At 44.2% G+C, this 137,009-nt stretch overlaps 1 protein-coding gene across 2 annotated transcripts; it reads right to left on the reverse strand.

Annotated features, from left to right (window-relative positions):
* Positions 1–14,696: 14,696 nt before the first annotated feature.
* Positions 14,697–110,551, reverse strand: RIPK1 (receptor interacting serine/threonine kinase 1). Of its 2 annotated transcripts, XM_069730738.1 has the most exons (13): positions 110,212–110,402; positions 92,556–92,757; positions 83,103–83,256; positions 81,708–81,845; positions 79,938–80,169; positions 78,821–78,970; positions 71,744–71,820; positions 63,711–63,798; positions 46,541–46,627; positions 42,428–43,051; positions 25,446–25,508; positions 18,753–18,902; positions 15,297–15,809 (listed from the first exon to the last, which is right to left on the reverse strand). In XM_069730738.1, the coding sequence occupies exons 2-13, from the start codon at positions 92,732–92,734 to the stop codon at positions 15,508–15,510; spliced, it is 2,244 nt and encodes a 747-aa protein (XP_069586839.1). In that variant the 5' UTR covers positions 92,735–92,757; positions 110,212–110,402; the 3' UTR covers positions 15,297–15,507. The 2 variants fall into 2 exon arrangements, with proteins under 2 accessions (XP_069586840.1, XP_069586839.1); XM_069730739.1 differs by lacking the exon at positions 46,541–46,627 and having other exon boundaries at positions 14,697–15,809; positions 110,212–110,551.
* Between the last annotated feature and the right edge of the window lie 26,458 nt (positions 110,552–137,009).

Consider the following 137,009-nt stretch of genomic DNA (forward strand, 5'->3'; position numbering starts at 1 on the left):
TTTAACAATATTAGGGGGGAAAGGGGCTACATATCAGTACTCTGTAAGTCAGAGCAATGTGCCACATGGTAGCTGGCACTGTAACCAGGCGCTCCAAGAGTTTAGAGATGAAGGGGAGATTGGAAACCGGTCTGTAGTTGTTTTTGCAGGATGGGTCGAGGGCGGGTTTCTTTATTAATGGAGTAATGATAGAGTGTTTGAAGGAGGAGGGGAAAATGCCAGGAGAGGGACAGATTAAAGATTGTAGCTAGGTGAGTTGTGACAACTTGAGAGAGAGACTGGAGGAGATGTGAGGGAATGGGGTCGGTAGTGCATGTAGTCGGACAAGAAGAAGAGAGAAGTCTGGAGACTTCTTCTTCTGTGATGGGATCGAATGTGGAGAGTGAGCCAGGGGAAATGCAGGGAGAGATGGGAGTTGCTGCGCTTGGTGTCTGGGAGCGGATTTCCTGACGGATGTTATCTATTTTCTCTATAAAGTGTTAGGCCAGGTTATCAGCACAAATGTCTGTGATAGGAGCTTGTGCTTTTGGCCTGAGGAGGTAGTGAAAGGTGTCAAAAAGTTTCTTGGGATTGTTGGATAGTGTGGAGATCAGAGTAGTGAAGTAGGTCTGTTTGGCGAGGTGAAGGGCAGAGTTATAGGTTTTTAACATAAATTTGAAGTGTATGAAGTCTTCTGGTGTGCGAGTTTTCCTCCATAAGCGTTCAGCACTCCTAGAGCATCGCTGGAGAAATCAGGTTTGCAATGTGAGCCAGGGCTGTTTTACTCTGTACTTGGAGGTTCTGAGGGTGAGGGGAACTACTTGGTCCAGGGTGCTTCTAAGAGTGTCATTGTAGTGATTTACAGCCAGATCAGGACAGGAAAAAGAGGAGAATGGGGACAATGATGAGTGTAGAGAGTCTGAAAGTGTGTGAGGGTTGATAGCGTGTAGATTTCTGAATGTCTGGTAGGTAGGAGGGTGCTGGGGTGGGAGAGGAATTGTGAGTGTGAAGGAGAGAATGTTGTGGTCAGAGAGGGGAAGCGGTGAGTTATCTAGGTAGGAGATTGAACAGAGCCAGACGAAGACCAGGTCAAGGGTGTTACCGTCTTTGTGTGTTTCAGAGGTTGAGAGCTGTGAGAGGCCTAGAGAAGTGGTTAGTGAAAGAAGCTGGGATGTAGGAGTGAGGCTGTTAATGGGGATGTTGAAGTCTCCCAGGATAAGGGTTGGGAGTTCTGAGGACATGAAGTGCGACAGCCAGGCAGAGAAACGGTCCAGGAAGTGGGTGGGTGAGCCTGGGGGCCGGTATATGACCGCTACTCTGAGGGAGAGAGGACGAAAGAGCCTGATGGTGTGAACCTCAAAAGAAGGGAATGAGAGTGATGGAGCTGGGGGGATGACCTGGAAAGTGCATTGTGGGGACAAGAGTATATCGACTCCACCACCATGTCTGCTTGTGGGTCTTGGGGAATGTGAGAATTGTAAGCTACCATGGGAAATGGCAGCAGGAGAGACAGTGTCGGAATTGTGAATCCAGGTTTCTGTGAGGGCCAACAGATTAAGAGAGTTTTTCAGAAAGTAATTGTGTAGGAAGGGAAGCTTGTTACATACAGACCGTGGATTCCAAAGGGCACAATTAAAAGGAGATAAAGGAGTGCAATTAATATTAGTAAGATTATTAAGGTTTTGATGTGAGATAGGGTAGGGGTTGAGGTTGGGGGATGATGGACTAGGGTTGGGGAAGATGTCCCCTGAAATCAGTAGGAGTAGGAAGATAAAGAGCAAGTAGTTTTTGGAATTGACCATAACATGTTACCCACTTTTATTACACACCTCATTGGCGAGGGAGTGGTTTTGATAACTATGATCGAAGTGTAAGTAGTTATGGTGCCCTGGCTCCGTGCGCCCCTGGTGCAGTCATGTAATTGTGCGGTGATCTGTACTTAGTGTGGAACTGTGTCCTCACCTGTTCTTTATATTATATTTAATAAATATGGATTATATTCTATTATTATGTGTGGACTGTATGGTCGTTTTTTTAATCCTCTCCTTTTTGCTCCTTGTTAATTAGTGAGTGACCTGTCCGTACGCTTTATCCTATATTGATATCAGTGGATAATGATCTCTTCTACCTTTATCAATTGATTTCATAGTTGGTAGGTATGCTGATTGATGTTGTGATCTTGTTTATTTATTGAATCTAGGCAGGAGCTGCGCACTTCTTGGTGGTCTTTTGTGCAATTCTCGGTGTCTGTGGACCTGGACCCTGACCAATATGCAGGGAATGTAAACAATGTAAACATTTTATATAAACTTATTTAATCTTTAACCCTATAATGACCTAGCGATTTTTCATTTTCATTTCTTCCTTATTTCAAAAGCTTTTTTTTATTTAGTTACGTCCTCATGATCGTAAAAGGGCTTGTTTTTTTTGCAGGACAAGTTGTACTTTTGAACAACATTCATTTTATCATGGCATATACTGGAAAACAGGAAAAAATTCCAAGTGCGTTGAAATTGCAAAAAAAGTGCAATTTTGCAATTATTTTAGTTTTTTTATTTACCATGTTCACTGTATGGTAAAACTGGCACTAGGACTCCCCAGGTCAATACAAGTACACAGAAACCAAATATGGTCTGCTTATGTTGCCTTTTTCCAAGACTCCAATTTTTCACGATCTGGGGCTGGAAGAGGGCTTATTTTTTTGCGTCATGAGCTGCCATTTTTATTGATACCATTTTGAAATAGATACTATGTTTTGATCAGCCATTATTCCATTTTATACTTGAAGCTGTGAGCCGGAGTTCACTGGAGTATTGTAATGACAGTCATGGGGGTCTTCTGCAGACCCCAGGTTGTCATGACAACCCATCGGTGTCCCACAATCACGTGACGGGGCGCTGGTGGGTGGGATGTATGAAGCGCTTCCTGTCGGTGCGTGTTAAATCCCGCTGTCAGTGGTTGACAGTTTTGAACACCAGTCTTAATACAATGCTCCAAATTGATTAAAAGGCACATGTTTCCTAATGAATTCAGAGTAATGAATTCAGAGCATTTTTTCAGTGGCGTGCGCCTCGCCAGAAATTTTACTCCAGTCAGAAACTGACATTCAGGGACTGGAATAACATTTCTGGTATAAGAAACGCACCACTCTGCATAAATATGATGGGCAGGTGTAGCCACACTTCATCCTGCCCAGGCTCCATACCAGCTCTGCCTATTTTAGCAGAACTGCTTAAAACTGGTGTAAAAACGTCAAAACTAATAACTTCATTTTGCACAAATGTTTTACTACTAATCAAAGTGTTTCATGCCAGTTTTGTGACGTAAAGACTGTGGTTTTTTATTTCTTGCGCAATTTCTTTTGAGAGGGCGGCATTAGGGGACGCATCACCACTGCCTCCAATCGTCAGGGCAATTACACAAATGACTGACGGAGGCTGCTTCCACTACTAGACTGGTTACTTAGAAAGTCACAGTGAGCGTATTGTATATACACCACCGATTTCAGTGCATCAGACTGTTTTTTCCTGATTGCGGAACAGCTTTAAAGTGATACTTCCCATTGTAAGCTATGTGGACATGTCAGCAGTGCCAGAGTTTCATACTGTTATATATTTCTCACTTCCCCAGTTATAGTTAGAGATGAGCGAAATGTTCAGAAAACGATCGCCATCTCAAAATCGGCACAAACGTTGCACATTCGGATTTGTGTTCAGTTTCACAAGCATTTTTTACTCAAAGTCAGCAAAATTCGGTCACAGTTTGGTAAATCGCATTTCCACTAATGCTTTTATTACTTTGGCTAGGACAGTGGTGCCGTATAATGAGCGGGGTGGGGGTGGGGTGCGTGTTTGATGAGAGGAGGCGGTGTGGAGAGGTTAGAGAAGTAGTGCGCTTTTTTTTCCCACTTAACTTTATGAGTGTTGATTCTGGCAGCCAATCCAGGCTCAGACACAATCCACATTATGACACAAGGTCTTCTGTGATTGGTTACCAAAGTTACATGTCTTTGGCCATATAAAAAGCAGACATCTTGTTTTGCTGGCTCCATTTTCTCAGTGTGTCAGCACAGAGAGGCCACTCCTGCTGCAAGTGAACTTGTCAGTTAGCTAGATAGGATCCTGTCCTGTGTGAAATCGATCTTCCAGCATCTAACTAGATGCAAAAGCTGTGTGACAGTCTGAGGAGGCCCCATTTGCTAATCCAAATAGTTTGTGATAAAACTGTGTTTCAGTGAGAAATCAGGAGGCCAGATTTCCACTTAAAAATCATTAGGCCTGTTATTAGGGTTCAGCGAGGAGGCCTAATTAGCTAATCCAAATTCTTTGTGATAAAACTGTGTTTCAGAGACAAATCAGAAGGCCAGATTTCCACTTAGAAATCATTAGTGGAGGATAGGATTAAACCAAAGTAGAAGGGAATTATCACACACTCAAACCTTAGTAACTGTTCCAGACAAATCCACCAAATGCCTTCTCCAATAACAACCACCAACAACCTCCAGCCATGCAGTATAACCTAACTTTGACAATGAGTGCTAGCCAGGACCCAGTTTATATATTAGATGAGAGTGGCTAACAATGCATAGCTGAGCCTTAACGCAGGAAAGTTTCCATGAGCTCTCAACTGAGATTAACCCCTTGTGAGGCAGTGAGGGGAATCATATACGAGGGCAGGTATGTGTTCCCCGGGATGCATACGTTGTTATATTGTGAAGGAACAAATTATGAAAGATTCTCCATTTTGTGCTTTGACTCCATTTTGTTTTTGGTTAAAGATAAATTCTGTTATTTACTTAGGTAGAAGGTTACAGCTGCTATGAAATAACTGTCCTGTTTCTCACGAAGATAATATTTTGTTATTCAGCTAGTCTATGGTTCATAATTGGTATAAAGACCTTGTGTATTCTAACTCAAGTGAGCCAGATAAGAGACTCGTGGGGGTATCGCTATACAAGACTGAGGCATCTGTTAATATGTTTTTCTATGCCAAAAAGACATGACCATATCTGTAGTTCCCATTTTTCCTGTATCCTCATGGGTTAAGTTTTTCCTGTATTCTTATAGGTTAAGAATTGTGAACGTGTTCTTATGCTGATTGGTTGAAGTATAATCTATATGACTATGAAAACTCGTACACAATAAACGGGGCCCAGAGATCTGCTCGATCCCCCACACAGAGGCACGAGTCTCCGTCTGGTCATTTTCAGTTGCCGGCAACGCCCTGTAGATTAATCTGGAAATCACTGAGTCAACCGTGAAGGATCACTTTAGATCCTCCCTCAACAATATTAAACCCGCTGGAGCGTCTTGTGTTAACAGCAAATGCCTGTGAATAACAAGGCAAAATAAAAGTAATTGTGGATTTGGTCAAAGTAGTTGACCCAGTTACAGTTTTAGGAAAACCCGACCTGGGCTTATATTTTTAGAGGGATTTACAGGTTTGGAAGTGGGGCGAATCCCTCTCTCCACTCCAGGTTTTGAGAGTGGCTCTATGTCCACGATTTCCATTTAATCTTTCAGTATTGTCTTGGGTGTGTCAGTTTTAATTTTCCAAGCTGCAGAGCAGAAGTCTCTGTGCAACCCGAGCCTGTGGGAAGCCAACACAGAGCCAGGGACTTCAAAGCGGCTGACGCCCTGAGGAGTTACAGCAGTGCCAGGTTGTAACACGGACTGTTTTTGGGAAAAAGAACTGGAGGATATTGGTTTCTGTTTATGTGAGTTCTGGAAATATAGACATTTTATGATGAACTTTCTGTGGTCCCTGCCTATCTGTCGCACTGTGTAAACTCCCCTGGGCTACACCCTGCACTGCTAAAAGAAATTTCCACCATGAAGAAGTGCTTCTAATCTGCAGGAGTAGGAGAAATCAGATGCTGCAGTCTCCTGGCTCCTCTGTCGTGGTAAGCTCGTGACTAGTGATGAGCGAGTATACTCGTTGCTCAGATTTTCCCGAGCACGCTCAGGTGACCTCCGAGTATTTGTTATTGCTTGGAGATATAATTTTCATCGCCTCAGTTGCATGATTTACGGCTTCCAGATAAGCTGAATACATGTGGGAATTCCCTAATAAACAGGCATTACTCACATGTATTCAGCATATCTGGAAGCCGTAAATCATGCATCTGAGGCGATGAAAACTATATCTCCGAGCAATAACAAATACTCGGGAGGTCACCGGAGCGTGCTCGGAAAACCCAAGCAACGAGTACACTCGCTCATCACTATTCGTGACATCTAGACTTCCAACCCCGGGAAAGTCAAGGCGTCATGGCAAAAACATTAGCTGCAGCAGTAGCGTAAGTGGCATAAGCAATTTCTGTAAGTCATGTTACACTTTTTTTGTAGACCAGCCCGTGCACCAGTAGAACAAAGTACAAGTCTGACACGTTGTGAACGATTGGAGAAGACAGTGCAGGATTATCTTGAACTCAATATAAATGCGATTAAAGGGAATTTGGACTCCTTTGCATTTTGGTCTTCAAAAATGGAAGAGTGGCCTAAGCTCACCTTGGAGGTGTTGTCATGCTCGGCAGTCAGTGTTCACTCAAAACGCGTCTTCAGCACTGCTGGTGGTGTCCCAACGGATAAGCATTCCCGGTTGTCCCTGAAAGTGTAGACTGCCTAACTTTCAAAGATCTCCAATGACTTTTGCACCCTAGTCACACACTGGGCTGACTAGGCGATGGTGTAGTTTTTAGTGTCATGCATTGATCTCGCATTATTGTAGTCTGTGCCACCTTTGTCGTGGCTTCCTGCCTGCTGTTGCTACTACTGATTATGTTACAAACATTTATTTGAAATGTGGAGAATCTAAGTTGGGTCTCATTCATGTGTGTTGCCTTTAGAAGTAGGGCTTCCAGACAGGCAGGCCTGCACTTACTTTCACTCAACTACCTGTGTTTGCAGTAAATTTTGTATTTGCAGTAAATACTGTATTTTCCACACTATGATATGCACCGGACTATAAGACACATCTAGGTTTTGTTAGAGGAAAATACAAAAAAAATTTGAGGCAAAAATGTGGTCATGATGCACGGTTATGGTGGGAGGGGGTGGTATCTACTGTTGACACTGCTATAGCACTAATATCCCCCATTATGGTATATATGTCTCCAATCCAGGTATACATGGCACTTTCATCCCCATCCTGATATATATGGCCCCCATCAGAAAAACATAAAAAAAAACAAAAAAAACATTTTACTTACCTTCCCTGCGCTCCCTCGCAGCGTCCTGTTCTGATGCCAGCAGTGGATTTCAGCTTGGAAGCAGTGCATGGCAGTCACATGATGCTCTGCTTACAAAAGGAGGAAATCTGCCGGAATACTCACAGGTCCCCATGCCTGGGACTATGGGCATGTGGAGCAGTGAATATACATCTTCTTTAATAGCAGGCACACTATTATCCCCAGCCATCAGCTTCCTGCAGGTGCTGGGCATCACATTTGCCCATTACTAAAGAGAATGAATATTCACTGTTCTCCACTCCCATGGGTGTGGGGAGTTATGAATATTCATTCTCTAATAGAGGGCACACGTGATAGCCCAGCTGCTGCAGGAGCTGGCGGCTGCAGTTACCAATGTGCCTCTACTAAATAAACATGAATATTCACTGCCCCGCACAACCATAGTCCTTCTCAACTCAGCACCAAGAGGTGGGAGGGATTATGGGCATGGGGAGCATTGAATATTCATTTCAGCAGGCATAGAGGTTAGACACAGCAGCCGGCTCCTGCCTCCCCCACCACCCCTCCACAGCAGGTACATCCAGACTATAACATGCAACCCCATTTTCCTCCAAAAATATTGTGACCAAGAGTCAACAAGGTTTTTGAATTTATAAATACTTTAAGGGGTGCAGTTTTTAAAATGGAGTCTTGTTTGTGGGTTTTCAGGCATATAAGCCCCTCACAGTCACTTTTAAAAGTCAAGTGGTTCCTAAGACTATATTTTGTAAATTAATTGAATAAATGAGAAATTGCTGCTAAACTATTACCCTGTTAACATCCCAATGGGGAAAAAATGTCTTTTAGAAAATAATGCTGATGAATAGCAGGCGCAATCTATATCTCTGATGCTCTTGATGAGCACAGAATTTATGCCTCCTGAGGAACTTGCATCATGGGAGGGAAACACGTCGAGGCTGAACTGATCTATCTAAGCTAAGTTTAATTCTCTTGGCTCTTTTATATGCTATATGCTGACCTGCTTTGAGTATGGTGTAATAGGTACATACACTACAGATATTAATAAGACCATCTCAAGAAAGGTTGAATGAATATGTTTAAACTTAGTTTCATCTCCTTGGTATATTATATTTGATCTGCTTTGGGCATGGTGCAATATGCAATTGATTACAGGCACTGCTTATATTGCCCCTGGAGATTACTCTAATTGCCTTATTATCTGGGCTGGGTTTAATAATAGGTTTTTATAACCTCAGACCTGCTTTATGGGCAAAGTGTAATATATATAACTGGACATCAATTTTAGTGCTCTATATAGATATATATAGAAAAAATAGGAACACCATCCAATACTACCTCAATGGTGTGCAAAGCTCTCCCAACCAGCAGTCCAAAAAGCCTCCAGTCATAGTATCAGAAAAAGAAAAGCAGCACAAAAAAATATTACAAAAGGTGGACTTTATTGCCTGAGCGGCGTGGCGACGTTTTTTCCTTATGGTATATCGGTGTTGGACCCTTGACTGTCAATTGTAGCCTGATTCTCAAGGGTCCAAATTTTTTCCATCCTATCACGAATGATGAGTTTAGAATCCAACATTTTTTGACATGTGATTCAGATTTTGTTATCTACTTATTACAATGTCCTTGCTCCTTATGGTATGTCGGTGAGACTACGTGTGATTTTAAAACTAGAATCAACCAACACCGACATACCATAAGGAAAAAACGGATGGACCTACCTGTCTCCAAACATTTCGTGGAAAAATCTCACACAGAGGGAGTTGCGCTTTCGAATTATAGATATGATAACTACTCAAAGGAGAGGGGGAGATCGTGTGCGGTTGCTTAAGAGGAGAGAATTGGAGTGGATAAAGAGATTACGGTAAATACTCTAAAACCGCATGGCCTTAATGTAGACTTCAAACTTAGTCAAGTTACATGATATGCAATTTGGTCTTTGTCCTTTCTCATGTTATATGATCTTATGTATTTTATATAGAAATAGGGAATAATTTTTTCCTTTTTCTTTTTCCAGGTGTCCCATTCTTTGAATCGCATGTTGTTAAAAAAAACTTTTTTTGCTAAAAAATCTCTTGCCTAGGAAGTGACCGATTCTCTCTGCTTTATATATTTTTTTCTAAGTTTATTTAATCTTAATGGCCTGCACATCTCCTGATTCTTTTTGTCTCTTGTTCTATATGTTGAAAGCAAATAAATATGAAATACAAACATGAAAGAATAATAAACTTTTGATATCGGGAGCAATTATAATTCTGTGTCTGTCTTCTGTTAATGGGTTTGACATGTTTTAGCCATGGATATGGGTCGTACTATGTCATTAGTGGATTAGAGTTATGTGTGTGGGGGGGGGGGGGATGCCACCTCCAAATGTCTCTGTTTCCATATGGAGGTATGGGATGCCCCATTTAATTGGGGAGGGTATCCCGGACCTCATGACTTCTATGGGCTTATGCCCTGGACCTTTAAATCCTGCTTTTGGCACATCTGAGTTCATCCCAAATGCAATATGAAGTTTTCCTTCAGTGCTCTCCGGTGTTATTCTCCCCGGCTTCTTAGCTCAATTAGAACAGGCTGATGTGGATTGGGCATATTTTGATTCATTTTTATTATTATTTGTTTAATATGGAGACTCGGCACTTCAAATGGCAATTTTTCCCTTAAACAAGATGGCGCCGCGGTCTTCCTGGTGGTTCTGCGCAGGTGCGAGTCTTTGCATTGTGGGTATGTTGATGTCACAGACATGCGCAGTGAGTGCGCTAGGACGCCGGAGACCGGGGCATGCATGATAACAACGCTGTATATGCAAGTCTGCTGTAATCATGATTTTTGGGATTGGGGCACCTGGATTTTATAACTACTAATTGCTCATTGAGCAAATTTTAAGATTAATTACACTATGCGCAATGTAATGTATTCACTGGTAATGAATTTAATAAGAATAATAAGAATCACATTAATACACTACTCTATGGAGCGTTGGTATATATATTTGATCGGTATTTCTGAAATTGAATATAATGAGTGTTGTAATTGGATGTTTTTTGTATAAAGGGTTGTCTCACTCATATGTTCACTGCTTGAAAAAGGATTCTTGTATCCGAAACGTCGCCACGCCGCTCAGGCAATAAAGTCCACTTTTTGTACTATTTTTTTGTGCTGCTTTTCTTTTTCTGGTACTATATATATATAATTTTTGATTGGGGGTGTAGGTGGTTCAGTGGGCATAGATCCTGGGAGTTTATGCATTATTGAGCCCCTCTCTGGGCACCATTTTTTAACACAAAAATTCTCTATTAAAAAGACATGTTTGGATATGAAAAGGGGTTATCATTGAACAGTTCCATTTAGTTTTATTGTGGGACTAGGGTCCCTCTGTTTACCTCACCTTCATTTATTTATCTTTACTTCGTGGAGCGGGGGTGCCAATTTGCGTTTGAATCTAGGGTGCCAACCTCCATAGCCAGGAAGGGACTCTGCAAATAGGGATTGTGGAGGGAAATATTTTTCCACTTCCCTACTTTCCATCTGTTCTTATTTCCTCTTGGTTAATAAAATAAATTGTTATATACAAGGAATGTTTATTATTTTTGTGGTTTTGTTGGATTCGTTACCATGCTGTGACCATTTTGTTTGCGGGCAGCACGGTGGCTCAGTGGTTAGCACTGCAGCCTTGCAGCTCTGGAGTCATAGGTTCAAACCCCACCAAGGACAACATCTGCAAAGAGTTTGTATGTTCTCTCCGTGTTTGCATGGGTTTTCTCCAGTTTCCTCCCACATTCCAAAGACATACGTGTTACAGAACCCCCCAGCACCAAGAATGTTATGCAGTATATATTATGTATAATAGGTTCCATGTGAAATGCATCAGTCCACAGGCTGCGCCCCTGGACAAGATATTCTCTTTCTGACCTCCCCCACCTTTGTAATTCCCACAGTAGATATTGGCAGGCTCCGGCCCCCTGCGGCTATTGTAATGTAGGTCTGGCCTGCTGTGTTCCTATTGGCCTGTCCTGTGTATCTGTGTTATATATTCTGTGTGCTGTAAATAAAGGTTGTTCTTAGACTGGAAATAAGTGGAGAAGCAGTCAGCTTTTATATGCTCTCACGTAAACAAGGAATTCCAGCCAGCTTCCTTCATTCAGAATCTACATTAAAAGCAGAGTGGACCTCCTGAAACACGGGGTGGTACTGAAAGAGGTACCCCAGCTTAGTAGACCCCATTACAATACTGATTGGGAATTTAGATTGTGAGCCCCAACGGGGACAGCGACGATAATGTGTGCAACCTGTAAAGCGCTGCAGAATATGTTAGCGCTATATTATTTTGTTGCCACTATTCTGATAATTGGGTACGGTAGTACTTTTTTGCTTCACCCTACCCTGTTTTCCGGGACTGCTCAGTTTACTGGTAATAGCAGGCATTTGGATTGTTTTGGGCCAGTATAGCCCATCTGGTGTTGGTTGTTGTTGCCTGTGACCAAATGAAGTATATTTGTCATGTGTTTGAGCAGGGATTTCTAGGGTCATTAGGGTGAGCCGCCGAGGAGCGGGGGCGCCACTTGCGTTCAAATAGGGTGCCAACCTCCGCTGGTAGGCAGGGTTTCGGCAGGGGCTACTAGGGATATTAGGCCTACACAATACATGGTGTTTTACAGGTCCGCTTTTTATAGCTGCCTGTTTTTTTGTCTTTGCACTTTTGATGGTTTTTAACCTAGTCTAATAAAGTTTAATTTTTTATCTTCAGGTTTTCACATAGATTATTACAAAATTGGGGAATCTCTTGGATATAAGGATATGTAATACAATTCAGTGTACACTGTGGAGGAATGTTTGTGTGCTAAAAGAATAATTCTGCTTTTATGCACCCCTAAATACATCACCTACTGAAATGTTAGATGCATTGAGAAATGGTATGAAGATGACTCAAAAAAGTACCAACACTATGCATGAAACAGTGCCCCTATGGGCTCATACACACCTGCGAGAAACTCGGATGAGTCTCACACGTCAATATCCGGCACTGCACCTGGCACTCAGGGGCGGAACGTGCGGTTGCATGTATTCCTATGCGGCCGCACGCTCCGCTTCTGAGTGCTAGCAGCAGTGCCGGGTTTTAACATACGAGATTCATTCGAGTTTCAGGCAGGTGAACATGAGCCCTATGACTGAAAGAGCCAGGCTGCCAGGGTGAATAAAGTTACTTTGCCCGTGGCAATGGGGCCCTGTATGAAGTGACCATAAAGTGTCAGAACGCTATTAATCTACAGATTATCCCCATATGTGCAGGTTAATAGTGTTATTTTACATGCCAGGTTCCCTTTAACCCCATAGTGACAGAGCCAATTTGGTACTTAATGACCAAGCCAATTTTTACAATTCTGACCACTGTCACTTTATGAGGTTATAGCTCTGGAACGCTTCAACGTACCCCACTGATTCCGAGACTTTTTTTCGTGACATATTGTACTTCATGTTAGTGGTAAAATTTCTTCAATCTGACTTGCGTTTCTTTATGAAAAAACGGAAACATCGCAAAAATTTAGCAAATTTTCAAACTTAATTTTTGTACCCTTAAATCAGAGTGGTGTCACAAAAAATAGTTAATCAATAACATTTCCCACATCTCTACTTTACATCAGCACAATTTTGGAAACTATTTTTTTTTGTTAGAGCGTTATGCGGTTTCTCATTTTTCCAACTAAATTTACAAAACTATTTTTTTCCAGGACTACCTCACATTTGAAGTGAGTTTTGGGTATTTTCTGTTATATTCACCCCCCAAAGTGACACCATTCTAAAAACTGCACCCCTCAAGGTACGCATAACCACATTCAAGAAGTTTATTAACCCTTCAGGTGCTTCATGAGAACTAAAGAAATGTGGAAGGAAAAAATGAACATTTTTCTTTTTTTTTTTTTTTATTTACAAAAAATTTACTTTTCAAGAAGTTTATTAACCCTTCAGGTGCTTCATGAGAACTAAAATGTGGAAGGAAAAAAATGAACATTTTTTTTTTTATTTACAAAAAATTTACTTGGAACCAATTTTTTTTTATTTTCACAAGGGTATCAGGAGAAACTGGACCACAAAATTTGTTGTGCAATTTCTCCTGAGTATGCTGATACCCCATATGTGGGGGAAAGCCACTGTTTAGGCGCATGGCCGGGCTCAGAAGGGAGGGAGCACAGGTTAACTTTTTGAATGAAAAATTGGCTGGAGACCCCCTGATGTACTTAAACAGTGGAACCCCCCAATTCTCACTTCAACCCTATACCCAACACACCCCTAACACATCCCTAGTCCCAACCCTAAAAGTAATCCCAACCATAACCCCAACCCTAGCGCTAGCTTTAGCCCAACCCTAACCCTAGCTTTGGCCCAACTCTATCCCTAATGGAAAAATGGAAATAAATATATTTTTTTATTTTATTATTTTTCCCTAACTAAGGGGGTGATAAAGGGGAGTTCTGTTTACTTTTTTTTTTGATCACTGTGACGGGGTCTATCACAGTGATCAAAATGAACCAATAGGAAAACTTCCCTATTGTTGCCAGGTGCCGGCCAGCAGATCTCGGCAGGCGCACTGCGCATGTGCCCGGCGTTTCCTTCCTGGAAGAGGATGCTGGCAGCCCGGAGGAATTCACGGGGGGTTGCAGGGACATCGGAAGTACCGGGGGATTGGGGGACCCCATTTCTCTCTCCTTTGATGTGCGATCACATCAGAGGAGAGAGAAATTAAGTTTTTGCGATCGCTGGTATTCCGTAATTAAGGCAATTGCAACACTGGGGTTGGTAAAAATCAACCCGAATCATGTTCTCTGGGGTTTCAGTTACCCCCGGTAGCTGAGACCCCAGAGAAATTCTGACTCTGGGGGGGGCGCTAAACGTTTATTTCTCAGAGCTGTTAAAAAGCAGCGCTGAGGCATAAGTACCCTTAAATGCTGCCGTTAAAAGGCGTATTGGCAGTCTTTAAGGGGTTAAAGTGCAATTGCACTTTCACCAGACTTTACATCATAGACATATGAAAAGTTTTGATTCGTGGAATCCTAAAAATGCTTCTGATCCTCAAAATAATGGGGCAGAAGAGCTTAGCTTAAGGACTGCTCTTCTTGCTTTAGACGTTTCCATATTTCATAGCACCTGAAATTAAGGGCCCAGTCAGACGGCCCTATAACACGGACGGCGATCACACCGCAATGCACGGACTGGCTGGCAGCTCTGCTGAACTGAGCGTGACAGCATGTATTTCTATGCAGCTGTCACACTCAGGTCAGGAGACCAGCTGTTCAGTCCGTGCATTGCGATATGATTGTCGCTTGTGTTATAGGGCCGTCTAAGTGGGCACTAAAATTCACAAACACAACAAACAAAATACAACAAATGTAAAAATTAAAAATGAATGCATAACTAAATATGTTTTAAGAGATATCACAAGAGAGTGAATTTCTAACAATCTGACATGCCCGATGCTCTCCTGTAATACATTTTCCTTTAAGACTGATAAAGATAACATTTCATACTTCTTTTTTACTTCCCATTCAAACAGTAACATGTAGTCCCGAAGTATAATGCATAAACTTGACTAATACATTGACCAGTGTTACCAACACGCAGTGAAAATGATAGGAGCATATACATAACGGCAAGGACAGAATATATAATTAAAAAACTACACAAGCAAGAAATGGCAAACGATTATTGTACTATAGAAGCTGAAAGCATAAAATATACAAATCTATTTTCCTTGTTACCTTTACTTTTTGTACAAATTCATTTTTATTAAATCTATAAAACCTGTGTATTGATTTATTTTGTGGACACAGGGTTCACTCTTTACGTCATTATTTCTATAAAAAGTAGCATATACATAACATGTCCACAGACAATTAACATCTTTACTTGCCAATAGCATTGATGTGTTTTTGTTTTTTTTTTAAGATGAGGTTGAATGAAGATCATAATACTCTTATTTATTATCAATGCTGACTTTCCTGGGTCTGTAGATTAAAACCAGTTTAAAATCATGTCAAGAAGTGGAAGGAGCAAGGGTCCATATATAAGGGTCCGTATATTAACCCAGGTCCAGTTATAAATTTTTTTTTTTTTTAATGGAAATCATCTTCATCAGCAGCAAAATTGTCTTCTAGGTTAGACACTAGAAACAGTCTAATCAGATGAATGAATGTAAACTTCCTGCAATAGCTACACACAAAAAAGTCATCACAGGATGACATCGGATTTTGGCCTCTTCTGTACAGTCAGCACTTTGGCACTTCTCCGATTATAGGGTGGAAAGCGCTCGAGGATCCAGGTGATGTTTAACCATTTGTTGTTTTATTTTGGTTTAACATGATTAATTGATTGAGTAGATCCGTATCTTTAAGTTCACAGAGTGCAGAGGCCACCTTTCCAACTGTTATATTTTTCGACCCCTCTTTCATTTGCCATTTATACAACATCTGATAAACTTTTTCCTTCAACCCATCACGTTCCCAGTCATGATCAATTTCTTCAATTTCTGGCTGACGTAATCCAACTTTGCGCGCAAACTCTTTCCACTTCCGAGCTAAATTGTCCCTTAATAGTTGCATCTGGCTGTCATTTAATAAAGAAGTGCTCCCTGAAATGCAGAAATACAGAGAAAAATAACTAAATTAATGATAAGTGTCATCTGCTTTAGACAAAAACGGATTTGCCATTACCTCAGCTAAATACATTTATGTCATGGGCTTTATGCTCGTTAAACTATTAGATTTATTAAACTAACCAATTAACATACAGGCAGAAGGAACTTCCTCGAGCATTCCCAACTAATCGCCAGGTGTAAGAGAACCTGTACAGCCATTTTCCAATGTTTAACTGTCTCTGTTCTCATAAGACAACCATTCTAATTATTATGCTTTGCATTATCTGCTTGGAGGCATTGACACCCTAAGAGTATTCGGGATAACCCCCCTAAATCACTAGCTTTTTCTGATGGCCATTTTTTTTAACTTAATTCTTATTCACCCATTCCATATAAAATATCCTTAATCCAAGATTATACAATTTCAGGCTTTAAAGTGCACCTATAACTTCTGTGCAGCCACGGCGCTTTATAGACATCAGCATCTAGATAAAACGAGTGTGATATGCTAATTAAATGTATTTAGGAATTTACTTATAAATGACATTTCTTTCAGTCATATATATATATATTTTTTTCTATTCTTGGAGCACCCCTTAAAGAGTCCTGTGTATTCCACGTAACCGCTTCATACTACTGTGGGCTTCAAAGGAGAACAGCAGTTATGCAATAGAGTGAAAATACTACAGTATCTGAGATTATAGGGGTTGCCCACTACCTAGATAATCACTTTTAAAATGAAAAAGTCCTAGTCTCCTTTGCAAAATAAACATAATAGATATTCACCTCCTGCATCGGCACGACATTGTTATGCCACGTGAGTGCCTGCGCTCTCACTTCTTCAGTTTGTCCAACATTGGTCCAAGAGAATGGCCGCTGATTGGCTGCAGGTCTCACGTGACAAAACACGCTGCAGTGATGTCGGCACCAAGCCAGGGGGCTTATGCTATTTTTATTTTACAAGGTGGACTCTTTAAAGGGATTGTCCCTTTTCAATTAAATTTTTCCCGAGTGCAATACTCACCTTCCCCAGGTCCCCTGGCAAGTCTCAACAGCTGTTCCCGGCTACTAGAGGACCAAGGGACCGTGAGTACAGTGAAATTTGGTGTGTGTTTTTTTCCCCAGCAAACTACAGCCAATGGAGAAATTTAGTTTAAAGGGAACCCCTTTAATTAGAAAAAAAAATGGTTGTCTAGGAAATCATCAGGTTAAGTGATAACAGATTCAATTCGTCTAACGGAACTAATGAAAAATGTATAAGAAAAAAACCTAATAAAGAACATTTTAGTCACTATTACAATGTAATGCTACCACAAAAAAGTTGGAGTATGGGATAAGATATTTTCTTTTCAAGTACAAAGCACAGGTTAATATATTACGATTAAAATACTGGAAAGGTATAAATGTTGCCAAGCCGCAATGACCATTTACAAATAGTCTAAATGTTACTATGTAATGTGTCACATTTTGCAATTTTATGTCAAATAAAATGTTTAAAGAAAAAAAAATGAGTTTAGATTTATAAAATAAACAAAAAATTCGAACACAAATGAGTTTTAATCACCACCCCACTTTTGCCCACAATGAAGATAAATTCTAAAAAGTAAAAAAATGAACATATCTGGTATCACTGTGTGCGAAATAGTGTAAACTAATAATTCACAGAAAAATATTTATTCTGTATGGTGATACAGTATCCTTTCGTACCAGTTATAATATGTTCCACCAACTCCAGACACAGACACAGACAACACCAGACAGAAAAAAAAACCAAAAAAAAAATTCTTAATTTTTGTTTTTGTGCACTTCAATTTTACTAGACTAACTGAAATGTTTTCAACAATTTTGTAACTGGAACATTTTTGGTACTGCTTTTTCTTGTATCCCATGTACTCTCCACCTTCACTTAATCATCCAGGTACAGAAATGTTTATAACTAGGGTTGAGCGACCTTGACTTTTTTAGGGTCGAGCCGGGTTTCGCGAAACCCGACTATCTCAAAAGTCGAGTCGAGTGAAATCGGCCGATTATGGCGAAAAGTCGAGGATCGACCGAAACACGAAACCCAATGCAAAGCCAATGGGATTATTATTATTTTTTTTTTTTTTTCTCTCTCTCTCTCCTCCGTCCCTGAACTGAAAAGCTGGTGTTACACAGTGCAAATCGCTACAGCGCACAAGCGACAACATGGCGATAGGCGTCCACGCCCCTAAGACCTATGTCATCACTCTGCCCACGCCCCTTCATTGGCTGAAAAAAATGGCGCCAAGCGCGTCATACGAAACGCGACTTTGGCGTGAAAGTCGCGTACCGCATGGCCGACCCCACACAGGGATCGGGTCTGCCAAAAGTCGGCGACTTTTGAAAATGAACGATCCGTTTCGCTCAACCCTATTTATAACGTATTGCTGCAGAGGTTACATCTAAAGTGGAGAAAGACCAATTAAAAAAGTGCAGTCTTTGCTTTTAGTCTTACAGTGATGTTGTACAATAGACATTTAACTTATGTTTCTGACAACACAAGTTTTGTCTGTCATTTTCAAAGCCTCCTGGAACTGTACATCATGATTTTCCTCTTCTTGTCAAACGGCAGCCATTTGTGACTGGTGCCCTACTAAATGCGGGCTGTGCACATGTTCGACTTTTTTCTCAGTGTCTGTCCAAGAAAAAGAATTTCAGATTCAATTCAAGTCAATGAGTGTGATATATGAGTGCAGTCAGATTTTCACGCACTCACAGAATGGCGCCAATTTTTTCTCCATCTTATTTTTATCAAAGAGAATCGGATAGTGACCCGATTCTCTCAGATGAGTGAATCTACAGCTGTCTGCATCTTCCCCTAAATATAGTTTTTAGACCAATTGTATATCTATGTAGACAAAAGGAGTATTCTATATGCTGCTTTTATGTGATCAATTTAAAAAAATACTACCTTACCAAGCACATCAGCATATCGATATTTTATGAAATTTAATCCTTTTGTGACTTGACCACTTTTCGTATCAGACCCGCGTCCAACATTTAGGTAATTATTGTTTCCAATCTGAAAGGCTGTACTGTTTGATATAGTCAGATTGACAGATTTCTCTAAAAAAAACAAAAAACAAAAACAAAATAAAGAAACATAATTATTTAGAATTATAAAGTAAAGGAGCAATACATTTTATATACAGTACTCTACTCAACATTAAAATTCCAGAAATAAGAAGAAAAATCAGGACACGTGATGCTCATGCTTTTGTGAGCATCCTTTGTGGCCTAAACGTGCTACTATGACCTGTGTCTTCTCTGGACTGGTCTCCCATCGAGGACATCAGGGACGTAATTGGTCTGCAATTGCAAAGGGAGCTGCCAGCAGCGGATCTTGATGATTTGCACAACACAGTGCATTAAGCGTGGCAGAACATTCCACAGACAACCATTAGCAACTACATTGATAACAAGCCAAGGCGTGTAAATGAGTCTATATACTGAATATATACACAGTCATTAAAACTTAGCTTTTCATTTAACCCTAGTACACATCTCCTCTCTTAGTTCCGTTGGGATCATTACTACATTCCTCAACAATGAAATAGTAGGACATTTGGGCCACGCAGCCTGATCACAGTTGCACAAGCAACATACAGCCTGGCATTGCCATGTTGAAAAACGACTCCTGGGGCACTTTGGAGAAATGGCCAGACCAGCCACAATTGAGCCATTCTGTTCTGCATGTGAAACTGAACAATATACAGTAAATCAAGGAGTAGTGTCTACACATATCATCAAAAGGTGTGTGTGTGACATCGGGCTACAAGTCAGATATCCAGCTACAGGTGTTCATTGACCTCCTACGACTGTGATACAGAGCAATACGGCAATGGAGACGGGAATTGAGGTCTAAGCTTTTCAGCAATGATTCATACTTTTGTCTTGGAAGTGGTGATAGCCAAAAGGTTCTTTGGAGATCATGTGGAAAATGCTATGAAAAGGCCTTCTTGAGGGAACATCACACCAGTCCTACTACTGGGATTACGGTGGGGGCTGGCATAATTTAGCCAGACTCCTCTAGTCTTCATTCTAGGTACACTAACAACTCAACGCCATATTGATTTGGTCAATGAGACAGTTTTCAGGCCATTTTTCCAAAGTGTTTCAGGAGAAAGGCAAAAGCGAAGGGGAGGGCTGAGAGAACAGGCTATAACTAAGAAGGAAAGCACATAAAGAGGAAATAAGTGCAGGACAGAAGCTGTGATGATACACGAGCTAAGAAAACAGCAAAACCTTGAATACAAGCAGACTATCCAGAATACGCTTAGGTCTAGAAATATTTGGTCAGTTTTGGCAATATAGCGGTTTAAAGTTGTGAAAAGATTTTTTTCAAACTAGCAAAGCGAATTAAAAGCAAAATACGTTATTATGACTTCATGGAAATAGTAGCAAGGGCATAAAAAATATATCTGATGAGTTTAGAGTCTAGCTGACTCTTACGGTAATTGTAGATATAGCTGTTTACCAAAATATATTCAAAATATAGTTATATAATCTATATGGGCTTAAAGTGCAGACTCTGCTTTAGGATACGCTCACACGTCCAGTGTTTGGTCAGTATTTTACATCAGTATTTGTAACCCAAAACCAAGAGTGGGTCAAAAATACAGAAGTGGTGCATATGTTTCTATTATACTTTTCCTCTATTTGTTCCACTCCTGGGTTTGGCTTCCAAATACTGATGTAAAATACTGACCAAATACTAAACGTGTGAACATGGCCTAAATTTGAGGGTATTCACATCCTGATTGGAGTAAGGGTTTAGGAATTACAGCTCTTTAATATGGTGCTCCATCTTTTTAACACCTTCACCCTTGGGCTATTTTCAGTTTTCATTTTTTATATTGCCAAATAAGGTCTTTTTTTGCGGGACGAGTTGTTCTTTTGAATGACACCACTGATTTTTCCCATGCACGTATACTGAAAAACTGGGAAAAATTCCATGTGGTGTGGAATTGCATAAAAAAGTGCAATTCCACAATAGTTTTGATTTTTATTTACCATGTTCACTATATGGTAATACCGACCTGGCACTATGATTCTCCAGGTAAGTATGAGTAAGCAGATACCAAACATGTATAATAGTAATAATAATAATCTTTATTTTTATAATAGCGCTAACATATTCCGCAGCGCTTTACAGTTTGCACACATGATCATCACTGTCCCCGTTGGGGCTCACAATCTAAATTCCCTATCAGTATGTCTTTGGAACGTGGGAGGAAACCGGAGTACCCGGAGGAAACCCACGCTAACACGGAGAGAACATACAAACTCTTTGCAGATATAGGACAAAGATTCGTTTTCTGGAGGGCACCACAAAATATATACGGGGATGCACCTTGCGGTGGTGACACGCGTCAGGCATCTCCACAGGCTCCCCTCAACTCTTTTGGCCGCACCAGTCTTTGTCTTGCCGGGTCTGTATAGTGTTTCCAGCTCCTCCTAAGATCGAGGCTCTATATTTTTCTATCTTTTGCCCTCGACTTATCTTGACACCCGTATGATATTGGGAGCATTTGTTCCCTCATATGGAGAGTAGGGTCTGAACTATTAGAGTGGATCTGTTTTGCTGGCTCTTTTGGGGGCGTTTCAAACTGGTTTATATTAATGTATTATGCTACACTGTCCAAGTAAGGGGATCTAGGCAGCATTATACGGCTGTTTTTCTAAATTATTTTCTGTATTCTTATTTACGAATGTGCAATATTTGTCTTATGGGATAGTGTATTCTGTATGATACATATTGGTATCTTGGTAAATATTTCTATGTTATATATGTATATTATGGCCTGTTGAGGGACAGCCTTAGGTTTTATCACAAACCGCCTGGGTAGTTTATATGCCATATTTATGACTTTTTAAATGTTTTTATTGGTATTTATCTGTTGTGTATTCAATAAAACCCTTTTGTATTTTGTGGCGAGATCCCTGTTGTGGTCTTTAGCCTTTTCTATGTAATAATTATGAACCCAGGACTCCAGCGCTGCAAGGCTGCTGTGCTAACCACTGCGCCACCGTACTGCCCTATGCTAGTTGTGTCTTTTTTTTTTTTTTTACATGGTGAAAAATAAATTCAGAAAATTGTCATTATTTATTTATTTTTTTAAGCAATTTTCCGAGACATGCAACGTTTTTCTTTTTTGGATATTTGGGTATTGGGCGGCATGGGGGCTCATTTTCAGTGTCTTGAGTAGAGATGAGTGAATTTGATCGGGTCAGGGCGGGAACCCGGATACCTGGATCGCTCTGGCTGATCAGCTGTTCAGTTCCAATAGGTCCTCCATGCATGTGTCGTGACTGTCACACAGCCGCGACACATGCAGCTGCGGAGCCAAACAGCTGATCACCCGATGCGATCCAGGTTCCCTCTGCAGCTTATTCGGTAAGCGCTAGCTTTCTGAATAAGCCCTGATTTGATCAAATTTGCTCATCTCTAGTCTTGTGTTTACATTTTTACTTATATCATTTTGGGCTAGCTGCGATATTTTGACCATGCTATTTCATTGCAAAGTCATGGCAGCAAAAAATTTAATTCTGGAGTTTATTCTTGTTACGCTGTTTACTGATTACGGATTAATTTATTTTATATTTTGAAAGATCAGACCTTTTTAAATGCAGTGATAGCAAATATATGGGGGGTGATTTAAACTTGTGGTTTTTTAGAATTTTTTTCAGATTTTTTTTAAACTTTATTTAATACTCCCGGTAGGAGACTTGAAGCTGCCATCGTCCGATCGCCTGTGCCATACATAGCAGGGCTTCAGCAGAAATCACGATCTTCTATGAATGCCAGCCACAAGTCAGGACTACAGACACAGGGGTCATCAGTAGACCCCAGCATGACGACCCATCGAAGCGCAACGATCACATGACAGGGCTGTCAATGAGCAGTGATTGACAGTGTGATTTAATTGGCTTTCAGCTGCGGGCCAAGCACTGCTCCACACGCGGCCATTAGAGAAACATGATGACTTATTAAATCAGTCAATCCTGTGAGGGGAAAGATGTGGGCTCAGCATGTGATCCGGCATCAAAGTCAGGGACATATGACATTAATATACGTCATATCTCTTAAACAAGTCCCCCTGTCTTTCACTAGGGGGACTTGTCAGGGAGTCACAAAAACATTGAACTTTAGGAAGGCAAAGTTTGAACAGCTTAGAGATGCCCTTAATCTGGTAGACTGGGACAATATCCTCAGAAATAAGAATACAGATAATAAATGGGAAATGTTTAAGAACATCCTAAATAGGCAGTGTAAGCGGTTTATACCTTGTGGGAATAAAAGGACTAGAAATAGGAAAAACCCAATGTGGCTAAACAAAGAAGTAAGACAGGCAATTAACAGTAAAAAGAAAGCATTTGCACTACTAAAGCAGGATGGCACCATTGAAGCTCTAAAAAACTATAGGGAGAAAAATACTTTATCTAAAAAACTAATTAAAGCTGCCAAAAAGGAAACAGAGAAGCACATTGCTAAGGAGAGTAAAACTAATCCCAAACTGTTCTTCAACTATATCAATAGTAAAAGAATAAAAACTGAAAATGTAGGCCCCTTAAAAAATAGTGAGGAAAGAATGGTTGTAGATGACGAGGAAAAAGCTAACATATTAAACACCTTCTTCTCCACGGTATTCACGGTGGAAAATGAAATGCTAGGTGAAATCCCAAGAAACAATGAAAACCCTATATTAAGGGTCACCAATCTAACCCAAGAAGAGGTGCGAAACCGGCTAAATAAGATTAAAATAGATAAATCTCCGGGTCCGGATGGCATACACCCATGAGTACTAAGAGAACTAAGTAATGTAATAGATAAACCATTATTTCTTATTTTTAGTGACTCTATAGCGACAGGGTCTGTTCCGCAGGACTGGCGCATAGCAAATGTGGTGCCAATATTCAAAAAGGGCTCTAAAAGTGAACCTGGAAATTATAGGCCAGTAAGTCTAACCTCTATTGTTGGTAAAATATTTGAAGGGTTTCTGAGGGATGTTATTCTGGATTATCTCAATGAGAATAACTGTTTAACTCCATATCAGCATGGGTTTATGAGAAATCGCTCCTGTCAAACCAATCTAATCAGTTTTTATGAAGAGGTAAGCTATAGACTGGACCACGGTGAGTCATTGGACGTGGTATATCTCGATTTTTCCAAAGCGTTTGATACCGTGCCGCACAAGAGGTTGGTACACAAAATGAGAATGCTTGGTCTGGGGGAAAATGTGTGTAAATGGGTTAGTAACTGGCTTAGTGATAGAAAGCAGAGGGTGGTTATAAATGGTATAGTCTCTAACTGGGTCGCTGTGACCAGTGGGGTACCGCAGGGGTCAGTATTGGGACCTGTTCTCTTCAACATATTCATTAATGATCTGGTAGAAGGTTTACACAGTAAAATATCGATATTTGCAGATGATACAAAACTATGTAAAGCAGTTAATACAAGAGAAGATAGTATTCTGCTACAGATGGATCTGGATAAGTTGGAAACTTGGGCTGAAAGGTGGCAGATGAGGTTTAACAATGATAAATGTAAGGTTATACACATGGGAAGAGGGAATCAATATCACCATTACACACTGAACGGGAAACCACTGGGTAAATCTGACAGGGAGAAGGACTTGGGGATCCTAGTTAATGATAAACTTACCTGGAGCAGCCAGTGCCAGGCAGCAGCTGCCAAGGCAAACAGGATCATGGGGTGCATTAAAAGAGGTCTGGATACACATGATGAGAGCATTATACTGCCTCTGTACAAATCCCTAGTTAGACCGCACATGGAGTACTGTGTCCAGTTTTGGGCACCGGTGCTCAGGAAGGATATAATGGAAATAGAGAGAGTACAAAGGAGGGCAACAAAATTAATAAAGGGGATGGGAGAACTACAATACCCAGATAGATTAGCGAAATTAGGATTATTTAGTCTAGAAAAAAGACGACTGAGGGGCGATCTAATAACCATGTATAAGTATATAAGGGGACAATACAAATATCTCGCTGAGGATCTGTTTATACCAAGGAAGGTGACGGGCACAAGGGGGCATTCTTTGCGTCTGGAGGAGAGGTTTTTCCACCAACATAGAAGAGGATTCTTTACTGTTAGGGCAGTGAGAATCTGGAATTGCTTGCCTGAGGAGGTGGTGATGGCGAACTCAGTCGAGGGGTTCAAGAGAGGCCTGGATGTCTTCCTGGAGCAGAACAATATTGTATCATACAATTATTAGGTTCTGTAGAAGGACGTAGATCTGGGTATTTATTATGATGGAATATAGGCTGAACTGGATGGACAAATGTCTTTTTTCGGCCTTACTAACTATGTTACTATGTTACTATGTTAAACGGATATCTTGCTGGGAAAATAAAATAGTTATGGCTCTTGGAAGAAGGGGAATAAATAAATGAAAGCACAATAAGGAATATTGGCTCCTTTGGTAATGAGTTATATAAGGTATAAAACATGAGTTGGTTCAAACTGTGTTGTACAAAGTGCACCAGTGCTGAGGTGCATGCCTCTGACCGCTCAGTCCTGTAACTCCACACATCCCCATGATATTCAGAATGGCCTAAAATAAAGTATTGACACTTGAGATTTACCTTGAGGATATGTCGGGGAATATTCAAAGTTTCCTTTGGGGAACAAACTGTTTCCCTCAGCTCCTGCAAGAACAAAGAAAATAATGTCTATCAAGTCTGGCAAAAAAGCTTAAAGGACACGTGCACTATTTATTAAAAGAACACTAAAATATCTATTTTCTGTCGACATCTGACAAGCACCCATGTGCATTGTTTGAGTTCCCATTCCCCTTGTCTATTGTTAGTCCACTCTACCCAGTCTGCCAGACCCGGTCCAGAGACACATCCTGCTGACAAAAGAAAGGAGAGTGCCCAGTTGTCAATTTATTCACACGTGTACAGGAGAAATAACATAGGAAGACAACACCACAGACTTCTAAGCACGGTGAATGGGACACGCATTCCGTAGACATGGTGTAACCTGTTTTGCTCACGCCTCTGAGGAAGTGTTATCGAGAAATAATGAGGTACTTTACGATGCGTTATGGGATAGAAGGAGCCCATCTGTAGTCCTAGCGCTGCAATATGAAATGAGGGGAGTTATTGTGTACACACCAGTTTAGGCCATTTTGAGTTTTCATTGGAAAGTGGCCAACCCATTTGAATGATAGTACATAATAAAATGATCATACATTTATGTATAACACACATATTAAGATTATTCCTTTAATTGTACAATTTAGAAGCCTGCATACAATTTAAGGCATATAGATTTAAAGCCAGTAAAGTGATCACTTCAAAACAAACAAAACTAGAGCTTCTCATTTACGGTCGTTAAAAGAAACCCAACAAAACCCTTAATATAAGCGTTTGCCACCCACTGGGAATCTTGCTGAAATATTGATATCAGTTTTACCTTATTCATTTCTGATAGTCTTCTCAGTGATGGGCTCTGCCAAATACCTCCAAGACGCTACTTAACAGCTTAATGCCTACATTTTGCAAAGACAGAAAGCTGCTAATCAATAGTGGGGGTCATGAATATTGCAGCACAGGAACATTTTTTTGTAATCAAAACTACAGCACGCAAGAGACACATTACTGGAAACAGTATACCAGTCTCTACTTTTAGCTATTTTTGATGGGGCAGCAAAAATCTGGTGACAGTCTCTTTAGGGCCCTGTACACATATGCATTTTAGTCTGCAATAAAAATGTATTTGAATGAAAATTTAGCATTCCACAATATTGTCAGTAGGTGCCACTGGTGACTTTCTGACAGTGTGCTTTGTCTTCCTTGATAGAGTGGCACTAAAGGATAGGTTTGAATAAAAACTGAGTGCATCTGAATGTAATGGTCTGCAGTCTAATTAATCCTTTCACTCCAGAGCCTATTTTCACCTTCTCGATCAGTCCACTATTTACAATTCTGACCAGGGTCATTTTATGAGGTAATAGAGGTGCTTCTCACAAAATTACGGTACAATATCATCAAAAAGTTAACGGGAACTTGTCACCCCCCCAGGCGTTTTTAACTAAAAAAGCCACCTTGTGCTGCACTAATGCTGCATTCTGTCAAGGTGGCTCTTTTATTTGGGGTCCCAATCTAATGCTGCAATATTCGGGTTTTTAATTATCCCGCCATACCTGTAGTCTGTACGGGGGGCAGGTCTTTTCCCCCCGGACCCAAACGCCTCCCAGCCATCCCTCAGCCCCTCCATGGCAACGAGCCATTTCACTTTTGGAATGCAAAATTGTCTGGAATCGATAATGAACGCCATGTTGCGAGTGGAGAGCACCTGAGGCGCCTAAACAGTGGAAACCCCCCAGAAATGACCTTATTTTGACAACTAGACCCTTCAAGGAATTTATCTAGATGTGTGGTGAACACCTTGAACCCTCTGGTTCACAGAATTTTATAATGTTGAGCCGTGAAAATTAAAAAACATTTTTCCCACAAAAATGTTATTTTAGCCCCATTTTTTCTATTTTCACAAGGGTAGCAAGAAAAAAATTGACCCCAAAGTTTGTTCTGCAATTTCTCCTGTGTACAAAGATACTCCATATGTGGTGGAAAACTACTGTTTGGGTGCACGGCAGTGAAGGGAAGGGAAAGAGAGCTATTTTGGCTAGAATAGGTCTCATTTAAAGAGTCCCTGACATGCCAAAACAGCAGAAAGCCCCACAAGTGCCCCAATTTTGAAAACTAAACCTCTCAAGGAATTCATCTAGGAGTAGTTAGTATTTTTAACCCTCAGGTGATTCACAGACTTGTATAACATTGGACTGAGTAAATTAAATATTACAATTTTTTTAACTAAAATATTGTTTCGACTCAAAGTTTGTAATTTTCAAAAGGGGTAATAGGAGAAAAAGGTCAGTAGGGAAGAAGAACCATATTACAGTGCAGATTTTGCGGTTGCAGTTTCTGCCTCTTCATTGCTGCTCCTGGTGTTTGTAGCCAATCAGTGATTTCAGCAGCCAGTGCTAGCTACATGGCAAGAGACGCTGAGCTCAGTGATAGGTTGCGATCTGCGTGAAAACGGTACTGCAGAGAACAATAGACTATGGGAGCTGCGGTGAAGAGTCAGTACTGGACCTGGGGAAGGAGATTGAGCCAAAGTGTTTTTTGTTTGCAATAAGCTGCACCTTAAACACAACGTTTTTGAAAATGGAAATCCCCTTTAACCTTTTACATTCTTGCATGGAGGCACAATAGTAATGAAGAACATATGAGATAACGTCTTTGCTACTGAGATCTATGTCATAAACTGGGTCACAGCAAATCTGCAGCTGAGATATAAGTTCATGTTATCCCCTCAGTTCCTTCTGCCATTAGTGGAGTAAACTAACAAACTGCAGAGAGAGGAGGAGAATCTGATGCGTGATCCTCCTCCTCTCCCTGTATAGAACGGGATTAGCCGTATATATACTCGAGTATAAGCAGACACCCCTAATTTTGCCACAAAAAACTGGGAAAACTTAATGACTCGAGTATAAGCCTAGGGTGGGAAATGCAGCAGCTACAGGTAAATGTCAAAAGTAAAAATAGATACCAATAAAAGTAAAATTAATTGAGACATCAGTAGGTTAAGTGTTTTTGAATATCCATATTGAATCAGGAGCCCCATATAATGCTCCATACAGTTTACGATGGCCCTATAAGATGCTCCATATTAAAATATGCCCCAAATAATCCTGCATAAAGGTTAATAATGGCCCCATAAGTTGCTCCATAAAGATATTTGCCTCATATAGTGCTGCACAAATCTTGATTATGGCCCCATAAGATGCTCCATACAGACACTTGCCCCATATAATGCTCCACAAACATTAATTATGGCCCCATAAGATGCTCCATAAAGATATTTGCCCCATATAGTGCTGCACAAACGTTATGGCCCCATAAGTTGCTCCATACAGACACTTACCCCATACAATGCTGCACAAATGTTGATTATGGCCCCATACAGACACTTTCCCTATATAGTGCTGCACAAACGTTTGATTATGGCCCCATACAGACACTTTCCCTATATAGTGCTGCACAAACGTTGATTATGGCCCCATACAGACACTAGCCCCATATAGTGCTGCATAAACGTTATGGCCCCATAAGATGCTCCATACAGACACTTGCCCCATTTGCTGTTGCTGCGATAAAAAAAAAAAAAAATCACATACTCTCCTCTCCGTCTCTCAGGCCTCCGGCACTTTCAATATTCACCTGCTCCTCGTTTTGGACGCAGCTCCATCTTCAGCGTCTTCTGCACCGACGTTCAGGCAGAGGGCGCGCACTAACCACGTCACCGCACCCTCTGACCTGAGCGTCACTGCAGAAGACGCTGAAGACGGAGCGGCGTCCAAAACGAGGAGCAGGTGAATATCGCGCAGTGCTCCCCCTCCCCGTTATACTCACTTGGTCCTGGCGCGGTCCCTGCAGGTCCCTGCTTCCCCGGCGCTGCAGCTTCTTCCTGTACTGAGTGGTCACTGTTACCGCTCATTACAGTAATGAATATGCGGCTCCACCCTTGTGGGAGGTGGAGCAGCATATTCATTACTGTAATAAGCGGTGCCATGTGACCGCCCAGTACAGGAAGAAGCTGCAGCGCCGGAGAAGCAGGGACCTGCAGGAACCGCGCCAGGAGCAGGTGAGTATAATTAGACAGCCCCCGCTCCCCCTCCCCTGCCGACTCCTGCACATGACTCGAGTATAAGCCGAGAGGGGGACTTTCAGCCCAAAAAAATGGGCTGAAAATCTCGGCTTATACTCGAGTATATACGGTATTTTCAGGTACTACTTTTTAGCAGAATTTCAGTATGTTATTTTTGTTTGTGTCTTAAGTATATAAACTTTTAATTTATATGGTATCATGTATCTAATTTTCTGTGTGGGTCACATTGAGCCAACATTATCAATTTTATGCATTTTTTTAATTTTTTTTTGAAAAATCTACTATATAAAGCTGAATGTGTGTGTGTGTGTGTGTGTGTATGTGTGTATGTCCGGGATTGGCATCTGCACCGTCGCAGCTACAGCCACAAAATTTTGCACAGTCACACGTCTGGACCCCGAGAGCGTCATAGGCTATATTGTGAGGTGAAATTTTAACCCCGCGCGTTCCAATTCACCAAACAATTTTGCCCCTATCTACATAATGGGGAAAAAAGTGAAAGGAAAAGTGTTGGAGGCGTCGCAGCTACAGAAACAAAATTTTGCACAGTCACACGTCTGGACCCCGAGAGCGTCATAGGCTACGTTGTGAGGTGAAATTTTAACCCCGCGCGTTCCAATTCACCAAACAATTTTGCCCCTATCTACATAATGGGGAAAAAGTGAAAGGAAAAGTGTTGGAGGAGTCGCAGCTACAGCCACAAAATTTTGCAAAGTCACACGTCTGGACCCCGAGAGCGTCATAGGCTATATTGTGAGGCGAAATTTTAACCCCGCGCGTTCCAATTCACCAAACAATTTTGCCCCTAACTACATAATGGGGAAAAAAGTGAAAGGAAAAGTGTTGGAAGCGTCGCAGCTACAGCAACAAAATTTTGCACAGTCACACGTCTGGACCCCGAGAGCGTCATAGGCTATGTTGTGAGGTGAAATTTTAACCCCGCGCTTTCCAATTCACCAAACAATTTTGCCCCTATCTACATAATGGGAAAAAATGAAAGGAAAAGTGTAGGAGGCAAATTGACAGCTGCCAGATGTGAACAAGGGGGACTTAAAGAATGAGAGCGATGGCGCCAAAGAGTATATACCGTACAGTTGCTAAGGTGGGGCCTCGACATGGGATACTCACCACACACGGGGATATGAACACACACAAAATGCGCCACACACTACCACGTGCTTGAACACATATTACCCTCAGCACACATTTCACCACAAATACACCAACCTCGCCACATAAAAGTCAAAACACAAAAGTCGCCACTCAAAACTCGCCACTCAAAACTCGCCACGCGCACAACTCGCCACATGCAAAAACTAGGCTCTTGCAAAATTCTCCTCATGAAAAACTCGCCACACGCAAAACTTGCACACGCGGAAAAATTGCCACATGCACAAAAGTTGCAACACATGCAAAAGTTGCCTCACACAAAACTTGCACATACTCAAAAGGCACCACACATAATACTCGCAACGCGCAAAACTCGCCATGCGCAAAACTTGCTGCACACAACTTGCTACACTAACCTGTCACATGTAACTCGACACACAAAAAGTTGCTACACGCATGTTGCTACACAAAACTCATCTCACAAAAGTCGCTACATGCATGTCGCCACACGCAAGTCAACACACACAACTTGACAAACGAAACTCGCCCTAAAACACACACAAGTCTGGTATTATCCTTCAAAAATAAAAATCTGATTAATAAGCAGACAAACTACAACAATTGCACCATATAGGAAATACAGCAGCTGTCAGTCACATGACCTGTCTATTATGTGTATGTGTGCGCTAATATATACTGCCAGGGGGAGGGCTTCCTGTTGGCTGGGGATTTATCAGGCTGCCAATTTGGCTTACAAATACTGAGGTAAAAATACTGAGCAAATAACGTGTGAACGAGGTCTAATACAGGAGGAGATGACACACAGGTATATACTATATACAGGGGAGATGACACACAGATATATACTATATACAGGAGAGATGACACACAGGTATATACTATATAGAGGAGGAGATGACATATAGGTACATATATATACAGGAGGAGATGACATACAGGTATACACTATATACAGGAGGAGATGACATACAGGGATATGCTATATATAGAAGATGACATGCAGGTATATACTATATGCAGGAGGAGATGACACTCAGATATATACTATATACAGGGGAGATGACACACAGATATATACTATATACAGGAGATGACATACAGGTATATGCTATATATAGAAGATGACATGCAGGTATATACTATATGCAGGAGGAGATGACACTCAGATATATACTATATACAGGGGAGATGACACACAGATATATACTATATACAGGAGGAGATGACATACAGGTATATACTATATATAGAAGGAGATGACATTCAGGTATATACTATATATAGGGGAGATGACACACAGCAGGTATATACTATATACAGGGGAGATGACATACAGGTATATACTATATACAGGAGATGACATACAGATGTATACTATATAAGGGAGATGACAAACATGTATATACTGAGGTGATGAGGTGAAAAGGAGAGGTGTGAGGTGAAAATGAAAAGGTGTGAGTGCAAAATGAGAGAAGTGAGGAAAAATAGTGGAGTGATCAGAAAATGACAGATGTGAGGTTGAAATGACAAGTGTTAGGGGGGAATGAGAGGGAGAAAATGAGAGGTGTGAGGGAGAAAATGAGAGATGTGAGGGGGAAAATGAAAGATGTGATTGGGAAAATGAGAGGCGTGATGGGAAAATAAGAGAAGTGAGGTGCTATAACTAACCACAGATATTTACTATGCCCAGGCAACGCCGGGCTCTTCAGCTAGTCTACTATATAAAGCTGAATGTGTGTGTGTGTGTGTGTGTATGTATGTGTGTATGTCCGGGATTGGCATCTGCACCGTCGCAGCTACAGCCACAAAATTTTGCACAGTCACACGTCTGGACCCCGAGAGCGTCATAGGCTATGTTGTGAGGTGAAATTTTAACCCCACGCTTTCCAATTCACCAAACAATTTTGCCCCTATCTACATAATGGGGAAAAGTGAAAGGAAAAGTGTTGGAGGCGTCGCAGCTACAGCCACAAAATTTTGCACAGTCACACGTCTGGACCCCGAGTGTTGTGAATTCTGTGGCTGAATTCACTCCTGTGGTCACAAGTGGTATTGCAGCCTCTGGGCTTCCTCCCTCAGGTGTTTTGGTGAGCTCGTTGGCTGCCTTGCTATTTAACTCCACCTGAGTCTGTCTTCCTTGCTCCTTGTCAATGTTCCAGTGTTGGATCTGAGCTACTGCATCTTTCCTGTGGCCTGCTGCTCTGCTAGATAAGTGTTACTTTGTTTTTGTTTCAGTTTTTTTCTGTCCAGCTGTGCTATTCTCTTTTGCTGGAAGCTCTGAGACGCAAAGGGTGCACCGCTGTGCCGTTAGTTCGGCACGGTGGGTCTTTTTGCTCCCCTTTGCGTGGTTCTGCTTTAGGGTTTTTTGTAGACTGCATAGTTCTCTTTGCTATCCTCGCATTGTCTAGAATATCGGGCCTCACTTTGCTGAATCTATTTCATTCCTACGTTTTGTCTTTTCATCTTGCTAACAGTCATGATATGTGGGGGGCTGCCTATTCCTTTGGGGTATTTCTCTGAGGCAAGTCAGGCTTGTATTTCTATCTTCAGGCTAGTCAGCTCCTCAGGCAGTGCCGAGTTGCATAGGTAGTGTTAGGCGCAATCCACTGCTGCTTTCAGTTGTGTGAGGATAGGTTCAGGTATTGCAGTCTGCAGAGATTCCACGTCTCAGAGCTTGTTCTATTGTTTTTTGGGTTATTGCCATATCACTGTATGTGCGCTGATTACTGCACACTGTGTTGCCTGATAGCACAGCATAACAGTACAAGGAGCCCAAACCAATGATTCTCAATAGAGGGAAAAAAGAAGTCCAGACATCATTTTTTTTTTCCTCAGCTCTGTCTTCAGTTTTTTTTTTTTTTTCCCCCTAGACATTAGAGTGCTTCAGGACACAGCTGTGGACATGGATATTCAGGCTCTGTGCTCCTCAATGGATAATCTCGTTATAAATGTACAAAAGATTCAAGATACAATTGATCAGAAATCTATGCTAGAACCAAGAATTCCTATTCCTGATTTGTTTTTTGGTGACAGAACTAAGTTCCTGAGCTTCAAAAATAATTGTAAGCTATTTCTGGCCTTGAAACCTCATTCTTCTGGTAATCCTATTCAACAGGTCTTGATTATTATTTCTTTTTTGCGCGGCGACCCACAGGACTGGGCGTTTTCTCTTGCGCCAGGAGACCCTGCATTGAGTAATGTTGATGCGTTTTTCCAGGCGCTTGGATTGCTTTACGATGAGCCTAATTCAGTGGATCAGGCTGAGAAAAATTTGCTGGCTTTATGCCAGGGTCAGGATGATGTAGAAGTATATTGTCAGAAATTTAGGAAGTGGTCAGTACTCACTCTGTGGAATGAATCTGCACTGGCGGCTTGGTTCAGAAAGGGTCTCTCTGAAGCTCTTAAGGATGTCATGGTGGGATTTCCTATGCCTGCTGGTTTGAATGAGTCTATGTCCTTGGCCATTCAGATCGGTCGTCGCTTGCGCGAGCGTAAATCTGTGCACCATCTGGCGGTATTGTCTGAGAGTAAACCTGAGCCTATGCAGTGCGACAGGACTATGACTAAAGTTGAACGGCAAGAACACAGACGTCTGAACAGGCTGTGTTTCTACTGTGGTGATTCCACTCATGCTATTTCTAATTGTCCTAAGCGCACTAGGCGGTTCGATAGCTCTGCCGTCATTGGTACTGTACAGTCCAAATTCCTTCTGTCCATTACCTTGATATGCTCTTTGTCATCGTATTCTGTCATGGCGTTTGTGGATTCAGGCGCTGCCCTGAATCTGATGGATTTGGATTATGCTAAACGTTGTGGATTTTTCTTGGAGCCTTTGCGGTGTCCTATTCCGTTGAGAGGAATTGATGCTACACCTTTGGCCAAGAATAAGCCTCAGTACTGGGCCCAGCTGACCATGTGCATGGCTCCTGCACATCAGGAAGTTATTCGCTTTCTGGTACTGCATAATCTGCATGATGTGGTCGTGTTGGGGTTGCCATGGCTACAAACCCATAATCCAGTATTAGATTGGAACTCTATGTCGGTAACCAGCTGGGGTTGTCAGGGAGTACATGGTGATGTTCCATTTTTGTCTATTTCGTCATCCATTCCTTCTGACATCCCAGAGTTCTTGTCTGACTTTCAGGATGTATTTGAAGAGCCCAAGTCTGATGCCCTACCTCCGCATAGGAATTGTGATTGTGCTATCAATTTGATTCCTGGTAGTAAATTCCCTAAGGGTCGTTTATTTAATTTGTCCGTGCCTGAACACACCGCTATGCGCAGTTATGTGAAAGAATCCCTGGAGAAGGGACATATTCGCCCATCGTCATCACCATTGGGAGCAGGGTTCTTTTTTGTAGCCAAAAAGGATGGTTCGCTAAGACCGTGTATTGATTACCGCCTTCTTAATAAGATCACTGTTAAGTTTCAGTATCCCTTGCCATTGATATCTGACTTGTTTGCTCGGATTAAGGGGGCTAGTTGGTTTACTAAGATTGATCTTCGTGGTGCGTATAATCTGGTGAGAATCAGGCAGGGAGATGAATGGAAAACGGCATTTAATACGCCCGAGGGTCATTTTGAGTATCTGGTGATGCCGTTCGGACTTGCCAATGCTCCATCTGTTTTTCAGTCTTTTATGCATGACATTTTCCGTGAGTATCTGGATAAATTCCTGATTGTTTACTTGGATGACATTTTGATCTTCTCTGATGATTGGGAGTCTCATGTGAAGCAAGTCAGAATGGTTTTCCAGGTACTGCGTGCTAATTCCTTGTTCGTGAAGGGATCAAAGTGTCTCTTCGGTGTGCAGAAAGTTTCATTTTTGGGGTTCATCTTTTCCCCTTCTACTATCGAGATGGATCCGGTTAAGGTCCAGGCCATCCAGGATTGGACTCAGCCGACATCTCTGAAAAGTCTGCAGAAATTCCTGGGCTTTGCTAATTTTTATCGTCGCTTCATCTGTAATTTTTCTAGCATTGCCAGACCATTGACCGATTTGACCAAGAAGGGTGCTGATTTGGTTAATTGGTCTTCTGCTGCCGTGGAAGCTTTTCAGGAGTTGAAGCGTCGTTTTTGCTGTGCCCCTGTGTTGTGTCAACCAGATGTTTCTCTTCCGTTCCAGGTCGAGGTTGATGCTTCTGAGATTGGAGCAGGGGCGGTTTTGTCACAGAGAGGTTCTGGTTGCTCAGTGTTGAAACCATGTGCTTTCTTTTCCAGGAAATTTTCTGCTGCTGAGCGTAATTATGATGTGGGCAACTGAGAGTTGCTGGCCATGAAGTGGGCATTCGAGGAGTGGCGTCATTGGCTTGAGGGAGCTAAGCATCGCGTGGTGGTATTGACTGATCATAAGAATCTTACTTATCTCGAGTCTGCCAAGCGCTTGAATCCTAGACAGGCCCGTTGGTCGTTATTTTTTGCTCGTTTTGATTTTGTGATTTCGTACCTTCCGGGCTCTAAAAATGTGAAGGCGGATGCTCTGTCTAGGAGTTTTGTGCCCGACTCTCGGGGGTTATCTGAGCCGGCGAGTATCCTCAAGGAAGGAGTCATTGTGTCTGCCATCTCTCCTGATTTGCGGAGAGTGTTGCAGAAATTTCAGGCTAATAAACCTGATCGTTGTCCGGCCGAGAAACTGTTCGTCCCTGATAGGTGGACTAGTAAAGTTATCTCTGAACTTCATTGTTCGGTGCTGGCTGGTCATCCAGGAATCTTTGGTACCAGAGAGTTAGTGGCTAGATCCTTCTGGTGGCCATCTCTGTCACGGGATGTGCGTGCTTTTGTGCAGTCCTGTGGGATTTGTGCTAGGGCTAAGCCCTGCTGTTCACGTGCCAGTGGGTTGCTTTTGCCCTTGCCGGTCCCGAAGAGGCCTTGGACACATATTTCGATGGATTTCATTTCTGACCTTCCCGTTTCTCAAAAGATGTCGGTCATTTGGGTGGTCTGTGATCGCTTTTCTAAAATGGTCCATCTGGTGCCCTTGGTTAAATTGCCTTCCTCCTCTGATTTGGTGCCTTTGTTCTTCCAGCATGTGGTTCGTTTGCATGGCATTCCTGAGAATATTGTTTCTGACAGAGGTTCCCAGTTTGTCTCGAGGTTCTGGCGAGCCTTTTGTGGTAGGATGGGCATTGACCTATCTTTTTCCTCGGCCTTCCATCCTCAGACTAATGGCCAGACCGAACGAACCAATCAGACCTTGGAAACATATCTGAGATGTTTTGTTTCTGCTGACCAGGATGATTGGGTGTCATTTTTGCCGTTGGCTGAGTTCGCCCTTAATAATCGGGCCAGCTCGGCTACCTTGGTCTCTCCATTTTTCTGCAATTCTGGGTTCCATCCTCGTTTCTCTTCAGGACAGGTTGAGTCTTCGGACTGTCCTGGTGTGGATTCTGTGGTGGACAGGTTGCAGCAGATCTGGACTCAGGTAGTGGACAATTTGACCTTGTCCCAGGAGAAGGCTCAGCTTTTCGCTAATCGTAGACGCCGTGTGGGTCCCCGACTTCGTGTTGGGGATCTGGTTTGGTTATCTTCTCGTCATATTCCTATGAAGGTTTCCTCTCCTAAATTTAAACCTCGTTTTATTGGTCCGTATAGGATTTCTGAGATTCTCAATCCGGTGTCTTTTCGTCTGACCCTCCCAGACTCCTTTTCCATACATAATGTATTCCATAGGTCGTTGTTGAGAAGATACGTGGCACCTATGGTTCCATCTGTGGAGCCTCCTGCCCCTGTTTTGGTGGAGGGGGAATTGGAGTATATTGTGGAGAAAATTTTGGATTCTCGTGTCTCTAGACGGAAACTCCAGTATCTGGTCAAATGGAAGGGTTATGCTCAGGAGGATAATTCCTGGGTTTTTGCCTCTGATGTCCATGCCCCAGATCTTGTTCGTGCCTTTCATGTGGCTCGTCCTGGTCGGCCTGGGGGTTCTGGTGAGGGTTCAGTGACCCCTCCTCAAGGGGGGGGTACTGTTGTGAATTCTGTGGCTGAATTCACTCCTGTGGTCACAAGTGGTATTGCAGCCTCTGGGCTTCCTCCCTCAGGTGTTTTGGTGAGCTCGTTGGCTGCCTTGCTATTTAACTCCACCTGAGTCTGTCTTCCTTGCTCCTTGTCAATGTTCCAGTGTTGGATCTGAGCTACTGCATCTTTCCTGTGGCCTGCTGCTCTGCTAGATAAGTGTTACTTTGTTTTTGTTTCAGTTTTTTTCTGTCCAGCTGTGCTATTCTCTTTTGCTGGAAGCTCTGAGACGCAAAGGGTGCACCGCCGTGCCGTTAGTTCGGCACGGTGGGTCTTTTTGCTCCCCTTTGCGTGGTTCTGCTTTAGGGTTTTTTGTAGACTGCATAGTTCTCTTTGCTATCCTCGCTCTGTCTAGAATATCGGGCCTCACTTTGCTGAATCTATTTCATTCCTACGTTTTGTCTTTTCATCTTGCTAACAGTCATTATATGTGGGGGGCTGCCTATTCCTTTGGGGTATTTCTCTGAGGCAAGTCAGGCTTGTATTTCTATCTTCAGGCTAGTCAGCTCCTCAGGCAGTGCCGAGTTGCATAGGTAGTGTTAGGCGCAATCCACTGCTGCTTTTAGTTGTGTGAGGATAGGTTCAGGTATTGCAGTCTGCAGAGATTCCACGTCTCAGAGCTTGTTCTATTGTTTTTTGGGTTATTGCCATATCACTGTATGTGCGCTGATTACTGCACACTGTGTTGCCTGATAGCACAGCATAACACCCGAGAGCGTCATAGGCTATGTTGTGAGGTGAAATTTTAACCCCGCGCTTTCCAATTCACCAAACAATTTTGCCCCTATCTACATAATGGGGAAAAGTGAAAGGAAAAGTGTTGGAGGCAAATTGACAGCTGCCAGATGTGAACAAGGGGGACTTAAAGAATGAGAGCGATGGCGCTAAAGAGTATATACCGTACAGTTGCTAAGGTGGGGCCTCGACATGGGATACTCACCACACACGGGGATATGAACACACACAAAATGCGCCCCACACTACCACGTGCTTGAACACATATTACCCTCAGCACACATTTCACCACAAATACACCAACCTCGCCACATAAAAGTCAAAACACAAAAGTCGCCACTCAAAACTCGCCACATGCAAAAACTAGGCTCTTGCAAAATTCTCCTCATGAAAAACTCGCCACACGCAAAACTTGCACATGCGGAAAAATTGCCACATGCACAAAAGTTGCAACACATGCAAAAGTTGCCTCACACAAAACTTGCACATACTCAAAAGGCACCACACATAATACTCGCAACGCGCAAAACTCGCCATGCGCAAACCTTGCTGCACACAACTTGCTACACTAACCTGTCACATGCAACTCGACACACAAAAAGTTGCTACACGCATGTTGCTACACAAAACTCATCTCACAAAAGTCGCTACATGCATGTCGCCACACACAACTTGACAGACGAAACTCGCCCTAAAACACACACAAGTCTGGTATTATCCTTCAAAAATAAAAATCTGATTAATAAGCAGACAAACTACAACAATTGCACCATATAAGAAATACGGCAGCTGTCAGTCACATGACCTGTCTATTATGTGTATGTGTGAGCTAATATATACTGCCAGGAGGAGGGCTTCCTGTTGGCTGGGGATTTATCAGGCTGCCAATTTAGCTTACAAATACTGAGGTAAAAATACTGAGCAAATAACGTGTGAACGAGGTCTAATACAGGAGGAGATGACACACAGGTATATACTATATACAGGAGGAGATGACATACAGGTATATGCTATATATAGAAGATGACATGCAGGTATATACTATATGCAGGAGGAGATGACACTCAGACATATACTATATACAGGGGAGATGACAGGTATATACTATATACAGGAGGAGATGACATACAGGTATATGCTATATATAGAAGATGACGTGCAGGTATATACTATATGCAGGAGGAGATGACACTCAGATATATACTATATACAGGGGAGATGACACAGGTATATACTATATACAGGAGGAGATGACATACAGGTATATACTATATATAGAAGGAGATGACATACAGGTATATACTATATACAGGGGAGATGACACAGCAGGTATATACTATATACAGGTGAGATGACATACAGGTATATACTATTTATAAGGGAGATGACAAACATGTATATACTGAGGTGAAAATGAGAGGTGTGAGGTAAAAATGAAAAGGTGTGAGTGCAAAATGAGAGGAGTGAGGGAAAATAGTGCAGTGATCGGAAAATGACAGTGACAGATGTGAGGTCGAAATGACGGAGTGAGGGAGAAAATGAGAGGTGTGAGGGAGAAAAAGAGATGTGAGGGGGAAAATGAAAGATGTGATTGGGAAAATGAGAGAAGTGAGGTGCTATAACTAACCACAGATATTTACTATGCCCAGGCAACGCCGGGCACTTCAGCTAGTTACACTATAAAGTAAAATAGCATGAAGGTGCCTGAGCATAAAAGGCAGGTATCTACATCCAGAAAATATACAGGTATGGGGGGTTAATATGTTTGTTTTTGTAATATAATGTTTAATTTGTACTTATCAAGTAGGGCTTCTTAAAGAAAAACTAGCAGGTCTGCGAGAGCCAAAGTTCCTGCTGGTTGGAAGGTGATCAAATACTTATTTCATGCAATAAAATGTAAATTAATTATGTAAAAATCATACTAAAATCAACAGTGTATCAAATACTTATTTTCCCTAGTGTAGCTGCAAAATTGAAGGGTAAAACAATAGAGCGGAGTGTTGTTTTGCTAAGGAAGACGAAAATGGCTCCATAAATACGTGGCCGCAGATGTTAAGAAGAACTGTAATGGCGGTCTGGGCTGGATGGAAAATAAAGGGAAAGTGATCAAGATGTCATCTGTGAATCGCTGTATATAATTGTCATGTATTTGGCTTGTGACTGCCTTTCACCAGTTCTATGCTCTGTAGAAGCCCAGTGTAGAACTGGTAACTTTATGGCGGTACTATTAGTAATATTTTACAATTTAGAGAAACCAAGTTGATACTAGTTACTGCTAATTGGCAATGACTGGTGTGGAGGCAGTTTTTAAAGGAGGACAATGTTGAACTTCTGCATCAGACCACAAAAACAACATGTAATGATTGCAAGTAGCTACAGATTGGCCCCTGGGTACCTCTGCCTGACACGACCTATAGGTAATTACTTGTACCATATATCATGACGGTCGCTTTAAAGGGAATCTGTCACCAGGTTTTTTTTCTACCTAATCTTACAGCAGCATATTGTAGATGCAGAGACCCTGATTCCAGCAATATATCACTTACTGGTCTGCTTAGTGTAAGATCACTGTTTTATCAGAGATTATTTATTTATTATGCTTATTTATATAGCACTAGATTGTGGCCTGATTCTAAAGCATCGGGTATTCTAGAATATGCATGTCCCCGTAGTATATGGACAATGATGATTCCAGAATTCGCGGCAGACTGTGCCCGTTGCTGATTGGTCGAGGCAACCTTTATGACATCATCGTCGCCATGGCAACCATTATGACATCTACGTCGATACTGTGCCCGTCGCTGAATCAGAAACGTGGGATTTCTACGTCCTTTATGACATCATCGTCACTGTGCCCGTCGCTGATTGGTCGAGGCCTGGCGGCCTTCGACCAATCAGAGACGCGGGATGTCTACGTCCTTTATGACATCATCGTCGCTGTGCCCGTCGCTGATTGGTCGAGGCCACCAGGCCTCGACCAATCAGAGACGCGGGATTTCCAGGACAGACAGACAGACGGAAAAAACCTTAGGCAATTATATAGCACTAGATTGTGGCCCGATTCTAACGCATCGGGTATTCTAGAATATGCATGTCCCCGTAGTATATGGACAATGATGATTCCAGAATTTGCGGCAGATTGTGCCCGTCGCTGATTGGTCAAGGCAACTTTTATGACATCATCGTCGCCATGGCAACCATTATGACATCTACATCGATACTGTGCCCGTCGCTGAATCAGAAACGTGGGATTTCTACGTCCTTTATGACATCATCGTCGCTGTGCCCGTTGCTGATTGGTCGAGGCCGCCAGACCTCGACCAATCAGAAACGCGGGATTTTTATGTCCTTTATGACATCATAGTCGCTGTGCCCGTTGCTGATTGGTCGAGGCCGCCAGACCTCGACCAATCAGAGACGCGGGATGTCTACGTCCTTTATGACATCATCGTCGCTGTGCCCGTCGCTGATTGGTCGAGGCCTGGACCAATCAGAGACGCGGGATTTCTACGTCGATACTGTGCCAGTCGCTGATTGGTCGAGGCCTGGCGGCCTCGACCAATCAGAGACGCAGGATTTCATGGACAGACAGACAGACAGAAAGACAGGCAGACAGACAGACAGACGGAAAAACCCTTAGGCAATTATATATATAGATGATCATATTCCACAGCGCTTTACAGATATTGTCATTATTACTAGAGGAATATTGGCCAGATGCAAGGTAGTCCAACCACATCCCAGAGATACCAACCATTATTGTGGATGGGGTTATAGAGAGCTCAGCACTCAGAGAACTGCTAAATCTGCAGCAGATAATTCAGTTTTTTATTCAATCAGTAAAGTAAATGATACATTGCTGTAATCAGGGTCTCTGCCCTTACAACATGCTGCTCTGAGATGGGGAAATAAAAACATGTTGACAGATTTCTTTGAAGTTTTTCTTCTAACCTCCATAAACTGTAGATCAGAAAGCCCATGTCCACAACTAGGAAAATAACTCAAGACTTACCCATTGCATGGCCCATAGCAGTATGGTTTAAAGAGGCTGGGTTTAAAGGCACAGCGTAGAAATTTAGTCTTTCTGATTCTGTAACTGGCAGCTTGGTAGAGTCAAAAGGAACAGAAGCGCTAGATGTATACAAATTTTGACTGTTTTGAGGAGCTGAATGGGGCGTATTCCACGTCCCAGGATGAGGTACAGAGTAATATATACTTGAAGGTTCGTATGAGTGATGGTAATCGACAGGTCTGCTATCAGCTTGACAAAGATTTGGACTCTGTATTACATTATTATGGGTGTAGGATGGCGCTGATGGTTCATTGTTGACGCCAAATGGCACATTTACAGGGTAAGGATGGTAAGAACCAACTGGAGCAGAATTTCTTTCACATGCTTCATTGAACACTTTCCTGCTTCTTAAGTCACTCAAAGGAGGATTAGAAAGGTTTGTCGAATTGTCAATGCGACTTCCTGTCTGATGGTAATTCATTTCATCTTCCAGCTTTCTCTCCAAAAAAACATCAAATCTTTCTTCCTCACATTCTACTGGCTCATTACTAGAAGCTCTAAAAGAATTCTCATCAACTTGTCCTTGTTGAAAACCCACAGAGCTGTGTAGAGATAGTGGTTCATCTACAGGAAGAAAGAAAATTCTTAAATACATAGCATTGTAAACTAAACACATGTATGCTTATCAACCAAGTATAAACTAAGCACATACTGTATATGCTTATAAACTAAGCACATGTATGCCTATAAACTAAGTGCAAACTAAGCACATGTATGCTCATAAAATAAGTATAAACTGATGGTATAAATTAAGCACACACAAAGTACATAAATGCTTATACGTGAAGCACAAACTAAGCACATGTATGCTTATCAACTAAGTACAAACTAAGCACATATATACCGTATACACTCGAGTATAAGCCGAGATTTTCAGCCCATTTTTTTTGGTTGAAAGTCCTCCTCTCGGCTTATACTCGAGTCATACCCGGGGTCGGCAGGGGAGGGGGAGTGGGGGATGTCTAATTATACTCACCTGCTCCTGGAGCGGTCCCTGCAGGTCCCTGGCTGCCCGGGCGTCGCAGCTTCTTCCTGTACGGAGCGGTCACATAGTACCGCTCATTACAGTAATAAATGTGCGGCTCCAACTCCCATAGGGGTGGAGCCGCATATTCATTAATGTAATGAGCGGTAACGGTGACCGCTCAATACAGGAAGAAGCTGTGGCGCCGGGGAAGCAGAGACCTGCAGGGACCGCACCAGGAGCAGGCGAGTATAACGGGGAGGGGAGTGCAGCGCTGCGCGATATTCACCTGCTCCTCATTCCGGCGCCGCTCCATCTTCAGCGTCTTCTGCAGTGACGCTTAGGTCAGAGGGCGCAATCAACGCTTGTGGAGCATTATATGGGGCAAGTGTCTGTATGGAGCATCTTATGGGGCCATTATTAACCTTTATGCAGGATTATATGGGGCATATTTTAATATGGAGCATCTTATGGGACCATCATAAACTTTATGGAGCATTATATGGGGCTCCTGATTCAATATGGATATTCAAAAACACTTAACCTACTGATGTCTCAATTAATTTTACTTTTATTGGTATCTATTTTTACTTTTGACATTTACTTATACTCGAGTCATTAAGTTTTCCCAGCTTTTTGTGGCAAAATTAGGGGGGTCGGCTTATACGCGAGTATATACGGTACTTATAAACTAAGCACAAACTAAGCACATGTGTGCTCATAAACTAAAAGCAAACTAAGCACATGTATGCTTATAAACTAAGTGCAAACTAGGCACATGTATGCTTATCAACTACCGTATATACTCGAGTATAAGCCGACCCGAGTATAAGCCGACCCCCCTAATTTTGCCACAAAAAACTGGGAAAACTTATTGACTCGAGTATAAGCCTAGGGTAGAAAATGCAGCAGCTACCGGTGAATTTCAAAAATAAAAATAGATGCTCCATACCGTTCATTATTGCCCCATAGATGCTCCATATACAACTGTGCTATATAGAATGCTCTGCACCGTTGATTATGGCCCCTTAGATGCTCCTTATAATGCGGTGCCATATATAATGCTCTGCACCTTTGATTATGGCCCCATAAATGCTCCTTATAATGTTGTGCCATATATGCTCTGCACCTTTGATTATGGCCCCATAGATGCTCCTTATAATGTTGTGCCATATATGCTCTGTACCTTTGATTATGGCCCCATAGGTGCTCCTTAGAATGCTGTGCCATATATGCTCTGCACCTTTGATTATGGCCCCATAGGTGCCCCTTATAATGCTGTGCCATATATGCTCTGCACCTTTGATTATGGCCCCATAGGTGTTCCTTATAATGCTGTGCCATATATGCTCTGCACCTTTGATTATGGCCCCATAGATGCTCCTTATAATGTTGTGCCATATATGCTCTGTACCTTTGATTATGGCCCCATAGGTGCTCCTTAGAATGCTGTGCCATATATGCTCTGCACCTTTGATTATGGCCCCATAGGTGCCCCTTATAATGCTGTGCCATATATGCTCTGCACCTTTGATTATGGCCCCATAGGTGTTCCTTATAATGCTGTGCCATATATGCTCTGCACCTTTAATTATGGCCCCATAGGTGTTCCTTAGAATGCTGTGCCATATATGCTCTGCACCTTTGATTATGGCCCCATAGGTGTCCCTTATAATGCTGTGCCATATATGCTCTGCACCTTTGATTATGGCCCCATAGGTGCTCCTTAGAATGCTGTGCCATATATGCTCTGCACCTTTGATTATGGCCCCATAGATGCTCCTTATAATGCTGTGCCATATATGCTCTGCACCTTTGATTATGGCCCCATAGGTGCTCCTTATAATGCTGTGCCATATATGCTCTGCACCTTTGATTATGGCCCCATAGGTGCTCCTTATAATGCTGTGCCCCATATATGCTCTGCACCTTTATGGCCCCATAGGTGCTCCTTAGAATGCTGTGCCATATATAATGCTCTGCACCTTTCATTATGGCCCCATAGGTGCTCCTTAGAATGCTGCTGGTGCTGCCATAAAAAAAAAAAAAAATCACATACTCACCTCTCTTCTCAGGACGCCGGCGCTTTCAATAATTACCTGCTCCTCTGCGGCTCCGTCTCCAGCACTGACGCTCAGCAGAGGGCGCGCACTGACTACGTCACAGCGCCCTCTAACCTGAGCGTCACTGCTAGAGGACGCTGCAGACGGAGCCGGAGCGAGGAGCAGGTAATTATAGCGCTGCGCTCCCCTTACCTGCTGCGGCGCGGTCCCTGCAGTCCCTGGCTTCTCCGGCGCTGCAGCTTCCTCCTGTAATTGAGCGGTCACATGGCACCGATCATTTACAGCAATGAATATGCGGCTCCTCCCCTATGGGGGTGGAGCCGCCTATTCATTTCTGTAATGAGCGGTGCCATGTGACCGCTCAGTACAGGAAGAATCTGCAGCGCCGGAGAAGCCAGGGACTGCAGGGACCGCGCCGCAGCAGGTAAGTATGATTACACGGCCCCCGCTCTCCCTCCCCTGCTGACACCCGGGTATATGACTCGAGTATAAGCCGAGAGGGGGACTTTCAGCCCAAAAAAATGGGCTGAAAATCTCGGCTTATACTCGAGTATATACGGGAAGTACAAATTAAGCACGTGTGCTCATAAATTAAAGGCAAACTAAGAACATGTGTGCTTATCAACTAGGGCCTCTTTCACACTTCCATCTTTTTCCTCCCGTAGAAATCCGTCGATTTTTGAAAAAACAGGATCCTGCAAATTTTTCTGCAGGATCCTGTTATTTCCCATAGACTTGTATTAGTGACGGATTGTGACGGATGGCCATCCGTGTCATCCGTCGCGCACTGGATCCATCAGTAAATAGCGGTCCGTCGTGCAGAGAAAACGTTCAGAGGAACGTTTTTTCTGCACGTCGGAAAATCGTTCAGCGACGGGTCCTGCGCTGTCCGTCGTTGGCTATAATGGAAGCCTATGGGCGCAGGATCAGTCGCTGACTGTCAAACACAGGAATCCAGCGACGTATCCCGTTTTCATTCTGAGCATGCCTGGAAGGATTTTCAAGTCAGGGAGAAATCTCTCTCACCAGTTTGAAGCAGAAGTCCTTGTGTGCAAGCTTGCTCAGGAACTAAAGTCTTGACTGACTCAGAATGAAATTCATGCAAGGAGGTGCCTGGATCAGAAGCGTTGTCCACATCAGAAAAAAAAAGAAGGAAGTAAATCTCCAGCGTGAAACTTAGACAAAAGTTCAATTTATTTGGACAAATCCATTAAAATCTTTGTTTCATAGTTGTACAGCAAATGATGGGGTACATGATACGACTATCGTGTTTCGACCTGTAAAGGTCTTAATCATGGTATAGTATATGGTCAGAGCAACAAAACATACATCTATATATATATATATATATATATATATATATATATATGTATATATATATATATATATATATATATATATATATATATATATAAGAAATTAAACACAACAGGTGCAGCAATTGGAATCAAGCAAGAAAATAATAAATAAAAAAAACTGGTGCACTAGTTAAAAGTCTCAACATCGGTACACACAATTGACATACGATTCATAGAAAAACGCAGTGATAGCATTAAGACACTGTATACAAAGCTCCAGATCAAATTAACAATGGAGAAATATGTATAACCACTTAAGTTTATGCAGAGGAGAACAAGAGAGGAAACAAAAAACAAAAACAACAAAACATTATTTTATTCGTATTGTAAAATCAAATCTTGCTGTTTATTCAGACCCAACAGGGTTCTAGTCTGCAATTTAAAAATCCAGAAGGATTCACTGTTCAAGACCTTACGTCTGAAATCCCCACCTCGACTCGGTTTAAAGACCTTTTCAATGCCCATAACACTAAGAGTATTAGTTTTTCCAGCATGAAATTGTCTGCAATCATGAGATACCGCAGAAATGTTATGAGCATTAGTGTTAAGACACATCCGACAAATGTTTGCGTATTCTTCTTTTAAAAGGTCTTATTGTACAGCCAACATATTGGAGTCTGCAGGCTATGCATTCAATCAAATAAATAAGACCTTCTGTGTTACAATTCATTTATGTATTAATAGTATATGAAATACCTGTTACAATAGAAGTGAGTTTACTGTTTTTATTCACATAATTGCAAGTTTTGCACGGATGATGGCCACATTTGAAAAAGCCCTTATAAGAAAGCCATGATTTCCCATCTGAATCATTTTTATTTAATAAAAAGACTGGGTGAAAGAATATATCCCAAAGAAGGAGCTTTTCTGGCTACAAATCACATGTGCGTATTTTCCAAAATATTTGCCAGTTTAGTATCACCATATAGAGTTGGGAGATATTTTTTCACTATTTTAGTAATGCTGGAAAAACTAATACTCTTAGGGTATGTGCACACGTCCGGATTTTTAGCGTTTTTTTTTTTGCGGAATTTCGCCATAATAACGCTATAAAGCCGCTAAAAAAACGCTAACATTATGCATCCTATCATTTAGAATGCATTCCGCATTTTTTGTGCATTTTCCTCAAAAAAAAACGCATACCGCAAAAAATCCGGACATGCTCTATCTTTTTGCGGATTTCCTATCAAAAAGGACATTCCGGAAAATAAAATAAAAAAACGCAAAAAATCCGCGCAAAAAACGCGCAAATTCCGTGAGAAATCCGCGCAAAAAAAGAACGCGGATTTCTGGCAGAATTCTCAGGATTATGCCAGGAAAAAATCCTGACGTGTGCACATAGCCTTAGTGTTATGGGCATTGAAAAGGTCTTTAAACCGAGTCGAGGTGGGAATTTCAGACGTAAGGTCTTGAACAGTGAATCCTTCTGGATTTTTAAATTGCAGACTAGAATCCCATTGGTATTCAAAAGAATAAAAATAAAAAAAAAAATAAAAAATATATCTATATATATATATTAAAAAAATAAACAGTTTATAATATATATGTAAGTGAGTGAATCAGTCAATCAATATGTGTAACACATAGTGGAAAAGATAAATAAAAAATAAATACTGATGAAATTCATATAATGTGATCCACAAAAGTGCATAAAGTGAATAGATGAATAAAATAAATCCAATTTTTACATAACAAGTGAATGATGTGGAAAAAAGGCAATTAATAATCCCAGTGGAGTGGTGTGTGCAGGGAACGGTGTGAGCTCCAGACTGGTGAGCATTGTGACATTATGTGATTTTTTTTCTGATCTATTTTTCCAGCACCATTGCTTTTTTGATCACTTGATCACCACTTGAGGCATTATTTTTATTGCTTGCCTTTTTTCCACATCATTCACTTATTTTATTCATCTATTCACTTTATGCACTTTTGTGGATCACATTATATGAATTTCATCAGTATTTATTTTTTATTTATCTTTTCCACTATGTGTTACACATATTGATTGACTGATTCACTCACTTACATATATATTATAAACTTATATATATATATCTACTATATAAAGCTGTGTGTGTGTGTGTGTGTGTGTGTGTGTGTGTGTGTGTGTGTGTGTGTGTGTGTGTGTGTGTGTGTATGTCCGGGATTGGCATCTGCACCGTCGCAGCTACAGCCACAAAATTTTGCACAGTAACACGTCTGGACCCCGAGAGCGTCATAGGCTATATTGTGAGGCGAAATTTTAACCCTGCGCGTTCCAATTCACCAAACAATTTTTCCCCTATCTACATAATGGGGAAAAAAGTGAAAGGAAAAGTGTTGGAGGCGTCGCAGCTACAGCAACAAAATTTTGCACAGTCACACGTCTGAACCCCGAGAGCGTCATAGGCTACGTTGTGAGGTGAAATTTTAACCCCGCGCTTTCCAATTCACCAAACAATTTTGCCCCTATCTACATAATGGGGAAAAAGTGAAATGAAAAGTGTTGGAGGCGTCGCAGCTACAGCCACAAAATTTTGCACAGTCACACGTCTGGACCCTGAGAGCGTCATAGGCTATGTTGTGAGGTGAAATTTTAACTCCGCGCTTTCCAATTCACCAAACTATTTTTCCCCTATCTACATAATGGGGAAAAGTGAAAGGAAAAGTGTTGGAGGCAAATTGACAGCTGCCAGATGTGAACAAGGGGGACTTAAAGAATGAGAGCGATGGCGCAAAAGGTGGGGCCCCGACATGAGATACTCACCACACATGGGGATATGAACACACACACAAAATGCGCCACACACTACCACGAGCTTGAACACATATACCACCCTCAGCACACATTTCACCACACATATACCAACCTCGCCACATAAAAGTCAAAACACAAAACTCGCCACGCGCAAAACTCGCCACATGCAAAAACTAGGCTCACGCAAAACTCGCCACAAGTGCAAAACTCCCCTCATGGAAAACTCGCCACACGCAAAACTTGCACACGCGGAAAAATTGCCACATGCACAAAATTTGCAACACATGCAAAAGTTGCCTCACACAAAACTTGCACATACTCAAAAGGCACCACACATAAAACTCACCACGCGCAAAACTCGCCATGCGCAAAACTTGCTGCACACAACTTGCTACACTAACCTGTCACATGCAACTCGACACACAAAAAGTTGCTACACGCATGTTGCTACACAAAACTCATCTCACAAAAGTCGCTACATGCATGTCGCCACACACAACTCAACACACACAACTTGACAAACGAAACTCGCCCTAAAACACACACAAGTCTGGTATTATCCTTCAAAAATAAAAATCTGATTAATAAGCAGACAAACTACAAGAGCGACAAATGTACAGTATAGGAAATACAGCAGCTGTCAGTCACATGACCTGTCTATTATGTGTATGTGTGAGCTAATATATACTGCCAGGGGGAGGGCTTCCTGTTGGCTGGGGATTTATCAGGCTGCCAATTTATCTTACAAATACTGAGGTAAAAATACTGAGCAAATAACGTATTAACGAGGTCTAATACAGGAGATCACACAGGTATATACTATATACAGGGGAGATGACACACAGATATATACTATATACAGGAGAGATGACACAGGTATATACTATATAGAGGAGGAGATGACATACAGGTACATACTATATACAGGAGGAGATGACATACAGCTATATACTATATACAGGAGGAGATGACACACAGGTATATACTATATACAGGAGCAGATTACCTACAGGTATATACTATATACAGGAGGAGATGACATACAGGTATATGCTATATATAGAAGATGACATACAGGTATATACTATATACAGGAGGAGATGACACACAGATATATACTATATACAGGAGGAGATGACATACAGGTATATACTATATATAGAAGGAGATGACATACAGGTATATACTATATATAGGAGGAGATGACATACAGGTGTATACTATATATAAGGGAGATGACAAACATGTATATACTGAGGTGAAAATGAGAGGTGTGAGGTGAAAATGAAAAGGTGTGAGTGCAAAATGAGAGGAGTGAGGGAAAATAGTGGAGTGATCGGAAAATGACAGATGTGAGGTCGAAATGACAAGTGTTAGGGGGGAATGAGAGATGTGAGGGGGAAATTTAAAGATGTGATTGGGAAAATGAAAGGCGTGATGGGAAAATAAGAGAAGTGACGTGCTATAACTAACCACAGATATTTATTATGCCCAGGCAACGCCGGGCTCTTCAGCTAGTATATATATATATATATATATATATATATATATATATACACACACACATACATACATATTAGCGATGGTTCTTGGATAAAGATATAAAAATAATAATTATAGTGTATTATACATTTACTGCTACATGGTCTGTTGCTCTCTGTCCCCTGCTTGACACATCTTCTTCCCATATTTTATATTATTATTTTTGAAATGTATGGTTTTATTATAATTTTAAAAAAAAATTTCATTGGATATTAATTGTTTTAACCTTCGTCAGGCTGCATAATTTTACAACGTTAACAGGCTGCAGAGGTACAATTGTACCTTCATATATAGTTTATTGAAATTTGGCCAATATATTCTGGACCAAAACCGCAGAGATGTCACGAAATTTCAGCCCTCTACGGCTTTTCGAAAAAAAAAGTTATTGCAATTTTAAAACGGAATAGTTACAATTGTACCTACTCAGCCGGACGAAGGTTAATTATTTTTAATAAAAATTTGCTGTGCATTGTGCGGTTTTTTTAAGCTTATGTTATGGTTTTGTGTATAATCATGATTGCATTATTAATAAAATAAAATTTATTTTTATATATTTTTATTCTTTTGAATACTTTTTTGGGTATATATATTGGTTTTGAGTATTCATAATATCTTATATTCTTATAATAGTGGTATTTCTTTTCTGTATAGGTTTTGTGTAGAATCCCGTTGTATCTGAATAAACGGCAAGATTTGATTTTACAATACGATTAAAATAATGGTTTTGTTTTGGGGGGGTTTCCCTCTCTTGTTCGACTCTGCATAAACTTCAGTGGTTATACATATTTCTCCATTGTTAATTTGATCTGGATCTTTGTATACAGTCTCTTAATGCTATCACTGCTTTTTTCTATGAATCATTGTATGTCAATTGTGTGTGTAACAATGTTGGGACTTTTAACTAGTGCACCAGTTTTGTTTTTTTTTGTCGTTTTTGCTTTTGCTTGATTCCAATTGCTGCACCTGTTGTGTGTTTAATTTCCTCTATATACAGTATGTTTTGTTGCTCTGACCATATATCATACCATGATTAAGACCTTTACAGGTCGAAACGCGTTAGTCATATCATGCACCCCATCATTTGCTGTACCACTATGAAACAAGGATTTTAATGGATTTGTCTAAATAGATTGAACTTTTATCCAAGTTTCACGCTGGAGATTTACTTCCTTTCCCCCCCCCCCCCCAAGTATAAATTGATGGTATAAACTAAGCACATATATTCTAATAAACTAAGTATAAACTGGCTGTGTACACTAAGCACATACACTGCGTGCAGAATTATTAGGCAAGTTGTTTTTTTGGATCACATGATACTTTTTATACATGTCCTACTCCAAGCTGTTCATGTTTGATAGCCAACTACAAATTAAGTAAATCAGGTGATGTGCATCTCTGTAATGAGGAGGGGTGTTGTCTAATGACATTAAAACCCTATATAAGGTGTGCGTAATTATTAGGCAACTTCCTTTCCTTCGGCAAAATGGGTCATTAGAGAGATTTGACGGGCTCTGAAAAGTCCAAAATTGTGAGATGTCTTGCAGAGGGATGCAGCAGTCTTGAAATTGCCAAACTTTGGACGCGTGATCGATCAAGTGTTTCATGGCAAATAGCCAACAGGGTCGCTAGAAGCGTGTTGGGCAAAAAAGGTGCAAAATAACTGCCCATGAATAGAGGAAAATCAGGCGTGAAGCTGCCAAGATACCATTTGCCACCAGTTGTGCCATATTTCAGAGCTGCAACATTACTGGAGTAACAAAAAGCACAAGGTGTGCGATACTCAGGGACATGGCCAAGATAAGGAAGGCTGAAAAACGACCACCTTTGAACAAGAAACATAAGATAAAATGTCAAGAAATATCTTAACCCCTCTCTGACCTTAGACGTACTATCCCGTCGAGGTGCCCTGGGCCTATCTGATCCTCGACGGGATAATACGTCATAGCGATCGGCCGCGCTGACGGGAGGAGCGCGGCCGATCGCGGCCGGGTGTCAGCTGCCTATCGCAGCTGACATCTGGCACAATGTGCCAGGAGCGGTCACAGACCGCTCCGGGCACATTAACCCCCGGCACACCGCGATCAAACATGATCGTGGTGTGCCGGCGGTGCAGAGAAGCATTGCGCAGGGAGGGGGCTCCCTGCGGGCTTCCCTGAGCCCCCCGCAGCAACGCGATGTGATCGCGTTGCTGCGAGGGTCTCCTTAGAGCAGGCGCTTGGTAAGCCTGCAGCACTGTACAACAGATCGGTGATCTGACAGAGTGCTGTGCAAACTGTCAGATCACCGATCTGTGATGTCCCCCCCTTGGACAAAGTAAAAAAATTTTTTTCCAAATGTGTAATAAAAAAACAAAAAAAAACAAAAACAAATTCCTAAATAACGAAAAAAAATATTATTCCCATAAATACATTTCTTTATCTAAATAAAAAAAACAAAAAAAACAATAGAAGTACACATATTTAGTATCGCCGCGTCCGTAACGACCCCACCTATAAAACTATATCACTAGTTAACCCCTTCAGTGAACACCGTAAAAAAAAAAAAAACGAGGCAAAAAACAACGCTTTATTCTCATACTGCCAAACAAAAAGTGGAATAACACGCAATCAAAAAGACGGATATAAATAACCATGGTACCACTGAAAACGTCATCTTGTCCCGCAAAAAACGAGCCGCCACAATGCATCATCAGCGAAAAAATAAAAAAGTTATAGTCCTCAGAATAAAGCAATGAAAAAATAATTATTTTTTCTGTAAAATAGTTTTTATCGTATAAAAGCGCCAAAACATAAAAAAAAATGATATAAATAAGGTATCACTGTAATCGTACTGACCCGAAGAATAGAACTGCTTTATCCATTTTACCAAACGCGGAACGGTATAAACGCCTCCCCCAAAAGAAGTTCATGAATAGCTGGTTTTCGGTCAATCTGCCTCACAAAAATCGGAATAAAAAGTGATCAAAAAATGTAACGTGCCCGAAAATGTTACCAATAAAAACGTCAACTCGTCCCACAAAAAACAAGACCTCACATGACTCTGTGGACTCAAATATGGAAAAATTATAGCTCTCAAAATGTGGTAATGCAAAAAATATTTTTTGCAATAAAAAGCGTCTTTCAGTGTGTGACGGCTGCCAATCATAAAAATCTGCTAAAAAACCCGCTATAAAAGTAAATCAAACCCCCCTTCATCACCCCCTTAGTTAGGGAAAAACAAAATTTAAAAAATGTATTTACCGGCATATAAGATGACTGGGAGTGGTCCCGATGACGAGGTGAGGGAGCGCCTCACCAGGAAGGTGTAAGGCTACGTTCACACTAGCGTTGTGCGCCGCTGCGTCGGCGACGCAATGCACAACGCACGCAAAAACGCGGCAAAACGCACGCAAAAACGCTGCGTTTTGCGACGCATGCGTAGTTTTTTGCCGAAAATCGGACGCAAGAAAAATGCAACTTGTTGCGTTTTCTTGGTCCGACGCTTGCGGCAAAAAAGACGCATGCGTCGCACAACGCAACAAACAAAAACACATGCGTCCCCCATGTTAAATATAGGGGCGCATGACGCGTGCGTCGCCGCTGCGTCGCCCGACGCTAACTCGACGCACACTAGCATAACGATAATGTGTGTAAAGCGCTGTGGAATTAGTGGCGCTATATAAGCTACGCATAATAAATAACGCTAGTGTGAACGTAGCCTAAGTGAAGCAAACTGTCAGCGTCTGGGATGCCAGGGTTATGCAAATAAGAGAGAGAGAGAACGGTGCTGTGCCTAGAAAAACACTCCTCTTTCACTAATCTGACTCACCCTTGTATCCCATTATCTCCTTCTCTGCCTCTGCTTCACTTACACCTTCCCGGTGAGGTGCCCCCTCTCCTTGTCATTGGGGTAACTCCCCCCACAATATGCGGCGACCGCAGATTACTCCGTACCTGCCCTATAAAACGACACCTGGCGTATAAGACGATACCCGACTTTTGAGAACATTTTCAAGGTTTAAAAAGTAGTCTTATAAGCCACAAAATACAGTATTTCCATTTTCCCATTAGGGTTAGGGCTAGGGTTAGGGTTAAGGCTACAGTTAGGGTTGGGGCTAAAGTTAGGGTTAGGATTACATTTACGGTTGGGAATAGGGTTGGGATTAGGGTTAGAGGTGTGTTTGGGTTAGGGGTGTGGTTAGGGTTACCGTTGGGATTAGGGTTAGGGGTGTGTTTGGATTAGGGTTTCAGTTATAATTGGAGGGTTTCCACTGTTTAGGCACATCAGGGGCTCTCCAAACGCGACATGGCGTCCAATCTCAATTCCAGCAAATTCTGCGTTGAAAAAGTAAAACAGTGCTCCTTCCCTTCCGAGCCCTCCCATGCGCCCAAACGGTGGTTCCCCCCCACATCACATATGGGGTATCAGCGTACTCAGGACAAATTGGACAACAACTTTTGGGGTCCAATTTCTCCTGTTACCCTCGGGAAAATACAAAACTGGGGGCTAAAAAATAATTTTGTGGGAAGAAATTTTTGTTTTATTTTTACGGCTCTGCATTATAAACTTCTGTGAAGCCCTTGGTGGGTCAAAGTGCTCACCACACATCCAGATAAGTTCCTTAGGGGGTCTACTTTCCAAAATGGTGTCACTTGTGGGGGGTTTCAATGTTTAGGCATATTAGTGGCTCTCCAAATGCAACATGGCGTCCCATCTCAATTCCTGTCAATTTTGCATTGAAAAGTCAAACGGCGCTCCTTCGCTTCCGAGCTCTGTCATGCGCCCAAACAGTGGTTTACCCCCACATATGGGGTATCGGCGTACTCAGGAGAAATTGTACAACAACTTTTGGGGTCCATTTTCTCCTGTTACCCTTGGTAAAATAAAACAAATTGGAGCTGAAGTAAATTTTGTGAAAAAAAGTTAAATGTTCATTTTTATTTAAACATTCCAAAAATTCCTGTGAAACACCTGAAGGGTTAATAAACTTCTTGAATGTGGTTTTGAGCACCTTGAGGGGAGCTTTTTTAGAATGGTGTCACACTTGGGTATTTTCTATCATATAGACCCCTCAAAATGACTTCAAATGAGATGTGGTCCCTAAAAAAAATGGTGTTGTAAAAATGAGAAATTGCTGGTCAACTTTTAACCCTTATAACTCTCTAACAAAAAAAAAAATTCTGGTTCCAAAATTGTGCTGATGTAAAGTAGACATGTGGGAAATGTTACTTATGTATTTTGTGTCACATATCTCTGTGATTTAATTGCATAAAAATTCAAAGTTGGAAAATTGCTAAATTTTCCAAATTTTCACCAAATTTCCGTTTTTCACAAATAAACGCAGGTAATATCAAAGAAATTTTACCTCTATCATGAAGTACAATATGTCACAAGAAAACAATGTCAGAATCACCAGGATCCGTTGCAGCGTTCCAGAGTTATAACCTCATAAAGGGACAGTGGTCAGAATTGTAAAAATTGGCCTGGTCATTAACGTGCAAACCACCCTTGGGGGTAAAGGGGTTAAGACTGACTGACTTTTCAAAGGTTTTATGGACTGATGAAATGAGAGTGACTCTTGATGGGCCAGAGGCTGGATCAGTAAAGGACAGAGAGCTCCACTCCAACTCAGATGTCAGCAAGGTGGAGGTGGGGTACTGGTATTGGCTGGTAATCAAAGATGAACTTGTGGGACCTTTTCGGGTTGAAGATGGAGTGAAGCTCAACTCCCAGACCTACTGCCAGTTTTTGGAAGACTTCTTCAAGCAGTGGTACAGGAAGAAGTCGGTATCGTTCAATAAAAACATGATTTTCATGCAGGACAATGCTCCATCAGATGCCTCCAACTACTCCACAGCGTGGCTGGCCAGTAAAGGTCTCAAAAGGAAAAATAGTGACATGGCCCCCTTGTTAACCTGATCTGAACCCCATAGAGAACCTGAAGTCCCTCATAAAATGTGAGATCTACAGGGAGGGAAAACAGTACACCTCGCGGAACAATGTCTGGGAGGCTGTGGTGGCTGATGCACGCAATGTTGATCGTAAACAGATCAAGCAACTGACAGAATCTATGGATGGAAGGCTGTTGAGTGTCATCATAAAGAAAGGTGGCTATATTGGTCACCAATTGTTTGGGGTTTTGTTTTTGCAAGTTAGAAACGTTTATTTCTAAATTTTGTTCAGTTATATTGGTTTACCTGGTGAAAATAAACAAGTGACATGGGAATATATTTGGTTTTTATTAAGTTGCCTAATAATTCTGCACAGTGATAGTTACCTGCACAAACAGATATCCTCCTAAGATAGCCAAATCTAAAAATAACCCACTCCAACTTCCAAAGATATTAAGCTTTGATATTTACGAGTCTTTTGGGTTGATTGAGAACATAGTTGTTGATCAATAATAAAAATAATCCTCTAAAATACAACTTGCCTAATAATTCTGCACGCAGTGTACATGCTAATAAACTAAGTACATATATACTTATAAACTAAGTATAAACTAATGGTATAAACTAAGTATTTACAGCGCCTTGAAAAGGTATTTCTACCCCCATGAACCTTTCCACATTTTTTCACATTACACCCACAAACTTAAAGGGAATCTGTCACCCCAAAATCCGCCTATAAGCCAAGGCCACCAGCATCAGGGGATTATCTACAGGTTTCTGTAATGCTGTAGATAAGCCCCCGATGTAACCTGCAAGATAAGAAAAACAGGTTATATTATACTCACCCAGGGGTGGTCCCAGTTCGGTTCAGGTCCGATGGGTGTCGTGGTCCGGTCCGGCGCCTCCCATCTTCATGCGATGACGTCCTCTTCTTTGCTTCCTGTCGCGGCTCCTGCGCAGGCGTACTTTGTCTGCCCTGTGGAGGGCAGAGCAAATTACTGCAGTGCGCAGGCGTCGGGCCTCTCTGACCTTTCCCGGTCTGGCGTATTGTTTGAGAACATGTATCAAACTGCATCATGAAAACCAAACAAACTTCTGAGGGCTTCACAAAACAGCTGTATTTATACTGAGGTAAAACGACAAACAGGTGGACCCAAGTGACTAATTATCTTACTGGAAGCAATTGGTCACTGAGTATTTTATTTAGGGTTATCGGACTACAGGGAGCGGTATACAAAAGCATGTCACAATTTTCAGATTTATATTTTTAAATCCTTTCCTTTATACATCACAAATATTGGCATATCGCAAATTCCAAATAAAATACATTTAAGTTTAAAAAAATGTGGAAAAGTTCACGGGGTAGGGATGCTTTTTCAAGGCACTATATATGCTTATATACGAAGGCAACTGCTGTGGGCACAATTATTAAAACACGGAGGAAACACAAGATGACTGTTAATCTTCCTCGATCTGGGGCTCAATGCAAGATCTAGTAAACCAAAAAGAAAAAGTATTACTGCACAAAAGCTGCACACCATCAAATAAGTAGATAACAAAAGATAAACATAGACTGATTTTATTCACGGATCAGAACATACAACATAAATAATAAAAACATAATTAAAAACATGAAAACAACATCATGAACACACAGGGAAATGCATATAATGACTCAGTATAATGAGCTAACCCAACAAAGACCGTTGGCTCATGGGGTGTTGCGCAAAAATTTATAATGTCAAAAGGACAGTGCTGAAATTTAGCTCGTATGGCCGCTACCACAGACCAAAAGCGAGCAAAAATAAATAAACGCACAACAACGTCCAAAGCAAAGAGCAGCAACTAGCCAAAAAGGACATATACAGGGCAGCCTATACAAAATGATACCACTGAGACACAGCATATAAACAGGAGAAACCTCCCAAATGTATACCACCTGGTGACGTGATGCCCCACGCGTATCGCCCGGCGAACCGGGCTTCGTCAGGGGATGCATGTTGGCCCGTGCACCAGCCTTAAATAGTGTCTGCTAGATAGCAGATAAGGTTCCGGTGTGTACCGGCCGGCACCGCGAAACCGGAAGTGAGCGCTAACCATAATGAGTGTTGACACCTGAGAGCCCAGCGCAACCGTGCGCAGAAGACTCGGGGGGGGGGGGGGGGTGGGGGGCGGGAGAAACCAGCGAGCACAAACCAAGGTGGGAGGTCCGTGAAATCCTGACAATACCGCACGATCATGCCGAGGACCCAGCGCTGACATGCGCAGAAGGACCAGGGGGAGGAGGAGGTGTCAGTAAGCACGAACCAATGTAGGAGATCCATAAAGTCCCGACAATGCAGCGCGATCATGCGCAGAGGGGAAGAGCAGAAACAGACACAGCGCAAGCGCCAGTGAAAGCCAATGAAGAGAATGCAGACATGCGCAAATGAAGGGGCAGAAGACATAGACAGCCCCAACACTAGAAATAGGAAGCCTGAAGTATTCTAATGGAGCCACATGTACGTGCGCAAAGAGGGACAGAAATAGCTAATATATATACTGCATAGGCGCCCGCAGGGGCCACCAGTATCAGGGCCAGGAAACATGCGCCGATAACAGGAACAACTACCCCTAAATGCAATGAAGTTAGAAATAAAGCGCAGCAAATAGGAAACGGCGTGAATACCTAAAAGAAAAGATACACCTGTAGGAGAACAAGGATCACTGATACACATAACCCAGTAACAACGGACCAAGCATCCCCCGGGGGCAATCGAACATGCACACAAACCTACAACCTCACAAATCAAAATAAGATGGAAATATTGAGGCGGTCCCCATAGTGCCCAAACGAAACTTTATTGAACAAGAGTAACAGTGTAATAACATAACACATACAGAGTTCCATAAAATATAATGATACCAACACAGCAATATGCATAATATATCCAACATGTTACACATCTATTGTTAGAGAGAACATATAATAGGGCAAAATGGGACCAATAAGGTAAAGTGTGCGAAGTGCTGAGAAACAGCACCCCCCCATGAGCCAAAAAATGCATAAAGATGTAAATAAAACTTGGCATCTGACACACAAAATTATGGAAAAGGAGGCCCATTTGGGCTCATACGCAAAATGCCATATAATAGCACCCCCATGAGTCAAGGTCCAAACGAGATCTAATTCCGACCCATATGGAAAAGAATGCGCAGTGCTGAAAAAACGGCATCCCCCATGAGCCCAAAAATACATGAACATGTGATAAACTTGACATCTGAACCACAACATGTAGGAGGGGGTCCATTATGGCCTCATATGCGCAGTGCTAGATAGTAGCACCCCCATGAATCAAGATCCAAACAAAATCTAATAAGACTTGGCAATGGTATCCCATAAAACAATGTAGCCTAGATGTACAGCAGCATGTTTTATGATAAAGGATAAATATATAATAGTCGGGACCCAAAATGAGCCCAGGTAATCATAATGGATAGTGTCCATAAACCCAATTGGGCATGTGACACAGAACCCGCTGAGGAACACACACTAAAATCTGCAGAGTCCATAGTCCACGTAGGGAAGCGAAGGTGAGTATACCTCATTTATAATATGAGATAGACGGAGGCAGTTTCCAAAATGGGCAAGAACCTCAAAACCCAGGCTCATCCATAGTAGACCAACACATAAGGGAACGTTCATCCGAGGAATCCAGTAAATAGCAGCTCTTCGTTAAGACCTACGGGAGTAATGGAACCAAGATTAAAAATCCACCTCGACTCCATGCGCAGAAGTAATTGTCCATATGCACCGCCCCTATTGGTTGTACGCACTCTGTCCAGTCCAATAATTTTAGTGCCCAGAGTCCGGCCATCATGATGTACCAAAAAATGGGATGCTACCGGAGTGAGTACTTTGCCTTTCAAGGAGTCACTACGTGCCAAATTAATGGTAGAGAAGTGTTTTTGCACTCTACGTCGTAACTCCTGAGAGGTCTGGCCAACATAAACCTTACGACAAGGGCAGATAAGAGCGTAGATGACAAAAGTCGTCTTACAGTTAATATAGGTGCACAACCTATGTCTGCTCTGATTGATAGGGTTCACAAAAAAACTTCTAGTGGGGCACATATATGGACAAATATTACAATTGCCACATGCAAATGACCCACGAAGATCAATGCCTCGATTAAGCCTAATGGTTTGCCTTTGATAGTGACTATTTGTCAAGAGATCCCTAAAGTTAGGGGCTCTTCTGGCTGCAAGTTGTGGTCGGTCCCCCACCACTCTTGATGTGGACAAGTCAGTGGTAAGAATATCCCAGTGCCTCTGCAGAATAGTTCTGATCTGTGACCAATTATTATTATAACTGGTAACAAATCTGGGCCTACTGTCCCGTACCTTGTTCTGAGGCACCAACAGCGACTCTTGAGTATGCCCATTAGCCCGCTGAAAGGCTGCAGAGATACTTCTCCGTGGATAATGTCTTTGACGGAACCGATTAGTCAGGTTGAGAGCTTCTTGGTGGAAGTCCTCATCCGAGGTACAATTTCTCCGTGTTCTCAGGAACTGCCCAACGGGAACACCATTCCGGGTATGTACAGGATGGAAACTCCTAAAGTCAAGAAGACTATTGGTAGCAGTCGGTTTCCGGAATAGTTTGGTGAAAAGAGAGCCATCCCTGGCCATCACTTGTAGGTCCAAAAAAGTCACTGTGGTAGAGGAGAAGGAGGATGCAAGATCTAGTCTCGTGAGGTAAGGAAGATTCTACGAAAGGTCAGGAATCAGACCAGAACCACATGAGAGGACCTGGTCAATGACCTGAAGAGAGCTGGGACCAGAGTCTCAAACATTACCATAATATACTACACTGTCATGGATTAAAGTCCTGCAAATACGCAAGGTCCCCCTACGCATGCTAGCACATGTCCAGGATCGTTTGAAGCTCGCCAATGACCATCTGGATGATCCAGAGGAGGCATGGAAGAAAGTCACGTGGTCACAAGAGACCAAAAAAGAACTGTTTGGTATTAACTCCAGTTGCCGTGTTTGGAGGAAGAAGGATGAGTACAGCCCCAAAAATATCATCCCTACCAAAGAAGCATGGTGTAGAAAACGTCATACTTTGGTGGTGCTTTTCTGCAAAAGGGACAGGACGACTGCATCGTATTGAAGAGAGGATGGATGGGGTCATGTATTGTGAAATTTTTGCCAATAACCTCCTACCCTCAGTAAGAGCATTCAAGGTGGGTCATGGCTGGGTCTTTCAGCATGACAATGACCTTTCAAAACACACAGCCAGGGGAACTAATGAGTGGCTCCGTAAGAAGCATTTCAAGGTCTTGAAGTGGCCTAGCCAGTCTCCAGACCTGAACCCAATAGAACATATTTGGAGGGAGCTGAAACTCAGTGATGCCCAGTGACAGCCCCAAAACCTGAAAGATCTGGAGAAGATTTGTATGTTGGCCCAAATCTCTTCTACAGTGTCTACAAACTTGGTGAAGAAATACAGGAAACATCTGACTTCCTTATTTGCAAACAAAGGTTTCTGTACCAAATATTAATTTCTATTTTTCTTTAGTACCAAATACTTATTTTATGCAATAAAATGTAAATTAATTATGTAAAAATCATACAATGATTTTCTGGTTTTTATTTTCAGATTCTGTTTCTCACAGTTGAAGTGTACGTATGATAAAAATTACAGAATTCTCCATTCTTTGTAGGTGGGAAAACTTGAAAAATCGACAGTATATCAAATACAGTACTTATTTTCCCCATTGTATGTTAACTGTGGTTTGGGAATGCAGGGCTCAAAAGAGGGGTCCATTTTGCATTGGGAGTATGCATGTTACTGGATTTTTTTCAGCGTCTTTGAACTAATAATGTTGAAAACCTAAATTTTTGCATAGACATGTTTTTTGTGGCATGAGTTGACGTTTTTCCTGGTTCCATTTGGGGATATGTAATATTATATAATCACTTTTTCTATAAATATGTCCACTAGTGATGCACAAGTGTGCTCACATAAGGTGTTATCTGAGCATGCTTGGGCGTTAGCCGAGTTATCTTCAGCGTGCTTGAATAATATGATCGAGTACCTGCGCCTGACAAACAGGCAATACATACATGTGTTGTGGATGTCTAACAGCCATGAGACATGCAGGCGAGGTGACTCAAACTCATTATTAAAGCACACCAGACACTTAGTTAGTCCCCAAGCATGCTCAAGATAACACCTTATTCAAGCACATTTGCTTATCATTAGTGTCTACCTATAATACACAACTGTCACACTGCTGCTGATGAACCCGACTCTGCTTGTTAACATGATTTTATCGCCACACTGTACATAATTGGCAGATATCATGGAGGGGCTTACCAAATATCTGTAAAATTATGATGAATCGGTTTGATGAATTGAGGCTTGTGTGTCTAAACTGGGGATTGATGTCTTTTTAGGCCACGTTCACACAGCTTTTGACTTTTGATAATTTTTTTAATGAAAATATAAATTGGATACAACAAAAGAACAAGGGTACGTTTCTCAATTGTAATTTTTCAGTTTGTATTATGCATTATTCCTGGCTTAGGCTTAAAAAAAGAAAAGAATTAAAAACAGCTCCAAACTGTTGTGTGTAAATTTGGCCTTGTAAAACAGAGTTCTCTCATACTACAGCAGTTATATAATTTGGGTAATCTCTTACCTCTTGGAATGCTTGATGGCTCTGCATCACAATCTAACTGTAAAGATGCCATCCTTTGAATCAGGGCATTCGGTTTAGGGTATGATTTCTAGAATTTGTAAATAAAGATTAGAAAATTATCAAAATTGTTAATTATTTCACAGTCAGTGCCTCCTTCAGACCAATAAATTAATTGTTGGCAGGTAGCACACTGTACACAGCACTCCTATAGTTTATGTACTCTAAGTTAGGCTGCCGTCACAATAGCAGTATTTGGTCAGTATTTTACATCCGTATTTGTAAGCCAAATCGAGGAGTGGAACAATCAGAGGAAAAGTATAATAGAAACATATGCACCACTTCTGTATTTATCACCCACTCCTGGTTTTGGCTGCAAATACTGATGTAAAATACTGACCAAATACTGCTAGTGTGACGGCAGCCTTAAAGGGAACCTGTCAAGTTTGATAACGCTATTAACCTGCAGATATACCCTTAATCTGCTGGTAAATAGCATTAAAGGGGTTGTCTCATGAACAAGGAACATTTTAATACCACATCTCCTGTGCAGGGGAGGATGCAAAAAAACATACAGACATTACAGCATGGGATCGGCAGCTGATTCTTTCTGTGCAGTAAAGCATTTGCTGCCTGTTTTTAAACAATGTTTTATCTGACAAAGAATCAGCCGTGATCTCCTGCTGTAATCTCTTTATACTCTTTTACCCCCCTGCCCATGAACTATGGTATGATCAGACCATGTTTCTGCACGGTCAGACACAGCCATTACACAGTACACAGCAGTGGCACATATATACGATTATCTCAGGAACACGTTTTTGAACACTTGTGGAACTTCTTTTTATTTCAAGATCTATTCATTAACCCCTTCACGATATAAGCCATACGTGTCTCCCCCTTTGATGTGGGCTCCGACGCTGAGCCCATATCTCTCCCAGCACGTCAGCTGTTTTGAACAGCTGACATGTGCCTCTAACAGCCACGGGTGGAATCGCAATCCACCCACGGCTGTTAACTAGTTAAATATCGCTGTCAATCTCTGACAACGACCTAACGTAAGCTCCGGCATGCTTGCCGGAAATCCCACCCATCGGTGACCCCGTCACGTGATCGCGGGTCACCGATGGGTCTACATGACCACCAGAGGTTTTCAGCAGACCTCTATGGTTGTCACTGCCAGACTGCTATGAGTGACACCCAGTGGTCGGCGGTCATAGCAAGTCAGCAATTCTGCTACATACAGGCAATCTGATCATTGCCTGTATGTAGCAGAGCCAATCAGATTATGGCAGCTTCTAGTCACCCACGGAAATTATTGAAGCATGCCAAAAGTTAAAAAAAAATGTTTAAAAATTATTTCAAAAAATAAATAAAAAGTTCAAGTCACCCCCTTTTTGCCACATTCAAAATAAAATAATAATAAAAAAAAAATCAAACATACACATATTTGGTATCGCCATGTTCAGAATCGCCCAATCAAGCTATAAAAAGAATTAATCCAATCGGTAAACTGTGTTTCGAAAAAAAAAGTCAAACCCCTAGAATTATAGTTTTTTGTTCCCCGCTACATTGCATTAAAATGCAATAACGGGCGATCAAAAGATCGTATACACACCAAAATGTTATCAATAAAAACATCAGCTCGGCATACAAATCATAAGTAGTGATGAGCGAATATACTCATTACTCGAGATTTCTCGAGCACACTCGGGTGACCTCTGAGTATTTTTTAGTGCTCGGAGATTTAGTTTTTATCGCCGCAACTGAATGATTTACATCTGTTAGCCAGCATAAGTACATGTGGGGGTTGCCTGGTTGCTAGGGAATCCCCACATGTACTTATGCTGGCTAACAGATGTAAATCATTCAGCTGCGGCAAGAAAACTAAAAATACTTGGAGGTCACCCGAGCGTGCTCAGGAAATCTCGAGTAGCGAGAATATTCGCTTATCACTAATCATAAGCCCTCACCCGGCCCCAGAGTCTGAAAAATGGAGACGGTACGGGTCTCAGAATATGACGCATATGTCTTTTTTTTTTTTAAACAAACTTTTATTTCACCACTTAAATAAAAAAGCCTACAAACATTTGGTGTCTATGAACTCATAACGACCAGTAGAATCATAATGGCAGGTCAGTTTTAGCATTTGGTGAACATGGTAAAAAAAAAAACTGCACTTGGAATTTTCTTCCCGTTTTTGAGTATAAGATATGGTAAAACCAATGATGTCGTTCAAAAGTGCAACTTGTCCCCGCAAAAAACAAGCCCTCATATGGCCATATTGACGGAAAAATAAAAAAAGTTATGGCTCTGGGAAGAAGGGGAGCAAAAAACAAATGCAAAATGAAAAACGAAAAAGTGCTCCATCATGAAGGGGTTAAAATGTACTTTGCTAATGGAAAACCCCCTTTAATAAGATACCCAGGTGCTGTACTTAAAGCATGTCACCCAAGAGAAAATTACCTTTATTTCTTGCAGGAGCCGCTAGCTTTTAGTCATGCAAACCTGCCCAGAGGGTCTATAGTCACTGCTCAGAGCACAGAGAAGAGGGCGGTAAGCATGGTTCAGCACTTTGACTGACAGCTGGCTCTGCAGTGCATCAGTACAGTGCCGGCTGTCAGTCAGTGCCAGGGTGTGCTTACAGCTACCATTCTCAGTGCTGTGAGCAGTGATTGTACTGAAATTGCTTTGGGACATCAGCATGACTGAAAGGTATAAAGTTAAGTATCTCCCAGGTGCCGTGCCTTGCTTCAGTACAGCAGCTGGGCACCTTCTTAACGATTAACCTTGTATCTACAGGTCAATAGTGTTATACAACCTGACAGGTTAACTTCAATGCATCTGTAAGATAATAATAAAATTTTATTTCTATAGTGCCAACATACTCAGAACTTTACATTTTAGAGGGGACTTGTACAGACAATAGACTTTACAGAATAAACAATGAACACATAGATCAAGACAGATATCAAGAGGAACGAGAGCCCTGCTCGCAAGCTTACAATATACTAGCTATTGAACCCGTTCTACGCCCGGGTGGCGAGCATTTATATTGGTATATGGTCTCCATCCTGGTATGTGCTGCTCCATCCTGCGTCCCCATCCTGTCATGCGCTGCTCCCATCCTGCGTCCCCATCCTGTCATGCGCTGCTCCATCCTGCGTCCCCATCCTGTCATGCGCTGCTCCCATCCTGTGTCCCCATCCTGTCATGCGCTGCTCCCATCCTGCGTCCCCATCCTGTGATGCGCTGCTCCCATCCTGCGTCCCCATCCTGTTATGTGCTGCTCCCATCCTGCGTCCCCATCCTTATGTGCTGCTGCATCCTGCGTCCCCATCCTGTTATGTGCTGCTCCCATCCTGCGTCCCCATCCTTATGTGCTGCTCCATCCTGCGTCCCCATCCTTACGTGCTGCTCCATCCTGCATCCCCATCCTGTTATGTGCTGCTCCCATCCTGCGTCCCCATCCTTACGTGCTGCTGCATCCTGCGTCCCCATCCTGTTATGTGCTGCTGCATCCTGCGTCCCCATCCTTATGTGCTGCTGCATCCTGCGTCCCCATCCTTATGTGCTGCTCCATCCTGCGTCCCCATCCTTACGTGCTGCTCCATCCTGCGTCCCCATCCTTATGTGCTGCTCCCATCCTGCGTCCCCATCCTTACGTGCTGCTGCATCCTGCGTCCCCATCCTGTTATGTGCTGCTGCATCCTGCGTCCCCATCCTTATGTGCTGCTGCATCCTGCGTCCCCATCCTTATGTGCTGCTCCATCCTGCGTCCCCATCCTTATGTGCTGCTGCATCCTGCGTCCCCATCCTGTTATGTGCTGCTGCATCCTGCGTCCCCATCCTTACGTGCTGCTCCATCCTGCGTCCCCATCCTTATGTGCTGCTGCATCCTGCATCCCCATCCTGTTATGTGCTGCTGCATCCTGCGTCCCCATCCTTATGTGCTGCTGCATCCTGCGTCCCCATCCTTATGTGCTGCTCCATCCTGCGTCCCCATCCTTATGTGCTGCTCCATCCTGCGTCCCCATCCTTATGTGCTGCTCCATCCTGCGTCCCCATCCTTATGTGCTGCTCCATCCTGCGTCCCCATCCTTATGTGCTGCTCCATCCTGCCTCCCCATCCTTATGTGCTGCTCCATCCTGCGTCCCCATCCTTATGTGCTGCTCCATCCTGCGTCCCCATCCTTATGTGCTGCTCCATCCTGCGTCCCCATCCTTATGTGCTGCTGCATCCTGCGTCCCCATCCTTATGTGCTGCTCCATCCTGCGTCCCCATCCTTACGTGCTGCTCCATCCTGCGTCCCCATCCTTACGTGCTGCTCCCATCCTGCGTCCCCATCCTTACGTGCTGCTGCACCCTGCGTCCCCATCCTGTTATGTGCTGCTGCATCCTGCGTCCCCATCCTTATGTGCTGCTGCATCCTGCGTCCCCATCCTTATGTGCTGCTCCATCCTGCGTCCCCATCCTTATGTGCTGCTCCATCCTGCGTCCCCATCCTTATGTGCTGCTCCATCCTGCGTCCCCATCCTTATGTGCTGCTCCATCCTGCGTCCCCATCCTTATGTGCTGCTCCATCCTGCGTCCCCATCCTTATGTGCTGCTCCATCCTGCGTCCCCATCCTTATGTGCTGCTCCATCCTGCGTCCCCATCCTTATGTGCTGCTCCATCCTGCGTCCCCATCCTTATGTGCTGCTGCATCCTGCGTCCCCATCCTTATGTGCTGCTCCATCCTGCGTCCCCATCCTTACGTGCTGCTCCATCCTGCGTCCCCATCCTTACGTGCTGCTCCCATCCTGCGTCCCCATCCTTACGTGCTGCTGCACCCTGCGTCCCCATCCTGTTATGTGCTGCTGCATCCTGCGTCCCCATCCTTATGTGCTGCTGCATCCTGCGTCCCCATCCTTATGTGCTGCTCCATCCTGCGTCCCCATCCTTATGTGCTGCTCCATCCTGCGTCCCCATCCTTATGTGCTGCTCCATCCTGCGTCCCCATACTGCCTCTGACTCGCTCGGCGCCGAGTGCTGGGGGGCCTGAGCAGGCGGGGACACCGGCGCGCTGTGGGGGTCAGGTGCCGGTATCGCCGCCAGCTCAGGCCCCCCAGCACTTGCTATACTCACCTGTCTGTCCCGTTCCATCTCTGAGCGCCGCCATCTTCCCGGTCTCCTGGCCGTGACTGTTCAGTCAGAGGGCGGCGCCGGCGCGCATTAAGCGCGTCACCGCGCCCTCTGAACTGAAGGTTACAGGCCGAAGACCGGGAAGATGGCGGCGCTCAGCGATGGAACGGGGACAGGTGAATATAGCTCATACTCACCCTCCTGGCGGTCCCTGCTTCTTTGTTGGAGATCGCGGTGTGCGTTCAGTGTGAACGCACACCGCGATCTCCCGGGAGCGTCACTCTGTGAGGCCCAGACTGCGCCGGCGCTTGCGCCTGCGCAGTCTATAGAGGCTTCGGACAGAGTGACGCTCCCAGCGTTATATTATAGATGAGGAAAAGGGGGAGACACGAGAGCTGGATGGTAACAATTGCTTTTACTGTTTGGACCAGCCATAGTGTAAGGCTCGGGTGTTCATGTAAAGCTGCATCAACCGGTTATCAGCCTAAGTATGTAGCAGTACAGACACAGAGGGCTATTAGATGCATGAAGCATGTGAGAACATGATGCGAGGAACCTGGTTATGGTATTGTGAATGGGCAACACAGGGATAGTTAGATTAATGTATTGAGGAGGTAGGCCAGTCTGAAGAAATATGTTTTTAGGGCACGCTTAAAACTGTGGGTGTTGGGGATTAATCAAATTAACCTGGGTAGCACAATCCAAAAAACTGGCGCAGAACGTGCAAAGTCTTGGAGACGGGAGTGGGAGGTTCTGATTATTGAGGATGCTAACCTCAGGTCATTAGCAGAATGGAGAGCACGGTTAGGCTGGTAGACTAAGACCAGGGAGGAGATTGCAAAATTTTTGCCAAATTTCCATTTTTTTTCACAAATAAACTCAAAAATTATCGATCTAAATTTACCACTAACATGAAGCCCAATATGTCACGAAAAATCAGTCTCAGAACCGCTAGGATCCGTTGAAGCGTTCCTGAGTTATTACCTCATAAAAGGGACACTGGTCAGAATAGCAAAAAACGGCCAGGTCATTAAGGTCAAAATAGGCTGGGTCATGAAAAGGTTAAAGGGCAAATTGAAGGGCGTAACAGTTTACCAAGCCAAAGGCCTCATCAAGGGTGCACCAAAATGCCCTCAATTGTATATTAAATACAAATCGATTTTTCTGCAAATATAACATTATAATGTACTAGATGGTGGCCCGATTCTAACGCATCGGGTATTCTAGAATATGCATGGCCATGTAGTATATTGCACAGCCACGAAGTATATTGCCCATCGAAGTAGTATATTGCCCAGTAACGTAGTATATTGCCCAGCCACGTAGTATATTGCTCAGTCACGTAGTATATTGCCCAGTCACGTAGTATAATGCCCAGGCACGTAGTACATTGCCCAGTCACGTAGTATATTGCCCAGGTACGTAGTATATTTCCCAGTCACGTAGTATATTGCCCAGCCACGTAGTATATTGGCCATTTACGTAGTATATTGCCCAGCCACATAGTATATTGCTCAGTCACGTAGTATATTGCCCAGCCACGTAGTATATTGCTCAGTCACGTAGTATATTGCCCAGTCACGTAGTATATTGCCCAGCCACGTAGTATATTGCCCAGCCACGTAGTATATGGCACAGCGACGTACAATATTGCACAGCGACGTAGAATATTACCCAGCCACGTAGTATATTGCCCAGCCACGTAGTATATTGTCCAGCCACGTAGTATATGGCACAGCGACGTAGTATATTGCCCAGCCACATAGTATACAGCACAGAGCCACGTAGTATATTGCCGAGCCACGTAGTATACAGCACAGAGCCACGTAGTATATTGCACAGCGACGTAGTATATTGCCCAGCCTTGTAGTATACAGCACAGAGCCACGTAGGATATTGCATAGTGACGTACTCTATTCCCGAGCCACGTATGTCACAGGTTCAAAAAATAAAAAATAAACATACTCACCTAACGATCCGAGGGCCCCTTGTAGTTGAACATACTCACCATTCTCGTCACTGCAAGTCTGCGTCCCGTCTCTCCGCCTGCTGGGATCCTGTGCAGATGGGCGCGCGGCGGCTGCCATCTTGCGTTCCCATGATGCTTTGCGAAATTACCCATATGACTTAGCGGTCTCGCGAGACCGCTAGGTCTTATGGGTAATTTCGCAAAGCATCGGTGGCAAAGGAAGATGGCGGCGGGCGGCAGCGGCTCAGCGGAGTGAGTATAGCAGTTTTTTTGTTTTTGTACTATTTGTAACGTTACTTTCTTTTACTATTGATGCCGCATAGGCAGCATCAATAGTAAAAAGTTGGGGACACACAGGGTTAATAGCGGCGGTAACGGAATGCGTTACCGCCGGCATTAACCCTGTGTTAGCGGTGACCGGAGGGGAGTATGGAGGGTGCGGGGAGTGGAGCGCTGGGGACACAGTGCGGGGAGCGGAGCGCCGGGGACACAGTGCGGGAGCGGAGCGTCGGGGACAGAGACTACGGGGAGCGGAGCGCCGGGGACACAGTGCGGGGAGCGGGCGCCGGGGACTGACTGCGGAGCGCCGGGGACAGTGAGTGCGGGGAGCGGGCGCCGGCCACTGCGGGGAGTACGGAGCGGCCATTTTCTTACGGACTGTGCCCGTCGCTGATTGGTCGTGGCTGTTTTGCGGCGACCAATCAGCGACTTGGATTTCCATGATAGACAGAGGCCAGGACCAATGAATATCCGTGACAGAAGGACAGACAGACAGACGGAAGTACCCATTAGACAATTATGTATATAGATATGCCTGGTATGATTTTTTTTTTTTTACAGGGACTACATACCAAATATAAATGTTAAAGCCGTTTCATTTGCACATTAGGGGTGTCGAATTCCCTATAAACAGCTCAATGTCTATCTGAAAAACGTCTTACCTGAACTGTAGCCACATCTTTTGCTACATACTTTTCATATTTTTCAGAGTATATGGGTCTTAATATCTCTTCGCATTCTAAGAAGAAAACAAACAAATGTTAACATTTCTGCTACATTCGTAACAAAATGCAGATCCTTATTATTATAAAGGTACCAAACGAACCACATCGATTTACAATGAGAACCATAAAGTTGTTGTGAAAAGAAAAAAAAAATAACACTGCCTGCAGAAGATTTTTGACAGAGGATGGAAGCAAATATGAACAAAACCTTACAGAAGCAAAATACTGTATATAAAAAAATAAAAAATCTATAACTAGAAAACATCATCGCTGTGATGACAATATTTACATATTTAATGAATACAACAAAAGAACAAGGAAAGCGCTAAACACCAACAGAAAAATATCGGAGTAAATTTAACAAACTATAAATGCGGGGGAATTCTGGAGTAAGTTGTGTCCCAAAAAACTGTCTTCATAGACCTGCACCATATTTATAGGGTATTTTAGGACAGTTACATGTACAGTTTAAGTACAGGTCAGTTACAGTGGAAGCTAAGACATGATAATGGCAGAGGTGAAATCTTATGAAATTTGCAGGGAAATTCCCACTGAGATCCAGGAGCTTGTATATTGCTAAAGTGGCAGGAACAGAAGTTGGGCCAGTCATTAAAGGAGCAGATGACACACTATAGCAGGAATCCCTGACCTGTGACTCGGGAGCCATTAGTGGCTCCTGGAACCATGATCCATGGCTCACATCTGTCTGCCAACTTCATGTATTTAGCAAACAACTATGAAGGTCTCCAGATGGTGACTTTTCTGAATATGCGTGCACAGAAGAGCAGATCTGGATGCGTATACTAGCAGGGAAAGGGAGGTGGTGAGACAAATATGGTAGACTGGCAATAAGGTGATACTGCCAGTTAGAAGAGTGCTTGAAACTGGATGTGATGGCGTAGTGGGAGTGCTTGATACAAGAATACTAAATGGGGGTAAGGTGGGAACCCCCGGATACAAGTATGCTGCCTATAAGCGAGAAAAGCACAAGGTCTTGGGGCGACTTCTATGCGGAAGCTTTGCCTGTGATTATACCAGTAATTGTGTGTGGGGAGGGATCCGGGTGTCATTACTGTGTGTGGTGGGACTGGATGTCACTATTCTGAGGGCTGTGGATGTGGCCTGCGACCATCTTGGAGAGCTGAATGTGGTCCTTAGTATTAGAAAGAAAGGATTAGCATTAGAGGAGACAGTGGAATGCTATTCTTGTGGGAGGATATCCATCCAATGGACAAAAAAAAACACTAGTGTGTAAGACGACAAAAAAAAATTGCACTTGCATCACTTAATGATCTTAAGAAAGGGATTTTATGGCGAGTTGAAAAGATCATAATTTTCTAACTCATGTCATTGTGGACACAGCAAATTACATTTTGAGTCTTAATGTGTAAAAGGAGTAAGAAAAGAAATTAGTTTCGCTATTGTTTTCGGAGTTTCATGATTACAAGCACCCAGTGTGTGGTAAAAACCTGGCAACATCATTCTTTAGGTCAGTGCGATTTCGGCGATATGAAACAGTTATTTTTGCCTTTAATTTGTGGATTTAAAATCTGTAAAAAAAATAAACAAAAAAAAAATTGGTTTTGTGTCGCCATTTTCAGAGACGCATAACTTTTTTATTTTTATGTCAAGAGCGCTTTGCAAGAGCTTGTTTTTGCCCACCGAGTTGTAGATTGTACTGATACCATTTTGGAATTCCTACTATGTTTTAACAGCTTTTCATAGCATTTCATGGCGGAAATTCGGTGACAAAAAATTTCAATTCTGGTGTTTAATTTTATTTTCTCTACCATATAGTGTATATTTTGATAGACTGAAACATTCCTGTGCCATTGCCAAATATTCTTTATTATTTTTTTTAATTACCATATATACTCGAGTATAAGCTGACCGAGTATAAGCCGACCCCCTAATTTTGCCACAAAAAAATGGGAAAACTTATTGACTCGAGTATAAGCCTAGGGTGGAAAATGCATCAGCTACCGGTGAATTTCAAAAATAAAAATAGATGCTCCATACCATTCATTATGGCCCCATAGCTGTGCCATATAGTGCTCTGCACCGTTCATTATTGCCCCATAGATGTACCATAGAAAGGTGTGCCATATAGTGCTCTGCACCGTTCATTATTGCCCCATAGCTATGCCATATAGTGCTCTGTACCGTTCATTGTTGCCCCATAGCTGTGCCATATAGTGCTCTGCACCGTTCATTCTTGCCCCATAGCTGTGCCATATAGTGCTCTGCACAGTTCATTCTTGCCCCATAGCTGTGCCATATAGTGCTCTGCACCGTTCTTTCTTGCCCCATAGCTGCCATATAGTGCTCTGCACCGTTCATTATTGCCCCATAGCTGTGCCATATAGTGCCCTGCACCGTTCATTATTGCTCCATAGCTGTGCCATATAGTGCTCTGCACCGTTCATTATTGCCCCATAGCTGTGCCATATAGTGCTCTGCACCATTCATTATTGCCCCATAGCTGTGCCATATAGTGCTCTGCACCGTTCATTATTGCCCCATAGCTGCCATATAGTGCTCTGCACAGTTCATTTTTGTCACATAGCTGTGCCATATAGTGCTCTGCACCGTTCATTCTTGCCCCATAGCTGTACCATATAGTGCTCTGCACCGTTCATTATTGCCCCATAGCTGTGCCATATAGTGCTCTGCACCGTTCATTTTTGCCCCATAGATGTACCATAGAAAGCTGTGCCATTGCTGCTGCAATAATAAAAAAAAATAAAAATGCCATACTCACCTCTCTTGCTTGCAGCTCCCGGCGTCACGTCCCGGCGTCTCTCTGCACTGACTGATCAGGCAGAGGGCGGCGCGCACTATATGCGTCATCGCGCCCTCTGACCTACACAGTCAGTGCAAGAGGACGCGAAGACAGAGCGGCGCCCGGCGTGTGAAACGCGGACAGGTGAATATAAAATACTCACCTAGTCCCGGCGCTCCTGACGCTGCCCCTGCCTGTCACACTGTCTTCGGGTGCCGCAGCTCTTCCTGTCAGCGGTCACTGGCACCGCTCAGAGGAATGAATATGTGGCTCCACCCCTATGGGAGTGGAGTCCATATTCATAAGTTTAATGAGCGGTCCCACGTGACCGCTGAACAGGGGAAGAGCTGCAGCACCTGGAGACAGTGTGACAGGCAGGCGGAGCGCCGGGACTAGGTGAGTATGCCTCAGCGCCCTTTCCTCCTCACCCGCCGACCCTGCCACAGATTGTGACTCGAGTATAAGCCGAGAGGGGCACTTTCAGCCCAAAAATTTGGGCTGAAAATCTTGGCTTATACTCGAGTATATACGGTATTTAAATTATTTAAATTGTTAAAGGGAACCTGTCACCAGGTTTGGCCAATATAAGATACGGCCATCACCTTTCAGGGCTGATATACGGCGTTCTATAATGCTGTATATCTGCCCCTACCCGACCTGCAAGAGAAGAAAAATAGCTTTTATTATACTCACCTATGGGGCAGTCTGGTCTGAGGGGTGTCGCTCTTTGCCCAGCGCCTCTCTTCTAATGTCATCCTCCTGCTTGCTTCATGTGGATGTCCCTGCAGTACTTTGCTCTGCCCTCACCAGGACAGAGAAGTACACCTGCGCAGGAGTCTGTGTGGATGATGCAGGGTCGTGTCATTTACATGAAGCAAGCAGGGGGGCGGCATCGCAAGAAGGGAAGCAATGGACCAAGCCCAGTGACGCCCATAGGACCGGACCGCCCTACAAGTGAGTATAATAAATGTTATTTTTCTTCTCTTGCAGATCGGGGGCAGATATACAGCATTATAGAATACTGTATATTAGGCTATGTTCACATTTGCGTTGTGCGTCGGCGACGCAACGCACAACGCAAATAAAAACGCACGCAAAAACGCTGCGTTTTGCGACGCATGCGTCGTTTTTTGCCGAAATTTGGACGCAAGAAAAATGGAACTTGTTGCGTTTTCTGCGCCCGACGCTTGTGGCAAAAAAAACGCATGCGTCGCACAACGCAGCACAACGCATGTCCATGCGTCCCCCATGTTAAATATAGGGGCGCATGACGCATGCGTCGCCGATGCGTCGCCCAACGCAAACACGCAAAACGCTAATGTGAACGTAGCCTAAGCCCTGAAAAGTGATGGTCGTAACTTGTATCGGCCAAAACTGCTGACAGGTTCACTTTAACTACTTTTTACATATTATTTTATTCCACCTAGGTTACTTGATTCTGCAATTCATCAGCAACTCTCAGCTGCTATGACTTGGTGTCCGCTTCTGTGTATTGCCGAAAATGATGCACAACAGAGAACACTGTCACTCCTTATGCATCATTATAGTGAATGGCTGTTGGCGCATACGCTTGACTCCTGTTTTGCAGGGGGTCTAGATGGAAGCCCTAATGGGATCACTGAATGTAAGAGAAAAAGCTAAGTGAACCCAGCCTAGCCTCATAGTGAAGAATGGGGAGGATGGGAGCTGGAGTCTACATCAACCCTGTAGAAGTGGGTTCAATTCCTGAGCTTGGTCCATATACCTGGTTGAAAATCACTGTGCTAAAAATAAAAAAATGGGCATTAAAGGAGATTATTCCAGCTGGTCCACATAGATTAGTCTAGCGGACAAGCATGTATATCACTAGGCTCACCATGCAGAACATTAATCGCTTAGTGACAGAGCCAATTTGGTACTTAATGACCAAGCCAATTTTTACAATTCTCACCACTGTCACTTTATGAGGTTATAGCTCTAGAACGCTTCGAAGTATCCCATTGATTCGGAGTTGGTTTTTTCGTGACATATTGTACTTCATGTTAGTGGTAAAATTTCTTCGATATACCGTATATACTCGAGTATAAGCCGAGATTTTCAGCCAAAATTTTTGGGCTGAAAGTGCCCCTCTCGGCTTATACTCGAGTCACAGTCTGTGGCAGGGTCGGCGGGTGAGGGGGAGAAAGCGCTGAGGTATACTCACCTAGTCCCGGCGCTCCCCCTGCCCGTCCCACGGTCTCCGGGTGCCGCAGCTCTTCCCCTGTTCAGCGGTCACGTGGGACCGCTCATTAGAGAAATGAATATGGACTCCACTCCCATAGGGGTGGAGCCACATATTCATTCCTCTGAGCGGTGCCAGTGACCGCTGACAGGAAGAGCTGCGGCACCCGAAGACAGTGTGACAGGCAGGGGCAGCGTCAGGAGCGCCGGGACTAGGTGAGTATTTTATATTCACCTGTCCGCGTTCCACACGCCGGGCGCCGCTCTGTCTTCGCGTCCTCTTGCACTGACTGTGTAGGTCAGAGGGCGCGATGACGCATATAGTGCGCGCCGCCCTCTGCCTGATCAGTCAGTGCAGAGACCCCGGGACGGGACGCCGGGAGCTGCAAGCAAGAGAGGTGAGTATGGCATTTTTTTTTTTTTAATTATTGCAGCAGCAGCAGCAGCAATGGCACAGCTTTATACGGAGCATCTATGGGGCAAAAATGAACGGTACAGAGCACTATATGGCACAGCTATGGGGCAATAATGAACGGTGCAGAGCACTATATGGTACAGCTATGGGGCAAGAATGAACGGTGCAGAGCACTATATAGCACAGCTATGGGGCAATAATGAACGGTGCAGAGCACTATATGGCACAGCTATGGGGCCATAATGAACGGTATGGAGCATCTATTTTTATTTTTGAAATTCACCGGTAGCTGCTGCATTTTCCACCCTAGGCTTATACTCGAGTCAATAAGTTTTCCCATTTTTTTTGTGGCAAAATTAGGGGGGGGGGGTCGGCTTATACTCGAGTATATACGGTAATTTTGCGTTTATTTATGGAAAAAAAAGGGGGAAATTTGGCACAAGTTTTGAAAATTTTGCAATTTTCAAACTTTTAATTTTTGCACCCTTATATCAGAGCGGTGTCACACAAAATAGTTAATAAATGACATTTCCCATATATAAGGGTTAAAGGTTGACCAGCAATTTCTCATTTTTCTAACACAAATTTACAAAACATTTTTTTTAGGTATCACCTCACATTTGAAGTGAGTTTGGGGGGGTCACTATAACAGAAAATGCCCAAAAGTGACACCATTCTAAAAACTGCACCCCTCAAGGTGCTTAAAAATACATTCAAGAAGTTTATTAACCCTTCAGGTGCTTCACAAGAACTAAAGCAATGTGGAAGAAAAAAATTAACATTTTACGTTTTTCACAAAAAATGTACTTTGGAACGAATTGTTTTTTTTTTATTTTCACAAGAGTATCAGGAGAAAATGGACCACAAATTTTGCTGTGCAATTTCTCCTGAGTACGCCGATACCCTGTATGTGGGGGAAAGCCACTGTTTAGGTGCATGGCAGGGCTCAGAAGGGAGAGAGCATCGTTTGACTTTTTAAACAAAAAATAGGCTGGAATCAGTGGTGGCGCCATGTCACGTTTGGAGATGCCCTGATGTACCTAAAGAGTGGAAACCCCCCCAATTCTAACTCAACCCTAACCCGCTGTTAAAAGGCGTATTGGCGGTCGTTAAGGGGTTAAAGGATTTGCGGTGGCCACTGCAGATAAGCGTAGATACATGGAAGCCAAGACTTGTTCAGGGCAAAAATTTTAACTGTCACCCACTGACATTCCTCATGCAATTTTGCCAGGCAACAATTTCTACAAAACCCATTTCAGGCATAATGGTCAGGTACTGCCTATCGTTGTCACTATTTTCAGGCACAAGTAGTAGCTTTTTTTTTTACTACAAGTTCAGGTCAACAACTATAGAAGGTGCAATATTACTACACCTTGACTACGGCGGGGACAATTTTAAGGCAATGCTTTCTCCAAATACAATTTTTGAGGAGATATTGCTTGATTTCTTTTTCCTCGAATGGCTAAATGACTTGTATAAAAAATAATGTGAAAACTTCAAGATTTTATAGACATTCCTATAGAAAAGTAATTAACCCTCACAAATTCTTGAAATGTTCAACATAAAATCTGACAAACAACGAGTAAGTTTAAGAATACTCATTGTCTTTAAGACTGACCTTGAAAAGTAGGTCTTTCTTCTGGTTTATCTGTCCAGCATTGCACCATCAGATCTGATGCTTCTGTCAGTCCACATTGCAAAGTTTCCTCTACTTCTGGTCTGTCACCATTTTGTACACAAATTGATATTTGCTCATTATTAATTGCATCTGCAGAATGAGACAAAATGGATAAAATATATTGTTCCCACGTGCATGGGTAATCCACTCGGTACTAAAGAGTTTACATGTATTTTGCTTGTAAAAGGTGCACAAAATGTTGCAAGAATTTTAGGCTACTATTTAGGCAATACAGTAGAAATAATCTCCTGATATTGTGTTATATGTGAGAAGAGTACATTGGTGCTTGGCGTCATTAAATATTTAGGCCATTTTTGACAAATGTAATGGCATGGACTAAAATGTGCCAAACTGCATAACCATTAGGCCTCATTCAGACGTCCGTGTTGCCTGTATGTGTTCTAGCCATTATTTTCACTGATAGAACACGTAACCTTTATACTCTATAGTGCTATTCATATGTCCATGTTTTTCACTGATGACACACTGATGGTAAAAACGGACACATGAACCATACACTGATGACAAACTGATCCAAAACACTGGTACCATTTTTTCCCCAGATGTCTGAATGAGGCCTTAGTTCTATCTATTGCATATGGCCTCGTTATTTAAAGCTAAGGCCACGTAGTGCCTGTCATCACACAACTGAAGCTTTTATAGAAAGGCGCCGAGCCAAACAAATTGTGTAACTTCGTACACCTGATTGCACCCAATTTGCTGCTGACTGACACCGTGGAGTGACATACTCTACTTTACTCATCTCAATTGGAGACACTTATTTTGCATGACATTACACTAATAATACATATGTGAATATCAGACGTGTATACAATATCCACACATCATATAGAGGTCAACTGTAAAATGCTGCTCAAAGGTGTACAGTATGTTTAACAGTGATTTGGCAGCTCAAAACAATAGATATTTATGTTTAGAAGGTAAAGAAAAATTACAAGTGAAATCCTGATATACTGTAGATACATATTTCAGAAATACACTTCTTGCACTATTTCCATAGTACATGAGGTGCAGACACAACAAGATGCTGTCTTACGTTCATAGGGTTCCTTGTTGCTCAGTATCACCCAGATTACAATTGCAAAACTGTAAATGTCCGATTTTACAGTTGCCTTTACATTTAAGCTCCTCAGGTGTTCTGGGGCCATATAACTTAATGTTCCAGCATTCTTTGTATTTATTGCACTGCTCTGAGTCTTCTGACGGTCCGTCTCCTCTCTTGTCAGGCTACTCCATTTCTGAAAAGCAGCAACCCCAAGGTCTGCAATCTATTAATAAAGGCAGTTTTAATTTTATTTTCAAAATTGGAAAACAAAAAAAAAAAAAGATCACATTTTTTGTCAAAGAATACTATATGCAGAATATATTAATTCTGGACATTATTTTTTAAATCTGCTTCAGTTCACTGGCTCTTTAAATGCTGATTATTCAATGTTTCAGGGCTTTAAAACAATTTAAAATCATAAATGTGTGCATTTTTTCTGAGTTGAATATTTGCATAATACATGGTGGTAATTTCATGTGTATGAGAGCTACAAAATGACCTCCAACCATTCCCCACCTTTTCCCCTCAGGTGTGAAACAATTTGCTTTGCATTTGACAGATCATTCATTAAAATAATTACAATTAAAACTAATAAATGGATAATGTTTGTGTGTACAAGGTTCTCAGTCATTTCACTGCTCTTCAGCCTCACTGTTCTATGTCTAACAAAGTCAACTGGCTGCAGCAGGAGCCTCCCCCCACTTCTGTGTGCAGTAGGGCATAAATACTTTTAAGACCACCCCACTGAGTAAGCTGCACCCCTTCAAACTCTTCCTAGCCAAAAAAGAAACAGATGGTAGAAGATTACTTCATGTTTTCTCTGCAAGATTTCCACATGTGAAAATACTGTGGACTGACAGTAGACACACATTTATATCCTATATCTAGATTTAACTAAATACACACCAACACTTCCATCAAGTGTAGGAAAGACGATAAATGCAAAATTAAAACATATAAATCTTTATTACAAAAATAGTTTTAAAATACCAAATCAAGCTACTGGAATCACAAAAAGAAGAGCACATAGGAGACAGAGCCTACATATACTGTTACAAATTATATTACAGGTATGATAAAAATAGAATGATGTCAACATAGATCATACAACAATTATATGTACCTATGTATGAAACAAAGCCCTCTATGCAATTAATCACTGGGTAAAGGTTACACCCAAACTAATATTGAAGAAAAAATGGTTACAAGGTAAGAAAGTGCCTAGTGCGTAGTGCAATCAGAAAAAGAGAGGGGCATACATACATATAAGGTATCATAATTTAAATGTCATAATGACAGGACAGATCTCCAACCACAATAGTTATGAAGTAATATAGTGGATCCTATACATTTAGTGGGTCATAAATAGAGAGCAAAATAAATAGAAAATAATTAAATAATAGACTAACTACACACTTTGCAAAGTGCTCAATGCTAAGTGCTAAATGCTTAGTGCAATATAGATTAAATAGTCACACATATGTGCATGCAAAGGTAATGCAGAAGCCTATAATAAAGTGTAAAAAGTGCGTATAAAGCTCACTAAAGACCGCAACAAATCCAACTAAAGGAGAACTATAGAACTATATGGGAGAGGTGTATCGTCATACCTGAGTGTGAAAGAAGGAGAGAGGTCCCGATCGGCTATGTGCTCCCACCCCTACATTTAGTAGTGTTTTGACGTTCGTGCTATAGAATTTGTTTTCAGACTGTGTTAAATATATCTAGATTTAGCGTTAATTTTAAAAATGTAAAAAGTACCTTCACGTGGAATTCATCATCTGCCAGTATGTTCTCTGGTTTCAGATCCTTGTGAATCACCTTCTGATTATGCAGATATTCCATTCCTTCAATAATTTCAAGGATAAATCGAGCCTTTACTGAAACTGGTACTGTTACCTAGAAGCAGGAAATATGACTACATTATTTGAATAAAGATACATTTATGTTAAAAATGGACAATATTATTCACTAGCCAAATTAAGTAAAACTTGTAGAAAAATCAAACAATCCCTGGAGTAAATTACATAGGACCAAACATATTGGTTGTAGTGTACTAAATTACAAAAGGAAGGGCCTACAAACGTGCCCTATTGTTTTAAACTGGAAAACCACATTGTAGGTCACATGGCCAAGGTTTTGGGGGTTTGTTTGGCAGAGTTTTGGCCTTCAGTAAGTGACAAGTCCAGCCCAAAAATTGCAGGCGGATACAGCATACAGATTGGCCCTAGTGAATGGGGCTAATCCTTGTTGACCCTCGGAAGTTTAAACTGCAAATCCTGTGCCTTGTTGCGGCTTACTCTGGCGCTAATTTACCTCCTTGGTAAAGTTACAACATATGCAAGTTAAGCTGGTCCACTTGTAACCTTCAATGACCAGGGTAAGTTTTAGGACCAAAATATTGCCAAGTAGAAATTTGTGATACTTGATGTGCAAAAAGATCCGAAAGCAATAAAATAAGTTTACATAATACCTGGAGAGAATCATCTACTACAGAAAGGTGATAAAATGTTATCATTTTCAAAATGTTAGGAATAGTTTATATTCTAGCAAAGAACAATGGTGGTAAAGCAACCGCTGACTATTTTTCTTTACATGATAAGGCCCGATTCATCAAGATTGCCAGTTTTCACACCAGTCTTGATGTGGTATTCTGGAGAAAGATGCTCCTGATTCATTAAGAGGCACATACATGCTCATGCCTCTTAATGAATCAGGAACGTCTGAATAGTGGCATGTGCCTCTGCTCAAATGTTACTTTAGTTGGGCACTGAAGTAAGATTTGTGGCATAGTGAACATTGCCAATCATCGTGAATTTGACAAGTAGGGGTTGCGATGCCCCAGTCTCACCGCCCCAGTTGGAGCTGCGCAAAAATAACATAAGCATGCCAAGAGTTGCAAAATTTTAGCACAACTTCACACTGCGCCAGAACTTTGTGAATTTTCAAAGCTTTTTACACCAGAATTCTGGCACAAAAGGTTTGATGAGATGAACCCAATGACTTGTCAAACCATCAGTCAACAACTGGTGAAATAGGAAAGTTGCTTGCAAAGATTTTTTGGTAAAATATTGCTACAAATCACTAAGAATTGTGTGAATCAGTGATGATTGGATAGTATACTGGCCTTTAATGGTTAACTGCATAGTATAGTACCTGTTTTAAAACATGTAGCAAATTTCCTTTGGTCATATACTCAATCACCAGAGCGTAGTTACCATCTTCTAAGATGATACCAAGCAACTTTACAATTCGTTCATGGCTGAGTTTATACATAATTTTGCCCTCTTCGTAGAGATCATTATTGTACCTGTAATACACAACAGAAAGACAAGTGAATTGATCATATATAACAAATACAAACGAGGCCCTAATGGGCATTACAAGATGGATCAAAACAATAGAAAAGAAATAGGACAATACCAGTAAAATAGTTTATCTTGATGGAAAAAAGAGATGTTAAGTCCATCCACTTTTTGAAAGTCACCGTTTTCCCATTGGATGTACATTACTTTTCAAATTGTATGACCTTCCATTTACCCATTTTTAAATTTAATTTCCCACTTCTTTGATAACGCCTTCATCTTACCCAGATCCATTAGTAACATAGTATTGTCCTTTTCTGAATTAAAGGGATTGTTCAATATGAAAAATGTTTAAGTTGTGGATTGTAAATAATAAATGGAGGCAAAAACATTGTTCGGCGCCCCGACGGATACAGGCCATGCCACTCCACAGAGTCTCGGTCAGTTCTGGAGGCGATAGTAGTCCCATTTGGAAGTCCCTGCACTGCTGTGGCCTGTAAGTGGCTGTAGCGCTCTGCTGACCTCCCGCTGACCACCGGCTGCAGTGGTACTAGTACTTCCAAATGAACAGACACCTCTTCCATAGACAAAAATCCCTGTTTCTCCTTCGCCTCATTGGGGGACACAGGACCATGGGACGTCCAAAAGCAGTCCCTGGGTGGGAAAACATCACAACAGGTGAAACCTCATGCACCCAATGCTTAAAGAATTAAGTGATTAAATGAAGCCTACAGATGTGAAACTGCCGATTGCAGAATCTGAAGAGGCTTGAACATGAATGTTGTAATGTTTAGCGAACGTGTGAAAACTGGACCAAGTCGCGGCCTTACACACTTGCTGAGCGGATGCCTGGTGCCGAATGGCCCAGGAGGCCCCCACTGACCGAGTGGAGTGTGCCTTAATCCCAGCGGGGATAGGCTGGCCCTTGACACGGTAAGCTTCTTGAAATCGCTGAACGAAGCCATCTGGCTATCGTGGCCTTCAAGGCAGGCAAACCCTTTCTGTGACCATCCGGAAGCACAAAAAGAGCATCAGCTTTGCGAAAAGACACAGTTCTGGAAATGTACTTTCTGAGAGCCCTCACCAAGTCCAGAGTGTGAAGGGCATTCTCAGTACGATGGACTGGAGACGGACAGAACGAGGGCAGGACAATGTCTTCATTTAAATGAAAAGAAGAGACGACTTTAGGTAAGAAGGATGGGGACGTCCTGAGAACTACCTTGTCCTGGTGGAAAATCAAAAACAGAGGTTTGCATGACAAAGCTGCCAGTTCTGAGACCCGTCTGATGGATGTTATTGCCACCAGAAAGACAACTTTCCATGAAAGGAGGGAGAGGGAAACATCCTGTAATGGCTCGAAGGGAGTCTCTTGTAAAGCACTGAGGATCAAGTTAAGGTCCCAAGGATCTAAAGGCATCTTGTATGGAGGGACAAGATGCGAAACTCCTTGCATGAAGGTCTTAACCTGAGGCTTGGAAGCTAACAGACGCTGGAAAAGGACAGAGAGGGCTGAGATCTGGCCTTTGAGGGAGGCCAGTGCTAAGCCTGAATCCAGACCCGCTTGGAGAAACTCCAGAATGGAGGGGATGGAAAACACCAACGGAGAAAGACCCTTATCTTTACACCATGACAAAAAAATTCTCCAAACGCGATGGTAAATACGCATGGAAACAGGCTTCCTAGCGTTGATCATGGTAGATGCCACTTGACGGGAGAACTCGGCTTGGGCTACGATACAGGATTCAATGGCCAGGCCATTAAACTCAGAACCCTCGAGTTCTGTTGGCAAATGGGTCCCTGGGAGAGAAAGTCCGGAAGATCCGGTAACCTCCAGGGAACGTCGGCGATGAGATGTATTAGCTCCGTATACCAAGCTCGGCATGGCCAGTCTGGAGTGACAAGGATCACAGGAACGCCTTCCGCTTTGATTTTTCGGATGACCCTTGGGATCAGCGGAAGAGGCGGAAAGATTTAAGGGAGATGAAATTGGCTCCAAGGGAGAACTAGGGCATCCGAGCCGAAGGCTAACGGATCGCGGGAACGGGCTACAAAAGTCGGAACCTTGGCATTCAGCCTGGAGGCCACGAGGTCACGTCTGGAGTGCGGAAACGCTGGCAAATTCCGAGAAAGACTTCCGGGTGAAGAGACCACTCTCCTGAGGCTATGCCCTGGCGGCTGAGAAAGTCCGCCGCCCAATTCTCTACCCCCGGAATATGAACTGCAGAGATGAGCGATTGATTTGCCTCTGCCCATTGTAGAATGTGCGAAACCTCGGTCATCGCTCTTCTGCTGCGCGTGCCTCCCTGGCGATTGATGTACACCACAGCCGTGGCGTTGTCTGAGTGGATCTGGACGGGACGTCCAGCCAAGAGGTGGTGGAAACGATGAAGAGCCAGCATTATCGCTCGCTCGGATCTCGAGGATGTTGATCGGAAGGTTGGCTTCCTGAGTGGACCAACGTCCCTGAGCCGTGTGGTGACCAAAAAAAAAAAAAAAAAAAAAAAAAAATCGCTCCCCATCTGAGGAAACTGGCGTCTGTGGTCACTACCAGCCAGTGAACCAGGAGGAAAGACCTTCCCTGATCCAAGGACTACTTTGCAGTCCACCAGAGAGATCGCCTGATTCTGGGTGCCAGGCGAAAGCGGCGACCTAGGGAGGCTGGATTCTTGTCCCATGCTGAGATCAAAGCCTGCTGCAGGAGACGGAAGTGAAATTGGGCAAACGGCACTGCCTCGATAGATGCCACCATTTTCCCGAGTACCTGCATGGTGAACTGCAGGGAGTGTGAGCGGCCTAGAGATAACAATTGGGCTCCCCGGATTAGAGAGGAAATCTTTACCGGAGGGAGAATTACCAACCCTAGGGAAGTGTCCAAGATCATCCCCAAAAAGGGGACTCGCTGGGATGGAACTGGTGACGATTTCTCCAAGTTCACCAGCCAACCTAGACGAGACAGTGTCGATGGTGACAATGACGCTCTTTTCGCAAGCCCGATAAGATGGACCTTTGACAAGAAGATCATCCAGATATGGAAGAATCACCACGCCCCGGGAGTGTAGGATAGACATGATGGCTGCCATGACTTTTGTGAATATCCTTGGGGCGATCGTGAGCCCGAATGGCAGAGCGGTGAATTGAAAATGATTGTCTCCGACCACAAAGCGTAGGCATCTTTGATGACTTTAGAAAATTGGGATGTGAAGATATGCGTCTTTGATGTCAACTGACGCCAGGTATTCCCCTTTTTCCAAAGAAGTGACGACAGAGCGTATGAATTCCATCCTGAAGTGGCGCACTGAGGGGAATTTGTTCAACAACTTCAGGTCCAAAATGGGACGCATGGTTCCGTCTTTCTTGTGGACCATGAATAGGTTCGAGTAGAAGCCCTTGAACCTTTCTGTGGGAGGAACCTGGACGATAACTGCGCTGTTGCGGAGGGCATGTAAGGCCTGGTAAAAGGGAACTGCGTGCGCCTTGGACCTTGGAAGACGAGACTGAAAGAAGCGCGTCAGAGGGGGAGAGATGAAGTCTATTCTGTATCCAGAAGACACGAGATCTCTGACCCACTGGTCGTCAACGACCGATAACCGTACTTGGCGAAACAAGAGTAGATGGCCGCCTACCCTGCCAGTGTCTAACGGACACGGCCAGAAGTCATTGAGAAGAGAATTTTCAGGAAGGGGCACTTTTGGGCCTGGATCGGGGAGATCTGTTTCTCCAGGAATTAGAAGGATTGAAGGAAGGTTGTGAGCCCCTGCCTCTGCGTGGGGAGCGAGAAGAGCTAGCGGAAGCGGTTGCGGAAGACCATCCTGTGGTGCCGTGAAAGCATCGGAAGCGAACCTGGGATAGGTTCCAAAAGGGGCGAGTGGGCCTACGCTGAGGAAGGAATTTACTTTTTCCGCCAGTAGCGTCAGAGATAATCTGATCGAGTTTATCTCCGAACAGGCGCCCGTGCTGGTATGGCAGTGAAGTCAAGGATTTCTTTGAAGCGGAGTCTGCGCGCCATTCTCGGAGCCACAATGCCCTCCTGATAGAAACAGCGCTTGCAGCCGCAAGTGCGGCACAATTAGCCGCATCTAGAGAGGATTGAATAACATAATCCCCTGCTCAGGCAATCTGATAGGCGAGATTAAGTACATCGGGCGGGAAACTATTGTCTGGATTTCACTATGGCCTCGGCCCAGGCCACCATAGCTCTAGCTACCCAAGTGGCGGCAAATGATGGGAATTAATTTGCTCCTGCGGCCTCGAAGACCGACCTGGCCAGGTTGTCAATCTGACGATCAGTGGGATTCTTAATGGAAGACCCGTCCGCCAGAGATAAGAGGGTTTTTGAAGCGAGGCTGTTTTGTACGCTTAAAGGACACTGGGTGGTGCTGATTAGTACCGGGCACAATGTCTATTTTTAGAGTGTGATTAACCGCCTCAATGAGGGAATCAATAGACTCCTGGAACTCAGGGGATTCCGGGTCTGGGGCCACATCTGATTCGTATTCTGAATCGTGCTCGCAGTAAGACCCTGGAGAAGGGGAACGAGAAAAGGAACCAGCGGCTGAGGAAACATCGGAGTTCTGTGGGGATGCCGCACGGGTACGCTTCCTGGAGAAATTAGTACTCCCCATCGCTGTCCGGCCCCTGTCTGAAGACTGTTGTGCAGCAGGGAGACCCTATATTGGGGTACGGCAATGCCCTGACTGTAGGATGAATCACAAAAGGATTCTAGGGCCCGTGCGAGGGAAGCCATAGCCTGTGTCAAAGAAGTAGCCCATTCAGGAGACGTAGATAACCGTGTGCGTTTTATCTGACTTTTTATGAGCCTGTGGCCGAGACATTTTGTAGATGTTTGTAGGGAGCTGCAGATGCTGCTGAGAGCTGTAGGGATGTGCCTGGCTAGCAGAGTGAGTCTGCAGCAGAGGGGTTAAATATGTATCTGCCGTGGAATGGGTTAAGCAGCGAGCGCTAGCTTACCAAGGTCCTGCGTCCGTGCCCCCAGTGATTGTCGTACTGCCGCAGGGTCAGCGTTGGTGGTGGAGGGTCCACGCTGAACTTCCTTCCTTTATCCAGGAAGCAGGGCTTGAGAATGGAGTCGGCGCTTCTCGTGGGCAACGATAAGCGCCAGAAGGAGTAGGCGGAGCTATGGGGGGGGGGAGGGACGCAGCCTGCAATGTGCAGCGCCCCAGGAAGAAAAGCCGACTGGCAGGCGCCAGGAAGTAGGGGCTTAGTTGGGTGGGTGGGCGGGGTCGGTCTGGTGGGTGGGAACTGGCCTGCCACGGCCAGAAGCCGGGGCCTATATTACCAGTGACGGCCGCAATGGCCGGTCGGCGCTGGCGCAAGTCACGGCTAGCGCTGTGGCACGCCCTGGACATCGCAGTGGACGCAGCGGAGGGTAAGTTCCAGCGAGGACCGGGGGTTGGGGGCTCAAACGCAGCGCGAGGAGAGAAAAATGAGGAGCACCAATCCCCTCTGGGCTCCGGACCTCCACACAGGCCTCCTGGAGTGGGGAGGGAACAAGCCTTCCTCCCCCCTTGCCGACTGAGTGCATTTTCCGCAATCTCCAGCCTCCGGGTACTCACGGTTACTGTAGGGGAGGTGGAGAGGGTCCCATTGCCTCCTGGCATCAGCTGCTTTCAGAAAGTGGCGGTGCAGGGGCACATAGCTGCCGCAGGGGTTTCTCCTTTGCCACATTGGGGGGGGGGGCCTCCACTGCAGGGAACAGCTTTTCGATGAAGGCCTGGATCCGGAAGGGGGTAAGTGAGGGCGACACCTCATGTTCCCGTCCGTTGTTGGTGTGGGGAGAGCGGACCCATTTAAGATCCGTCGCCCCTATAAGAGCCCAGGCAGACGTAGAAGTTGCAGGAGGGGGTACGGGGAGCGACTCTCCGTGTTCCCGCCTGTTGAAGATTTTTGGGAGATCAGAACTTTGAAAGGCCCTGTCGCCCGTCCGTGAAAAAAAAAAAAATGGAGAAAAAAAATAGAAAAATAAAATAAAGTCTGGGTCTGAAATCAGACCCTAGTGCCTCCTAAAGACACTAAACAAGAACTGGTTCACGAGAGAGCCAGCAGAGGGTGTATACTGCGGAGGAGGAGTTAACTTTGTGTATTTGCTTAGTGACCTCCTAGTGGCCGCAGCATAACACCCATGGTCCTGTGTCCCCCAATGAGGCGAAGGAGAAATATGGGTTTGGCAATTGTGATTTTCTCCCTTCATTTTCATGGTCAGCTGCAAAAAAATATTGTATGTCAGCAGCACATTCCTTGAATGTCATGAATTTCGTCATGATCATTCCAACATAAAAATAGCTTATCTACTGTGAATCATATAGGAGGGTCATTACATGTCCCCCAGGATGTGCATAGAAACATACTGAATAGTAATGAGCAAGTGTACTTGTTGCTCGGGTTTTCCCAAGCCCGCTCTGGTGGTCTCTAAGTATTTGTTAGTGCTCAGAGATTTATTTTTTGCTGACGCAGCTGCATGATTTACGGCTGCTAGACAGCTTGAATACATGTGGGGATTCCCTAGCAACCAGGCAACCCCCACATGTACTCAGGCTGGCTAGCAGCTGTAAATCATGCAGCTGAGTTGACAAAAACTAAATCTCCGAGCACTAACAAATTATCAGAGACCACCCGAGCATGCTTGGGAAAACCTGAGCAACGAGTATACTCGCTCATCACTAATACTGAACCCACTGTAGAGCGTTGTAATTATAGCCACAGCTGTAGTTACAACGCAAAATAAAAGTGAGAGTGTGGACTGGGTCAAGCTATTTGATCAAATTAGGTTTAGGAAAACCTAATCTGTAGGAAAGTTAGTGGGTAAGATCTCTCCCTCCAGTCCAGGTCTTGGAAGTGGCCCATGTTCAGGATTCCCATTTCAACTTTAAGACAAGGGTTGGGTGTCAGTGTTGGTGTGCAAGCAGCAGAGCACAAGGTTCTGGCTGCTAAATGGATGATAAAGTTTGGATTTAGTTTCCAAGTTTGCAAATAAAGACATTTAGGCTGGGTCACACTTAACGTATGAAAAATTGGTCCGAGTCTCCCTGCCGAGAGTCGCACAAGTGTTCTCCGTATGGTCATCCGTGTGTATTGCGGTTTTCCAGTTTTCTCACACTTATGCATCCGTATGGCTTTACATTTCTCACTGTTTCTCCCCATTGAATTTAATGGCTCAATGGGCTGAAATGAGGAAAATGTGTGCGTATTAGTCACAAGCATGCTGCGATTTTACACACGCGTCGAATATGCCTGAGAAAAAAAATACAGTGATGTGAGCTACCCCATAGATTAACACTGGTTCGAGTGCTAAGCGATGTTTTCTCGCATAGCACTCACCTTTATTCTATGGCAGTGTGATCCCGGCCTTAAAGTTAAATTTTCTTGGGTCACTAACTCATTATCGAACAGACGTGAAAGCCGCTGCCTTACACTACCCATGTAAACCGACCCTAAGGGCTCATACTTATCTGCAAGGAAAATGGACAAGTGCAATATAATTTAAAACTGAAACTGGACTGAGAAAATAAATAAATAAATAAATCACAGCATGCTGTGACTGTCCTCGTATCTCGGAGAAGACTCGCCAATGCAAGTCAATGGGTGTGACAAAAATAAATAAATAAATCGCGCAGCACTCGGACCATGAAAACCCGACCATGTAACTGATAAAATAGGTTATATTATACACACATAGAATAGATAGATAGATATAAAGATGTTAGTGATACATAATTAGTACAGTACTTGTGTAACTTACTGTACATATATATTATTAAATAAATATGTGAAAAAAAATGGTGTGCGAGCCCTGACATTTTATTAATCAGCAGAGGGAAAGCGGACGCTGGGGGCAAATGTTTATAGCCTGGAAAGGGGGTAATACCCATGGAGGTTCCCAGGCTATTAATATCAGCTCGCAGCTGTATACTTAGCCTTAACCGATTATGAAACTGGGGGACCACAAAATTATTAACCCCTGGGCATGATGTCACCTGACAATACAGCTCCAGGGCAAGTTGGATGAGCGAAGCCAAGTGCCAGAATTGGTGCATCTTATGGATGCGCTATTTCTTGGGTGACCGAGAGCTGATGTTTTTAGCCTGGTAGGGGGCCAATATCCATGGCTCCTTCCTAGGCTATTAATATCAGCCAGCATCTGTCTGCCTTGCCTTTGCTGGTTATTAATTATAGGGGGACCCTACGTCTTATTTTAAATTTTTGTTTGTGGTCACCCATATTAATAACCAGGAAAGGATAAGTATACAGCTGTGAGCCAATATGAATAGCCTGGGAAGCGACATGGATATTAGCCCCTTCCCAGGATGTAAACATCAGTCACCAGCGGTCTGCTTTCCCTTTGCTGGTTAATAAAATGTCAGGGGATGCCATTTTTTTCTGAAAGGAATTTATTTACTAAACAAAACAAAAAAAACATGGACAGTAAACTACACACACAAAGCACTCATAATGATATCATATCTCACTCACATATTTATATCAATATTTTTGTTTCTAAGTGTATATCTAATCTCTCAAGTTAAAAATCACATTGCAAACGGATCACATTCACATGGAAATCGGATGCTAGGTGTTAAAAATCGGATTCCACTTGCATGAAAAAAATCGCTTCACAAATCTGACCTCTTTTTTTTTTTTTTTTTTTAATAGTGATGAGTATGAGCCCTAAAGGTCACCATCATGTTAACCCACCGATATTGTTGAGGAAGACAATTTTGTTCTCCGAAAGATAAGCCACCTGAGGAGTTGGACAGTTGGGCAATGTCTCTTATAAAAAAAAAAATCTCTTGTTTATAGGAGTATCAGGCAAGAAAGCTGCCACTCAAACCACTGCTTGCCATCAGCTATCTAAAGTGTATGGGGGCTTTAGGTAGGTAGTAAAATAGTAAGTACACGTTACATTTTTTTTTTCACAAAGCAACAGCGCAAGTGAATATAAAAACACAAATCTGTTTTCACTGAGGGATCAAACAATACCTGCTGCCTACAAAAGTCTAGAGGAGGAGGAGCTGGAGGGGAAAGAGGAAGAGCACACATAAAAAAACTGCTGAGGCTCCTAGTCCAGAGGGAAATACTACGAAAATAAATAGGAAACAAGTCAAGTAATAGCCAGAAAGTGTCATTTCTTATGTACAAATACATATAACAGCTTATGTTTAACAGATATCTGAAAGTGCACTTACACTGTAACCAAAACATAAAAGCAACAAAAACTGCAGAGGCACATAAACCTAGGTATCAGAATATTATAACTTACACAAGTGAAATATACAAAATAGTAACTTACGACTCAGTCTTCAATCCTGTAAAAACGGTTTTTAGTGCTACCAGACCATGTTTCCGATGGCAGCATAAATAGACTTTGCCAAATCCTCCAGAATCAATCTCCTCCTTATCTAGCAGGTCCTTGGAACACATCCGGATGTCATCGAGAGACATGTCTGCAGCTGCTGCTTGTGATTCCATGGACTAAATATCGCCAGAATACCCTAAAAAACATTAAGCAGGTTAGAAATGTGTATTGTTAGAGGACTGCGCTCTGATTTGTTTTTTTCAGGAGTACCCCGCTCCCCAGCTAGCCGATTTCCTAGTTTCTGGCTTGCCGAACTGATTAACAGTTCAGACCAGATGCATTGTCTCCATGCTGGACCAGTTTTTCAACTTCCAATGCTGCTACACAACAAGGATAGATATACCGTATTTTCCGGCGTATAAGACGACTGGGCGTATAAGACGACCCCCAGCTTTCCCAGTTAAAATATAAAATCTTCTCAAAAGTCGGGGGTTGTCTTATATGCCGGGTGTCATCTTATAGGGTGGGTGCGGAGCAATTTGCGGTCGAAGTATATAGTGGGGGGAGTGGTCCCGATAACGAGGTGAGGGAGCGCCTCACCAGGAAGGTGTAAGTGAAGCAAATGTCAGCGTCTGGGATGCCAGGGTTATGCAAAAAAGAGAGAGAGCGGTGCTGTGCCTAGAAAAACACTCCTCTTTCACTAATCTGGCTCACCCTTGTATCCCATTACCTCCTTCTCTGCGTCTGCTTCACTTACACCTTCCCGGTGAGGTGCCCCCTCTCCTTGTCATTGGGGTCGCTCCCCCCACAATATGCGGCGACCGCAGATTACTCCGCACCTGCCCTATAAGACGACACCTGGCGTATGAGACGACACCCGACTTTTGAGAGAATTTTCAGGGGTTAAAAAGTAGTCTTATACGCCAGAAAATACAGATAGAGATAGATATATATATATATATATATACATATACATATATATATATATATATATATATATATATATATATATATATATATATATATATATATATATATATATATATATATATAACAAAAATCAGCACCAAAAGAAAACAAGGGGTGCAAAAAATCCTTCCAGGTATATACCAAACCTCATGCTATAGTCCAAAAAATGAAGGCAGCACTCCAATAATGAAGCAAGCTTGAGAAAGGTCCACATCCTGGACTGAAACGTCGCACATGGGCCAATAAACCACTTTTATTTTTCCTACTGAAGTGCTGTCTTCATTTTTTGGACTAATATATATATATATACTAGATGGTGGCCCGATTCTAACGCATCGGGTATTCTAGAATATGCATGTCCACATAGTATATTGCCCAGCCACATAGTATATTGCCCAGTGACGTAGTATATTGCCCAGCCATGTAGTATATTGCCCAGTCACGTAGTATATTGCCCAGCCACGTAGTATATTGCCCAGCCACGTAGTATATTGCCCAGCCACGTAGTATATTACCCAGTCACGTAGTATATTGCCCAGCCACGTAGTATATTGCCCAGCCACGTAGTATATTACCCAGTCACGTAGTATATTGCCCAGCCACGTAGTATATTACCCAGTCACGTAGTATATTGTCCAGCCACGTAGTATATTGCCCAGCCACGTAGTATATTGGCCAGTCACGTGTTGCCCAGCCACATAGTATATAGCAGAGCCACGTAGTACGGTATATTGCCCAGTCACGTAGTATATTGCCCAGCCACATAGTATATAGCAGAGCCACGTAGTATATTGCCCAGTCACGTAGTATATTGCCCAGCCACATAGTATATAGCAGAGCCACGTAGTATATTGCCCAGCCACGGAGTATATTGCCCAGTCACGTACTATATTGCCCAGCCACGTACTATATTGCCCAGCTACATAGTATATTGCCCAGTCACGTAGTATATTGCCCAGCCAGGTAGTATATTGCCCAGCCAGGTAGTATATTGCCCAGCCAGGTAGTATATTGCCCAGTCACGTAGTATATTGTCCAGCCACATAGTATATTGCACAGCGACGGAGTATACAGCACAGAGCCACGTAGTATAGAGACTTAAAAAAAAACCATATACTCACCCTCTGAAGGCCCGTTGAAGTCGTGCTATACTTACCATCCGCCGCCTTTCCCGCTCCTCGCCACGCTCCCGGGACCGCTCCATTGCAAGCGGCAGCTTCCGGTCCCAGGGCTGGTGTGAGCAGGACCTATGATGACGTCGCGGTCACATGACCGTGACGTCACGGCAGGTCCTTGTCGCACACCAGCCCTGGGACGGAACCGGAAGCTGCCGCTTGCAATGGAGCGGTCCCGGGAGCGTGGCGAGGAGCGGGAAAGGTGGCGGAGGGTGAGTATAGCAGGTTTTTTTTAAATTATTTTTAACATGACATATTTTTACTATTGATGCTGCATAGGCAGCATGAATAGTAAAAAGTTGGGGACACACAGGGTTAATAGCAGCAGTAACGGAGTGCGTTACACCGCGGGCCATTACCGCTGCCATTAACCCTGTGTGAGCGGCGAGTGGAGGGGATTAGGGAGCGGGAGCCGGGCAGTGAGTGCAGGGGAGTAGGGGAGGGACTAATCGGACTGTGGCCGTCGCTGATTGGTCGCGGCAGCCATGACAGGCAGCTGCTGAGACCAATCAGCGAATGAATAACCGTGACAGAAGGACAGACAGACAGACGGAAGTGACCTTGAGACAATTATATATATAGATTATATATATATATATATATATATATATATATATATATATATATATATATATATATATATATATATATATATATATATATATATATATATATATATATATATATATATACTAGATGGTTGCCCGATTCTAACGCATCGGGTATTCTAGAATATGTATGTCCACGTAATATATTGCCCAGCCACGTAGTATATTGCCCAGCCACGTAGTATATTGCCCAGTAACGTAGTATATTGCCCAGTCACGTAGTATATTGCCCAGCTACGTAGTATATTGCCCAGTCACGTAGTATATTGCCCAGCTACGTAGTATATTGCCCAGCCACGTAGTATATTGCCCAGCCACGTAGTATATTGCCCAGTGACGTAGTATATTGCCCAGTGACGTACTATATTGCTCCGTGACGTAGTATACAGCACAGAGCCACACAGTATATTGCCCAGTGACGTAGAATATTGCCCAGTGACGTAGTATATTGCCCAGTCACGTAGTATATTGCCCAGTCACGTAGTATATTGCCCAGTCACGTAGTATATTGCCCAGCTACGTAGTATATTGCCCAGTCACGTAGTATATTGCCCAAAATTTGAACTGCATTACTGCACTGAAAATATGAAAAATGAGAGCTTTTAGCGCATAAAAATGGCCAATTTTATGTGTACCTCGTAGCCACGTTAAGGCATCTCTCTTATACGAGGCCCTACGCTTGACCTACCTCTCTGAGAATAAACGTCTCCATCTGAATGGGTACATGTGAAACCTCTCCTTGGACTCAAATTCTCTCTCACTGTGGAGGGGTATTGGACCTATTATAATTAAAACACCTGAAGCTAGGAGGCGGGGAGTGCACGATCAGAAGGCTAGAGAATACATTTCAAAAAACCTGATCTGCACATCCAAACATAGACACAGTGTGAACAGGTGCTGAACCCAGAGTCGCCAACTCGTATATATTTAAGTAAATAGGGCAGCACACTGCAGCGCCAAAACATGCAAACTTGAAAACTGCTGCTGCCCTATTTACTTAAATATATACGAGTTGGCGACTCTGGGTTCAGCACCTGTTCACACTGTGTCTATGTTTGGATGTGCAGATCAGGTTTTTTGAAATGTATTCTCTAGCCTTCTGATCGTGCACTCCCCGCCTCCTAGCTTCAGGTGTTTTAATTATAATAGGTCCAATACCCCTCCACAGTGAGAGAGAATTTGAGTCCAAGGAGAGGTTTCACATGTACCCATTCAGATGGAGACGTTTATTCTCAGAGAGGTAGGTCAAGCGTAGGGCCTCGTATAAGAGAGATGCCTTAACGTGGCTACGAGGTACACATAAAATTGGCCATTTTTATGCGCTAAAAGCTCTCATTTTTCATATTTTCAGTGCAGTAATGCAGTTCAAATTTTGTGTTTTCAAGTTTGCATGTTTTGGCGCTGCAGTGTGCTGCCCTATTTACTTAAATATATACGAGTTGGCGACTCTGGGTTCAGCACCTGTTCACACTGTGTCTATGTTTGGATGTGCAGATCAGGTTTTTTGAAATGTATTCTCTAGCCTTCTGATCGTGCACTCCCCGCCTCCTAGCTTCAGGTGTTTTAATTATAATAGGTCCAATACCCCTCCACAGTGAGAGAGAATTTGAGTCCAAGGAGAGGTTTCACATGTACCCATTCAGATGGAGACGTTTATTCTCAGAGAGGTAGGTCAAGCGTAGGGCCTCGTATAAGAGAGATGCCTTAACGTGGCTACGAGGTACACATAAAATTGGCCATTTTTATGCGCTAAAAGCTCTCATTTTTCATATTTTCAGTGCAGTAATGCAGTTCAAATTTTGTGTTTTCAAGTTTGCATGTTTTGGCGCTGCAGTGTGCTGCCCTATTTACTTAAATATATACGAGTTGGCGACTCTGGGTTCAGCACCTGTTCACACTGTGTCTATGTTTGGATGTGCAGATCAGGTTTTTTGAAATGTATTCTCTAGCCTTCTGATCGTGCACTCCCCGCCTCCTAGCTTCAGGTGTTTTAATTATAATAGGTCCAATACCCCTCCACAGTGAGAGAGAATTTGAGTCCAAGGAGAGGTTTCACATGTACCCATTCAGATGGAGACGTTTATTCTCAGAGAGGTAGGTCAAGCGTAGGGCCTCGTATAAGAGAGATGCCTTAACGTGGCTACGAGGTACACATAAAATTGGCCATTTTTATGCGCTAAAAGCTCTCATTTTTCATATTTTCAGTGCAGTAATGCAGTTCAAATTTTGTGTTTTCAAGTTTGCATGTTTTGGCGCTGCAGTGTGCTGCCCTATTTACTTAAATATATACGAGTTGGCGACTCTGGGTTCAGCACCTGTTCACACTGTGTCTATGTTTGGATGTGCAGATCAGGTTTTTTGAAATGTATTCTCTAGCCTTCTGATCGTGCACTCCCCGCCTCCTAGCTTCAGGTGTTTTAATTATAATAGGTCCAATACCCCTCCACAGTGAGAGAGAATTTGAGTCCAAGGAGAGGTTTCACATGTACCCATTCAGATGGAGACGTTTATTCTCAGAGAGGTAGGTCAAGCGTAGGGCCTCGTATAAGAGAGATGCCTTAACGTGGCTACGAGGTACACATAAAATTGGCCATTTTTATGCGCTAAAAGCTCTCATTTTTCATATTTTCAGTGCAGTAATGCAGTTCAAATTTTGTGTTTTCAAGTTTGCATGTTTTGGCGCTGCAGTGTGCTGCCCTATTTACTTAAATATATACGAGTTGGCGACTCTGGGTTCAGCACCTGTTCACACTGTGTCTATGTTTGGATGTGCAGATCAGGTTTTTTGAAATGTATTCTCTAGCCTTCTGATCGTGCACTCCCCGCCTCCTAGCTTCAGGTGTTTTAATTATAATAGGTCCAATACCCCTCCACAGTGAGAGAGAATTTGAGTCCAAGGAGAGGTTTCACATGTACCCATTCAGATGGAGACGTTTATTCTCAGAGAGGTAGGTCAAGCGTAGGGCCTCGTATAAGAGAGATGCCTTAACGTGGCTACGAGGTACACATAAAATTGGCCATTTTTATGCGCTAAAAGCTCTCATTTTTCATATTTTCAGTGCAGTAATGCAGTTCAAATTTTGTGTTTTCAAGTTTGCATGTTTTGGCGCTGCAGTGTGCTGCCCTATTTACTTAAATATATACGAGTTGGCGACTCTGGGTTCAGCACCTGTTCACACTGTGTCTATGTTTGGATGTGCAGATCAGGTTTTTTGAAATGTATTCTCTAGCCTTCTGATCGTGCACTCCCCGCCTCCTAGCTTCAGGTGTTTTAATTATAATAGGTCCAATACCCCTCCACAGTGAGAGAGAATTTGAGTCCAAGGAGAGGTTTCACATGTACCCATTCAGATGGAGACGTTTATTCTCAGAGAGGTAGGTCAAGCGTAGGGCCTCGTATAAGAGAGATGCCTTAACGTGGCTACGAGGTACACATAAAATTGGCCATTTTTATGCGCTAAAAGCTCTCATTTTTCATATTTTCAGTGCAGTAATGCAGTTCAAATTTTGTGTTTTCAAGTTTGCATGTTTTGGCGCTGCAGTGTGCTGCCCTATTTACTTAAATATATACGAGTTGGCGACTCTGGGTTCAGCACCTGTTCACACTGTGTCTTTGTTTGGATGTGCAGATCAGGTTTTTTGAAATGTATTCTCTAGCCTTCTGATCGTGCACTCCCCGCCTCCTAGCTTCAGGTGTTTTAATTATAATAGGTCCAATACCCCTCCACAGTGAGAGAGAATTTGAGTCCAAGGAGAGGTTTCACATGTACCCATTCAGATGGAGACGTTTATTCTCAGAGAGGTAGGTCAAGCGTAGGGCCTCGTATAAGAGAGATGCCTTAACGTGGCTACGAGGTACACATAAAATTGGCCATTTTTATGCGCTAAAAGCTCTCATTTTTCATATTTTCAGTGCAGTAATGCAGTTCAAATTTTGTGTTTTCAAGTTTGCATGTTTTGGCGCTGCAGTGTGCTGCCCTATTTACTTAAATATATACGAGTTGGCGACTCTGGGTTCAGCACCTGTTCACACTGTGTCTATGTTTGGATGTGCAGATCAGGTTTTTTGAAATGTATTCTCTAGCCTTCTGATCGTGCACTCCCCGCCTCCTAGCTTCAGGTGTTTTAATTATAATAGGTCCAATACCCCTCCACAGTGAGAGAGAATTTGAGTCCAAGGAGAGGTTTCACATGTACCCATTCAGATGGAGACGTTTATTCTCAGAGAGGTAGGTCAAGCGTAGGGCCTCGTATAAGAGAGATGCCTTAACGTGGCTACGAGGTACACATAAAATTGGCCATTTTTATGCGCTAAAAGCTCTCATTTTTCATATTTTCAGTGCAGTAATGCAGTTCAAATTTTGTGTTTTCAAGTTTGCATGTTTTGGCGCTGCAGTGTGCTGCCCTATTTACTTAAATATATACGAGTTGGCGACTCTGGGTTCAGCACCTGTTCACACTGTGTCTATGTTTGGATGTGCAGATCAGGTTTTTTGAAATGTATTCTCTAGCCTTCTGATCGTGCACTCCCCGCCTCCTAGCTTCAGGTGTTTTAATTATAATAGGTCCAATACCCCTCCACAGTGAGAGAGAATTTGAGTCCAAGGAGAGGTTTCACATGTACCCATTCAGATGGAGACGTTTATTCTCAGAGAGGTAGGTCAAGCGTAGGGCCTCGTATAAGAGAGATGCCTTAACGTGGCTACGAGGTACACATAAAATTGGCCATTTTTATGCGCTAAAAGCTCTCATTTTTCATATTTTCAGTGCAGTAATGCAGTTCAAATTTTGTGTTTTCAAGTTTGCATGTTTTGGCGCTGCAGTGTGCTGCCCTATTTACTTAAATATATACGAGTTGGCGACTCTGGGTTCAGCACCTGTTCACACTGTGTCTATGTTTGGATGTGCAGATCAGGTTTTTTGAAAGAGTAGTATATTGCCCAGTCACGTAGTATATTGCCCAGTGACGTAGTATATTGCCCAGTGACGTAGTATATTGCCCAGCCACATAGTATATTGCCCAGTCACGTAGTATATTGCCCAGTCACGTAGTATATTGCCCAGCCACGTAGTATATTGCCCAGTCACGTAGTATACAGCACAGAGCCACGTAGCATATTGCACAGCCCATGTAGTATATTGCCCAGCTATGTAGTATATTGCCCAGCCACGTATGACACAGGTTAAAAAAATAAAAAATAAACATATACTCACCTTCTGCAGGCGCGTTGTAGCACTGTCGCCTGTGTGGGGTGCAGGCAACATCTTCCGGTCCCAGGGTGTGCTGACGTCGTGGTCACCGTGATCTGTCACCACATTTGAGCTATCTAAGCTATTGCTATGGGCATACAGGTTATAGACAGCTGAGGAGAGTGATGTTTGTATGGCTCATATCAGATGTGTTGTTGCTGAGAAATCCTCTTTTATCACTTTATATAAATGACCTCCTCCAGGCTCTGGGGAGTAAAATAAACTTGCTGCCATGTAGTCGTCCATATTCATGAGCTCTGTGTAATCCTGCCCCTAACAATGATTGGCAGCTCAGCATTCAGAAACCTGGTAGATCTGTAGCATAGAAAACTGTGATTTTACCAAAATAACAGGAAGCAGTCCAATAAGTGATACATCACTGCAATCAGGGTCTATGTGCCTACAACATGTTGCTCTCAGATGGGGCAGTAAAACCTGATGACAGATTCCCTGTAAATTGCTTCACTGCTTAGCAAGTGCTCTTTTGTATTTTTTTACTGTCAAATGCCTGCACCTGCATATTGAGCGACACTGCGCAGTAATGTCTCTCAACCATCTATATAGGCTGCACTCGCTACACACAAACCTGAACCTCCTACGCTGCGCAATCCCCTTCCCCTCCCCAAATATTACATTTGAAGATAGGTGGGATAAAGAAGTGCAGTGTGGAATAATCGGATGCAGTCCTCTGCCACGCTTTCTTCTATAATGACACTTTATTTGCTTCCTCCCATTTAGTCAGAGAACAACAATCCCTAAAGTCCAGTGGGGAGTAACATTCATCCCCTATAAAGCCTGTGTAGTCACTTATCATTTATCATGGGTCTAAGAGGGAACATCTCTCTTTGTGCCAATCCGGTGTAAGGAGACTTCTATGCCATGCAATTATCCTGTGGGAATTTAAATATGCAAATAGCCTCTTGAGAAATGAAGAGGACTTGAACTCTAGTGCCACTTATTGAAGGTAGCAATCCAAAAAGTCAATATCGACCTTTTAACGAGCCTTGCCATATGATATAAGATAAAAACCTTGCCAAATCATACCTGCGGCTTTGCACTCATGAGGGGCAAACATCTGAAACACATGTCTGCAAATTAATTGTCATGTGGCAAGGCATGCCAAAGGAGCCACTATTTAGTCTTCGAATTGCTACATGCAAGGTGTCGCTAGCGTTCAAGTCCTTTTCCTCTCTGGAGAGACTAGTAATATATAGTGTAGCATAGTGTGGCAGGATGACACCAGGGCGACTGTGTTTGCCCGTGATCTTATACAGAGCTGTATTGCAGTCCCCAGCTTCATGGAAGGATGGCCTGGATGGAAGAAGTGTTGTAGGACACAGCAAGCTGCAAGATTAGCAAAGCCGGTAGTAACAGCTGTCTGTGTAATGCAACATCACTGCCTTCCTTGGGCATGTGCAGAGCGCCCATGAAGCTGGGGAGCGTACGCCAGGCTTCAATGAGCAGTGTAGGGGAGGCAAAATGGGGCGTGATTGCTCAAGACTTGCAAAGAGCAGACAGGAACGCCGCTCTTGCAAAAGAAGACATACACGCTTACAGAGCCATGGAAAATGGGTATTATACCTACCGATAATTCGGTTTCCAGGAGTCCATCCTGACAGCACGCTGGAGGACGTCCTCCTCCTCCTTGCAGGGACAGGAAACACAACACGAGAGGTTAAAAGGTCCCACTCCACCCCCTTTCCCTCAGTGATTTGACAAGTAACACACCAAGGATAGATATACTTTGCAAAAATTTTATTTACCAACATATACAGCATATGAAAATAGAAACCATTGGGGGGGAAATAACAGTGCTGTCAGGATGGACTCCTGGAAACCGAATTATCGGTAGGTATAATACCCATTTTCCAGGACGTCCCCCTGACAGCACGCTGGAGAATACCAAAGAAACCTCCTCTAGGGTGGGACAACTGCCTGGAGAACTTTTCTCCCAAAAGACGTTTGATGGGCTGCTAACACATCCAATTTATAATGCCTGCAGAAAGTATCTACTCTGGCCCATGTAGCTGCTTTACAAATCTGATCTAGGGATGCCCCTGCCCGTTCGGCCCAAGAAGCCGAAACCGCTCTAGTAGAATGAGCTTTAATCCCTACTGGACAATCTACCCCTTCTGATAAGTAGGCTTTTGAGATTATAGACGTGATCCATCTCGCTATTGAAGTTTTGGAAGCTTTTTTACCTCTATTTTTACCCCCGAACAAAATGAACAGATTAGAATCCTTTCTCCAAGAACTAGTGGCTTCTAGATAGTCTAAGACCGCCTGCCTGACATCTAGGGAGTGTAACGCCTGTTCTTTCTCATTGGAAGGCTTGTCACAAAAAGAGGGTAAGATTATCTCCTGATCTCGATTTTTTGCAGACGCTATCTTGGGAATAAAGGTTGGATCTAATTTTAGTATTATATGGTCTTCTCGGACCTGAAGGTAAGGGTCTTTAACTGAAAGAGCCTGAATCTCGCCTATGCGTTTAGCTGTTGTAATTGCTACTAAAAAGGCCGTTTTCCAGGTACGTAGAGAAATAGGCATGCTTTCTCTAAGAGTATAGGGATCTTTACATAGAGCCCTGAGAACTAAATTTAAAGGGAACCTGTCACCCCGAAAATCGGGGGTGAGGTAATCCCACCGGCATCAGGGGCTTATCTGCAGCATTCTATAATGCTGTAGATAAGCCCCCGATGTTACCTGAAAAAGGAGAAAAAGACGTTAGATTATACTCACCCAGGGGCGGTCCCGCTGCTGGTCTGGTCAGATGGGCGTCTCCGGTCCGCTGCGGCGCCTCCCATCTTCTTTCCATGACGTCCTCTTCTGATCTTCAGCCACGGCTCCGGCGCAGGCGTACTTTGCTCTGCCCTGTTGAGGGCAGAGGATAGTACAGCAGTGCGCAGGCGCCGGAAAGGTCAGAGGCTCGGCGCCTGCGCACTGCAGTACTTTGTCTGCCCTCAACAGGGCAGAGCAAAGTACGCCTGCGCCGGAGCCGTGGCCGAAGATCAGAAGAGGACGTCATGGAAAGAAGATAGGAGGCACCGCAGCGGACCGGAGACGCCCATCTGACCAGACCAGCAGCGGGACCGCCCCTGGGTGAGTATAATCTAACGTCTTTTTCTCCTTTTTCAGGTAACATCGGGGGCTTATCTACAGCATTATAGAATGCTGCAGATAAGCCCCTGATGCCGGTGGGATTACCTCACCCGCGATTTTCGGGGTGACAGGTTCCCTTTAAATCCCAAGAAGGAACTAGTTGTCTCAAGGTGGGACGTAATCTCTGGGTGGCCTTCACAAATCTAATTATCCACGGGTGGGAGGCCAATGGATAATCCAAGAAGGTACTAAGAGCCGAAATCTGAACCTTAAGAGTACTTGGACTAAGCCCCATGTCAAAACCAGATTGTAGAAAATTCAAAACTCTAGGAACATCCAAGGCTCCCGACATCCCGACCGACCTGCCACTTTCTGTACAAAATCTCTTCCAAATCTTGTGGTAGATGGCTATAGTCACAGGTTTCCTGCTAGCCTGGATGGTTGAAATTACTTTATCAGACAGACCTTTGGCTTTTAACATGTCCCTCTCAGGATCCATGCCGATAGATGTAATCTCTCCGGGAGTTGATGTAATACTGGCCCCTGATGGATGATATCCTTCCATAACGGGAGTCTGATAGGATCTTCCAACGTCATGGTTCCCAACAGTGGAAACCAACTTCTTCTCGGCCAGTATGGCACAATTGTTATTACTGTTGCTCGATCCTCTTGAATTTTTCTGAGCACAACTGGGATAAGTGCTATTGGAGGAAAAGCATAAGACAGAGGTTCGTTCCACGTCTGACTCAGAGCGTCGACCGCTTCCGGAAAGTCTGAGGGGTTGAGGGAATAAAATCTGGGAACCTTCGAATTTTTTCTTGTGGCGAACAAGTCTATCCCGGGAGTTCCCCAACGATGGCATAGAATTTGAAAGATTCCTTGATTCAGTTCCCACTCTGTTGGAGAAACATTTCTTTTGCTCAGGTAATCGGCTAGAATATTTTGAGATCCCTCTAGATGTACCGCTGTTATTGACAGGATCGTGTTTTCTGACCAGGTAAAAATTCTTCGTGCTAGATCTTGAAGATGCTTGTGTCTGGAACCTCCCTGATGTCTCAAAAAAGATACTGCTGTTACATTGTCCGATAGTATCTTTACGTGTCTGTTCCTTAAACGAAGACGATTTCTTCTGAGAGCTTCCCAGACTGCATACAATTCTCTGTAGTTTGAAGACATCCGACTGATCTCTTCTGGCCACTCCCCTTGGAAAAAACTTCCTTCCAAGTGAGCTCCCCATCCCCACTGACTTGCGTCCGTGGTGATTACCACACAAGGAGTAGCAATCCAAGGAACACCCACTCTTAGGTTGTGGTCTTGAGTCCACCATAGTAACGACTTTCTTATGCTTATTGATACTCGTATCCTTCTGTCCAGGGATGAGCGACGACGATCCCATACCTTGAGAACTTGTTCCTGTAGTAGCCTTGAGTGTGCCTGAGCCCACCTGACACAAGGGATGCAAGCTGTCATCTTCCCCAAGATCTTCATGGCTGACCTTATTGTAACCGGACCTTTTAGGAATTCTAACATCATCTTCTTTATCGAGATCCGCTTGTCTTCTGGCAAAAAGGATTGTCTGTTTGTAGAGTCCAGGAGTACTCCCAGAAATATTTTTCGGGATTCTGGTTTTAGATGTGACTTTTCCCGGTTTACCACCCATCCTAGGTGTTCCAATACCGATACGACCCGATCTCTGTGTCTTAGTAGTATGTCTTCCGTTCTTGCCACTACGAGAAAATCGTCTAAGTATGGAACTATAGTTATGCCTTGGTTTCTTAGGTAAGCCACCACCTCTGCTACCAACTTCGTGAAAATCCTTGGAGCCGATGCTAGACCAAAGGGAAGACATTGAAACTGGAAGTGGCAGGTTAGGTCCGGGAATCTCACCGAGAACCTCAGCAGATCCTGAGATGAGGGATGTATTGGAACCTGATAATATGCACTCTTCAGGTCGAGAGTGCACATCATCGAGTCTTTGTTTATCAGATGAACAGTTGACCTTATGGACTCCATCCTGAATCTCTTGTACTTTACATACAAATTTAGAGGTTTTAAGTTTATTATCGTACGGGATTCTCCTGACACTTTTGGGATTGAAAACAGAGACGAATAGTGACCTGAGCCTATTTCGGAAGAGGGAACCCGAATTATGACCTGGGAGTTGAATAGCTTTTGAAGGTCTGAGTACATAGGAGAATTTGTGGCTACCACCGTTGGAGCAATACATCTCTGTGGTACGTGGGAACTTAGTTCTATTTTGTAACCCTCTGCAATTATAGATAGTACATAACTGTTGTCTGAAATCAGACTCCAAGGTTCTAGAAAAAGACTTAATCTCCCGCCTATCCTTATGGCGTCATTGTCTTCTCGATCTATAACTTGAACCAAAAAGGGAACTTCTTCCCTTCCTGTTCTGAGAAAAGGAACCTCTGAAGGACCCTCTACTAGGTCTCCATTGATCTCTATACTCAGGCTGCCTGCGGGGGGGAGGAGGAGGAGGGAAAGGTCTCTTCCGAAAGGGCAGAAACTTTTTAGGTTTATCCTCAGGGAATCCTTTTTTATTATCTGAAGCAGATTCCAAAATGTCATCCAGAGCCTGGCCAAATATTCTGGAACCCGTAAAAGGGATGGCGCATAACTTATTTTTTGATGCGTTATCCCCCGACCAAGATCTAAGCCAAATGGCCCTACGGGTCGCATTTGACAAAGAACTATTTCTGGCTGCAAATCTAACTGACTCAGCTGAAGTGTCTGCCATGAAAGCCGTGGCTGACTTTATGATAGGCAAGGAGGCAATTATATCTGCCCGTGGAGTCTTGTTAATTAAATGTTCTTCTAATTGTTCCATCCATAGAAACATGGATCTTGCTACTGACGTAGCTGCGATGTTAGTCTTTATCAGAGCTGCTGAGGTTTCCCAAACTCGACGTAACAGGATATCTGCCTTGCGATCCATAGCATCCTTGAGACTCGAAGAATCCTCAAAGGGGATGGATGTCTTCTTTGTAACCTTAGCTATGGGCACATCTACTTTCGGAATCTCTTCCCAAATCTTGATTTCTTCAGGGTTAAATGGTAGACGGTTTTTAAATTCACGTGACATCACCAATCTTCGCTCCGCATCCTTCCACTCTTGAGCAATCACCAGACGAATGTGTTCGCTCACCGGAAATACAGTCTGTTCCTGATGTGTGAGACCTCCAAACATCTGGTCTTGTCGCGATCTCGGTCGTGGCTCTTCCTTTATCTGCATAGTATCTCTTACAGCTTGAACCAGCTGCTCCGTGTCCTCAACTGGAAAATAGTACTTTCTTCCTTGCGCTTGCTCTTCCCTTGGCAATTCTCCTTCTTCTTGATCAGAATCTCTAATTTCCAATTCTTCTTCTGAAGAGCCGTACAGGTCCCTCTGGTCTGGATCACTTCTGAGTCTCTTACGGGCCGGGCCCGGACTGGACGGACCGCCCTGAGACATAGACGCCAAAGAATTCTGGACCTCTTCCCGGATTAGGCTTCTCATTTCTGATAATAACGAAGGTTGTTCTTCTCTGACTATTTTAGAGATACAAGAGCTACAGAGAGCTTTATTGTACGCCTCTGGGAGCTTCATACTACATACGGAGCACCTCTTAGATTTTGAAGATGCCTTTCCAGTCTTCTTTGACAGAGGAAGGGAAGTCTGGGTAGTCTCCTTATCCTAAATATAAGCATAGACACTGCTCAGTGTACTGCAGATGACAACGTACTTTGTGCTCTGCGCACTTACCCTCGCTTCCTCACTTCTGACCTCCATATCTTCTGTTGAGAGATACACAGAGTAAGTGTGTAATCTCTATCAATCACATAAAGGATATAGCAGCTTCTGCTGCACTCACCCTTTGTCTCCGGCATCCGAAACGGTTCAATATGCTGGCCGGCTCGGACTATCCGCTATACCGTGTCTCGCCGCCACCTCTGTACAATCAAGGATTGCGCCTTCTCCTCTTTCCCATAGAGGAATGCAGGACGCCCCATTGCAGTACCTTCGGTCTTACATACATGCTTCCGCGTTCCACCTGGTGGAACGCACGCCGAATGCGTACCTCCCCCCGGATGTGATGTCACCTTACCGGAAGTACTGCCTGCGTCCTACTCCCGCGTTCCACCTCGTGGAACGCAACCGTCACCGGACCTCTCTGACATGCGGCGCCTCTTGCTGGTCTGGCGCCCGAGCCGAGAGCCTCCCACCGGGAGGAAGCGGCTCTTACCCAGGAGCTCGTCCGCTCAACTGGTCTCTGGACAGAGGGACTCCCCACCGGGAAGTTTCTGCCTTGGGCCATCCTCGCGGGGAAAAGATATTGGCACAGCCGCACGATCCCCCGGACCCTCCGGACTTGGTAAGCTTCACGCTGCGCTGCTCTGCTCTCGTGTGTCCCTCCATGCAGGGACAGGAAAAACACTGAGGGAAAGGGGGTGGAGTGGGACCTTTTAACCTCTCGTGTTGTGTTTCCTGTCCCTGCAAGGAGGAGGAGGACGTCCTCCAGCGTGCTGTCAGGGGGACGTCCTGGAAATATGATTAGTGAGATGATAAGTCTGAGAAAGACAACATCCCCCTGACTAGTTACTCGCTAATTACCATATCGTATGCACAGTTCTAAAATCGATTTTATGGTGATAGAGAAAGCAATAAGCCTCCAAAAATGGGCTTGTATGAAAGCATGCTAAAGGTTACATAAAGATATAGAGGTGGTTTGGGGGACTGGGGAAGCTGACAGGTTCCCTTTAAGTGAAAAGCGGTGATGAGAAAACGTGCTCAGGTGCTAACCGAGTGACTTCAGAGGGCTCGAAAAATATGTTGAAGTCCCCGCTCCTGTATGTCTCAGGCGTTTGAACTCGAACATATTATTTGAGCCCTCCGAAGATACTCTGCTAGCACCCGAGCATGCTCAGATAACACCTTATCTGAGCAGATTCGCTCCTCACTAGCGAAGAGAAAAATAGATCTAACTGATCAGACCCATTCACAAAAAAAGGTCAAATAAGGCTTAAAGAAGTTGTCCAATACTTGGCCCCGATAAAATACAAAAGCTATTATTCAACTCCCATACCGGCGCAGTTCCAATGGTGTAGACACTCACAGTCCCGGGGCTCTTGTGCGGTTGTCATGACACGTGAGCTCAGCACTCAATCAGCGCTGGCGTCACAGTCCCTGCCTTCGGACAAATCAAACATCAAGAGGAGGCCAGGGCTGTGCCTGCTCTCTCACTTCCTCTTGATGTTCGATTTGTACGAAGGCGGGGACCATGACGCCAGCGCTGATTGGGTGCTGAGCTCACGTGTCATGACAACCACACAAGAGCCCCAGGAATGCGGGTGCCGACAAGGGAGGTGTCAGCGTCAAACAGTTAGATCAACAAGGGCAACCCCTAGTAGTGGACAACCCCTTTAAATCCTTCCACTTCAATATAGTGATGCTACCTCCAAGCAGCCACAGCTGGTGCCTGACAGGATGGTTTGTAGGTCCGAGACCAATGGTCTCCAACATGCGGCCCCTGAGGTCCGTGAACACTGAAGCTCCTGAAACGATTGCGACCTGTCCTGGGAGGAAGAAGGCCCACACTTTACTGAATTGTATCTAGGTGCAGAGAGTCACCACAACCCATACAACAAACATAGTTATCTATAGTAAATAAAATGGATTCAAGTTAAAAAGTCGTAGGCTATGTGCACACGCTGCGGATTACTCTGCAGATTTTTCCGGACTGATTTTGGTAAATCCGCAGGTAAACCGCCCTGCGGATTTCCTGCGGTTTGGATTTTGTGTGGATTCCACCTGCGGTTTTACACCTGCGAATTCTTATTATGGAGCAGGTATAAACCGCTGCAGAATCCGCACAAAGAATTGACATGCTGCGGAATAAACAATGCTCCGTTTTCGCGTGGTATTTTCCTGCAGCACGTGCACTGCGGATTCTGTTTTCCATAGGTTTACATGGTACTGTACAACGCATGGAAAACTGCCGCAAATCTGCATCAATATCCACAGCGTGTGCACATGCCCATATAGAAAAAAACGGTATCGCTGAAAACGTCATCCTGTCCCGCAAAAAATGTAGCATGTCAAAATCAAGTGTTGTCCATGTGCCGTCTATATACCTGGCAGAATTGGAGACCCCTGCTCTACACAGAACAGAAGAGCTGTGTGCTAGCACTAGAACTCTAGACACATTATGTCACAATACGTTAATATTCCTCCCCAGGGCAGCAGGAAAGTGAGTGCATAACATGTAGTCAGTGTGCGCATGTGTCTATGTAGATTTACATTCTATATATTTATATTCTATACACTGTATACTTATATACACTGCACATTATAGCACTGGCCTTCAGGACATACTTTCACTTTCACTTCCGCGGTCCCCCTCCCCCAGTGAATGGCATGGCGTGACCGTACCGCACACTGTGTCCATCCGGGAGGCACACTAGCTGGCACCTCTCCACACAGGGCACGTCCGGCTGTGCCACCTGCCCACACAGGACCTCCCTCACCTGTCACAGACAGGTCCCACTCACCGTGCGCGGCAGGAAGTTTCTCCGTGGACCCCACTGTCTTTTACATGGCACGTACTGCACGGTGCCCCCGGGGGCTTCCTCGGTTGTCCACAGCCGCTGACACAGACACCCGCGCGGCGTCCTCCTGTCCGGAGTTCCCTGAGAACCTCGCTTGCTTCCTGGTGGACAGTGTCACCCTCGGCGCCGCCCCTTCCCCATTACACGGCGCTACGTAGTGGTGACAGGAATCCCCGGCTGTCCTGCCCGGTGTGTGAGGAGGCGGCCGTGCTCTGTGTGGGTCATGTATGCCACTGACAGCAGAGGCTACTGAGCAAAATGGACGAAATTGTAACAGAACTGCAGAGAAAGGGGGCATTATAAGGGGCTGCATAGGCTCCAAAATGCTCAGTTTGTTAACCCATTAAAGGGAACCTGTCACCCCCAAAATCGTAGATGAGCTAAGCCCACCGGCATCAGGGGCTTATCTACAGCATTCTGTAATGCTGTAGAAAAGACCCCGATGTAACCTGAAAGAGGAGAAAAAGACGTTAGATTATCTCCCAGGCAGTGGTGGATTAAGGCTAGGTTCACATTGCGTTTTAGTGTGAGCGCTAGCGGACAGCGTTGCACGGCGAAATTAACGCCGTGCAACGCGTCCGTTAGCGCTCCCATTGCCCGCAATGTTAAAGCGCATTGCTAGCGCGTGTCATTTCCGAGGTCCGTTCCCCGCTCTCGCAGAGCGGGGACGTTAACACGACCCCGAAAAAGACATTGTGTTAGCGCAATCTGCTAGCGCTTAGCGCTAAACGGATTGCACTAACGCAATGTGAACCAGGGCCCCGGGCTGTTCAGAGATTGTGGCCCCCCCCCGGTCATGTGACCGGGGTGGGGTCATGTGACGGGGTGGGGTCATGTGACGGGGGTGGGGTCATGTGACGGGGTGGGGTCATTTGACGGGGTGGGGTCATGTGACGGGGTGGGGTCATTTGACGGGGGTGGGGTCATGTGACGAGGTGGGGTCATTTGACGGGGGTGGGGTCATGTGACGGGGTGGGGTCATTTGACGGGGGTGGGGTCATGTGACCGGGGTGGGGTCATGTGACCGGGGTGGGGTCATGTGACGGGGTGGGGTCATGTGACGGGGTGGGGTCATTTGACGGGGGTGGGGTCATGTGACGGGGTGGGGTCATGTGACGGGGGTGGGGTCATGTGACGAGGTGGGGTCATTTGACGGGGGTGGGGTCATGTGACGGGGTGGGGTCATTTGACGGGGGTGGGGTCATGTGACCGGGGTGGGGTCATGTGACCGGGGTGGGGTCATGTGACGGGGTGGGGTCATTTGACGGGGGTGGGGTCATGTGACGGGGTGGGGTCATTTGACGGGGGTGGGGTCATGTGACGGGGTGGGGTCATGTGACGGGGTGGGGTCATTTGACGGGGGTGGGGTCATGTGATGGGGGTGGGGTCATGTGACGGGGGGTGGGTGGTCATCATGTTATACCTGAACCTGATTATTCAAGAAAAATAGTTGCTGTGTGAAACTATAACCTGTCAAACATCCATTGATGTAGTGTAGTCAACTTACCCTTCACTTAGGAAGAAAAACAAAACATCCCATGATGGGGATGTATCCAGAGGCGTAGCTAGAGCTTTTGCCGCCCGGGGCTGTTCCCGAGTTTGGCGCCCCCCCCCCCCCCCAGCTCAATACACACAAAGGTTACCAAAAATGGTTTTCCTGTTTTGTAGAACTTAAACTGGGCCTAATGGTGTCACCCCCACATGCCACACCTGTGACTTAATACCACCACACCATGACCAGGCCACATAGTGACCGAATAATACTACATACAAGGGACAAATACCACCGCACCATTTCCAGACCACATATTACCACCACATAGTGACTGAATACTACAATACTGATCAGTAATAAAAAAAAAAACCACAATACTATCACCATAAGTGCCAGTATTCACAGGAGATCTGTACTTAGTATGCAGTGTCTGTGTAGAGGTAATACAGAGATCACTGGTGACATTATACACAGGACCTCTATATAGTATACAGTGTATAGTGTCAGTGTATAGGTAACACTGACTCACCAGTGACGTCTCTAGGTGAAGTCCTTCATCTTTTATCCAGCACAGACCGCCATCATTCCTTCCAGCCAGGACTCGTTTCTGCAGGAAATAACACAGTTATCTCGAGCTCCGCTTGCAGAACACATTACTTAATTTTTCACAACTTCTACATTACATCACATGAAGAAAAAAAGGTGATATAGTGTCACTCTGCACAGTAACAGGACCGCCCCCCCATTTAAAACAGTATACTCAAAAAATAAAATAAATACATCACTGCAGTAATAATATCCCTTAATTATCCCCTATGGTAATAATATTCCCCACCCTGGCCCCGTTTATCTCATTCCTGGCTCCAGCCATATGTTGTCGTATCCTGCCCTCATGAGTATCCATTCTACCCCATATGATCTCCCCATCCTGCCCCACCAGCCTCCATCGTATCCGTCCTGCCCCATGATCCAATCCTGCCCCGTGTCTCCAATCATGCCCCGTATCTACATTCTGCCCATGCCTCAAGTCCTGCCCCCAGTGTGTCCAGCATATTACCCCCATGTTGTCCAGCAATCTGCCCCAGTGTGTCCAGCATATTACCCCCATGTTGTCCAGCAATCTGCCCCAGTGTGTCCAGCATATTACCCCCAGTGTGTCCAGCAATCTGCCCCAGTATGTCCAGCATATTACCCCCAGTGTGTCCAGCAATCTGCCCCAGTGTCCAGCCTTTCCCCAGTGTGTCCAGCAGTCTGCCCCAGTGTGTCCAGCATATTACCCCCAGTGTCCAGCATTGCCCCAGTGTGTCCAGTATATTACCCCCAGTGTGTCCAGCAATCTGCCCCAGTGTCCAGCATTGCCCCAGTGTGTCCAGAAGTCTGCCCCAGGGTCTCCAGCATTGCCTCAATGTGTCCAGAAATCTGCCCCAGGGTCTCCAGTATTGCCCCAGTGTGTCCAGCAATCTGCCCCAGGGTCTCCAGTATTGCCCCAGTGTGTCCAGCATTCTGCCCCATAGTCTCCTGTACTGCCCCAGTGTGTCCAGCATTCTGCCCCATGGTCTCCAGTATTGCCCCAGTGTGTCCAGCAATCTGCCCCATGGTCTCCTGTATTGCCCCAGTGTGTCCAGCATTCTGCCCCATGGTCTCCAGTATTGCCCCGGTGTGTCCAGCAATCTGCCCCATGGTCTCCAGTATTGCCCCAGTATGTCCAGAAGTCTGCCCCAGGGTCTCCAGCATTGCCTCAATGTGTCCTGAGATCTGCCCCATGGTCTCCAGTATTCAGAGTGTCCAGCATTCTGCCCCATAGTCTCCTGTACTGCCCCAGTGTGTCCAGCATTCTGCCCCATGGTCTCCAGTATTGCCCCAGTGTGTCCAGCAATCTGCCCCATGGTCTCCTGTATTGCCCCAGTGTGTCCAGCAATCTGCCCCATGGTCTCCTGTATTGCCCCAGTGTGTCCAGCAATCTGCCCCATGGTCTCCTGTATTGCCCCAGTGTGTCCAGCAATCTGCCCCATAGTCTCCTGTATTGCCCCAGTGTGTCCAGCAATCTGCCCCATGGTCTCCTGTATTGCCCCAGTGTGTCCAGCAATCTGCCCCATAGTCTCCTGTATTGCCCCAGTGTGTCCAGCAATCTGCCCCATGGTCTCCTGTATTGCCCCAGTGTGTCCAGCAATCTGCCCCATGGTCTCCAGTATTGCCCCAGTGTGTCCAGCAATCTGCCCCATGGTCTCCTGTATTGCCCCAGTGTGTCCAGCATTCTGCCCCATGGTCTCCAGCATTGCCCCAGCCCCAGTCAGAAATAAAGAAAAAAAAAAAAAAGTAAAATCCTCACCTCTCCCGTTCCCAGCGCAGGTCCGGTGCAGTCAGCGTCTCTCCGGCTCTGCGACGCTCAGGACAGAGAGGCAGAGCGGCGCGCACAGTAGTGACGTCATCGCGCCCTCTGCTCTGAGACGTCGCAGAGTCAGAGGAGGCTGCAGCTGCCGGCGCCGCAGGAACCAGGAGAGGTGAGTATAGAGCGGGGGCGGGGGCGGGACCCGGGGGTGGGGGGAGCTGGCCCTGGTCGTGGCGGCGGACGGCGCCGCCCGAAGATTTAAAGGGGCGTCTTTTTTTTTTTTTTTTTTTTTTTTATCTTCTTCTGCAGCGCCGGCCGCCCCCAGCATTGTGCCGCCCGGGGCGGACCGCCCCCCCCGCACCCCCCTTCCTACGCCACTGGATGTATCTTTATCACAGCTTTTGTTATTGTCATCACTTTGACTTGGCCCATCAGATTCTGCAGGTTTTCTTTTAACCCCTTAGCGACCGCCGATACGCCTTTTAACGGCGGCCGCTAAGGGTACTTAAACAACAGCGCCGTTAACGGCGCTGTGGAAAAAGTAAATAGCGCCCCCAGAGTCGGATTTTCTCCAGGGTCTCGGCTGCCGAGGGTAGCCGAGACCCCAGAGAACATGATTCGGGGGGCTTTTAACCCACCCCGCATTTGCGATCGCCGGTAATTAACCGTTTACCGGCGATCGCAAAAAAAACCAAAACGCGATCTCTTTTTAATTTCTCTGTCTTCCGATGTGATCGCACATCGGAGGACAGAGAAAAGGGGTCCCAGGTAGCCCCCCAATACTCACCTATCTCCCCCGATGCTCCTCGTGTCTCCTGGTGGGCGCCGCCATCTTCAAAATGGCGGGCGCATGCGCAGTGCACCCGCCAGCCGGCCCCGCGAGAATCTTTGGGGTCTCGGCTCAGAATCAGCGGGATCCGTTGAAGCGTTCCAGAGTTATAACCTCATAAAGTGACAGTGGTCAGAATTGCAAAAATTGGCTCGGTAATTAAGTACCAAATTGGCTCTGTCACTAAGGGGTTAAAGAAACTACTTGGGAATTTTAGAAACCTCTTCATGTATTTGTTGAGTTCTCTGTCGCTGCTCTTTTCTTTTCTGAGCACCGGATTTAAAAGAAAGGAAGAACTATAAGTTTCTAACAACTAATGCATTTGGTGTGTGTACCCGGGCAATTTACCCTGGACTGGCAGGGCTGCCACTAGATATTTCAGGGCCCCATACTGGCTAAATTTTTGAGGCACCCTTTAGACTGCTCCACCCCTTGAACTGTCCACAGTCCCACCGCTCTCTCTTGAAAAAATTCCACTTCTCACTTATCACACATTAACATTTCCATCACCAGATCACACATATAACCGGCAGCTTTTGTTTTGGCCAAAAGATTTTGTAAGACTCCACCATAACACGCTAGACACTTTGGGCCGGGCCCAACTGTACTGTAACCTATTATATACTTGTTAAAATATGCAATACAATTTAGGTATATTTTGATTTATTTTTCAATTTTTAAAATGAACAATATCACATACAAAGAACAAATACCGCTACACCATGACCAGACACCATATTACAACCACAGTGATCAAATTATATCACATACAAGGAACAAATACCGCTACACCATGTCAAGAGCACATATTACCACCACTTGGTGACCAAATAGCACATACAAGGGACAAATACCGCAACACCATTTCCAGACCACATATTACCACCACATAGTGACTGAATACTACAATACTGATCAGTAATAAATAAATAAAAAACAAAATGCTGTCACCATAACTGCCAGTACTCACAGGAGATCTGTAATTGGTATGCAGTGTGTGTGTAGAGGTTATACAGCGATCACTGGCGACATTATACACAGGACCTCTGTATATGGTTTACAGCAGGGGTGTCAAACTGCATTCCTCGAGGGCCGCAAACAGGTCATGTTTTCAGGATTTCCTTGTATTGCACAGGTGATAATTTAATCACCTGCACAGAATGATTCCAGCACCTTGTGTAATGCAAAGGAAATCTTGAAAGCACGCACGGTCTGAGCTGAGGCCCTCGACGAATGCAGTTTGACACCCCTGGTTTACAGTGTTTAGTGTCAGTGTATAGATAACACTGACTCACCAGTGACGTCTCTAGGTGAAGTCCTTCATCTGTCATGAAGCACAGACCGCCATCATTTATTCCAGCCAGGGCTTGTTTGTTGTTTCTGCAGGAAATAACACAGTTATCTCGAGCTCCGCTTGCAGAACACATTACTTAATTTTTCCCAATTTCAACATTACACCACATGAAGAAAAAAAGGCGATATAGTGTCACTCTGCACAGTAACAGGACCGCCCCCCCATTTAAAAAAAGTATACTCAAAAAATAAAATAAATACATCACTGCAGTAATAATATCCCTTAATTAGCCCCTACGGAAATAATATTCCCCATCCTGGCCCTGTTTATCTCATTCCTGGCTCCTGCAATATGTTTGCGCATCCTGCACTCATGAGTATCCATTCTACACCATATGATTTACCCATCCTGCCCCATCTGTCTCCATCCTGTCCCATGACAGTGTGTTCAACAATCTGCCCCAGTGTGGCCAGCATATTACCTCCACACAGTGTATCCAGCAATCTGCCCCAGTATGTCCAGCATTGCCCCCAGTGTGTCCTGTCCAGCAATATGCCCCAGTATGTCCAGCAATCATCTGCCCCAGCCAGACTGTGTCCTCCAGGCTCCAGCATTGCCCCAGTCAGTGTCTCCAGCAATCATCTGCCCCAGACTGTGTCCTCCAGCATTGCCCCAGTGTGTCCAGCAATCATCTGCCCAGCCAGTCCCCAGACTGTTTAAGTAAATAGGGCAGCACACTGCAGCGCCAAAACATGCAAACTTGAAAACACAAAATTTGAACTGCATTACTGCACTGAAAATATGAAAAATGAGAGCTTTTAGCGCATAAAAATGGCCAATTTTATGTGTACCTCGTAGCCACGATAAGGCATCTCTCTTATACGAGGCCCTACGCTTGACCTACCTCTCTGAGAATAAACGTCTCCATCTGAATGGGTACATGTGAAACCTCTCCTTGGACTCAAATTCTCTCTCACTGTGGAGGGGTATTGGACCTATTATAATTAAAACACCTGAAGCTAGGAGGCGGGGAGTGCACGATCAGAAGGCTAGAGAATACATTTCAAAAAACCTGATCTGCACATCCAAACATAGACACAGTGTGAACAGGTGCTGAACCCAGAGTCGCCAACTCGTATATATTTAAGTAAATAGGGCAGCACACTGCAGCGCCAAAACATGCAAACTTGAAAACACAAAATTTGAACTGCATTACTGCACTGAAAATATGAAAAATGAGAGCTTTTAGCGCATAAAAATGGCCAATTTTATGTGTACCTCGTAGCCACGATAAGGCATCTCTCTTATACGAGGCCCTACGCTTGACCTACCTCTCTGAGAATAAACGTCTCCATCTGAATGGGTACATGTGAAACCTCTCCTTGGACTCAAATTCTCTCTCACTGTGGAGGGGTATTGGACCTATTATAATTAAAACACCTGAAGCTAGGAGGCGGGGAGTGCACGATCAGAAGGCTAGAGAATACATTTCAAAAAACCTGATCTGCACATCCAAACATAGACACAGTGTGAACAGGTGCTGAACCCAGAGTCGCCAACTCGTATATATTTAAGTAAATAGGGCAGCACACTGCAGCGCCAAAACATGCAAACTTGAAAACACAAAATTTGAACTGCATTACTGCACTGAAAATATGAAAAATGAGAGCTTTTAGCGCATAAAAATGGCCAATTTTATGTGTACCTCGTAGCCACGATAAGGCATCTCTCTTATACGAGGCCCTACGCTTGACCTACCTCTCTGAGAATAAACGTCTCCATCTGAATGGGTACATGTGAAACCTCTCCTTGGACTCAAATTCTCTCTCACTGTGGAGGGGTATTGGACCTATTATAATTAAAACACCTGAAGCTAGGAGGCGGGGAGTGCACGATCAGAAGGCTAGAGAATACATTTCAAAAAACCTGATCTGCACATCCAAACATAGACACAGTGTGAACAGGTGCTGAACCCAGAGTCGCCAACTCGTATATATTTAAGTAAATAGGGCAGCACACTGCAGCGCCAAAACATGCAAACTTGAAAACACAAAATTTGAACTGCATTACTGCACTGAAAATATGAAAAATGAGAGCTTTTAGCGCATAAAAATGGCCAATTTTATGTGTACCTCGTAGCCACGATAAGGCATCTCTCTTATACGAGGCCCTACGCTTGACCTACCTCTCTGAGAATAAACGTCTCCATCTGAATGGGTACATGTGAAACCTCTCCTTGGACTCAAATTCTCTCTCACTGTGGAGGGGTATTGGACCTATTATAATTAAAACACCTGAAGCTAGGAGGCGGGGAGTGCACGATCAGAAGGCTAGAGAATACATTTCAAAAAACCTGATCTGCACATCCAAACATAGACACAGTGTGAACAGGTGCTGAACCCAGAGTCGCCAACTCGTATATATTTAAGTAAATAGGGCAGCACACTGCAGCGCCAAAACATGCAAACTTGAAAACACAAAATTTGAACTGCATTACTGCACTGAAAATATGAAAAACGAGAGCTTTTAGCGCATAAAAATGGCCAATTTTATGTGTACCTCGTAGCCACGATAAGGCATCTCTCTTATACGAGGCCCTACGCTTGACCTACCTCTCTGAGAATAAACGTCTCCATCTGAATGGGTACATGTGAAACCTCTCCTTGGACTCAAATTCTCTCTCACTGTGGAGGGGTATTGGACCTATTATAATTAAAACACCTGAAGCTAGGAGGCGGGGAGTGCACGATCAGAAGGCTAGAGAATACATTTCAAAAAACCTGATCTGCACATCCAAACATAGACACAGTGTGAACAGGTGCTGAACCCAGAGTCGCCAACTCGTATATATTTAAGTAAATAGGGCAGCACACTGCAGCGCCAAAACATGCAAACTTGAAAACACAAAATTTGAACTGCATTACTGCACTGAAAATATGAAAAATGAGAGCTTTTAGCGCATAAAAATGGCCAATTTTATGTGTACCTCGTAGCCACGATAAGGCATCTCTCTTATACGAGGCCCTACGCTTGACCTACCTCTCTGAGAATAAACGTCTCCATCTGAATGGGTACATGTGAAACCTCTCCTTGGACTCAAATTCTCTCTCACTGTGGAGGGGTATTGGACCTATTATAATTAAAACACCTGAAGCTAGGAGGCGGGGAGTGCACGATCAGAAGGCTAGAGAATACATTTCAAAAAACCTGATCTGCACATCCAAACATAGACACAGTGTGAACAGGTGCTGAACCCAGAGTCGCCAACTCGTATATATTTAAGTAAATAGGGCAGCACACTGCAGCGCCAAAACATGCAAACTTGAAAACACAAAATTTGAACTGCATTACTGCACTGAAAATATGAAAAATGAGAGCTTTTAGCGCATAAAAATGGCCAATTTTATGTGTACCTCGTAGCCACGATAAGGCATCTCTCTTATACGAGGCCCTACGCTTGACCTACCTCTCTGAGAATAAACGTCTCCATCTGAATGGGTACATGTGAAACCTCTCCTTGGACTCAAATTCTCTCTCACTGTGGAGGGGTATTGGACCTATTATAATTAAAACACCTGAAGCTAGGAGGCGGGGAGTGCACGATCAGAAGGCTAGAGAATACATTTCAAAAAACCTGATCTGCACATCCAAACATAGACACAGTGTGAACAGGTGCTGAACCCAGAGTCGCCAACTCGTATATATTTAAGTAAATAGGGCAGCACACTGCAGCGCCAAAACATGCAAACTTGAAAACACAAAATTTGAACTGCATTACTGCACTGAAAATATGAAAAACGAGAGCTTTTAGCGCATAAAAATGGCCAATTTTATGTGTACCTCGTAGCCACGATAAGGCATCTCTCTTATACGAGGCCCTACGCTTGACCTACCTCTCTGAGAATAAACGTCTCCATCTGAATGGGTACATGTGAAACCTCTCCTTGGACTCAAATTCTCTCTCACTGTGGAGGGGTATTGGACCTATTATAATTAAAACACCTGAAGCTAGGAGGCGGGGAGTGCACGATCAGAAGGCTAGAGAATACATTTCAAAAAACCTGATCTGCACATCCAAACATAGACACAGTGTGAACAGGTGCTGAACCCAGAGTCGCCAACTCGTATATATTTAAGTAAATAGGGCAGCACACTGCAGCGCCAAAACATGCAAACTTGAAAACACAAAATTTGAACTGCATTACTGCACTGAAAATATGAAAAATGAGAGCTTTTAGCGCATAAAAATGGCCAATTTTATGTGTACCTCGTAGCCACGATAAGGCATCTCTCTTATACGAGGCCCTACGCTTGACCTACCTCTCTGAGAATAAACGTCTCCATCTGAATGGGTACATGTGAAACCTCTCCTTGGACTCAAATTCTCTCTCACTGTGGAGGGGTATTGGACCTATTATAATTAAAACACCTGAAGCTAGGAGGCGGGGAGTGCACGATCAGAAGGCTAGAGAATACATTTCAAAAAACCTGATCTGCACATCCAAACATAGACACAGTGTGAACAGGTGCTGAACCCAGAGTCGCCAACTCGTATATATTTAAGTAAATAGGGCAGCACACTGCAGCGCCAAAACATGCAAACTTGAAAACACAAAATTTGAACTGCATTACTGCACTGAAAATATGAAAAATGAGAGCTTTTAGCGCATAAAAATGGCCAATTTTATGTGTACCTCGTAGCCACGATAAGGCATCTCTCTTATACGAGGCCCTACGCTTGACCTACCTCTCTGAGAATAAACGTCTCCATCTGAATGGGTACATGTGAAACCTCTCCTTGGACTCAAATTCTCTCTCACTGTGGAGGGGTATTGGACCTATTATAATTAAAACACCTGAAGCTAGGAGGCGGGGAGTGCACGATCAGAAGGCTAGAGAATACATTTCAAAAAACCTGATCTGCACATCCAAACATAGACACAGTGTGAACAGGTGCTGAACCCAGAGTCGCCAACTCGTATATATTTAAGTAAATAGGGCAGCACACTGCAGCGCCAAAACATGCAAACTTGAAAACACAAAATTTGAACTGCATTACTGCACTGAAAATATGAAAAATGAGAGCTTTTAGCGCATAAAAATGGCCAATTTTATGTGTACCTCGTAGCCACGATAAGGCATCTCTCTTATACGAGGCCCTACGCTTGACCTACCTCTCTGAGAATAAACGTCTCCATCTGAATGGGTACATGTGAAACCTCTCCTTGGACTCAAATTCTCTCTCACTGTGGAGGGGTATTGGACCTATTATAATTAAAACACCTGAAGCTAGGAGGCGGGGAGTGCACGATCAGAAGGCTAGAGAATACATTTCAAAAAACCTGATCTGCACATCCAAACATAGACACAGTGTGAACAGGTGCTGAACCCAGAGTCGCCAACTCGTATATATTTAAGTAAATAGGGCAGCACACTGCAGCGCCAAAACATGCAAACTTGAAAACACAAAATTTGAACTGCATTACTGCACTGAAAATATGAAAAATGAGAGCTTTTAGCGCATAAAAATGGCCAATTTTATGTGTACCTCGTAGCCACGATAAGGCATCTCTCTTATACGAGGCCCTACGCTTGACCTACCTCTCTGAGAATAAACGTCTCCATCTGAATGGGTACATGTGAAACCTCTCCTTGGACTCAAATTCTCTCTCACTGTGGAGGGGTATTGGACCTATTATAATTAAAACACCTGAAGCTAGGAGGCGGGGAGTGCACGATCAGAAGGCTAGAGAATACATTTCAAAAAACCTGATCTGCACATCCAAACATAGACACAGTGTGAACAGGTGCTGAACCCAGAGTCGCCAACTCGTATATATTTAAGTAAATAGGGCAGCACACTGCAGCGCCAAAACATGCAAACTTGAAAACACAAAATTTGAACTGCATTACTGCACTGAAAATATGAAAAATGAGAGCTTTTAGCGCATAAAAATGGCCAATTTTATGTGTACCTCGTAGCCACGATAAGGCATCTCTCTTATACGAGGCCCTACGCTTGACCTACCTCTCTGAGAATAAACGTCTCCATCTGAATGGGTACATGTGAAACCTCTCCTTGGACTCAAATTCTCTCTCACTGTGGAGGGGTATTGGACCTATTATAATTAAAACACCTGAAGCTAGGAGGCGGGGAGTGCACGATCAGAAGGCTAGAGAATACATTTCAAAAAACCTGATCTGCACATCCAAACATAGACACAGTGTGAACAGGTGCTGAACCCAGAGTCGCCAACTCGTATATATTTAAGTAAATAGGGCAGCACACTGCAGCGCCAAAACATGCAAACTTGAAAACACAAAATTTGAACTGCATTACTGCACTGAAAATATGAAAAATGAGAGCTTTTAGCGCATAAAAATGGCCAATTTTATGTGTACCTCGTAGCCACGATAAGGCATCTCTCTTATACGAGGCCCTACGCTTGACCTACCTCTCTGAGAATAAACGTCTCCATCTGAATGGGTACATGTGAAACCTCTCCTTGGACTCAAATTCTCTCTCACTGTGGAGGGGTATTGGACCTATTATAATTAAAACACCTGAAGCTAGGAGGCGGGGAGTGCACGATCAGAAGGCTAGAGAATACATTTCAAAAAACCTGATCTGCACATCCAAACATAGACACAGTGTGAACAGGTGCTGAACCCAGAGTCGCCAACTCGTATATATTTAAGTAAATAGGGCAGCACACTGCAGCGCCAAAACATGCAAACTTGAAAACACAAAATTTGAACTGCATTACTGCACTGAAAATATGAAAAATGAGAGCTTTTAGCGCATAAAAATGGCCAATTTTATGTGTACCTCGTAGCCACGATAAGGCATCTCTCTTATACGAGGCCCTACGCTTGACCTACCTCTCTGAGAATAAACGTCTCCATCTGAATGGGTACATGTGAAACCTCTCCTTGGACTCAAATTCTCTCTCACTGTGGAGGGGTATTGGACCTATTATAATTAAAACACCTGAAGCTAGGAGGCGGGGAGTGCACGATCAGAAGGCTAGAGAATACATTTCAAAAAACCTGATCTGCACATCCAAACATAGACACAGTGTGAACAGGTGCTGAACCCAGAGTCGCCAACTCGTATATATTTAAGTAAATAGGGCAGCACACTGCAGCGCCAAAACATGCAAACTTGAAAACACAAAATTTGAACTGCATTACTGCACTGAAAATATGAAAAATGAGAGCTTTTAGCGCATAAAAATGGCCAATTTTATGTGTACCTCGTAGCCACGATAAGGCATCTCTCTTATACGAGGCCCTACGCTTGACCTACCTCTCTGAGAATAAACGTCTCCATCTGAATGGGTACATGTGAAACCTCTCCTTGGACTCAAATTCTCTCTCACTGTGGAGGGGTATTGGACCTATTATAATTAAAACACCTGAAGCTAGGAGGCGGGGAGTGCACGATCAGAAGGCTAGAGAATACATTTCAAAAAACCTGATCTGCACATCCAAACATAGACACAGTGTGAACAGGTGCTGAACCCAGAGTCGCCAACTCGTATATATTTAAGTAAATAGGGCAGCACACTGCAGCGCCAAAACATGCAAACTTGAAAACACAAAATTTGAACTGCATTACTGCACTGAAAATATGAAAAATGAGAGCTTTGAAAAGTCCCCAGACTGTGTCCTCCAGCATTGCCCCCCCCCAGTGTCTCCTGCATTGCCCCCCCAGTGTCTCCTGCATTGCCCCCCCAGTGTCTCCTGCATTGCCCCCCAGTGTCTCCTGCATTGCCCCCCCCAGTGTGTCCAGCAATAGCAAATGCAATCATTTGAGGCCCCCAGTCCCGACTGTGTCCTCCTCCAGCATCATTGCCCCAGTGTGTCCAGCAATCATCTGCCCAGCTAGTCCCCAGACTGTGTCCTCCAGCATTTCCCCCCCAGTGTCTCCTGCATTACCCCCCCAGTGTCTCCTGCATTGCCCGCCCCAGTGTGTCCAGCAATAGCAAATGCAATCATTTGAGGCCCCCAGTCCCGACTGTGTCCTCCTCCAGCATCATTGCCCCAGTATGTCCAGCAATCATCTGCCCAACCAGTCCCCAGACTGTGTCCTCCAGCATTTCCCCCCCCCAGTGTCTCCTGCATTGCCCCCCCCCCAGTGTGTCCAGCAATAGCAAATGCAATCATTTGAGGCCCCCAGTCCCGACTGTGTCCTCCTCCATCATCATTGCCCCAGTGTGTCCAGCAATCATCTGCCCAGCCAGTCCCCAGACTGTGTCCTCCAGCAATTCCCCCCCAGTGTCTCCTGCATTGCCCCCCCCAGTGTCTCCTGCATTGCCCCCCCCCAGTGTCTCCTGCATTGCCCCCCCCCCAGTGTGTCCAGCAATAGCAAATGCAATCATTTGAGGCCCCCAGTCCCGACTGTGTCCTCCTCCAGTATCATTGCCCCAGTATGTCCAGCAATCATCTGCCCAGCCAGTCCCCAGACTGTGTCCTCCGGCATTTCCCCCCAGTGTCTCCTGCATTCCCCCCCCCAGTGTGTCCAGCAATAGCAAATGCAATCATTTGAGGCCCCCAGTCCCGACTGTGTCCTCCTCCAGTATCATTGCCCCAGTATGTCCAGCAATCATCTGCCCAGCCAGTCCCCAGACTGTGTCCTCCGGCATTTCCCCCCAGTGTCTCCTGCATTCCCCCCCCAGTGTGTCCAGCAATAGCAAATGCAATCATTTGAGGCCCCCAGTCCCGACTGTGTCCTCCTCCATCATCATTGCCTCAGTGTGTCCAGCAATCATCTGCCCAGCCAGTCCCCAGACTGTGTCCTCCAGCATTTCCCCCCCCAGTGTCTCCTGCATTGCCCCCCCCCCAGTGTGTACAGCAATAGCAAATGCAATCATTTGAGGCCCCCAGTCCCGACTGTGTCCTCCTCCATCATCATTGCCCCAGTGTGTCCAGCAATCATCTGCCCAGCCAGTCCCCAGACTGTGTCCTCCAGCAATTCCCCCCCAGTGTCTCCTGCATTGCCCCCCCAGTGTCTCCTGCATTGCCCCCCCCCCCCAGTGTCTCCTGCATTGCCCCCCCAGTGTGTCCAGCAATAGCAAATGCAATCATTTGAGGCCCCCAGTCCCGACTGTGTCCTCCTCCAGTATCATTGCCCCAGTATGTCCAGCAATCATCTGCCCAGCCAGTCCCCAGACTGTGTCCTCCGGCATTTCCCCCCAGTGTCTCCTGCATTCCCCCCCAGTGTGTCCAGCAATAGCAAATGCAATCATTTGAGGCCCCCAGTCCCGACTGTGTCCTCCTCCATCATCATTGCCTCAGTGTGTCCAGCAATCATCTTCCCAGCCAGTCCCCAGACTGTCCTCCAGCATTTCCCCCCCAGTGTCTCCTGCATTGCCCCCCCAGTGTCTCCTGCATTGCCCCCCCCAGTGTGTCCAGCAATAGCAAATGCAATCATTTGAGGCCCCCAGTCCCGACTGTGTCCTCCTCCAGCATCATTGCCCCAGTATGTCCATTGTCCAGCAATCATCTGCCCAGCCAGTCCCCAGACTGTGTCCTCCAGCATTTCCCCCCCAGTGTCTCCTGCATTGCCCCCCCAGTGTCTCCTGCATTGCCCCCCCCCCCAGTGTGTCCAGCAATAGCAAATGCAATCATTTGAGGCCCCCAGTCCCGACTGTGTCCTCCTCCAGCATCATTGCCCCAGTATGTCCATTGTCCAGCAATCATCTGCTCAGCCAGTCCCCAGACTGTGTCCTCCAGCATTCCCCCCCAGTCTCCTGCATTGCCCCCCCAGTGTCTCCTGCATTGCTCCCCCCCAGTGTGTCCAGCAATAGCAAATGCAATCATTTGAGGCCCCCAGTCCCGACTGTGTCCTCCTCCAGCATCATTGCTGCCCCCCCAGACCCAGTGTGTCCAGAAATCAGACTGCCCCAGTCCCAGACTGTGTCCTCCTGCTCCCAGCATTCTGCCCCTGGCCCCCCCATCCCCAGTGTCCGACTCCTCCGCTCCGCCTCCACCGTTAGGTTATAAAAAATAAAAAAAATCCTCCAGTCCTCACCTTACCAGCGATCCAGGCGGTGAGCTCCCTCCAGCAGCGCGCACTCGCCAGCGACTGACAATGACGTCAGACGCCGGCGACGTGTGCGCTGCGCCTGCGGCCGACGGCTGTTGTTAACTATTGCCGTGCGAGCGCGCCCGTACGGCAATAGGAAACCGCCACAGGCAGCGCCGCTAGGGGCCCAGTGAGCAGATGAGACGGGGCCCGATGCGGGCCCCCTCTCTCTGCCCACCGGGTCCAGGGGGGGCTCCCGGCACGGCATGGCAGTGAGAGTGACGGCACGGCAGGGGCACGGCGGCCGGCCGCACAGGCCCGGCACACAAATCAGGACTCAGGAGGGGGAGGAGGTTAACGCGTCGGCGCGGCGCCGGCAACACCAGTCTGACAGGGGCGGGCGGGCGGCTGGTGGGTCACGGCCGGGGGTGCCACTGTGTCACTGTGCTGTCATATCATGCGAGTAATGCCCTGATGATGGCGGCGGCCGGCGGGCAATCTGTGCGGTAGCCCAGGGCCCCCCCACACCACTGGGCCCTGGGCTACCGCCCAGATTGACCCTCTTATAATCCGCCCCTGCACCCAGGGGCGGGCCTGCTGCGGTCCGATCCAATGGGAGTTGTGGTCCGATCCGGGGCCTCCCATCTTCTTACGATGATGTCCTCTTCTTGTCTTCATGCTGCGGCTCCGGCGCACTTTGCCCTGTTGAGGGCAGAGCAAAGTACTGCAGTGCGCAGGTGCTGGGCCTCTGTGGCCTTTCCCATTGCCTGCGCACTGCAGTACCTTGCTGTGCCCTCAACAGGGCAGACAAAGTACGCCTGAGCCAGAGCGGCAGCGTGAAGACAAGAAGAGGATGTCATCGTAAGAAGATGGGAGGCCCCGGACCGCAACGCCCATCGGACCGGACCGCAGAGGGACCGCCCCTGGGTGAGTATAAGCTAACCTCTTTTTCTCATCTTTCAGGATACATCGGGGGCTTATCTACAGCATTACAGACTGCTGTAGATAAACCCCTGATGCTGGTGGGCTTAGCTCATCTTCGATTTTGGGGGTGACGGGCTCCCTTTAAGAATTAAGCAAATATTTTACATCAGTCACAGCGTGGTACAAGAATAGAAATTCCCTACTTTTTCTGGCAAACGTGGAGACCTCCTGGAAGAGATGTCAAGTCTTGCATTGGCTGTTCCCACGGATATAGGCTGGTTTCTTCTGACAGTCTAATCTATATGGGGACCACCAACAGGTAATAGTCGGGGGCATGGTCGGCCCTAGCTGTGTGCGATGCGAACTCGGCTTTAGTTCCTTCCATACATTTTCTTTTGAATTGGACTCTCTTTGGAACCAATTGCGAGTTCCCTTGGCTGTGTGTTTGAGATCATTGTCTTGCTGAAATGTCCACCCTCTTTTCATCTTCTCCTGGTAGATGGCAGCAGATTTTTATCAAGAATATCCCAGTACATTTTACTTTCATCCTTCAATTTTATGAAGTTTGCCACTGCCTTGTGCTGAAAAGCAGGCCCGCACCATGATGTTCCTATGTCCAAACTTCACTGTTGGTATGGTGTTTTTGGGGTGATATGCAGTGCCTTTTAGCCACCAAACTTGACATCCAAAGAGTTCAATTTTGGTCTCATCTGACAAGACTATATTCTCCCTGTATGTCACAGGCTTGTCTAAATGTTGTTAAGCAAACGTTAAATGTGCATGAACATGTTTTTTGTTCATCAATTGAGTCTTGATGTGATGAGCTTGCATACAGGCCATGGAGGTGGAGTGCATTACTTACATTTTTCTTTGAAACAACTGTACCTGCCGATTTCAGGTCTTTCTGCAGTGCTCCGCAGGTGGTCCTTGACTCTTGGACAACTCTTCTGTAAAATTCTTTACACTCCTGTCTGAAATCTTGCAAAAACACCTGGTTGTGACCGGTTTATGGTAAAATGATGTTCTATCCACTACTGGATTATGACCTCCAACCGTGCTCAATGGAACCTTCAGTAATTATGTAACCAATGCCATCAGTATGTTTTGCAACAATAAGGTTGCAAAGATCTAGAGCCCTCTCACTGGTTTTGCCCATCATGAGATGTTTCTTGTGTGGCACCTTGGTAATGAGACACCTTTTTATCGGCCATCAGTTGAACCACTTGATAATATTTTTCACTAAGTGACAGGATTGCTTTCTAATTATTGATAGATTTCAGCTGGTGTCATGACTTTCCATGGCTTTTTACACCTCTCTTCATGTGTTCAGTACTTTTCCCGTGTAATTTCTAATTATTATACATAATTTAACCCTTTTCTGACATGTGACGTACTATTCCGTCGAGGTGGGGTGGGCCCGTATGCCCACTGACGGGATAGTACGTCATACGCGATCGGCCGCGCTCACGGGGGGAGTGCGGCCGATCGCGGCTGGGTGTCAGCTGCCTATCGCAGCTGACATCCGGGACTATGTGCCAGGAGCGGTCACAGACCGCCCCCGGCACATTAACTCCCCGGCACACTGCGATCAAACATGATCGCAGTGTGCCGGCGGTATAGGGAAGCATCGCGCAGGGAGGGGGCTCCCTGTGGGCTTCCCTGAGGCCCCCGCAGCAACGCGATGTGATTGCGTTGCTGCGAGGGTCTCTTACCTCCTCCTCCCTGCAGCAGGCCCGGATCCAAGATGGCCGCGGCATCCGGGTCCTGCAGGGAGGTGGCTTCACTGCGCCTGCTCAGAGCAGGCGCTGGGAAGCATAGGAGCAGTGCACATCAGATCGCTGATCTGACACAGGGCAATGTTATAGTGTAAAAAAAAAAATATTCCATCGTGTAAAAAAAATTTTTAAAAAATTCCCCCTCCCAAAAAAATATTGTTCCTATAAATACATTTGTTTATCTAAATAATAAAAAAAACAATAAAAGTACACATATTTAGTATCGCCGCGTCCGTAATGACCCCACCTATAAAACTGTCACTAGATAACCCCTTCAGTGAATACCGTAAAAAAAAAAAAACGAGGTAAAAAAACGCTTTATTCTCATACCGCCAAACAAAAAGTGGAATAACACGCGATCAAAAAGACGGATATAAATAACCATGATACCGCTCAAAACGTCATCTTGTCCCCCAAAAAACGAGCCACCATACAGCATCATCAGTGAAAAAATAAAAAAGTTATAGTCCTCAGAATAAAGCGATACAAAAATAATAATTTTTTCTATAAAATAGTTTTTATCGTATAAAAGCGCCAATCGCTGTAATCGTACTGACCCGAAGAATAAAACTGCTTTATCAATTTTACCAAACGCGGAATGGTATAAACGCCTCCCCCAAAAGAAATTCATGAATAGCTGGTTTTTGGTCATTCTGCCTCACAAAAATAGGAATAAAAACCGATCAAAAAAGTCACGTGCCCAAAAATGTTACCAATAAAAACGTCAACTCGTCCTGCAAAAAACAAGACCTCACATGACTCTGTGGACTCAAATATGGAAAAATTATAGCTCAAAAAAAGGGGTAACGCAAAAAATATTTTTTGCAATAAAAAGGGTCTTTCAGTGTGTGACGGCTGCCAATCATAAAAATCTGCTAAAAAACCCGCTATAAAAGTAAATCAAACCCCCCTTCATCACCCACTTAGATAGGGAAAAATAAAAAAATTAAAAAAATGTATTTATTTCCATTTTTCCGTTAGGGTTAGGGTTGGGGCTAGGGTTAAGGCTACAGTTAGGGTTGGGGCTAAAGTTAGGGTTAGGGTTTGGATTACATTTACGGTTGGGAATAGGGTTGGGATTAGGGTTAGGGGTGTGTCTGGGTTAGAGGTGTGGTTAGGGTTACCGTTGGGATTAGGGTTAGGGGTGTGTTTGGATTAGGGTTTCAGTTATAATTGGGGGGTTTCCACTGTTTAGGCACATCAGGGGCTCTCCAAACGCGACATGGTGTCCGATCTCAATTCCAGCCAATTCTGCGTTGAAAAAGTAAAACAGTGCTCCTTCCCTTCCGAGCTTTCCCGTGTGCCCAAACAGGGGTTTACCCCAACATATGGGGTATCAGCGTACTCAGGACAAATTGGACAACAACTTTTGGGGTCCAATTTCTCCTGTTAACCTTGGAAAAATACAAAACTGGGGGCTAAAAAATATTTTTTGTGGGGAAAAAAAAGATTTTTTATTTTCACGGCTCTGCGTTATAAACTGTAGTGAAACACTTGGTGGTTCAAAGTTCTCACAACACATCTAGATAAGTTCCTTGGGGGGTCGAGTTTCCAAAATGGTGTCACTTGTGGGGGGTTTCTACTGTTTAGGTACATTAGGGGCTCTGCAAACGCAATGTGACGCCTGCAGACCATTCCATCTAAGTCTGCATTCCAAATGGCGCTCCTTCCCTTCCGAGCCTTCCCATGCACCCAAACGGTGGTTCCCCCCCACATATGGGGTATCAGCGTACTCAGGACAAATTGGACAACAACTTTTGGGGTCCAATTTCTCCTGCTACCCTCGGGAAAATACAAAACTGGGGGCTAAAAAGTAATTTTTGTGGTAAAAAAATTTTGTTTTATTTTTACGGCTCTGCATTATAAACTTCTGTGAAGCACTTGGTGGGTCAAAGTGCTCACTACACCTCTAGATAAGTTCCTTAGGGGGTCTACTTTCCAAAATGGTGTCACTTGTGGGGGGTTTCAATGTTAGGCACATCAGTGGCTCTCCAAACGCAACATGGCGTCCCATCTCAATTCCAGTCAATTTTGCATTGAAAAGTCAAATGGCGCTCCTTCGCTTCCGAGCTCTGTCATGCGCCGAAACAGTGGTTTACCCCAACATATGGGGTATCTGCGTACTCAGGACAAATTGTACAACAACTTTTGGGGTCCAATTTCTCCTGTTAACCTTGGAAAAATACAAAACTGGGGGCTAAAAAATATTTTTTGTGGGGAAAAAAAAGATTTTTTATTTTCACGGCTCTGCGTTATAAACTGTAGTGAAACACTTGGTGGTTCAAAGTTCTCACAACACATCTAGATAAGTTCCTTGGGGGGTCGAGTTTCCAAAATGGTGTCACTTGTGGGGGGTTTCTACTGTTTAGGTACATTAGGGGCTCTGCAAACGCAATGTGACGCCTGCAGACCATTCCATCTAAGTCTGCATTCCAAATGGCGCTCCTTCCCTTCCGAGCCTTCCCATGCACCCAAACGGTGGTTCCCCCCCACATATGGGGTATCAGCGTACTCAGGACAAATTGGACAACAACTTTTGGGGTCCAATTTCTCCTGCTACCCTCGGGAAAATACAAAACTGGGGGCTAAAAAGTAATTTTTGTGGGAAAAAAATTTTGTTTTATTATTACGGCTCTGCATTATAAACTTCTGTGAAGCACTTGGTGGGTCAAAGTGCTCACCACACCTCTAGATAAGTTCCTTAGGGGGTCTACTTTCCAAAATGGTGTCACTTGTGGGGGGTTTCAATGTTAGGCACATCAGTGGCTCTCCAAACGCAACATGGCGTCCCATCTCAATTCCAGTCAATTTTGCATTGAAAAGTCAAATGGCGCTCCTTCGCTTCCGAGCTCTGTCATGCGCCGAAACAGTGGTTTACCCCAACATATGGGGTATCTGCGTACTCAGGACAAATTGTACAACAACTTTTGGGGTCCATTTTCTCCTGTTACCCTTGGTAAAATAAAACAAATTGGAGCTGAATTTAATTTTTTTGTGAAAAAAGTTAAATGTTCATTTTTATTTAAATATTCCAAAAATTCCTGTAAAACACCTGAAGGGTTAATAAACTTCTTGAATGTGGTTTTGAGCACCTTGAGGTGTGCAGTTTTTAGAATGGTGTCACACTTGGTTATTTTCTATCATATAGACCCCTCAAAATGACTTCAAATGTGATGTGGTCCCTAAAAAAAAAATGGTGTTGTAAAAATGAGAAATTGCTGGTCAGCTTTTAACCCTTATAACTCCCTAACAAAAAAAATTTTGGTTCCAAAATTGTGCTGATGTAAAGAAGACATGTGAGAAATGTTACTTATTAAGTATTTTGTGTGACATATCTCTGTGATTTAATTGCATAAAAATTCCAAGTTGGAAAATTGCGAAATGTTAAAATTTTTTGCCAAATTTCCGTTTTTTTTCACAAATAAACGCAGGTAATATCAAAGAAATTTTACCACTACCATGAAGTACAATATGTCTCGAGAAAATATTATCCGAATCACCGGCATCCGTTGAAGAGTTCCAGAGTTATAACCTCATAAAGGGACAGTGGTCAGAATTGTAAAAATTGGCCTGGTCATTAACGTGCAAACCACCCTTGGGGTAAAGGGGTTAATTTATGGACATCTATGGTTTGATTTCTTTGCCTGTGTTGATTGGATGGGTCATTACATCTGGTGAGAATTTCATGTCAGTCAGTGTCGGACTGGAGCACCTTGGGCCCACCAGAGAAAATCATTATTGGGGCCCACTATGTAGCTACATAGAAATAGATACAAGACCACCAATTGTGCGGTAAAAAGTGCTAATATCAGGGTATAATATAAGGTTGTACGCATCTTAATTATGTAGCAAGGGTTGGGGTAACCCCCTCACAGAATATAATGTAGCCCCCTCATAAAATATAATGCAGTCCCCTTTCATAGAATATAATGCAGCACCCCACAAAATATAATGCAACCCCCTCAGGTATAACGCAGTGCCCACCATAGAATATAATGTAGCACCATCATAGGGTATAATGCAACCCCCCTCATATAGTATAAGGCAGCCCACCACAGAATATAATGTAGTCCCCTGAGAAAATGCAGCCCCACCACAGAATATAATGCAGCCCCCCCATAGAGTATACATCCATTGCCTATCACCTCCATCATTGCCCATCACCTCCATCATTGCCTCCACCACCACCATCATTGCCCATCACCTCCATCATTACCTCCCCACCATCATTGCCTATCACCTCCATGACTGCCTCCCCCACCACCATCACCTCCATCATTGCCTCCCCACCATCATTGCCTATCACCTCCATCATTGCCCATCACCTCCATTGCCTATCGCCTCCATCATTGCCTCCCCCACCACCATTATTGCCCATCACCTCCATCATTGCCTCCCCCACCACCATCATTGCCTATCACCTCCATCATTGCCTCCCCCACCACCGTTATTGCCCATCACCTCCATCATTGCCTCCCCACCATCATTGCCTATCACCTCCATCATTGCCCATCACCTCCATCATTGTCTCCCCCCCACCACCATCATTGCCCATCACCTCCATCATTGTCTCCTCCCACCACCATCATTGCACATCACCTCCATCATTTTCTCCCCCCACCACCATCATTTCCCATCACCTCCATCGTCTTCCCCCACCAATATCATTGTCCTTCACCACCACACACACACCTCACCGCAGCTCATCACACACACACACACGCAGGCACACAGACACACTCTCACACACGCAGGTACACACACGCAGGCATAGAGACACACACGCAGGCACACACACACGCAGGCCCTCTCACATACACACACACACGCAGGCACACAGCACAGCTCACCTCCCCGCAGCAGCTCATCCCAGCAGCTTCTTCCTCGCTGGAAGCTTTCTGACTGAGACAGCACACTGGATGATGACGTCATCCAGCTGGGCTGTCTCAGACAGGAAGCAGGACGCCGGGAGGTGAGCTGCTCTGTGTGAGTCTGTGTGCCTGCATGTGTGTGTATGTGTGCGGTGCTGTGTGTGTGCGTGTGGTGGTGCGGCTTTACATGCGGGCAGTGTTAGCTGCAGCCTGCGGCAAACGCTGCCCGCTATTAAAGAGAAATGGTATTCACGCCTCTCCACGCCCATAGGGGCGTGGGGAAGCATGAATATTCATTTTGATTTAGCTGCGGGGACAGGATCCTGTCTCCAGCTGCTGCTACTGGCACAGGGCGGGCCCCCTTGACTCAGGGGCCCCATAGCCACTGGCTGGAGGCCCCTGGAGCAGTGGGGCCCTAGGCAGCTGCTGGCCAGTATGCCAGCAGGTGTCAGTGCCTGGGCCCACCGGAGAATCCTCCGGTTCTCCGGTGGGCCAGTCCGAGCCTGATGTCAGTATCACATTTAGGGCTTTGCCTAGCTCATCCCGATTGTCCAGGTGCGGTGGAAATAGGGGTAATAGTATTAGGGGTTGATGACAGCTGTGATTTGTCAAAAATCACAGCTCTTCAACACCTGGGGTTAGTAATGGAGATGTGTCTATCAGACACCCCCAGTACTAACCCGGTAATAAAAATAGAAAGACATACACACAAAAAAAAAAAAGATTTTCAATAAAGACTCCCCCACACATTCCCAGGTTCACCAATTTATTAAAATAAAGCCATGCAGTTCTGTCGTAGTCCAGGGAATCTGCTGCAGTCCACACATAAATACCTGAAAGACATAAAAAGACAAAGGCTGGAGTCACACACAACGTATAAAAATACGGTCCGTTTTTTACAGACCAAATACGCAGAAATGTTCCCTGAACAGAGATGCGTATGTCATCCGTAAGCAAGGTGTGGCTGCGTATTTTGCTCATGTAAACCTCCGTATGGCATGCATACAGTGAGATTTTCTCGCCGGCTTGCAAAATAGACATAGAATGGATCCATGGGCTCAAATATTAGTGAAAAAAAATACATATATAGTACAGACCAAAAGTTTGGACACACCTTCTCATTTAAAGATTTTTCTGCATTTTCATGACTATGAAAATTGTACATTCACACTGATGGCATCAAAACTATGAATTAACACATGTGGATTTATATACTTAACAAAAAACTGTGAAACAACTGAAAATATGTCTTATATTCTAGGTTCTTCAAAGTAGCCACCTTTTGCTTTGATGACTAATTTACACACTCTTGGCATTCTCTTCATGAGCTTCAAGAGGTAGTCACCAGGAATAGTCTTCCAACAATCTTGAAGGAGTTCCCAGAGATGCTTAGCACTTGTTGGCCCTTTTGCCTTCACTCTGCGGTCCAGCTCACCCAAAACCATCTCAATTGGGTTCAGGTCTGGTGACTGTGGAGGCCAGGTCATCTGGCGTAGCACCCCATCACTCTCCTTCTTGGTCAAATAGCCCTTACACAGCCTGGAGGTGTGTTTGGGGTCATTGTCCTGTTGAAAAATAAATGATGGTCTAACTAAACGCAAACTGGATGGAATAGCATGCCGCTGCAAGATGCTGTGGTAGCCAAGCTGGTTCAGTATGCCTTCAATTTTGAATACATCCCCAACAGTGTCACCAGAAAAGCACCCCCACAACATCACATCTCCTCTTCCATGCTTCACGGTGGGAACCAGGCATGTAGAGTCCATCCGTTCACCTTTTCTGCATCGCACAAAGACACAGTGATTGGAACCAAAGATCTCAAATTTGGACTCATCAGACCAAAGCACAGATTTCCACTGGTCTAATGTCCATTTCTTGTGTTCTTTAGCCCAAACAAGTCTCTTCTGCTTGTTACCTGTCCTTAGCAGTGGTTTCCTAGCAGCTATTTTACCATGAAGGCCTGCTGCACAAAGTCTCCTCTTAACAGTGTGGCATTGATCTGGTCTCTAATCTAAGCTGCTGTTAACCTGCGATTTCTGAGGCTGGTGACTCGGATAAACTTATCCTCAGAAGCAGAGGTGACTCTTGGTCTTCCTTTCCTGGGGCGGTGTTGTGAATTCTGTTGTCGGGCTCCCTCCTGTGGTCATGAATGGTACTTTGGCTGGTTCTATCCATGGAATTCCTCTGGTGGCTGTGGGTGTTTCTGAGTTTCCTTCCACAGCTGACGAGGTTAATTCGTTAGCTGGCTGCTCTATTTAACTCCACTTAGATCTTTGCTCCATGCCACCTGTCAATGTTCCAGTATTGGTCTTGTTCACTCCTGGATCGTTCTTGTGACCTGTCTTCCCAGTAGAAGCTAAGTGCCTGCCTGTTTTTCTCTGGTTTGCTATTTTTCTGTCCAGCTTGCTATTTTGTTGTTGTCTTGCTTGCTGGAAGCTCTGGGACGCAGAGGGAGCGCCTCCGCACCGTGAGTCGGTGCGGAGGGTCTTTTTGCGCCCTCTGCGTGGTCTTTTTGTAGGTTTTTGTGCTGACCGCAAAGCTACCTTTCCTATCCTCGGTCTGTTCAGTAAGTCGGGCCTCACTTTGCTAAATCTATTTTATCTCTGTGTTTGTATTTTCATCTTTACTCACAGTCATTATATGTGGGGGGCTGCCTTTTCCTTTGGGGAATTTCTCTGAGGCAAGGTAGGCTTTATTTTTCAATCTTCAGGGCTAGCTAGTTTCTTAGGCTGTGCCGAGTTGCATAGGGAGCGTTAGGAGCAATCCACGGCTATTTCTAGTGTGTGTGATAGGATTAGGGATTGCGGTCAGCAGAGTTCCCACGTCCCAGAGCTCGTCCTTTATTATCAGTAACTACCAGGTCATTCCGTGTGCTCTTAACCACCAGGTCCATTATTGTCCTGACCACCAGGTCATAACAGTACAGGTGGCCCAAAGTACTAATGCATCTCAATAGAGGGATAAGAGAAGTTCTGAGACCAATTTTTTTTCTTTGTAGTGTGTTTTGTCTCTCTTTTCCCCTTTACATCTGGGTGGTTCAGAACACAGGTGTAGACATGGACATTCAAGGTCTGTCCTCTTTGATGGATAATCTCACTATAAGTGTACAAAACATTCAAGATTTTGTGGTTCAGAATCCGATGGCAGAGCCTAGGATTCCAATTCCTGATTTGTTTTTTGGTGATAGATCTAAG

This window comes from Ranitomeya imitator, chromosome 6 (assembly GCF_032444005.1).
Source record: "Ranitomeya imitator isolate aRanImi1 chromosome 6, aRanImi1.pri, whole genome shotgun sequence".
Classification (NCBI taxonomy): domain Eukaryota; kingdom Metazoa; phylum Chordata; class Amphibia; order Anura; family Dendrobatidae; genus Ranitomeya; species Ranitomeya imitator.

Excerpts from the sequence above, each read along its gene's own strand:
- RIPK1 (XM_069730738.1), bottom strand. The coding sequence starts at position 92,734 with ATGGAATCACAAGCAGCAGCTGCAGACATGTCTCTCGATGACATCCGG. Across the intron at positions 43,052-46,540 it reads AGGACTTCTGCTTCAAACTG|ATGAACCACTATCTCTACAC; the intron begins GTGAGAGAGATT and ends TTCTTCCTGTAG. Across the intron at positions 15,810-18,752 it reads TCGATATGCTGATGTGCTTG|GGAGCACTTCTTTATTAAAT; the intron begins GTAAGGTAGTAT and ends TCTGCATTTCAG.